Here is a 121896-nt window from a genome sequence, read left to right as displayed (position 1 = left end):
TTATCTCTTTACTTATTTTTTTCTTCTCATATTTACCCTTTTTCCCCCTAATATTATTGGTTATATATTAGTATCATTTTCTTTTATCTTCACTCCCATCCACGTGACAGCGAAGTACTTTGAGCCTTTGAGAGTAGAATGGTACAGTACATGTACAATGCATGTAAGGAACTCTCAAAATCAAATACCGTTCAGAATGGTACCATGCCGCTGTTGTGTCTGTAGTTTGGTTTAAATCCTTTTTGTAAGTAAGAAAATTTCAATTAAATCATTAAACAAGGTTTAATTTTTTTCAATCAATACATATTTTTTTTATCAATCAATAACAATACAGTTTTGATTCAAAACATGATATTTTCTAGTGAATAAATTTAGCCTAATTCAATTCATTATTTATATATAATTAGGATTAGATTTTTTAGTTACAATGACAACATAGAAGTTAGAACTTCAAACCTTTTGAATTTTATTTTTTAAAAGTTTTTTAAGATATATTATTTATTTTATTTCCTTTTTCTTTTTTCTTTATCTTTTTTGTATTTTTTCATTTTTCAAAAAAATAATTTTTATTTATTTATTTTTTTAGTTAATAAACAATAAACAATAAATGCTATAAGTTAATAAGATAAATTTGTTTTCTCTTTAGAAAAGATTAAAAAAAGATGTCTTATACACATAATTTAGCAAAAAATAATTAAATAGAAAGAGTAAAAATTAAATCTCGATAGTCTTAAAAATATTTTTGAAGAAAATAATACTATAAATTCTTTAAAAAATTAACATTATTAACTAATCAACATGTATTAAATAAGGAAGTTTTGTATATAAATGTGTGTTTGATTTGTTAACAAGACACGATAGATAGAATAACACTTGACAAGTAGTTGAATCACAAATAACTTTTTGTATTATACATTGTTTGGTGATCGTTGTACATTACAAGTAATTTTGTGTTGTATCTTGTTTGATGTGGTTATGTACTAGACAAAATAATGTAAATTTTGCTATAATACCATTGGTATTGTACAATGTTTGGTTTGCACTAGGAAAAGATACAAAACAAGATTTTGAAACTTTTTAAATTATTTTATCATTTAACATAAAATTTATTATCACGCAGTATTTCGGCTAACGCTACTTTTAAGTAAACAAGTTTCTTCACTTTTTTGAAGTCCACTACCTCCTCCATCCAGCGTCGTCGATCACTGCCACAAGTGGAAGTAAGCACCGCCATTAGCTCTGCGACAATCTTCTCTTCCACGACGGGGTGGTTCATGATGAGCCAAAAGAACCAGCTTAGCGTCATCGACGATGTGTCCTTGTCAGCGAGGAGGAAGTTCAGCACGGTGAAGTTCAACGGCTTTCTATTGTCGCCACACTTCTTTGTGAAGGAGAGGATGGTGGCGTTGGAGGGAGAGTACGGTGCATGGGAGCAGATCGAGATGACGTCAGATTAGGAGTCGCGGGTGAGGATCATGGAGCTGAAGTTGTTCATGGCGTGGGTGGTGGTTTGAAGGAGCGTGGTGATGAGCTTGTCGAAGGGGGTAGGGCAGGGAGGTTGGACCAAGAGAGGAACCAGAGAAAGACGTGGTAGCGAAGGATGTCAATGAGGGTGGCCAGGGAGAGGTGATCATTGTCGACGAGTTAGGTAGGCGTTGGGGACGACAAGAATGGAGAGGGAGGGGCGATCCCTGGCAAGGGGCGTGATGGAAGTGAGGAGGGAGGTAAATTAGGAGAGCTCTTGCACGATGGAGAGGAAGGTGGTGAGATTGTTAATGTTTGAAGAAGAATATTTAGATGAAGAGGGCATATATGAAAAAATAAAAAAACTTGGGATAATGAGAAGTCAGACAATAAGAATAATATTATATTTTTACTTTTGTTAGACACTCAACAAAAAGTTAAATTAGGTGTAATGATTTATAAGTTTTTGAATATTTATCTAATCTATTGTTTTTTATTTTATACCGCCTCTTAATCATTTTTTAAATTAAATGTTAAAAAACTATTTTTATACCGTCTAATCCTTGTTCACCTTTTAAAAAGAAAAGTCATTTAGAACGTGACACCGTACGTCGCGGTCGTTGAAAGCAACCGAGCGTAGCGGAAACGTAACTCCTCGTCACTGGATTTTGTTTTCCAAATCTCCCCATTATCCCTTCCCACACTCAGAGAAGTTTCCAAGGCACACTTTTTTCACATTAGTATATAATTAATTAAAGGAAAATGCTAATTAGTATCGGGTATCGATTAAGAAAATAAACATTTTATTAGTTACATAATCTAGCAAGATCCTTAATTAAATATAATCATTATCCAAAAAATTGTTGTCGTTGATTGATGATAATGATATAATAATATTGCTTCAAAATAATAATAATAATAATAATAATAAACAATAATAAAAAAGAAAATGCTAGTAAGTAATTTTAGATATTGATTAAGAAAAAAATGATACTCTCATCATCTACCCAAGAAATTTATAAGAAATATAAATAAAAAATAATTATTTTAGATAATTTTTTGTTTTTTTAAGGGACAAAAGCAGTAATAATAAATAATAAAACTGTGTCTCCTGCAATAACACTCCATAAAATCGCATTAATAAGCAACGGCCGCTCCTCGCAACGCGTGGCACATACGAGTCAGCGGAAGACGAGAACACAGACAAAGTAACTATTTCATTGATGTACAGGGTTTTAGCGCGTGAACCACGCGCCCTGCTACAAATAACGAACGAAACCCCAAAAATTCCCAAAACCCATTTCTTCTCCTCCATTTCTCAGAAACCCTCTCGAATGACTGAGTCAATGCCCGCCGTGGAACCGTCGCCGGAGCCTCCGGCGTCCGATATCGTGTTCGATGACTTCTCCACCGACTTCAGCGCCTTCCCCATCCCCTCCATGGACTCGCTCTTCAACACTACTGATGGGCTCCCCTTCCCCTCCGATCTCGAATTCGGCATGGATTTCAACAACAACAACGGAGAATTCGAAATCACCTTCGACGACCTCGATGACATCTACATCCCCTCCGACGCCGAGGATTTCCTCCTCCCCGACGCCTGTAACCCTAATTACGCCTCCGTTTCGCCGCCCATCGACGATTCCTCCGCGAAGAATTCCGATTCCGACGCATCCGCGGTTTCCGGCGACGGCGTTTCCAGGTTTTTCAATTCGCAAGTGTCGGAATCTGATTCCGCCGATAATGTTAGGGTTCCGAGCGTTCCTTCGCCGGAGGCTGAATTCTGCGAACGGGAGGAGTCTTCCAACGGACCGGTTTCGTCGCAGGGTTCCGGCAACGGCGGATCGGGTGTATACGAGGCCATGCACTCGCCCTCACCTGATTCTGGCCCTTACGAGAGAGACATAACATCGTTTCATGCACATGCAGCTACAAACAATGGTGTGAAAATGGAGGAAGTTCCAGCTTTTGATCTGAAGAGGAAGAAAGGGAGTTGCGAGGGAAGTGCTACCAAGCACAGAAGGTTCTCTTCCTCTGTGGAGAATAATAATAATAATAAGACTGAGAAACAGTTTCAATCTGATTTGAATGGAATTGAAGACGAGGATGAGAAGAGGAAGGCGAGGTTGATGAGGAACAGGGAAAGTGCACAGCTTTCTAGGCAGAGGAAGAAGCATTACGTGGAGGAGCTTGAAGAGAAAGTTAGATCATTGAATTCCATCATTGCTGATATGAGTAGTAAGATGTCGTATATGGTGGCTGAGATTGCTACTCTTAGACAGCAAGTGGGTGCTGCTGCTGGTGTGATGTGTCCTCCTCCTCCTCCTCCTGCTCCTGGGATGTACCCTCATCATCCTCCAATGGCACCCATGCCTTATCCATGGATGCCATGTGCTCCTTATGTTGTTAAGCCTCAAGGGTCTCAGGTTCCTTTGGTTCCCATTCCTAGGTTGAAGCCTCAGCAACCTGCTTCAGCCCCCAAGAGTAAAAAGAGTGAGAGTAAGAAGAGTGAGGGGAAAACTAAGAAGGTTGCTAGTATTAGTTTGTTGGGTTTGTTTTTCTTTATCATGCTTTTTGGTGGGCTTGTTCCTGTTGTTGATTTTAGGTTTGGGGGTTTAGTGGACAATGTTCCCGGTACTGGTAGTTCTAATTATGTTAGTGATAGGGTGTATGGTCATGGTGGAGGGAAGGTTTGGTCTTTGAATGGTCCTAGGAATGGGTCTGGAAGAGATGGGGATGTAGGATTTTCTAATGGGAGGTTTAGTGTTTCTGACAGAGTGAAGAATTATGAGAAGAGAGGCCGGAATTTAAGAGAAGAAAGGCATGATCGGAAAGGCCCAGATGATTCCAGTCGTCAGGGCAATGCTAGTGAGCCCCTTGTTGCTTCTCTGTATGTTCCTAGGAATGATAAGATGGTGAAGATTGATGGGAACTTGATTATCCATTCCATTATGGCCAGTGAGAAAGCCATGGCATCTCAAACTGCTGAGGCAAAGAAGGACAAGAGGGAAACTGGGTTGGCCATTCCTAAGGATTTGGATTCTGCATTGGCTATTCCTGGAGTTGGAAGAAGCAGAGATCAACATCCACATGTGTATAGGGTTTCTCCTGAACAGAGGAAGGCTCTTGGCTCTGGTTCAACCAAAGCTTTGAAGGACCATATGAAGTCCTCTGCAACTGATGGTAAAATGCAACAGTGGTTCCGTGAAGGTCTTGCAGGTGATTATCCGTATATTCTGGCTTTCCTTCTGAATTTTACTCTGTGTAGGTTGCATGATAGGGATGAAAATGTTACATTAACTCTTTCTCTATTGGCTTATGTTATGTCTTCCTGGTTTCTGTCTAATCTTAATTGTGAATATTCTAGGCTTAAGGTTTTTAATTTTGGCGATGATCAAGTCTTGAATATGCTAACATGTTTTGTGTTTCCTCAGGCTGTTCCTTAGTTTCCCTCGACTACAAATCATGTTGTTTGGTCATTGAAAATTTGTATGATATAAATATTTATGCAATAAGTTTCCTTAGTTCTTTCATATTTCTTCCAAATTGGTTGGTTAGATGGACTAGTTTGATGAGCAAGGTTTTAAATGTTCTTGATTTAAAAATATCTTTCCAGTAATTTTTGCATTGTTGGTTCATTTCTTCATTGTTGTAGCTGTGGAATAGTTTTTCTTAGGCCATGATATACACTCATTATTGATGGTTTCTTCTGAATATAAGAGCTGAAAACAATGTCTTTGCGGTGTCCACCTCTCAATCATGCCTGAGCAAAGTATTTTTCTTTTATGCCAAAATAAAGGACCTGTTGGCCTATTTTGGTACCCTGTATAACGTTGAAAATATACTGAGTTTTCTTGTTCTCTAATACAGGGCCAATGTTAAGTTCTGGCATGTGCACTGAAGTTTTCCAGTTTGATGCTTCTCCAAGTCCTGGAGCAATAGTTCCTGCAACATCAGTAGCCAATGTTTCCACCGAAAACCATCAGAATGCTACCAGTGTTAAGAAGACCAGGAATAGAAGAACCCTTCATGAGCTCCCAGAGCCGCTTAATGGGTCTAGTCTGAACATAACTGAAGAACAAGTGAAAAATTTGCAGAAAGACCACTTCCATGGTAACAAGTCTTCTATGGTGGTTTCAGTCCTTGTTGATCCCAGAGAGGCTGGTGATGGTGATGTTGATGTTGATGGCATGATGAGGCCAAAGTCACTCTCTCGGATTTTTGTGGTTGTGCTAATTGATAGTGTCAAGTATGTCACTTACTCGTGTGGTCTGCCTCGTGCTTCTCCTCATTTAGTGACTGGTTATGTATGACAATCCATCCTTCGGTAAAAAGTTTTGATGCAGCCGAAGCATCTAACCTGAGTTGTTCTAGTTTCTGTAACAAAGGATGTGGGGGACTGGGAAGGAAAGAAACTCATCTCCAGTTTTGTACATATTAACATATTTAAAGTAGCAGTCTTAAAAATGTACCTGAGAGAATTTAGAAGCTGGGCTTGACCAACTGCGTGTACTGAGTTGAGACCTTTCTTAGAAACTTAATAATATATGCCCACCTTAAGTTTAAAAGTGGATCCCTTGTCATGCGTTGTTGAATTTATAGTTGAAATGTGTTTGGCTTGATTTTGGATAATTATGATTTTACACAGTTGATTTTTTTTTATCAAAGCACGAGCTTGATTTTATGATGGTTATTTTTCTGTAAAATTGATTTAGATTAAAAACCTGCTGAAGTGTCTTTAGTCGCTTTCATTACATATTGGTTAATAGCTTATTATTTGAGTAAATTATTCTTTTAATTTCTAAAAGTGGATAATACTGTCATATTGTCTTAGAATTTTAAAAAAATTCAAAAAAAATCGAAAGTGTAATTTGTCGATTATATTAGTTCAAAATTTATAAAACTGTGATTTTGGAGATAATATTATATATTTAAGAACTAAAAACATAATTAGTAGTTAAATTTAAAAATTTAGATGAAAACGAATAAAAATTTTAAGGACTTATTTAAAACTTTAGTACTCAAATGACAAAAGGTAAAATTTGGGGGTAATATATACTAAAAATTAAATTAGAGTAAAAAATATAATTAAACCTAAAAGTAAAATCAATGTTGTTTTATAATAGTTAATACATAAGTCGTTAGTTCGAGTGATATTTGAAAAGAATAATCATCACTAAAATTGATAAATATTTCGTATCAATAATATTATTAAAAAAATAGTTGGTACTATATAGGTAACATTTTCGAAGACTACAATATATTTATGTACATTTCAATGTTCAGCATGTCTAATATTATGGGAACGAATCTCCTCAATTTATAAAAAACTGCATAATTTTAATTTAAATAAATAATAACTGTTGATTAAAATGAATGGTTAGAATGAATTTTAACAAAACTCGTTGTTTCATTAAAGTTAGAAACAACTCTCCAGCCCTAATTTTATTCCCCCTTTCCCAAATCAATTTGTCCTAACAGGATAATTTCAAGAAGGTTGGCAACGAGCAGTCGAAAGAAGACGCGATAACCTCAACGTTGTGGTGGCTCCCGTGATCGAAAGCGAGGCTTTATAAAGGTTAGTGACAAGGGATGAACAAGTTTTTGAAGAAGACGCGATAACTTCGGCTTCATGGTGACTCTAGCAACTAGAGAGAGTGATTGGTGGCGACGATCAAAGAGCGACACCAACAAAGCTCCACCACGAGACACCAGCGGCAGCGACCAAAGGATGTGCCAAACCCAATTTTTGGCATGATTCATGACTAATTCAATAAAATAATGAATTTTTTTCTATTTCTGAATAAGATGGCCATTGATCATTTTATTATTATTGACAAAGTTGATTTTTGTTGTTTTTTAATTTTAAGAAAATTGAAGAAAGTAAAAAAAGACAATTGGCAAATGCTAGCCATCAATGAAATATGCATTTATCAATTGTCCTAATGTATTCTTCTTTATCTAGGCTTGTCAATTATTGTTCTAAAATGAATTACTTTAAGAACTAATTACTTGTTAAGATTTTGTGGATAATAACTTTAATTAAGTTGAAGATTCTGATAGTGTTTGATGAGTATTTTTTTATGTGTTTTCTATTTTTTAGGATGAAAAAGTGGCCACCATTAAAATTGTTTTTGTTGGCATAGGACTAAAATTGGTGTCTATAGAAGTTTTTCTTTTCACATCTACAACCTCATGTTGTGTCACAAGAGGGGAAACTTTTGTATTAAAATGAGATATTTGGAAGGGATTAAAATCACATCAATATTGTAACTTAACAAAGATAGGAAGCAAGCAAGAACCAATATGAGCAAGACGGTAACAGGAGAAACTTTTTGGTGGATTTTGCTCAAGAACTTATATGTGCTTATATGAAAGTTTAAGATGAAAAATTCTTTAGGAAAATTTCTGTATTGAAATGAGTTGTAAAAGGAAGTTGCCAAAGGAAGCAATGTTTCAGTTCTAGAAGTCATGCATTTAATGTGAGTTAAAAATATGTTAAGGAAAACGGTGTCAAAATTCATCTTAATCATTAATTTTAATCCAACGGTTATTATTTATTTAAATTGAGATTTTGCAACTTTTTATAAATTGTGGAGATCTGCTCCCCTAATACTATTCCATGGATTTAACATCAACCATGAAATAATAAATTTATGTCGGTCTACATAAATGGAGCAAAAATTCGAACTCGCTATGTTAATTTACTATATTTATCATTCAGCAATTTTTTTTTACTATATTTACCCATACTACCATGTTTTACAAAATGTCACTTGAAAGACTGAAAGAGCAATAATGACACAGACAGAAATAAATTGACAGAATTGAGCCAGAATTTGTCAAGATTCATGGGTCCTTGTTGGATAAGTCAAAAGAGTTGGTACTGTTCAAATAACAAAGAGTTAAAAATGTAAAATCATTCTAACAAAATTTCTATCAACAGAATTCTGGTTATCTATTATTTTCCTATTACAAATTTCTCTTTTTTAAGGGAGGATGATTGTGTATGTTTAGAAAAGAGAAATGCAAAACATAAGGTTGATAAAGGGAAGAATGAAGCAATATGCTCAATTTAAAAGCTGGCCACAGCGCTAAAAATATAGCAGTGTGCTTTCTCTGCCAAGATGCATTGGCTTTATAAAAGGAGTGTTTCAAGTGCTTTGGTTTTAGAAGTCCTTAATACAAATAAGAAAATCTTCCTAAAACTTAAGGAGGATTAGTAGAAAGGTTTAGAATCATTCAACAAATAATGTATTTAAGATCCAACAGTCTAACAGTCAGTATATTTTGATAAAAAAAATGCATTAAAATTATACATTAGATGATTAAGGTAAAGGGAACACTTATGTTGAGGCCATTGAAATTTCAATTTTGTACAATTACGTGCGAAGATATTTGTCCTCACCTAAGGTGAAAATAAAAGAGGGCTGGAAGATATTAGAGCTCTTACCATTGAAAATAACTAAGGTTTTGAAATGAGAAAGTTGTAGAGCTCATTAACACTGAAAAGTGTTGAAAACATCAAGAATAATTGTGAGGATAATATGAAAAAAGATTCAGGCAAATGATATTGGTTTCAGAAAAATGAAATTTTTTAAGCCAAAGTGATTGTTTCTACATTGGAAGGAGATAATAAAAATAAATATAGGACAAGAGGAGTGCTATGCAAATGAAGTTAATGAATCAGCTACTGTACTGAACATCTTTATTTTCTTCTTCTTGTTCTTATTTAACTTTTTTTTTTTTGTTAATTTTACTCTTTTGGTTACAAGATAAAATAAAGATAATCAATACATATGTCATTTACTCAATCAGGTATATATATACAAAGAAGAAAAAGGCCAGACTGTTGAAGTTAAAGGTTAACTACGGAACACAAAATTGAAATGGGTGCCAATGCAGCTCTTGCTGAGTAATTTTGTATAAACAAAAACTAGAAGGAAATAAACTGAAGGTAAACTTCTCTTATTTACCTTTGAGAGAAAACTAAACTTCAAAGGAATTAAGCACGGCCTTTAGAGTCTCCTCAGAAGTTTGCCACTGCTTGTCATTGGCACTAACCACAAACAAAACAACAGTGTTTCCCTTTGCTGTTGCTTTTGCAAGATTGTGTGTTCCTGTGAGAGCATATGGTGTTTCGAGCACGTATTTGTAGTACTGCAGACACCATTTCAGAAATGTTAGTCACTAATAATAGGCAACAGCAGTTTTCTATACTAAACAATATTTAGCCAGCAACATGAAGAGAAGATATTTATAAAGAGTATGCAATACAATCTATAATGGTGTGAGTTTCAGTAGATACAAAACTTGGTTTTGTGTTCTGTTTATCGTTTTCAATAGCGGCTGCACAAGGCACAGGGTGTTTCTTAAGAATAGACATGTGGACAGATAAAACTGTTATAAGCACCATATTGCAACACAAAATAATAAATGAAATGCTACTGGTAAAAAGACACTACAGAAAGTTCACAATGCTCCTTCCAGAGATTTCAAATACTTAGTTCTCTGAAATTTCTTATTGCAACTTGTGTAATACATGTGTGCATAAACCTCTTCTACATTGCTCATTTTAGAGAAATGCTTCAACTGGAACATTCTTGTTCTCTCTACGTAGCTAATGCTTGGAGGATAGGAACTGAAGTTAATATCATTGATTTTGTCACAATGTTGAAAAAAATAAAAGACTATTAATTGTTAAACTCATTACTTGAGAACTTTATTCAGTTTCTTCATTTTCTAATAAGTAAAAACAAAAGAAAAGCATAAGTGTTCAGACAAGTAGGCTATGGAAAGAAAATGTACTGTCTGATCGCCAATCTTTTCAACAGAAGTCTCAAGGAGCTCATCTGGATCCAAAGTGTTTCCAGTGACAAATGGCCCAAGAGAAGCAATCAGTTTTTCTGGGCTCCCGATGTCCTCAATTGATGCATTCGGTTTGTTGGTAAGGCGTATCAAAGGCGAAGCAACAACCTGAACTTTTCCTTGTTTTTCATCTTCAAACTTAACCTCCACCCAGGGCTCTGCACATTTAGGCTGGCAGTAATTTCCAGATAATATATTTGCTACACGAGCCTGTTTCCAAGTCGGGGGGAGGATAAACTTGTATGGCTGCACATTTCCTGCAAAGAACTAAATCTAGAGTATCAATTGCACAGAACAAGAGCAGACAAGATCAATTGCCTGAGATATGGTTTGATCTCTTAAATATAAACAAGTTTGGATATATACAAAGAACATATAAAAAGGTCAACAGTAAAATTCATCAGAAGCCGATAACTTTATGGACCATTTTCCAAAAAGGGTGCAATTTAGAATTGTAGATGCATGGGGATAACCTCATAACTACTATTGACTATAATCTATGAATCAGTGAAGGTGGGTGGCAACTTGTACTGCTTTGGTCCTGAAAGGTATTGTCCATACAAATTAGTACTTTGAGGGATGAAGGGTAAACTTGTTATCAAGTTGATACTTCTGAGGATCAATTTGTATAGACCTGAACTTTTTTTTGGTGCTAATGATGTGGTAGAATAGGGAGACATCCCAAATACTACCAAGTAGAGCACTAATGGAATACTGGGACTGCCAACATAAGCCTATCTAGATGGTAACAGCATCACCTAAACTGCAAGCAATTTTATCTAATCGTAGCTACTCACTAGCCGTTGGGTGCCAACCGACCTTCCTGAGGAGGTTGCTCGCCAAGCGGGATTTTATTAGCATCAGGAGGAATCAAACCCACATCCATGGGGAGGATGAGAGTTTATTATAGACCTTCCCTTTTAGGTACCAGATTGTACAATACCCCAGAGTTAATTTTACAAAATTGAATTCTACCTAGATGATAATAACAATAATAAGACCTTCGGAGAGTCATAACCCTCCAAAATTCACAGCTATAATATCAAAATATGCAATTGAAAGGCATCCATTAGATCAAATGAGATATCCAGGGGGCAAAATCATCCCTAGGAAGACCCCAGCTATCAATGAAAGCACCAAATAGTTTGCAGGAAAAGCATCAAAATCATAGTTTCCCTAGGCCAACTATCAAATTATTCAGGTTCTTGGAATATCATAATCATAATCATAATCACCACTTGTCCTTCCACATGAAACCAAAACAATGTGATGCACAAACACATAACCATGCAATCACTAAGTAACCACTCTCTAGTTTCAAATCAATGTACCTGCTCGAAGGGCTGGAGTGTCCTTGGGAGTGGCCTTGAAGAGAACGAAAGAAGGGTCAGAGGGAGAGGGTGGAAGGAAGGAGCCAACCTCAACTTCTCTAGCATGTGAAGGGGGTGGTTCTCTCATCACAACAAGTGGCAGAGGCATCAAAGCAACACCCTTCAAGAATTCCCTTCTAAGGGTGTGTCGGGAGGCAACATACTCAGAATCTAATGAGGCTCTGATAGCATGAAAAGCTGAGAATTTGGAAGATGAAGATGGTGATGAGACTGTAAGTGGGAGCAAGGAAGTGAATGCAAAGGTTGTCATTTCAGATTGAGGGGATTGATGTTAGTGAAATGTGTGTATGATGAAAGGACAAGGTTTAAAGTTGATGTTAGAATCTGAGTCACTGTTTCTTATCCATTGTGGATACACCAGGATCACACTTCTTAGTTCTTACACTTCATTACTCCCCCTCTTCGGAGAAATTTTAACTATGAACATTATTTCTTTACGATTAAGTGGATTTAGTATTTTAATTTTTTGAATTTTCAAAAGTTGTTAATATATTTTTCAAAGTCTCTTACTATATACGACAATTGGTATTTGATTCTATGAATTCTATGAGATAAATATTTATATGTAAATAATTATAATTCATAAAAATAAAATATTTATAAATTTATTAATCATTATATAATTAAAGATTATGTTCGAGAAAACATTTTAACTTTCTAATTTTTTTATTAGTTGAAAAATTCATTTGATTATTTGATAAACAAATTGTTTTAGTAACTTTTCATTAACTTCTAATATTTTTTGGAATGTTACTTCAAATAACTTTTTTTAAAACCTTCTAACTTTTTAAATATTTATATTTTTTTCTTTTTATCTTTAATATATTTATCAAATTTTCTGTTTATCATTTTTAAATAAATTAATATTTTATTATTTTCCATTCATTTTATACTTTTCAACTATTTTAATAGCTAATTTTATCGAATATTTATCATTTAATAAGCTGGTTTTTTTACTAATTTTGTCAAATATAACCAAAATTCATATTAAATAAATATTTTAAAACATTTAAATTATATGTTAGATTTATAGTAAATTTAAATTGTGATATAAAATTATTTTAGAATAATATGAATATATGATTAAAAAATCAAATAAGATAAAAAAAAGGATAATTTAATATAATTGAGAGAAATACTTTTTTTTGCCTAAAAGGGAAATAATGTATCAAATGTACCTTTTAAGGAGAGAATAGAAAGAGGTTGAGAGTTTCACTCTCCAAAGTAGGGATTCTGTTTTATAGTATACAAATACATGTATAATTAAATAACAGTATAAAGCAGATTTAATACCACTAATGTATTGTTGGGAGAAAAATTTTCTTCACACACAATCATGATTAAAGGTATGAGACATACATCATAATATAAATAGCGAAAGACATATCTTTTACATGGTTCGACACCTGTTATTTAAATCCATGAAAACATCCCAACAAATATTCATTACTATCTCATAAAGCATTATAAGTTTTCTAGACAAACTCATCTCATTACAAAACTTTCTTTTTTAGGGTGGTGACCCCTTCTCTAGGTTGGTGGTGACTTTTGTCTTCACATGACCCCTTTATATAGCAAAGGTTCATGGCTTCCTTCATCACTTAGTGGACATTAAGTATTTCACCTATCAACTTACCCTCTTATTATGCAAGTGGAATTCTCCAAGAGTCAAGATGCATTTACCAGCTCTTGGGATGTACCTCTTGACTTTCCACATACTTGTATTAATGATTGGAAATTTGGATTCAATTTTCTCACATGTCTTTTATTTGTTAAAATTTTTATGTGAACTATCTTTTAAAAGTATTATGATTGGACATTAAATGTGGGAGACTAAGCTCTTTCATTAAACCCAATATTTGTTGATACTATCATTGTATTCTTTTTTGGGGTGATACAGAGTATTTCCTAACTTTGTCAATGATTAATTTTCATTAAAAATCTGACTGATCATCTTAGCCAGATCTTCCATCCTAACTAGGAATGACAAAAAAATATGCACCCGTAGAAAAAATCTACAACAAATAAAAAATGAGTATGTTTAATGGGTACCTACAAGTAGTATGGGGTACAAATACTTTTATTAATTGCTTGTTAATGTGGTTGTGACGATCATGGTAGCCATTCCCGTGGGTATCCGTTACCCATTAATATTAAAAATACCTTAATACTCATATATATATATATATATATATATATTAATGAATTAATATTTATAATTTTTATTATTAACATAAATTCAAATTAATATTGTATAAAGTCTATTATAACAAAAACTGAAAGCAAAATAGTAAGTAATTTGTATAGTTTTGATTTTTTTTTGTAGAAATACATATTTTTTAAGATGTTGACTAAAAGTTAGGGGCCGACCCAACTTAAATGACAAGGGGACCAATAATAAAAAAATAAAATTCATCTATATATCATGAAAATATTCATAAATTGATGTTCCAAAACTTTAATTACAATAACATTATATCAAAACACAGAATGTCTTTCTTGCATGACATGACAATCATCTATAGTTGAATCCATACTAAATTTTTCACCAATTTACTTTTCAATGTATACTAACAAACAATTAGTTAAGAATTCATCTTTCATTGTCTTACGGTCTTTGATACTTTGATAGACAAGAACTCTTTCGATTGCAAGAAAAATATTTTTTAACCGATATAAATCAACAAAGCTCCATAAAAATAATAACTAGAATTAGTCAAAAACAATATTCAAATAAGATTTCTTTACAAAAAATTACTATTAATGTTATAATTTAAAATCCCAAGAGATAAAAATTGGGTGTATAATAACTAAAATTTGATAAAATATAATATCTAAATAATTTTTCTCACATATCTTTTATTTTTTAAAATTTTCATGTGAACCATCTTTTAAAAGTACTATTGTTGTTCAAGGTATGATAGAACATTAAATGTGGGAGACTGGACTCTTTCATCAAACCTAACATTTGTTGGTACTATATCATTATATTCTTTGTTGGGGTTACCATTACATAGGTGTAGAGCATTCATTATCTTTGTCGATGATTAATTTTCATTAAAAAAATCTAAATGATCATCTTAGTGAGATTTTCCCTCCCACCTAGGGATGACAAAAAAAAATTTATACGTGTGAGAAAAATCTACAACAAATAGAAATGAGTATGTTTAATGGGTAACTGAGGTACAAATACTTTCATTAACGACTCGTTAATGTGATCGAGACGATCATGATAGTCATTTTTACGTGTATCTATTACCCATTAATATTAAAAATACCTCAATAGTCATATATATATATATATATATATATATTAATGAATTAATATTTATAATTTTTATTATTAACAAAAATCAAATGTAAGTGATTTGTATAGTTTTAATTTTTTTTTTTAGAAATACATATTTTTTAAAATGTTGACTAAAAGTTAGGGGCAGACTCAACTTAAATGACAAGGGGACCAACAATAAAAAATAAAATACATCTATATATCATAAAAATATTCATAAATTGATGTCCAAAACTTTAATTACAATAACTTTTATCAAAACACATGCTAAACTTTTCACCAATTTACTTTTCAACGTATAATAACAAACAATTATTTAAGAATTCATCTTTCATTTTCTGATAGTCTACCGATACTTTGATAAACAATAACTCTTTCGATTGCAAGAAAAATAATTTTTAACAATTATAAATTAACAAAGCTCCATAAAAATAATAACTAGAATTAGTCAAATACAATATTCAAATAAGATTTCTTTACAAAAAATTACTATTAATGTTATAATTTAAAATGCCAAGAGATAAAAATTGATTATATAATAACTAAAATTTGATCAAATATATTATCTAAATAGTATTTTTAACAAAAGATAAAATTGCTATTGATTTAATGATTTTTTAGTTTAGAAAAAAATAGGAGATAAAAATAATTATATAATAAAAATTATTAAAATGCAATCTTAAGATAAGATTTCATTAAAAAAATAAAATCACTATCAATTTTATAATAAAAAAGTTAAGGATAAAATTGTATAGTAAGTAGTAACTAAAATTTTAAGAAAATATAATATTGTAAAAAAGTTCCAAAAAATATATGATTTTTATTTATGTGATAGTATTTGCCCAGTTTTTGCAAACTGCATCCCACTTTTTTATTTTTATTTTTACAGCCACACACTCACTCATTAATTTTAATTTTCAGAAAAAAGTCAGGGGGCTAGGCCATGGCCCCCTCAGTCATACTGCTAAAAGTGTAAGTAATTTGTTGGTTTTTAAAAAGGCGGTTTTGGAGGTAATGCACCACAACATGCCATGTGTAAAAAGTTTCCACAACAATAACTTTCAAATGTATAGTATGGATATAGTAATAAATAGATAAATAGATGTATATAGTAAAAATATAGTATAAGTCAATGAAGTTTAATTTAATTGCTTCAACGGAGTATTTGAATTATCATAAGTGTTATCACATTATTTTTTTATTTTTATTGATAAAAAAGATACAATATAAAGATAAATATAGATGATAAATTAATCTTCATGCACACTGACATCCAAAAACTTACAAACCTCTAGGCATATCAAAATTCAAGAAAATGAAATTTATTTCCAAAATTGAAAACTAAAATGATGATATCTTGGAATTAATAACTCAAATCTTAAATATTTATGGTCAACCAATCATTGGTTATAGTGGAATTGAGTTTAGTTTTCTTAATTAAAATTTCGATTTTAAGTCTTATGAATAAAAAAAATATGTTTAAAATTAATAACTCAAATCTCAAATATTTATCCTGTTGATCAATAAATTTTATGGAGAAAAATAATTATATTTGAAAGGAAATTTTCATTAAAGATGATTAGTTAGGTTTTCTGATAAAAATTAATTATCAATAAAATGAATAAATATTTTACACTAATGATATAATTAAAAGAAAGCTTTTAACTCATCAAAATCTATAGATGAAAAATCATGAGTAAAATATAATAGAAGAATGTTATGGATACTTTTTCTAACACTCTTTTTTATATTTGTTCTGTGATAGTTAAATTTATTAAAAATCATCAATTTTAATAAGTTTTGTTTCTCAATTAATATTTTTATCTTCTAAATTTATTAAAAATTGATAACCAACCAAAAAAATATTAAAAAATGAATGTCAGAAAGAATTTGGTAACACTCCTTAAGTATATTATTAATATATGCAAGAAAGTGTGTCAGTGACAGCACTATGCAGAAGACACTATGAAACTAATTTCTCCTGTGAGTATTTAATATATAACTAGTGCATAATCGTATCAAACACAGAAAGAAAATACTGCATAAACTGTCCCCATACGATGAGATTTGATTATATTCCAACTTCCTTGAACTGTGGTCTGTGGCAACACAGCTTAGTCTCAATTCAGACTAACTTTCAGTTTGGCGTAAGCAATGACGTCATCATAATTGACATTATATACTCACTAAAAAGGTATTTGTCTATTATTGTTTGTAATTTTGATTTTTTTTAAATTAAGAAGAGATGTCTATAATTAATTATTAATAACTACGGTTCTATTTCACGGAAGATCTAACATGAGTGAAAATTATATATATATATATATATATATATATATATATATATATATTAAATAATATTTTATCATTTAGACCAGTTTTTCTTATAGACGTACATAGATATAATATATAAAGGGTGTTGTATAATAGTAAGAAGGTTAGTATATGTATAAAAAAGGAAAAAACATTAAGAGAATTTTTTTTTGGGAAAAAATGTAAATTATATTAAACCTAAAATGATACAATAATAAACGGGGCATACCCCGCAGTTAAAGAAAATCAAAAGTCTCCCTAATACAAGAAGACATATATCAAGATGCTAAAATAAATGCAACAGATGCGCTTGTCTATGCATAAGAAACTTAATCTTGCTAATAACCTTTATGACAGAAAATTGATAATCTTCAAAAATCAGCTTGTTCCTAGACAGCCAAATGCAGTAGACTGTAATTGCTATAGCCAGACAACGTAATTTTCCTTGAACACCTAATGTGGATCTGCCCCTAATTAAAGAGTCAGTAATGCGCTGTAAAGAAGTGAAACGTCTGCGAAAAGGAGCCAAATCACGAATGTGAGCCCAAACTTGGAGAGATTTCCTGCAAGAAAAGAACAAATGAGCATTTGACTCAGACTCATTTGAACATAAAGGGCAGAGGGAACCCTTGTTCAAAAAAGCAACTTTGTCAAGAGTAAGCAGCCGATTCCTTTTAGCAAGCCACAAAATGAAAGACATCTTAGGGGGGATTGCTGGGTTCCATATAATAGAACACCAACTAACAGTAGGCTTGACACCTCTAATGTATTCATAGACTTTGTCAACAAGCAATTGTTCATTGATGCTCCAAGATTGAATCCTCTTTTTGGCCTCTTCCGTACTTAGCTCTTTAGAGATAATAAAGTCCCTTATTTGAATGATTTTCTTTATCAAAACTGAATCTGATGAAGAAGAATTGTAATTCCACACATTGCTCCCTCTGAAATAGTAATGGTGAACCCACCGAACCCATAGAGAATATTTCTTACAATGAAAGTCTCACAGGATACGGGAAAGAAGCGCAAGGTTCCAGTCCTTGAGATTAAAAAGGCCTAAACCCCCTTCTTTTTTCGGAGAACAAACTACTGACCAAGCAACCAAGGGCTTGTGATTGCCAATATCCGCTTTGCCCCACAGAAAATTACGGCACGAAGCGTTGATCCGGTCTAGAACAGATTGTGGCAAAGGAAAAATCCCCATCCAGAAATTCTCAATTCCTTGAATAACCGCTCTGATCAACTCTAACTTACCTGCATAAGATAAAGACTTTTTGCTCCATCCCTGAATCAGGCCAGTAATCTTGGAAAGTAAGGGAGCATAATGACATACATTTAATCTAGATGATAAAAGGGGAACACCTAAGTATCTGAAAGGGAAGTCACCCAAGTTAAATCCAGTAAGCTGCTGAATATGAGAAAGCTCATGAGGCCTAATACCGGCTGAGTATATGGCAGATTTATCAGAGCTGATGGAAAGCCCTGAAACCCTATAGAAGTGCTGAAGCTTGGCAAACATAGTTGACACAGAAGGGATATCTCCTCTAGATAGAAGCATAATATCATCTGCAAAAGCCAAATGAGATAGCTGAATACTTGCACAGTTGGGATGAAATTTAAAATTGGCATCTTCCTTGAGGCTGCTCATATCTCTGGAAAAGTACTCCAAACAGAGCACAAACAGATAAGGGGAGAGAGGATCCCCTTGTCTAAGACTCCGCTGCCCTTTGAAGTGACCATAAATGGATCCATTGACTGTCACACTAAAGGAAGTGGATGAAACACATTCCATGATCCAAGTACAGAACTGGGCTGGAAAGCCAATGGACTTAAGCATCCAATCCAAGAATTCCCAGGAAATGAAATCATAAGCTTTATGCAAGTCAATTTTCAGGAGGCATCTCGGAGAGGATCTTTTCCGGGCATATTTGCGCAAAATCTCTTGAACTAGGAAGATGTTGTCCATCATCTTTCTGTTCTTAATGAAAGCAGTTTGAGTTTCCCCAATAATAGTCTCAAGCACTAGGGCTATGCGGTTAGCCAGAATTTTAGATACAATCTTGTATAACAAATTACAGCAAGATATGGGTCTAAAATGGTTAACCTGGGAGCCCTGATCATGCTTAGGAATAAGCGCAATAATAGCATGGTTGAGCTACTTTAGAATTTTTCCAGTTGTAAAGAATTCATTAACCACTGTAAAGATATCATCACCAATGATATTCCAAGCCTTCTTGAAGAATAAAACATTGAAATTATCTGGCCTAGGAGCTTTATTATTATTCATCACAGAAATAACGTTCCAAACCTCTTGCTTAGAAGTAGGACAAAGTAATGATACCTCAATAGTGTTAAAAAGGAGTATATAAAAATTTTACCAAATTAAGAAAGGAGTATATATACACTAAATTATTATAGATTAGGGGGGTATATATACAAGTGAAACCTCAACGTGGGATATATCGATAACCATCCCTATTTTTTTTTTCTTTTGTAAATTTCACTTATACTTCCTAAATAATTTTTTTTTTCATAGACTTTTTTTCTTGATAATAATTTTAGTTTTTGTACTAAGTAATTATATTAACTAATGACATGAAAGTTAAGTGACTTATCCTATTATTAAAGAGTGTAACAAGACTAATAATGTATAATATATTTTTGATAAATTATATTTTTAATTAATTTCTTATAAACTAATTTGACATTATCAATTGGTTTGAACACATACAAGATTAAAAATATAGTATATAAAAAAAAATTGATGTGACTATCTTATGAGAGAGACTCCTAGGTGACAAGATTAGTCACATGACAACTAATACAACAATTTATCTCAATTAAACATGGTTATTTTTCATAAAATTAAATTTTAGTTCTTAAAAGAATTTTAACAGTTTTTATTCCTATTTTTATTATTTTTTTTATCATTACCGTCAAATATCACCATTATATAATAATAATGTGATCATTATTTAGACATTTACATGACTATACACATCTTCATCTAATCAAATGTGACACTCACATATAATTTTTTAGTCATTTTAAGATGTTATATATAATTTTTTAGTGATTTTAAGATGTTATAAATTTGTAACAGTGTAAAAATATAAAAAAAAAGAATTTGAAATTTGAAAAAGGAACATTAAGTTAAATTTTTTTTACAATTTATTATCTAAAAGTGATTTTTTATACAACTTAAATAAAATAAATTGTTTTAAAATTACTGTTTGACGAACATCAAAATATTCTATTACAACTAGTTATGGCAAGATCAAATTCATATAAATAATTATTAAAATAATTTATTTTCCATAAACTATCTAAAATATTCTTTGTTTTGCATATATAGAAGAAAAGAGTGTTCGTAACTCGGTTTGTCTTGACTAAAACTAATTTTGATGGATTTGAGTTTTAGAAATTGAAGCCGCTTTATTTTGAGGACGAATTATAATCATACTTTGAGTTTCCCCATGTCTATACAATATTCTATTTTCTTTTAACATTTATATTTTTTAAATTTATTCATGCATGATATTAAAATTGATATATAAATTATGTTGACAAATCAAGTTAGCTTAGTCTCATCTCATGTACTATATTGGATCTCAATCTAATCAAACTCAGATCCAAACAAATCATATTATTAAGTATTTTAATAAAATATAATCCAAGATAAACTCATCCTGATTTCTTCGTATAAACATGCTCAATTAAAATGTCTTCGTTTCCGACAGTCCCCAAAGAAAGCTTAATTAAGGTTCCACAAATAGAGAGAGAAATGATTAGAGAAATATGGAATGAATTATTGGACTTAAACTTTCCTATAACATATGTCATCAGTTGAGTGTTGTTTCAACTTTCAACTTTTGAACAACTCGCAAATTTTTATGCTAATAAAAACAAAAGGAAAAACGGTGTTGTTGTGCATGCACAGTTTTGGATTGCTATATATTGGAGTGTCAAATATAAATGTAATGTTAAAATATTCTGCTATACAAAGACAACTTTAAAATAATTTAATCTTGTATATAATAACTAGTTATTTTACCCGTGTACACATCCTTACTTATCTTTTTTTAAAGAGCACATCCTTACTTATATTCTAGTGTGAATTATAGTAGTAATATTTAAGATTATACGTTTTATCTTTAAAAAAATTATACATTTTATGTGAAATGTTAAATGCAAATTTCTGAAAATTTCTAAATGATTGATACATTGGTATTAAACAAATTTAATGATTTATACATTGGTATTATACATTTTTTTATCAAAAAAAAAAATTTTAAAAATAGAATGTATTAATTATAATAACAAAGATTTTTCAAATAATAAAATGTGCATCTAAATGTATGGATTAATGGGCACCTGATTGTTTGAACTTAACTAGTAGTCTCAGTTCAAATTTTAAACATGTAAGTGTATTAAGTACTTAAGAAAGAACGGCTATAAAAAATCAATAAAATGTGGATAAAAAAATCTCTCATTTAAAAATGCATTAAATAATGATTGGAAATAAAATTCATTAATTACAGCAATGAATACTTTTCAATAACTCATCAAACAAAAAAAAAACTCGAATATGGAAAAGTCTTAAAAAATTTATTTCATTTTGTTTTATTTTATTTTAAACAATAAAAATATTTTTTTAATATTTTATTTTTTGCATATGATATTATTAGTGAAAATGAGTCGTCGACTAGATTCGAAAATATTTTATACCTATAACATGATAAAAAAATGTTCTAGTAATTAATGAAATTTATTAAATAAATTAGAAATAAAAAAATTAAGATTTAAATGTTTAAAGTACCCTTAGTTTCGGGAGGTTATTATTTTTACGTTTAATGGTAAAAATATTATTTTCTTTTAATTTTTAATTTAATTTTAATTATTTAAAAAATTAGAAAACAAATATTTTTATATTATTTTTTGAATATGATATTTATTTTAAAAAATAAAATAAAATTTAAAATTTAAATAAATAAACGAATTAAAATACTTTTAATTATAAAAATATTATTTTATTTTGATTTTAATTAATTTCAAAATAAAAACAGTGAAATCTATTTTTTTTTGTGTCTGATATTTTTCTCATGAAAATGAAATTCATATATCTAATTAATAAACTTATAATAACCATTAAAAGAATACATAAATTCAAACACTCAATAATCAAATCATTCTCCCAATACCTAATAATTTAAAAAATACAATATTCTATAAAATTTATATTAAAAACTCACAGTATATTAAATATCCTAATAATAATGATCATTTATTAAATAAGTAAATAAATATAATTGTTAAAAATTAATTATCTAAAGTGTCTCTAATTCGAAAAAAAAAATCTATAATTTTTTTTTTAAAAGTTAGTACAAATAGCCAACCCAATTTAACCCACTGCGGATTGATAGGTTGAAAGAGTTGGCTCACCTCAAATGAAAATAAAAATAAAAATAAATTTAAATATTATTTTAATTTTTTTGTGACAAAATATTATAACACTTAAACTATATTAAACATTTTGTAATGATAGAGGAAAAATATCAAATATTCAAGGAGGATTATTAATAATAAAGTCTTATTATTATTATTTTAGTTTACGAGTCAATTGTATTTTAAGTGAGTTAGTTTACTTTTACATAATTAAAATGAGTTAATATTTTTCATTCTAACTCAACCCGACTCAAATTTAGAGTGAATTTATTATTAAGTTAGTGAATGAATTAGGGTCAGTTTAAAATTTGAGTCTTGCAACTGCATTAAATATACATGTGATGTAAACTAAAAACCCAGCCTCAACAAAGTTAGCTCGCGGGTGATTACAACTCAAACAAAAACTTCCTTATTATATTATAGAAATATAAATTATAAAAGATACAAAGAGCAGATTAGAATGGCTATATAAAGAGTGCAAGGTGTAAATATCTGCATAGACAACATCGGTGGTCTGGGGCATATGCTAAAACAGATGTCAGACATGGATACTGTAGAGAACAGCATTAGAGGCAATGGCGAGATAGCCGAGAAAGAAGAGCACCAACACCATACCAGTAAGACGGAGCATCGACGAGGAGGCATCAGAACCTTACCCTTCATCCTTGGTCAGCCACACTCATTCTCTCTCAAACTTGATTCTACTTTTTAACTTCTCATTCTCCATTTCCTTCTTGCATGCCCTTAATTTTGTTTTTCATTCAATTTGTTGGTTCGGCATCAGAGAAATTAAGAATTTTTCATTTTAAGTTATACTATATGAAGATTCAAGACAAAGAGGGAGAGAAAGAATTATAAGAAATGTTACTCATAATTCATTTTTTTGTTATTAACTAAAATTTATTAAGAAAAAAAAATATAAAATTGCATAGTTTTTACTCTCTTTTTTTTTAATATTTTTAATGATTTTCAACCGTATTAACTAAAATTTATTAAGAAAAAAAATATAAAATTGCATAGTTTTTACTCTCTTTTTTTAAATATTTTTAATGATTTTCAACCGATAATGATAAATATATTAAAGATCCAATAATGCATTCAGGCAGTCCTCGGGAAAGCTAAAGCCCAGTGTCTGTTAGTGTTAGCTGTGGTTGTGACAAAATAGCCATCCTCTTATTTTTATATAGAGAAGAAAAGATTTGCGTGCAGGTTAAAATGCATTATTTAATTCATGAAAATTCAATAACACACCCTATGACATACTAGTAAGAAATTATTAGGGAATTCTTTACTATCATAATTTTTATAAGTTTTTACCTGACATATAATCTAATATTTTTTAAATTATAAAATTAAATATCTATTAGTTCAGACCATAAATAAGTACGTAGTGATTCAAAATTACTTAAAATTTCTTCTCAAACACATTTCTTTTAACAATTTTTTAATTTGCAAAGAAGTCTGTTAAACTGTATATTACCCACACTCTTCTTTTATTTTTTTTTTAATCTAGAAATGACGTAGCATATATAAAAATAGAAATAGTTATTTACGTGCACATTTCGTTTTCATGCAAAACATAATTGGCTCCTTTATAAATTAACTAGTTTTTGTATAGTAGACTGCAAGGAATTTTTATGTTAGATGTAAATTATAATTTATATTTTTCATATTTTTAAATCAACTTTTATTATTAAATATCATTGATGGAAGTTAAAAAATAATTATTTAAATATTTTGTATTGGCTATTTTTAATTGGTGAAATATATATTTTATTTTTCAGTTAAAAAATACAATTTCTTAATTGAATTGATTTTATAATATATTTATATATGTTTATATATATATATATATATATATATATATATGATTCTTTTTTTCTTTTATAAATATTAAGGCAAAATTGATTTCAATTGATTATATAAAAATATTATTTTAAATCATATAATAAATGAATATATAATATTAATTAATGAACATATGAAGTCAAATATTCATCAATAAATTAACCATTAAAATCTATTATTCTTTTTTAATAAATGTACATTTAAAACTCACTCACTTTGTATTAAATTTGTCTCATTAAGTATAATTTATTATAAAATTACATATTTTACACCGTTAGTATATCATTTTTTTTCAAAGTATAATATTATAAAAGGTATTTTTTTTTAACTGGATTATAAAAAGTATCTTAAAAATTAAACTAGTACTCTGTCTATTTTTTCCATGAAAACTTCCATGTGGATTTGGAAACGGAAAGTCCACGATTACAGACTTAAAGTAATTGCACCAAATTCAAATCCTCTTATCATAAGTATGTATATAAGAGCATATCAAGGGTGCATGAGAACTTGAACGAATAGAGCAGTGTATTAAAGGGGAGTAAATTTTTGTATATAATTATTTAAATATTTAATTTCTAAAATAATCATTTAATAAATAATAAGTTTAAAAAATATTTTATTATTAATTTGATGAATAAAATTAGAAATATGATCTAATATTAGAAAATTTTAAATAAATATTAACTCAAAAATCTATTTTTCTTATATATTTTGTTTTATTAATATTTTTAAAATTTTAATTTTTTTATTTTTCCTCATATATATACAAAGGATCTTGAGGGAAGCTGGGAACCAAAGTCCCCCGTTTGTCTCCCTTTGATCCGTCCTTGCATGAGAATATATGATATTTATAATTTTTGAAATAAAAGAATAAGAGAAATGCATGTTTAGCAGTGTCCATTGTGCAGGTTTTTTTTATTGATAAATATTAATTATTAATTTATTAATTTTTATTACTGGATGCATCAACAATTATATCAGTTAATCTGCAGTTGTTGGAGGTTAATTGTGCATTATATTACATAATATGCAGCAAATGAATTGTGTGATAGATTTGCGAGCTCTGGTTTTCATGCAAACATGATAAGCTACCTCACTCAGCAGCTGAACATGCCATTGGTATCTGCCTCAGTCACGCTCACCAACTTTAATGGAACTTCTAGCTTCACTCCTCTCTTTGGAGCTCTCATTGCTGACTCCTTTGCTGGCCGATTTTGGACCATTGTTGTCGCTTCTTTCATCTATGAACTGGTTTCTCATCCTCTCCTTTTCACTCTCTACAATCTGAGTCATATTCACCTATCTCACTCATGAAACTTTGGATATATAACCCTCAACTATTTTAAATGTTTTCATTAATTAAAATTAGGATCTTAGTAATGAATTCTAAAAAATTTTAATTGTAAGTTTATACTTTTTGTCAAAAAAATCTTTTTTTTTTACAATGTTATACTTCCTTGCACTCATTAGCTATAAGTAAAATTAAGGCTAAATTACAATTTTGGTTCTGTAATTTTTTAAATTCATAATCTTTTGTTTCCTTGAATTTTAATTATAATATTTGATCTTCTAGTTTTATAAATTGGTGATTTTGATTCTCTTATATATTATTAACAAATAATTTTGATTAATTGAATTATTAAGTTAATTATAAATTAATCAAATTATTAATTATTAAAAAATTAAATAAAAATATTAATCCTAATGTTCAACAATATTGTGTTCCTCCTCCTCTTTTGCAAATACCTCTTCTACATATATTGTGTTCAACAACACATTAAGATTAATAGTCTTTTATTAAAGTTTTTTTTAATGATTAATAACTTTTATATAATTTATAATTAATTTAATATTTCTAATAATCACAATTATTAGTTAATAATTTATCAGGGGAATCAAACTCACAAATTTATAAAACTAAAGAGATCAAATGTTACAATTAAAAATCAAGGGACCAAAATTATGGATTTAAAAAATTAGGGAAACCAAAATTGTTATTCAACTTAAAATTAATCAACTTTGTGTTAATTAATAAATTCAGTAAATATTATTTAATTTTATTAATTACATTTAATTTTTTTTTAAAATGTCCTTAATTGAAACTTGATAACAATAATAAGAAAGAGTAATTACAATTTTTGTCAAAAAAAATTGGAAATAGTTTCTCTATTAATTGAAGAGCATTTTTGAGATAACATCAATAAATAAGATAAAAGTGATTAAAATTTACTTATATTTGAGTGTATCAATTTTTTTTTAATTATTGTTTATGATTGAGTTCGGAGAGAATATTAATTTTGTTAAAAAAAACTAAATGGACCACCTGACAACCTCTAAGGATGGTTCTCTTCAACAATTTTATTTTTCATTCATGAAGTTCGAAAACTTGAGACATTACTTATCTTTAATAAGACATGCAATATATGTTACAAGCTTAGTCCACCAGGAGTTATAAAAGAAATGAGATTAATTAGAAATGTAACAAAAAATGCAGGATTCAAAACATCGTTTTAAAACTTTTAGCAGTTTCAATTTCATTATGTCACTCAATTTTATTTTTAAAAAAAGTTTTGCTGGGTTAAACTCAAATTTCAAACATCTCTATTCTCAATCATATCAACCTGAACCAGTTTCAATCCAAGTAAGATGAGTTAGGAGTGAAGCTTTTCCATTTTAATTAAGTTCTATACCCTGCCAATAATTTTGCCATACCATTCTTCTTGATACAGGGATTGATTGTTATAACTGTATCAGCTATACTGCCCCATATGCACCCTCCACCATGTCCAACTCAAGTGAACTGTACAGAAGCCTCATCCTCTCAAATGTTAATACTCTACCTCTCTCTCTTACTCATATCACTAGGCACAGGGGGCATTAGACCTTGTGTTGTGCCCTTTTCGGCAGACCAATTTGACATGACAAAAAAAGGGGTGGCATCAAGAAAGTGGAACCTCTTCAATTGGTACTTTTTCTGCATGGGGTTGGCTTCTCTTAGTGCTTTGACCATTGTTGTTTACATTCAAGACAACATGGGATGGGGTTGGGGCCTTGGAATTCCAACCATTGCCATGCTCATATCCATCATTGCCTTTGTGTTGGGCTCACCGCTCTATAAGACAGTGAAACCACACGGTAGTCCATTGGTTCGTTTGACACAAGTGGTTGCAGCTGCGATAAAGAAGAGGAGGGAGGCTTTGCCTGAGGATGACAAGCTTTTGTACCAAAATTGGGAGCTTGATGCTGCTATTTCTTTGGAAGGAAGGCTTCTACACTCTGATCAATTCAAGTAAGTTTAGTAAAAAAAATTGGATTTGGATCTTTTCCACTTCAACGACATGATACATTTTTCTTTTTTTTACAATGTTAACAATGAGATTTAAATCTAAAATTCGATGCAAACCTATTCTAATTTTTATTATTAGGCCGGTTCCAGTGGATATAATTAAGACCGCTAATCATGTTACTTCTTTCACGATGAAAAAAATTTGTATCTTTCCTTTCAATTTTGCTCTCCAAAAACCAGGAAAAGATGTAAAATAAAATAACCAAAATAAGTCAAATTTTGATATGATACCGACATTATTATTATTTGATGACCCTCCATTATTAGTTGTTACGTCCATTAGTTGTTTTAAAAATAATACTAGCATGTTTGTTTCCCTAAACAGATATTTATATTTTGGAGACAATGAAATTTATAGAATATTTGGTTGTCAATATCCTCTTTTGTTATTTTGTCATCAATTTCCTCGTACAGTTTTAGATAAGGGTGGCGCTTTGATAACCCTTTCTAGCTCCAAATTTTGAAGTATGAATGTGTGTGGTACTGGTTGGCTTTTCTTGGTTTTTCCCTTTTTGGACTGTATATAAAAAGGAACCTCAAATGCAGAAGCATACAACAACCAAAGTCCATTTTCTCCACCTCCATTCTGATATATTGACATGCTTAACAAAGTCTATTTTATCATAACAAACGATTTCACATGGATTGCATGTACTACTAAATTATCAAGAAATATATAATATAAGGTTTGCTGATACCAATAAAAATTGGTCCAGTTGGTAACGATCAGATTCATATTTCACCAAAACGTGAGACTTTGTCTATAAGTGTTCTATGAAAACACCTCTGTAAATTTACAGTTGCAAATTTAGCGTCACTTGACTATCTCTATAATCATATGAGCACAAAATATAGGCTTTGCTACCAGAGTGACCATATATTGCAAGTATCTTGATAATTTAATGCCTGAATTTACAGTTGCAAATTTAACATGACTTGACTGTTCTCGAGTTAATTTACATCTTCAGATGTTTGGACAAGGCTGCAATTGTGACAAATGAAGAGGGTAGTGATCCAAATGCACCACCAAACTTATGGAAACTAGCCACAGTCCACAGAGTTGAGGAGCTAAAATCCATGGTTAGAATGCTTCCAATTTGGGCCTCAGGAATATTGCTCATAACCGCTTCATCAAACCAGCAGAGTTTTGTGATTCAACAGGCTCGCACAATGAACAGACACCTCTCTCACTCCCTCCAAATCCCTCCAGCAAGCATGTCCATCTTCAACGTCCTAACCATGATGGTAGGCGTCGTTCTCTACGAACGCCTTTTCGTTCCCTTTGCTTTTAGACTCACAAAGAACCCTTCTGGAATCACATGCCTGCAGAGAATGGGAGTAGGTTTTGTGGTTAGCATCTTTGCCACACTAGTTTCTGCATTGGTGGAAATCAAAAGAAAATCAGTTGCTGCAAAGTACAACTTATTGGACAGTCCAAATGCCACTATTCCTATTAGTGTGTTCTGGTTGGTGCCTCAGTATTGTCTTCATGGTGTGGCTGAAGTTTTCATGGTTGTGGGACATTTGGAATTTCTCTATGATCAATCACCTGAAAGCATGAGAAGCACCGCTACAGCGCTATACTGCATAACTACTGCCATTGGGAACTACGTTGGCACACTATTGGTGACATTGGTTCATAAGTATTCTGGCAATGAGAGGAATTGGTTGCCTGATAGGAACCTCAATAGGGGTAGATTGGAGTGCTATTATTTTCTTATTAGTGGGATTCAGGTTGTGAATCTTATTTATTATCTAATATGCGCTTGGTTTTATACCTACAAGCCCTTGGAGGAAATTGGTGATATAAACAAGCAAGAAGACATGGAAAAGGACATTGAAAAAATCAAACATGAAAATTTGTTAGAGGGGTAGGGAGGGAGAAGATAGAGAGAGTTTGCAAAGAATGAATGAATTGATGTTCTTGTTGATGTTGGAATCTGATAATTGTTCAATTCCTCATTGAATGTAACCACATGCCAGGGCGTTTCTTGTTATTTTCTAATGTGCTTTAGTCTTTTGACATTAATGAATGATGAGTGATTTCATTTCCTTAAAATTAATAATACTATTGAAGAATTGTTACTAAATTACGAACTTAAATATCTCTCTAAATATAAAATCATCATAATAATAATAATAATTACTTGTTTGGTTAATGAAAAAATTTCTAATGTATTATTGTAAATATGAAGTAATACATTTAATAAATATAAATATGTATTACATTTAATAAAAACCTAAAGCCATGAAAAGCAATATATGCAACTACACTTAACAATTCCATGAATCAGCCCGATCGAAAACTCATATGTAAATCATACTGGAGTGGTATTGGAACTGTGCTGATGTCTGTGTATCTTTTTCCTATTTATTATTAGTATTAGAAACGAGCAAGAGAAGCAAGTTGACGTGAAAATTTAGCCATCTCAACACAGATAGAGTTATTATTATTTTCTAACAACTTGCATGCACTCGCATGATGATATCGATTAGTCAAAGAAGATGATATCGATTAGTCAAAGAAGAGAGTCAATCATGAACTATTTTAATTACTAAACTTTGAGTTGTCACCTTGAATTAAGATGGGTAAAAGATTCCTAAGATTTTAAAATCTGGTACAATTTGCAAATAAAAACAAGTATATTTGTATTAGAAAAATATAATTAAAGTTGAAAGTATTTATTTTTCCCAATTATTAAGTTTAATTTCTAACTATATTTTTCATATAATTAACTAATTTCTATTAGAAAAATGAAGTAGTTATTAACAGCAGTTACTCATTGAAAATAAGTTAAATTTTAAAAAATTATAATTTTGGAGTTTTCATTTTAAGAAGAGCTTTTCTCATCGAAATTTAGTTGGATGACTATGTTTATAAATTAAAAAGCTTAAATATATTTTTGTCTTTTAAATTTGGGATATTTTTTGTTTTAGTCTCTCAATTAAAAAATTTATTCTTTTTAATCTTTCAAATTCATGAAATGTAATTAGTCCCTCAACTTCACTGTGACTAAAAAGAGCATATTTTATAATTTGTAAATACTTCAAATTAATATATATATATATATATATATATATATATATATATATATAAGAGAATTTGACGAGTTTATGTAAGAATAAAAATTAACTACAACAAAGAAAAATTTGCTTGAATTGGAAAAGATTTAGAACAGTTTAAAAGATTCAATTTGTGATAATGTTTTGAGTAAACAAATAAAAACTTGAAAGTTTTATGTATGAAAAAAAAATTAGTTACAGGTCTATTAAAGTTGCTTATTTTATTAAATAGAAACTAATTAACTATCTTCAAAAAATCGAGAGATTCAAAATCACGCATTTTCTAAGATTGAAAGGCAATAAATTGTAATTAAACCATTTTTTTATATAAACTATATTGTTTATTGTTTCCTTATTCCCGTGCACAACCGTCAACCACATACAAATAAATGAAATGGGGACAAACTTTATAAATTGGGACAGAATAGCACATGCAAAAGTCGTCACTCTATATTGGTTTTATTATTATTATTATTATTGCTAATATATATTTTTAAATGATTATTAATTGAAAATTTTCAATGAGACTTACAAAATATAAGATGCTAAAAAAATCATTATAAGTTTATACCAATACATAAGAAAATAAACAATAAAGCAGAAAAAAAAGAAGAAGAAAGAAATAAACAATAAAAAAATAGGCATACACGCTTAATTTGAATAGCTAAACATATTAGTAGTCCTAAAACTGCAAACAAATACTTCAGTTCCAAAGAAACCTTGATAGAAACTTTAGGATTCATTTTTTATTTTTAATTGCAAAAATGTTACCTTGTTTTTTTAATATATTTTTTATTTTTAAATATTGTACAGGAAACACCGAAAACAACCTTTTTTTTCTGTTTTCTCCATTTCTTATACAAATTCTTATTAACATAAAATAGATTAAAAAAAACGAAGATATAAAATAGGTGAGATAATTAAGGAAAAAGGAAACACTTATGTTAACAAAAATTAATATTTATTGATAAAAAAATAAAATATATTTAAAACAATGTGGTATTTTTGTAATTAAAAAGTAAAAACAAAAAATAAAAACAAGAAACAAAAGTGCAAGTAAACTCCCCCTTATATCTATTTCATATTTTTATTATTTTTTTCACTTTTAAATCACAAAACTGTCACCTTATTTTTAATGTTTCTTATTTTAAAATATTTATACAAGAAAAATATATATAAAAAAGTTGTTTTCCGTGTTTCTTACACAACCTTTTGAAATAAAAAAGCAGATTAAAACTAAAATGTCAAATTTATAATTAAGAAGTGAATAAAACTTCTCTACACCTTTTCTTCTCTGTCCAATAATAACTCAAATCGAGAGGAACCAAAACTAGGAATAAACAATTATTATTGTCATTATGTTATTTTTGTTACCCAGCTACAGGCTACAAGGACAGTGTGGCCACATATATATCTATATATATGCAATAATGTCTATATATAGATGAGTGCAAAGACTGCAAAGGACGAGTTGCAGAAATCAATAGCAGATATGGAGATAGAGAAGAGCGAGGTGGCGGTGAAAGAAGAGACACGGAAACGCCAGCATCGTCGTGGAGGAATCCGAACATTGCCTTTCATCCTTGGTCAGTTTCTGTTTATTGATTAGAAATAGACACTAGTATTGTGATGAACAATGAATTATATGATTATTAATTTTCTATTCAACAGTTGTAATTATATTTTATTCTCTATTTTTTATTTTTTTATTTTTTAAGTTATAAAAATAGTAGCTATTAGAAATTAATTTCCCAAAAAGTTTTTTTGTCATCCAGTTCTAGCTTAAGTTGTTTGTTTAATTGTCACTATTTTAGTCCATGACGACTAATCTAGTAGTGTAACAAAAAATAAAAAGAAAAAAAGATCGTAATCTTTGGAGGGCTACGTTAAAGACTTTTTTTAATGAACTTTATTGAAATTTGTCTTATTATATGTATTCTCAATCTAGTGGTCGATGTTAGCTTCCTTTCTTAATTAATCATTACTTAAAATATATGAAAGACTTCATGTGCCAGCAATTTAACCATTTTCTTATTAAGTCAAGTTGTTAATTAATTAACTCACAAATTGAATCAATCTTTTGACTAAAATCATCTTACCTTCGTCTTGTAAGGCCTATATTTTATATTTCAAATTTATTATTTTTTTGACGATTTCTTTTATTGAAATGCATGATTATTTAGGATTCATTTATTTTAAAGTTTAATAAAATTAACATTATTATACTTAATTTTAAATATAAAAAATAATTAAAATATTTAACTTAATTAATCACAGTTCTTATGTTAACATTTTTTCCTTAAAAAAATTTAATATTTTTTATCATTATAATATTTATGAGAAATATTTATTAGTTTTATCAATCACTAATTATATATATATATATATATATATATGATGTATAAACATGCATGATTGATAACCTCTATGTTAATATCACATGAGGTGTGAGAGTATTTGATTTTATATATTTATAAGGACAACTATTTAAAGTAACTTTAATATTTGTTGTGATCACTTTATTAATCACTTTACTTTCCGGTATTATATCTTAAAATTATAAATAATGCTTATTTGATATTTATTATTTATGAGTTTTGTTGGAAATACATTCTTTTTATTGAATTTTACTATCTGTCATCATTATGACTTGATTAATTTTTCTCTATTAACATTTTCAACATATATGATAATGTCTTCTTTTTCAAATTTATACTATTTATTTAAATTAAAATTTGATTTTTATTTAATATATTATTTTTTACTCATCAAAAATTGTTTTAATATATGTTATCTGCATAGTTAGTTTTTTTTTAACCCCAATACACTTTTTTTCTTTTTTGTAATTTCACTATTCAATTATTTTATTTTTTAAAAAAAAACAGAGTGTTTACTAATATTACTGAATGCCTCTCGGGACAATTTTCATTGTGTAATTTCTCTTTCTAACAGTTAGCGGTCATAATCAAAGTGAATTCCGACCTAAGCACATCTTATCAGTAGTATTGATTTTGGTTAGAATTTTGAGAATTGCTTTAGCTAAAAATATGTTTTACTGAGATGAAACTGCAGTGCTTATAAAAAAACATGAAACTGCAGTTTCAGCAGGTAAAAAACTGATACTGTAATACCTTATGCTTCACTCACTGCCCGTGATTTTAAATTAGTTTTAACTTGATATCATACTACATATAAATCCCTCACTGTGCACATGATACTAATTAACTTCACATCACACCTATTAGGCTAGCTATTACATATGCTTCACTCGGCGCACATGCAACTGCAGTCTTTTGCGGGTTACTCTTTCAGAATAGACTCAAGAGAGAACATCATGACATTAATTATGTTAAAAAGAGGCCTAGCCACTTGAATTACAGTTTCCTAGATAAATATAATGAGGGACAGATCGAGTGTGTATCAAAGGGACAATTAATAACAATCAGAACAATTATTTAAAAAAATATTACTCCTTTCAGAGTATATTCTTACGTGAAAACTTTAGAATAATTAATAATAATTATTATGATTAAATATAATAAATTATTAAAGATAAAAATATTTAAAAACTAAAATTAAAATATAATATAACCATTAAATCTCTAAAAGATTCATCAAACAAATTATATCATAAAATATTTTAATTATCCTTAACTCATTATTATCACCATGACTGTGACCATTTCTATTGGTATAACCATTATTTTTACCATTACCATTATAATCGTCCTCATTGCCATCATCATCGGTGTTGAAGGAGGTGATGGTAGCAATGACAACGACAATGATGATGATGATGATGATGATTGTAACAGTAGTCATGATAGTGACGGTAACGATGAAAAAAGTCATGACAATAAAGGTCGTGACGGTTGATAATAGTGGTGATGGTGACAACGATTATGATGGTGGTTGTAACAGTAATCATAGAAGTGACAATGATAATCATAATGATGATGGGTTAATTAAAATATTTTAGAGAATAATAATTGAAATCTTTATAAATTTGTTTGGTTAATGTTTTTGAGATTTGATGATATATTTAATTTAATTTTAAATATTTTAATCTTAATTATTTATTATTTTTAATATTGATTCGATGATTGTTATTAATTATTCTCACATAAGATAATATTTTTACAAGAGTCGTACTCATTATTAAATATCTAACTTTTAACAAATATTAATTATATGATAAATAATAAATTTAACAAAAATATATATTATTAATTTTATATATGTGTAGACTAAAAACATCATCTGCTACTAGAAGAAAATTAAACAAATATCAATTTAAAACCTATTTTTCTTATACATTTCTCTTTATTAATAATTGTTTTTTAACTTAATTTTTCTTTTTTACTCATATATACACAAAGGGTCTTGGTGGCCCCTCCTTCTCCCCACTGTCCGTCCCTGAATATGATATTCTTACTACTATGATATATTGATAGGGTCTTGTTAACCGGTACTATTAAGACATTAGGTAAAAAATTAAAATGAAAATATTTATCCTGGATAGCATAGGAGAGTGTATAATTTTATGTATTCCAATAAAAATATTTTTCTTTTTCCTTAATACTTTAAGAACACTTATTAAGATTTCAATATACTCTTTCGGGGATAATAACTATTAATTGAAATTTATATAATGTAAATCACATTTTTTATTTAAAAAATTCTCATAATTTTATAAATTTTAATAAATTTCATTGAATGTATTACAAAGAATATGTAGTATATTTTTCTATTTTTATTCATAATGTTTTAACTTACATCGGATGCCACTCATAAGATGGATATCATAATATTGTGAAGTAAACATTAATTAAATGGAGAAAAAAAAGGGAGTCATGCATCCTGTAGTGTCCACTGTCGGATTTCACATTCTTTATGGATTTTGTGGTTGATTTTGACTAGTTTAATTTAATGTGCATATATGCAGCAAATGAATTCTGTGATAGATTTGCAGTAGCTGGTTTTAATGGCAACTTGATAAGTTACCTTACCCAAGTGCTGAACATGCCATTGGTATCTGCCTCCAACATTCTCACAATCTTTGTTGGAACGGGTAGCTTCACCCCTCTTCTTGGTGCTCTCATTGCTGAGTCCTTTGCTGGCCGCTTTTGGACCATTACTATTGCTTCTCTTATCTATCAACTGGTTACTTCCTTTCTCCTTTTCTCCATACAATCTCATTCACTCATAATTGCCTATATCACACTCATGAACCTTCCAAGTACACTTAATATTTCAATTACATTAGTAAATAATTAAAAATATGCTCAACTTTGAGACTAAAAGAAATAAAACTCGAGTTTTAAATCTATTAACATTTATTATTAATTTTTTTAAAGTAAAAAAATATCACACATGTTAATTAAAAAGTCTCATATATCAATCTTTTCTTTAAAATATATTTTTTTTTCTCAATTTTTGTTTTAGGCCTCACTTTTTCGATTAGGTCACCCTAATTAAGAGTATACAAGTACTCCCAACATTTATAAACATTAGTTTTTCCTATATTTCAATTACTAACGTGTATATAATAGTCTTTTCAATTTCATTCTTGTTTGAAGAATGTACAGTTCCCACATTTGACAAAATAGAGAAAACTGTAAATAAGTTGACACTGCTTGAACCTAATTAACTATACATTCCAAACTTAAACACATACTAGTCCATCCACACTCTCCAATTGGCCTGCATTCCACAATTCAACAATTCTCAACATGTGCCTTGAAGCTTTAAAATGTACTAAAAACTTTTGATTTCTCCTGCAAAAACTAAGTCCATGTGTTTTTTTTAGCATAATCATCAATAGAAGTAATTGAATACCTTTTGCCTCCATTAGAGACTGGGTTTATCTGTCCACAAATGCCCAATAGAACTAATTCCAAAGCATTTTGGCACTCCATGATTTTCCTTGTGGAAATTGAGAATGGTACTGCTTGCTGACAACACATTCTTCACAAACTTGGGGAAATGCTAATTTGTGAAGTCCACTCTTCATGTTTTTCTATTGAAGAGTCTTCAATCCACCAAAGTGCAAATGCCCATAAGTCCATAACGAAAGTGCCAAAACCATGTTTTTCTATTGAAGACTCTTCAACCACCAAGCAAGATTGAGCACTCTCAATCATTAATGGAAATAACCTATTTGAACTCATTTGAATGATACCAATAACACCCCTTCAGGCATCATAAATCCCAGTAACACCTTTCTGTATAGTTATTTTCTTAATAAAATTCCTACAATTGACAACCACTTAACGAATTACTCCTCGACTTAGTAACATATATGATAGTCTTAACCCTTTCTCATTACATCAACAGTAGAGCTATCTCTAAAACTCTAGGAACAAAAATCTTCATTTTAATAAGAAAAGGAAGACTTACTTGAGTTACTTCCACATATGCGGTTGTTACCACATGTATCCATATCAGACATCTAAATGAAATTCTTTATTGTCTTTCACAGCCATCAACAAGGTTTCTACTTCTTGCTTTTCTGCAATATTTGATGTCTCTCCCCTTTCTTTGTCAGGGAATTTAGTATAACATTCAAAATTATAATGATCAAATCTATGTATGACATCTAAACCCCTGCACTTTTGAATTGTGTTGAAGATATACTTTTTGTAACTGCATAATATTTTATTTTTCAGTTTTTAAAATAGGATTTAGTAAATAAGTTGATTTCCTATATTTTAGGAGTAAGTCAGTTTTAATTGATTAGCCTAGTCAATAAGTGATTTTTATCTTTAAGGAGCAAGTTAGTTTTAATATTCTATTTTACTAATATCTTGTTATCTAATTAGTTTATCTTTTGCTATTTATTGTATCGTTACTGAGAACAATTTATTGTCTCTCTTCTCTCCTCTCTTTTTTATAATTTCCTCCAAAAAAACCAACAAATTATCAAAAATTTTCTCTCCTCCATTACTATTTAATACCTGTGTCTCAAAATTGATTATCAAATTTGAAATTAATGCCTAATGTCATCATTATTTCCATGACTTTCTCTTTCTCATCCACCATCTTGACCTCGATCTCTACCTCTTCCTCTGATACCACTGTTAGCCGTAAACATAGAATGAAACAGAGAATCGCATTCGCAGGATGCTACTATTTTTTTCATATAACTTAGAGTTATAGCCATTGTATAAGCCACACCTCCAAATAACAAAACAAAAAAGCCCTGAAAGCTAGAAAATCAGAAAGCTAACAAATAAAATTAAACTTATCCTAATAGATAACTTGTCCAAGATATATGATGTTTGCAAAGTAGATAAAGACACTCAAGATGGATTTTAATACATCAAATATTTTCCTTAAATCTGTGTACAAATTATTAACATTTTTTACTTTTTACTTTATCTCTAAATTTTTTAGATTCAATATCCATTCACTTGCTCCTTAAGTGTGCTATGCTCTTTTTCCCACATGTTTTTTTTCTACATTTCCCTTTAAACCAATATTTGAATTCTTGTTAGAAAAAATGTTAACACGTAATATCTGATCATGTCTCGAACATAATTGCTGAAATAGGATACATGTGAAAAACCACAAAAAGCATATCATAAACTCACCTTCATTACTAAAAAGAAAATTAAATTCAATTATTTTCGTCAATTTAGATTTTAAAACTCTCAAACTTGAAGCATCTTTGAATTCTTGGAAGCTTCCATTTTAGTATAGGGTAAATTCTAATTATTTTTTCATTCTCTTGCTTGATACAGGGATTGATAAGTTTAACAGTATCAGCTATACTACCCCATTTTCGCCCCCCACCATGTCCAACACAAGAGAATTGCCAAGAAGCCACATCCTCACAGCTGAGCATGCTCTACATCTCTCTCCTCCTCACATCTCTTGGATCCGGTGGCATTAGGCCTTGTGTTGTGCCCTTTCTGGGGGACCAATTTGACATGACAAAAAATGGTGTGGCATCTAGGAAATGGAACCTCTTCAATTGGTACTTTTTCAGCCTTGGATTGGCTTCTCTTAGTGCCTTGACCATTGTGGTTTACATTCAAGACAACACTGGCTGGGGTTGGGGCTTTGGCATACCAACTATTGTCATGCTTGTATCCATCATAGCCTTTGTGTTGGGCTCACCACTTTATAAGACTGAGAAACCAGAAGGGAGCCCTTTGGTTCGTTTGGCCCAAGTGATTGTGGCAGCTATAAAGAAGAGGAATGAGACTTTACCAAGTGATCCCAAGTTTTTGTACCAAGATAGGGACCTCGATGCTGCTATTTGTTTGGAAGGAAGGCTCTTACACACGGATCAATTTAAGTAAGTCAAAATATTTGGTTCTTTTGATCCAATCCAATAATTTGGACTATTAACAGTGGGGTTGGGTTGAGTTTATTAGGCTATTGCTTCTTACACTTTCCAGTTCCTTGCTGCACTCTCCTTTTGCTTTTCAGAATGGTCAATCCCGAATGTAAAATTACATTTCGAAATGCACTTCCTTTTTTGGCTTCCGGAATTATCATTCCAGAGAAGGTAAAAAAAAAACATTCCAGAAAGAGTGCAGGAAGCAACAACCAGTTTATTATTGTCATGTTTTCCCATTTACTTAAAGTTCATTTTATCTTTTAAGGCTCTTGATTTTATACAGAGCAACTTATATTGATGTCTCTCGAGTTTTTTTTTTTTTTATATGACTTCATATTTTTGAAATGTTTACAACCATCTCCTTATAAAAGTACACATTATAATTGTTTTTTGAGTAACAGGAGTGTTAGTGTAATGTTTAGGTGATGTCAATAATGTATTTCAAATAATTAAGAAAGGTTAGTATAAGGATAAAAAAGGAAGACATACCAAGAGAACTTTGATGAAACTGCAATTAGTGTTAATTAGTTTACTTTTATATGTGCATGAAAATAAACGATTTCACATTGATTTCATGAATTGCAAAAATAACAGGAACTAAGAGGACTTCACTGACCCAACATTGCAAATAACTTCACAATACAGTAGTGAATGGATTTGCACACTAAACATTACTTCACTAATGCTCAATATGTATCCACAGATGGTTAGACAAGGCAGCAATTGTCACAGGGGAGGATGCCAGAGACCCAAATGCACCACCAAACTTGTGGAAATTGGCCACAGTGCACAGAGTTGAGGAGCTAAAATCCATCATCAGAATCCTTCCAATTTCCTCATCAGGAATTTTACTCATAGCTGCATCATCACACCTTCCCAGCTTTGTGATTCAACAAGCTCGAACGATGGACCGACACCTCTCTCACTCATTCCAAATTTCCCCAGCCAGCATGTCCATTTTCAGTGTACTAACCATGATGACAGGAGTCATTGTATACGAACGCCTTTTCGTTCCGTTCATTCGCAGATTCACCAAGAACCCTTCAGCAATCACCTGCATACAAAGAATGGCAATAGGCTTTGTGATCAACACTATAGCCACATTGGTTTCAGCACCAGTTGAAATCAAGAGAAAAGCTGTTGCTGAAAAGTACCACTTATTGGATAGTCCAAGTGCAACTATTCCAATAAGTGTGTTCTGGTTGGTACCTCAGTATTGTCTTCATGGTTTGGCTGATGTTTTTATGTCTGTTGGACTCTTTGAGTTTCTCTATGATCAATCACCTGAAAGCATGAGAAGCAGTGCTACTGCTTTGTATTGTATAGTGATAGCACTTGGGAGCTATGCTGGTACATTTGTTGTGACACTTGTGCATAAGTATAGTGGCAGTAAGGAGAGGAATTGGTTGCCTGATAGGAACCTCAATAGGGGTAGATTGGAGTACTATTACTTGCTTGTAAGTGGGATTCAAGTGTTGAATCTGGTTTATTTTGGAATTTGTATTTGGTGTTACACTTACAAGCCCTTGGAAGAGATTGCTGAAGTGAGCATGGAAAAGGATTTGGAGTTGGAACAGGCCAATTCAAAGGTCTCATGTGTCAATTCGAAAGATGGTGGAGATGCTGAATAATTAAAGTTTAGAAAAAGATTAATGTATTTATGTTCACGTACACGGTGGCTAATTTGCTTTGTTTGTTGGACTCTCTGAATGTTCAACCCCCGAATCTCAACTCTCAACTAGTAACATATGTAATTGTGAGCACAGAGTATTTCTTTTTTTGTTTCAAAAAGTGCTTATTCGTTTGACATTACTGAGGGATATTTGACGTTCTAAGTAATAGAATTGTCTTGAAGTTATTATATTTTTTTAGATATTATTAGTATGGAATATTCTCAACTTTCTTGATGATTGATAATATTTGTGTAGAATAATCTGTTCGGTCACCTTCGATTGAGTCTTAAAGTTACTGTATAATCTCAACTGACTTCATCTAGAATATAATAAACAAAAAAAAAAAATATATATATATATATATATATATCATATTTTAAATATAAATAAATTTCAACTAATTTTAATTTATTCAATGATATCATCGTCAAAATAAGTTTTAATTGAGATTGTATTTCTAATTTTTTTTATAACAAATTCTAATAAAAGATAATTTAAGAAAATATTTTATTTTTTAAATGAGATTAGTCAGGGATGGATCCAAGACATCAAAGGGAGGCTGGATTTGTTTTTACTTTAATTATTTAAATATCTAAATTGTAATAAATAATAAGTTTTATAAAATTATTTATTAGTTTTACAAGTAAAATTAAAATTAATTTTTATTACAAGAAAGAAATACATTTCTTTATAACTTGTATAATATTTTTCAAGTTTTAAAGTCCTTTTGGTCTCACAAGTACACTAAAAAAACTCACGACATAACCAATATATATATATATATATATATATATATATATATATATATATATATATATTACTAGTATCTGGATATCATCCTAAATATAACGCACACCACTGTTCTTCTTCTTAATGTTTTTTCTAGTTTTCTCTTTAAATTATTTTTCTTTACTCTATTTTTATGGCAGTTCAGGTTTTCAAAACTAATACTAAAATAGAATTTAAATAACATCCTATTTATCAAAATATATAAATTACATATCTGCATGCATTTAATTTTTTCTTTTAAAGGAATTACATATAACACTAATTAATAATGCTATAGATTTATTTTTATTTTACTATAAGACAGCTAAACTTGAAAATTCTCAAATAACTTCAATTAGGTGGAGAAAAGGCTCCTTGCCAATCATGATACTTTCCATAATGTTAATATTACATGGTGTTTCTTTTTTATAATGTTAGTAATATTTTTTTAATATGGTTTTTACTATTATATGAAGTGTGTTTCGGGTTATTTAAGATTATTTTTATAAGATATTAGTCTCTAACCCGTGCATACGTATGGGTTGCTTCCCTTTATTTTGTTATATTTTTTTTTGTTAGTATTGAAATTATACATAGATTAAAAAGTAGATAATGTAAAAAAAAAAGTATAAAAATTGTTAATAAAATATAAAAAAACATTTATGTTTTTTTTTCTAAAATACATTTTGGTAAATAAAAGGAGTTTGATCATCTTCATTAATAAAAAAAAAGACATTTTTAATTCTAATATGATTCACATAACACATGATGATTACGCTACATTGTCATATCCAGTCCTATCCGATATAAATCAGTTAATGTTTTATCCTTTTATCTTGTTTTTAAAATTCTCATTTTGGGCATGTTTAATCGACGTGTCGACAATCTAGGGTAAAGAAGCCATATAATTGGATGAACAAATTAATAATTTAAAAGATGAATGAAAATGACTCAACTTTGTTTATTTCACCCTGTACAACTATCATTAAATAAATGAATAACATGTGCATATATTATATTATTATTTAATAACAAAATTATCATATATGATAGATTTATTATAATTATTTTATAAGTTACACTAGAAAAATTTATGATTGACTAATGATTCAAAATCTTTTACAGAAATAAAATTTTTGAATTAACTTTAATATAATATTATTTATACTTGTAAAACTCATGTGGGTTTGGATAGGCGTACACTACTAGAAAATAGGCTTTTTACATCGGTTATCGACGCCTTTTTACATTGGTTATCACGCGTCGTTGTAACACGATGTCGTTGAAACACAACGACGGTTGAGCAACCGATGTTGAATTCTGACATTCTACATCGGTTATTAGGACAACCGATGTAGAATGTCATCATTCTACATCGGGTGTATATTGAACCGTCGTAAATTCCTATCCCACGATGAAGCATTCAACATCGGTCGTTCAAATAACCGATGTAGAATGCTAGACATTCTACACATTCGAGGCAATCAGGGTATGGTTTCCTAAGTCTTTATCAAACTTGAAAGTCATTTCAAATTTAATATAGTAGTGGTGCGGTAATAACAAAGCAGGGTTAGGCAGCAATATGAAAAACAAAATGACATATTATATGCCCAACTAATTTCTGTAAGCTCTTAAACTAATTGATAACAACAAATTAATCAGTTTCAAAGAATATAGTCACGCAAGCAGTGGTTAACAAATGAGTATGTGACATTAACAAACAAATCCGGTTAAATGCAGTTTCTTCATGGCCACTTTGTATTAGCTTAGCCAAGTCCTTTCTCAGTTGCCTTGCTATTGCCTGCCTCTTGTTCTTGAGTAGCCTGAGCCGGCACCGGGCTTGTTTGATCGCCTTCTTACTGCAAATCAGCAAAGCCAAAACAAAAACAAAAGGGTTACATAAACTTGAACTCGTACATGCATGATTGTCAAACAACATAATCTTAAGCTTTGATAAGTTTAGTTACCATTTGGAAGAGCTTTGGACCAACCGAACAATAAGTTTAGTGATCACATACATCTTCAGTTCTACTGTTTATTTGAGGACTTATATATTGCCATTGGCTATATATATATATCAAGGATGCAAGTAGCATATTGATTAATTTGCCTGCAAGAGTTGCATGATTAGGAGATGTGCTTAATTATAACCATGTTCTCTTCTTTTTGCCAAAATTGATGTTGCAAGCAGCTAGGCTGCAGCTCATATAATTGTTTGTTGATGATAATATATATAGTTCCACAATTGATGATGCATGATCACTCCATTATATAATAATGTTTCATCTGTATGTAAGTACCTGTATTTTTGTAAATACGTCACTGCAGTATGCACCAGCACCACTATCCTCTATATATTTTAATCTGTGGAAAATTATATTGGGTAGGAAGTAAGTATTTATAAATCGTTAATTAAACTATCTTTCTGTTGCTGATCACCATTGACTATCTTTCTGTCACTGTTGCTGATCGCCATTGACTATCTTTCTGCTCAATATTATTTTCTTCAACTATTGCAGCATTGTCAAGAAACCTATTCATTAATTGAATTAATTAAAGTTAACTTTCTTCAACTATTTTAAACACAAAATATTATAAAGTTGCATGTAAAAGAAATTGAAATTTGTTATGTGGCCTGAGATATGTCAAAGATATGCAGTATATATGAAGTGTAAAAGCACTCATTATGAAGTTGCATGTAAAACCACATATGTAACATTGACAAAAAGTAAGATGAATAGGGAAGAAAAGAGGACAATATGAAATCGACCTGTGTAGGCATCACCAACAAATCCCCCAATTAGAGGCAACAAGGTTGTCGCTCCTTTCCAGCAGTTTACATTATTGGTTGTTGTTTTTAGGTCTTCATGCATCACTCTAGTCGGATACATTATAAGATTACTGGATATCCCAAAGTGGGTTATCCTCTCACTAAATTCAATTGTTGTTCCAAATTGAAATAGAATCACCAAGTTATGCTCAAATTAAACACACACATATATATATAACGGAGATATTAGATTGATATGATGGTTACAGAAGGAGAAAGAAAGAAGAGAGAAGAGAGTTTACGAATTTGAATCTCTCCCGATTGATATTTCTACAAAAATTAATAAATTAATCTTTTTTGATAAAAAAAATACATAAATAAGTATTTTACCAATGACAAAAGGCGAAGCCATGTACCGGTGGAAGCACGGATGGGAACTCTGCCCTTATAATCCACAGATGCATCATGCACCCATTTCTGTTTTTCATTTCCTTCACTTTTCCCTTGCTTTCTCTTCTCCATTTCCTGCTTCATGCTTACAAATTGAAGTTGTAGCTTAAAATGGTCTTTTCACCTTTTTATTGTGTGCACGTATACAGACAAATGAAATCGGTGGATGAATTTTGTTATATTCGGTTGAAGAATTTGATGATTTAAATTTTGAATCCAAAAAATTCTCTTGGTATATTAGACCAAGATTAACTAAGCATACTAAGATATCTGATGCAATATTAAGGTACATTTAATAAATACCTCAAGTGCACTTTGCGCAGCACTTCCACTTCAAACTCCACAAAGCCATAGGAAAATCCCTGTTCAAACCATTAATGTGCCAAAACATATTAGCTAGTAGTTCAAATTTTTTAATATAAAAAAGGCAATTAAGAACAAAATACCTTTTGGCTGCTAAACAATATGGTCATGTGAGGTAAATATAATCTCTTGTGAAGAACTGTTGATAACACTTACTTCAAACATTGCAATTTGGGACAATATAATTAGATGTACTATGACTGAATGAGTGGAGAATGCAACATCATTAGCAGCTACAGGAATCATCTGCAGTAACAAGAGATTATAAAGCAAAGTTAGATAATGTGAATATCTAATGAAAACAGGGCAGCACGTGGCCATGAAGGTGGTGGGAAAAGAAAAGGTGATAAAGGTCGGAATGATGGAGCAGGTGAAGAGGGAGATCTCGGTGATGAAGATGGTGAAGCACCAAAACATCGTCGAACTCCACAAAGTTATGGCCAGCAAGTCCAAGATCTATATTGCCATGGAACTCGTCCGCGACGGAGAGCTCTTCAACAAGGTCTCTAAAGGCCGCTTAAAGGAGGACGTGGCAAGACTCTACTCCAGCAGTATCTCCGCGTCGACTCTGCACAGCCGCGGCGTCTACCACCGCGACTCAAGCCGGAAAACCTCCTCCTGGACGAACACGACAACCTCAAAGTCTCCGACTTCGGACTCACCGCTTTCTCTGAACACCTCAAGGAGGACGGGCTGTTACACACCACGTGTGGCATGCCTGCGTACGTGTCGCCTGAAGTGATAGCGAAAAAAGGCTATGACGGTGCCAAGGCTGATATATGGTCATGTGGTGTAATCCTCTACGTTCTCCTCGCAGGCTTTTTACCCTTTCAGGATGATAATTTGGTTGCCATGATAATTTGGTGGGGTTAATGAGAAATGAAGAGATAAGGTTTGGGAATAGAGAGAGAGAGCGGTGCTGAAGAGACAGACGGACTGCTCACATTCATAGTGCGCGTGCTGAAGGGAGAGAGAGCGGTGCATTGAGAACAGCAGAACACGCGAAATGAGACTTTGAAATTTTTTAAAAAATTCAAATTTTTCTTCAAACAAAGACGGTTTCGTAAAAACCGCTTTTGTTTTACATTATTCAAAAACGGTTTTAAAAAACCGACTTTAAAATGATAACCATATTTACAATAATGTCATTACACGTTTAACAACGACGTTTTTGAATTAACTGCTGTTGAACGCACGTCATGGATAACATATTTTACAGTAGTGGTGTTATCCCGTGGTATTAGAATGTCTGATGGTATTAGAAGGTTCCAACAAACTATACTCCTTAAAATATTTATATATTATTTTAAAGTGATTGAAAAAGTCTTATAAAATTTGATAAATGAATAATATGTAGAAAAAATATAATTTAACTTAAATACAAAATTATCATGTATGATAAATTTATTAATTTGTTAATCTGAAAAAAAAATTTAATGATTAATGATACAAAAACTTTGACATAAATTAAACTTTAGAATTAACTTTAATATAAAATATCCTATACTTTTAAAACTACTATAGTTATTATTACATTTGGAATGTCTATTTGGATAAGGAAGTCATAATGTGATTATAGTAGATCTCGTGGTATTAGAATGTTTCAAAAAACCATATTATTTTATATAATTATATACTCTTTTAAAATGATTAAAAATGACTTATAAACTTTAATAATTTTATCCTTCTAACTATAATTTAATAAATGAATAATATGTGCTTAAATTAATTATTTTTATAATAATTGTTTAATAATTTAAACGGTTAAAAATTTATAATTGATCAATGATACAATTTTTTTTACATAAATCAAACTTTTGAATTGTCTTTGAGTTTAGATAAGGATGTCACCCGTGTTATTAGAATGTTCCCGAATTTTATAAAGTTTTAGGAATCTATATACTTTTAAAATTGTTGTAGCTATTATTATACTTGGTCTCTCGAGTTGGATAACGAGGTCATCACGTGATTATAGTAGATCTCGTGGTATTAGAATATTTTAAAAAATTATATTATTTTATATATTTACATACTCTTTTAAAATGATTGAAAATGATTTATAAGCTTTAATAATTTTATCCTCCCCAACTATAATTTAATAAATGAATAATATGTGCACAAATTAATTTAAATTAATTATTTTTTATAATAATTGTTTAATAAGTTAAACGGTTAAAAATTTGTGATCAATGATACCAAGTCTTTTACATAAACCAAATTTTTGAATTGTCTTTGAGTTTGGATAAGAATATCATCCAGTGTTACTAGAATGTCAATGATTTTAGAAGGTTTTAGAAAATTATATACTTTTAAAATTATTGTAGCTATTATTATATTTAGTATTTGAGTTTAGATAAGGAGATCATCATGTGATTAAAGTAGATCCTATTATATTAGAATGTTTCAAAAAACTATAATATTTTATATATTTATATACTCTTTTAAAATTATTTTTTATAATAATTATTTGATAAGTTAAACAGTTAAAAATTTATGATTGATTAATGATACAAAAACTTCTATATAGATCAAACTTTTAAATTGTCGTTGAGTTTGAATCGGGATGTCATCTCGTGTTATTAGAATGTCCGGTGAAACTATATTATTTAACACCTAATATAATATTTTAAATATATATTAATCATTTTTATTTTATCTTATTATACCAATCTTTTATACTGGTACCCTTATTACGTCTATATTTTGTAGTTATTTTATGATATTATACCAATCTTTTATCTATACTCCCAGTACTACTTGGCGTATAACATGGAAGGAATCAAGTGATATGCACTTTCAAGTACTACATGTAATTTGCACTTCCACTTTTTTTTTTAGAAAAAGATAAGAAGATAAAAAAAACTAAAAAAATCAAAAAAGTTTACACATGTCATGTTAACAAATAAAATGAGTTCAAAAATATAATTTTCCTAGATTATTCTTTTATATTAGATTTTTTTTTTCCAAAAATAGCGGTGTTGCTGCTGGTTTTGTCACATTGTCAATAGTGTTAATATGGATACCTAAAATATATTTTTAATACTTTTATATTTAAATCTATATATTATAGCATACTAACAACCGGGAACAATAACATGCCCGAGTTAATTATGAGTGTCCTATTTACAAGGTATGGACGAAGACGAGTCACAAACATAGATGATTATTTTTGGAATTTTAAGTCTCAACATAGAAAGCACGTTCCCAAAGTTGGGTCAAATCAAAATGGACCTAAAACCACTTTATTAGGCCATGAGATAGTGCATAAAAGTTCAAAACTTCAAATTCATTTTAATGAATTTTAATCGATAATAAAAAGATTAATTATATATTTTTTGGAGTTTAAAAAAAAAGACTGGAACTTTAATTTATTCTATCTAAATTTTGATATGAGTAAATATTAATGACTAATTTAATCTCTAAAATTTTGATTCGATCCCACTTTAATATTTGGATTTAACAAATTTTTAAAAAATGACTGGAACTTTAATTTATTTTATCTAAATTCCTAAATTTAACTACTTACAATATGATTAGTGCTTTTTTGAACTCTGGTTATATATTAATGTTATTATTTAAGTCACCATGTTACATGTAATTTTGGACTAAAGTGAGTACGAAACTATAATTTCATTTCAAAGACATTTTTTTTTTTATAATTTTGTTATTTTGGGACTAAAATGACAGTGAATGATCATAATTCAAGAATTAAATTGACGTGATATTGGTGTGCTGATATACAATTAGGAACAAAATGTGCTAATATTTTAAAACAGGGAACAAATGTGGGGAAGAAAAATGAAAGCAAGATGCAAAATGTTAAATTTTTTATATCAAAATGGTAAAAATGATAAAGGATAGAGAGATTAGAACCTTTGCCTACTTCGTTTTCACTAGCACCAAAGCTACTAAGCCAGCTAACTTATTTAATTCATAAACAGAACTTATTTTATATATACATATATATATATATATATATTATTGCTATATTTGTTAATTGCACATTTACTTTGCCAAAGCATGACCGTTGTGTGAATTTAATTTTTATTTAATATTAAATTTCTATTATTTTTATTTGAAAAGAAAAATCCTTAAAAATAATTTTTAAAGCACAAATAAACGGCCTATACAAACAAATTTTTTAAAATTTTAACATGATAAAAGTATGTTTGTGAAACCAATTCATGTAAAATATTAAATAAATATTGGAAATGAATTATATTTAAAATGATAGAACATATATACTGAATAATAAGTTTGAGAGAACATTTTTACTCCTACAAATACAAGGAGTAAATATTTTTTTATACACAATCATTTAATTATAAAAATTAAAATCTCCCCATATTATATTATTTCAAAGATTGTTTTTGACAGAAATGTTATTTCAAAGAATAAAAAACATTTAATTTGATTTAAATTTTAAGATAAGAGTATAATTATAAAAATAATATTTTAAAGACCATAGGATTAGTTTTTTTTCTGAAGGTAAGAAGAAAACTAATTTTAAAATACAATCAATTGATAAAATATTCATCATATATAACATTAATTAATACAATATTCAATTTAAATAAATAAATATTATAATTTTGAAAAAATATTAACACACTAATAATAATAATATTTATTGTTATTATTATTAATTTAAAAAATTGTATTTGAGGGAAAATAAAAAATATATAAAAGTGGGTTAATTGAGAGTAGAAAAAAAAATGATAACCTCGATGAAGTGAATATTTGAATTTATAATAGTATTATTTACATTTAAAACCTAAGGGTCCGTTTGGAAGGAATAAAAGTGAAAAAAAAAAGAAAAAAGAAAATTGAGAGAAAAAAATGCGCTTAATGATATTTTTCCTTTATTTGATTAAATAAAAAATAAAAAGAAACAAAGAAAAATTAAATTCAAGAAAAAAAATTAATTTTTCCTTTCACTTTTCCTCCAATTTAAATTTCAATTTTTTCTTTCCTCCCTCAGTTTCTTTTCTCTGTATCAAACATAGGGTAAAAGAAAAGAAACTTAGAAAATTTGTTACATCACAAAGTATTCACGAGCACATTAACACAACCAATCATCAATAAACACTTGTTAACGTCTGTATGCGATCGTGTTAATCACATACTTTAATTATTTATTTCAAGCGTGGCAGAGTTATATATATATATATATATATATAATGCTTGGAAAAATCAAGAGTGGTTTGAATACGTCGACGATCCAGTACCACAGCACAGTCATCACGTTCATTTTATGTCCCTCGGTATTTTTGTCCCTCTCTAGATGTCTGAAGATGTCAAAAAGAATATTTTATGGTTAGCAGTGGCGGACCTACAAGGTGGTGAGGATGTACACTTGCACATTTTCATCTTTTAAAATTTATTAAATTTGTAAATAAAATTTTATATTTTATTTTATTTATATTTATATAATTAAATTTATTAATTTTATTTTTTATAATTTAAACTCACGTCTTGGATCCGATACTGATGATTAGTAACAAAGATTCAATGTACGTTTTCATACTAGTTAGAAGCTGCTATAAAGATAGTCAAGAATCAAGATGATGAAGTGTCCTAGTCCTCCCGGATGCAGGCTATAGTATGATGTGATATTATGATGGTAACGGTGTAATGTAAAAATATGAGGTTGAGAAAAAACAGTCCCATATATTATTCTTGTTTCATTTTGTCTCGCATTTGCCATGGAAAACTTGTATATTTATATTAAAACAATCATTTTTTAAAAATGAAGTTACTGTTTTAAAGTTTTAAACACATGTATAATTTTAAAAGATTTGCACTTTGTGTAGAGGTTTGTCAAACCAATAGGTATGGTAGGAGGATTGTTTCCAACCTTTTTACAGTTAAATCAACTTTTACTTGTTTCTAATCTCAAATATTACAGAAAGTTCACATCTTCTTATTGTTATTTTAAAATAAATTGAAGAGTATGTTCAATGCATTCTCATGAGACCTTTCGTTAGTGATGAAAATCAAGATGGAAAAACTTCCAAGAAGAAAAGGAAGACCAAAAAGAAAGAACCCCTCAATTAGACCAATTGATTATTCATTGCAGTTGTATTTTAGGGTTTTCTTTATAACAAAAAAAAATATAAACTCTATTTCCACACGAACACACCCCAATGGAAATGTATATTGGTTTAAAAGTAAATTACGAGGATCAATCCCAGACCTTTACTATAAATTCAAATAATCAATGATAAATGATGAATAAAAGAAGATTAAATATGTATTTAATCTCTAAAGATATGATATTTGAAATTGCTTTAAGAAATTTTATAATTTTAAAATTAAAAAAAACTAAAAATAATATATTTTAAAAATTAAAAAAAAACTAAACATATTATATTTTAAAAATTAAAAAGTATACTTAAGCTGAAAAAATATTCTAGCATATTGATTGAAAAAGGTCTAGTTATTGTTAAATATGTATGAAGATAAGACATAGACAATATAAATAGAGAATGATAGATGAAGACAAGACATAGACAATATAAATATATTCAAACCCAAAAAAGTGTCAAGCGTCTAGGTAAACATGAGTTATTATAAATCTTGACATTATTTTTTATCTTTACAAATAAAAAAATATAAAAAAAAAAAATCCTTGCACGTTGATTGAAGAAAGGTATATATGAACTTACATATGCAGAAAAATTCAAAATAACATATTTAGAGAATGGTAGATCAAGACAAGACATAGTCAATATAGATAAGAACAGCAGGAACGCATTCCGATCCATTCATCTTTTATTTGTTATAAGATAGACAATCCACTATCATAACGTTTTATTACTTTTTTATTGGATATTTTAGAGTATCTATCCAATATATAATTGTTTATATGGATTGTTAATAATAATTTTGTAAATCTTATAATTTCATATAAATTTAAGTATTTTAAATTAAAAATTATTTCAATATTAAGATTGTTTGAGCATTTAAATTAATTTTATGGGTTTTAGGATGTTTAAAAATATGTTATTTATGATATAATGTTATTAAACAACAATATTTATATAAACAATTTCACATCATATGTTTTAATGGGAAACAAGCTTAAATAATATTATTTAAAGTTAAACAACTTATATAAACATCTCCATCGAAGATGCTATTACAAGTATTAGTAGTATGATTATGAGATTAACCCTCCATTGAGTTATAATTAGGTAAGTCTTTTTTAAATAATTATTATATAATTCAAACTTTTAACATTATTTGTTCATCTATAAAAAATGTTGAAAATTATAATTTTCTGTTTAATTTTATTGTAAAAATTATAATTAACATCTATTACTATCAATCTCCTCCAAAGAAAGTCTCGGATTTGATATTTTGAATAAAAAAATGTAATTAAGAAAAGATAATCCATTAAATTTGGTCAATTAGGTAATTAAATTTTTTAACGTAAACTAATTATCAACAAAATTATTAAATACTTTGTTCCGTTGCTATGGTAAAAAAAAGAAAGAAAGAAAAAACCCACCGTACATGGTTAGCTTTTGCTATCTTGGAATAAGAATATGAGTTAATAAAATTGTATCAATTACTGTCTTTTCAGTTATATTATGAATAAAAAAAAATCAATAATATTATCTTCTTTTGCAAAAAAATTTTTGGTATAAAAAAAATTTAAGTAAATTGAATCTCAATAACTCATTAGGGTTATGATAGACTTTAAAACTTAAAAAATGTTTTCAAAAATACTTATAAATTATCTATGAATAAAATCTTAACATCAACGACCAAATCGAATTTATGTCCTTGTTGGATATGAGTTTCTTCATGACCAACTGGACAAACATTTCTTGGTTTCTTTTGCAAAAGCTGTTTTCAAACATTTTCAATCATATTCTGCATTGATTTAATCTTACTTTGCCCTCATTTCTCCTCTAATACTTCATTTTATTGTTGACTTTTTTATTTAAGAAAACAAAATTCCATTTAATTCCATTATGTAGGAAGATATTTATATTTTTTTAAAACGAACACTATCTATTAAGCAAAAATAACTATAAGCCTTTTGTTTTTCCTTGTCCAATGTTGAACTCAAGTAAATAATAAGGTGCAGCTGAGTTGAATGGCTTTGTGGGTTACTTGCCATTGATTATATATATGGAGGACATCTCAGCTTTTGCTGTCTTTTTTTGTCTTTGCCCTTGATAAACTTGAACAAGTTGAACCGAAATTTGTTCATACTAACAAGAATAAATGAATAAACAACAAGAAAGCAATCAGGTGTAGAATAGTAATGTGAACAAATGTTGTTGATGCATGATCTTGCTCTAGGAAAGAATCTGAGATCCATGTGTGGGTGGAGAAGTGGGGACAAGTTTGCTAGCTAGCTATGCTAATTCGTGTTCACGGACATCATTAATTCACTATGCGTAAGGCACTACAAAATTGACCTCTTTTGATGTATCCACTGCAAAATCTGTCCTTATTTGGAAAGATAAGGTCACAATTCAAACTTATTTAAACACAATGCCAAGACACTATACTAGATATTGACATTTGAATTGATTCCAATTCACTTCACGTAAGAGGGGACGTCATCATAATTTACATTATTTTTCTTTAGTAATATAAAATTTATGTTAAATTAATGTGCAGATACCTAAATTATTTGAGAATTTTTAATCAGGTCTTAATGAATTATTATTTTTTATCGGGTCCTTTGCATTTGTTTTTTAATTAGGTTTATGTTGGAATATGATTTAATCAATGAATATAAATTTAGGGATCAATTGAAAAAAATACTACAAAGATGTATTTGAAAATTGTCATAGTTTAAGGATTTAATGAATAATTGTCGAGTCTCTGCATGCTAATATTTTCATATATGTACAGTTCATTATTCTCACGTCTGCCTAGGGTTGGAAATGGTGTATTGGGTCGGACTTTATTTAAATTTGGTCCAACCTATTTTATATTTTACAGTTTAAACTATGATTTATTATCCGTTATGAGTCTAATCTTTATAAAAGTTCTTCGGTCAATTTAAAGACTTATTTCATATTAAAAAATATAAAAAAAATATTTTTTTAAACAAAACAAAAAATTCATTAAAAAAATAATAAAATAATTTTAAACTATAAAATATGAAGAAAATTTACTTACAAATGTAACATATTACAAAATCTTTTAAGTTTCACCAAAAGTAAAGAATGTATATTTTTATTACTCATTTATACTTCATTAATTAAAAGGATTTACATCGTCAAATTATTAAAATAATTCTATAATTTAAATGAAATAATTATAATATTATATCATATTAATAATAATATTTTATTATAACATTATTGTTAAATGAGCTAGCCTTTTAGGTTTAATAGGTTTTTCTTATTACATGTATCTAACATATTTAATTAAATAATTTTTTTAAGAAACTTAAGCTTAAGCTATTTACTAAATAAGTTGGGCGAGGCCTTAAACGAGCCGAACCTACTTCCGCTCTTAACTTCTAAAATTGATATTCTTGATTTGCTGATGTGAGAATTCTAACTTAATTACAAAGACTTGTTAATTTTTAATTAGACTCCTACATTATTTGTCATTATTAAATAAATCCTTGAACTATTTTTTTTATTGGGTCCTGGACTTTGTATTTGTTTTTTTTAATTATGTTCTAAGTTTAGAAAAAAATAAATACAAAATTGAGGGACTAAATTGAAAAAATAGTTTAAAGATGTAATTAAAAATTATAAATAACACAAGGGCCTCCAAATTAATTTATCTAAATTTTAAAGAGAAGGACTTTTATTTTACTGAAAAGGATTTTTGTTTACTGAAAAGCATTGTTTTAGGAGACAAAATAAAAAATACTATTAATAATATAGATGGTTTTGCCACGAGATGTACTGTGGATAACCCGAAAAACATATAGAGCAAGATTATGCAGAAAACATAATAGCATGTACCAACATGCAGGATACATCAACTTGAACAAAATTATGCAAAAAACATAGAGCCTACGTGTATCAGTATATTCGGTGCAAAATGCAAGGTAAATTAGATAGCATATTCCGTGCAAGATACAAGGTAAATTAGATATAAGTCTAAGGTCAAAAAAAAAAATTTTTTAGGCTCATAATTTTTTTTATTATTAACTATTAACAAATTTTAACTGATCAAAATAAAATAATTTAGAATCTCTCTCTTCCTTAAAAATTAGTCAATCAATATCATCTTTTTAAAAATTAACCAATATCACAATTAATATTATTTAAAGTATTTTATTTATCCCAAAAAAGTAAATTCCTATTAACTTTCTTTAACCCATACTAATTCCCTAATTAATGTATCTCATTCTCCAAACTCCATTCTTCGTGTTTTTTTCATCTCCTCATCTATTCATAACTTTTTTTTTATTATTCTCCTTTCCTTGAATGAAACCTATTGTCTATTGATCAAACTTTGTCTTCACGGTTCAACCTCTCTGGATTTGACATCGTTTGAATTCTGAACGCCTATAAATTGCATACATTTCGGCGTCCTGCATACGGAGCCTTTCATTTCCATTCCGGTAGATTGGTGGAACGATTCATTTCATGTGGCATAACTCTGGGTACGCAACAATACAACACCTATCACGTAGCACCCTTCCGCCTGACACAACATCTAAACAACAAAATATCTGTCTGTTTTCAATTCGAGGTTCTATCGTTCATCGATCATCATCTTCTATATTTATTTTAGAGTTTAGTTTATTTAGATTTCTTTAATATTTAGTTAATTTTTTTATTTTGATTATTTACAAAAGAAAATGTCAAATAGAAAATATGAATCTGGTTATAAAAAATTGAAAAGAAAATAAAAAGTTAATATTTTATATAATATATTAAGTCTCTTTAAAAAATTTATAAAAAAAATCCTTTTAATATTTTTGCCTTAGGTCCACAAATATTGTACATGATCCTGCGTATACTATGCTTGAAAAACCTCATATGCTCAAAAGAACCCGACATGTATCATCCACCACCAGAATTCTTAACGTTTGCTACAAATTTTAGCTACTAATAAATTAAGTAGTTATTTTAAAACTAATTAACTATGTATTAGCTACTAAATATTATTTTCCTAGTTAAAATCAAATATTATACTTCAGTAAGTAACTTAATTAACATGCGCACGTCACGTGACTCTCTCTCCCTCTCTTTGTCTCTTTCTCTCCTTTTTCTACATCATCGAGAGGCTTCGCTCGAGTTTATCTATGATACATATTAGTGCTCGGCATCTAATGTTAGTGCTAAAAAAAAGTATAGATATTAAAAAGATGAAATCGCGGGGAAAAATAGAAATTGAAATTCTCATTTCTTCTTATCCAATGTAAATTCGAGAATGAAACATATAAGTAAAAAAATATATTAAAAATCATAGGTAATTACAATTGCAAAACTTTAAAATTAAATCTTTGTAGTTAATTTTGTCGTAAAACTTCTAAATCAATAAATTTTGTCTTGAAGAAGACAGCATCCTATAAAATATAACATTTGTAACTCAAATGAAATTAACAGTATAACAGTAAAATATAAAAAGGATTAAAAAAAAGTGTAGTATAGCAGCATCCTATAACAGTAAAATATAAGAGAAAATTAATTGAGTGAAGAAAATATATTCTTCAGTTAATTTTCAAAAATTGATTGCATATATGATGGATGGTTCTATATATATTTCACACTCTCTCATTTTACAATTCACTGCACACACACAAACATTATTAATCCTCACACAATCTCACGTTGTTCACACAAATCACATTCATACCTTACATAATAAAAAAAAAATTAAGATGTGAAAGTAGAGATGAAACATAATAAAAAAATTATGTTAATATAAATCAATAAAAAATAAACATGAAAAAAACCCTTACATACCTTATAATAGAGATGCAGAAGGAAAAAAAGAATAAAGAAGATAAAGAATACAACAAACATGTTATTTAAATAGGGAGAAAGTTGTGAATCCTTCAAATTCATTATATCCAATTTTAATGTTACATGTTCATATTCTGAACCTTTTGTCTTCTGGGTTGCTAATTCAAGGAAATTGAGTTATTTTCTGATCTTAATTTAGTTTTAATGTTGCATCCCTTCATATTTTGAACTTTTAATTCTTCATGAGTGCATTACTTTGAAAGTAATTTTTCCTTTTTAAAATTTATGTTAAATTAATTTGATTATTTAGAAGCGAAATCCATAAATGAATAATATTTTGATTTACACCAAATCAAATCAAATTCTATGTAAAAGGTAATTTATATTTCTATTTCTGTTAAAAAGAGATTGTTGATCATCATTCCCATGTTGTTATCGTAACAACAATCCAAAATATCTTACTCCAAGATTAGATGGTTTCCTTTTCTCATACCGTGCAGGAGGGAAACATTTGTGTTGATGCTTTAGCTAAGATGGGAGCTAAGTCTCATAGTTTATTTACTTTGATTCTTAAAGTGTCTCTTTTGCATCTTGTGAGTGCACATTATTTCTTTTTTTAATATGATTTATTTTATATAAATCTATTAGATTAAAATTTTGAATCACTTGATTAAGGAACATAAATTGTGTCAATGATTATTGATTGTATCATATTTAATTTGATTACTATTTTAAAAAGATAATTAAGTAATTAAAGTACATCCTTTTTTGCTATTTTCAACCCTAACTTTGCTTTGATTCTATAAAACTAAAAGAAAGTATTTTTTTACAACAAAAATATATATATAAAGTAAGTATTGGCATACTTCATCTATATGTGAGTATGGGACCCCACACCATTGTCTTTATCACAAATTGATATATATATATAGAGAGAGAGACTCACAACACCCACACAAGGTACACTACTCACTAATCATCATCACTAACACCAGTGAGGAGAAAAATGGAGATAGAGAAGAGCACTAAGGGCAGTGCGGAAATAGGAGAGAAAGAAGAGAAGAAGAAGAAGCAGCATCGACGAGGAGGCATCAGAACATTACCTTTCATTCTTGGTAAGCCACTCACATTTCTTCATCATTATTATACTTCTCTTCAACTTTTATTGCTAAGTTAACTTCTGAATATTCCTTTCCCACAGAATCTACGTATATTCACATCCTTCCCCTTCTCATTTTTTTTTTCTTCCGCCTAGAGTACTTAAATCAAATTGTGGTCCGTGATTAGACAAAGAGAGAGATGATTATGGCTTTCGAAAATAAGTTCTATCAATAAGGATTTTATTGAATGAAGAATTGAGTAACGAGTGAAGTTTTCACTTAATTAACTCAAATACGAGGAATCTTTTTTTCTAATACTATTATGTTATTCACCGAACATGAAATGAAAAAGTTTCCACGTGCAAGTGTTCCGCAACTCCGTTGTGTAGTACATAATGTTTTAATAACAACAATCCAATTAATTAACGGGAACTTTTTTAACTTACTCATTTGTTACTATCTTTGACGTTATACTACATATTTTATATAAGAGTTAAGTAATTTAATTAATTTAGTTTATGATATTAAATTTATTAATGTTTTGTATAACTTTTTCATCATTATTCTTATAATTATTGGGAATTCATTTTTGTAATCTCTTTTTACCTGATTAATTGATGCACTATAATTATTCGAGCTAGGATAATTATGTTAAAAGTAGTTAATGCTGTACACAATTTGGAAAAGGTAAGACAATTTTTCAAAAACTTTTTTATAAGGATCAAAGGTAGGTATTAAGTATGATTTAAATTTAATAAACAAGTGTTTTAAGAACATTATTTATGGAATCATTTCCTTTATTTCATTAGTTTGCCACAAAATGTGTATTACTGTAGGAAAAAAATTAATTATTTTTATAATATCCTTATTTATTTATATCTCACTTAGCGTTTTAGGCAAAGAAAACTATTTTATCATAATAGTTAATATTTATGTAATAAAGAGAACATAGATAAATAATATAAGAATTAAGGTATCTAATTCAGTTCATCGAGCATAATATATAAATATTATATTGTATTCAATTTTTATAGATAAAAAAATAAACAATATAAGATGAAAAGTATGATAAATTAAAGTTTTTATTGAATAATCACTTTAAAAAAGAATTATAGACCGATAATATAAAATTTTAAATAGTTATCTAATCATAATTTATTTTGTATTTGAAATATTTTCTTAATTTTTCTGTGAAGAGACTTATTAAATAATCCATAAATTTTACCTAACACTAAAAAATATATTAAAAAAACATGTGTTAAATTAATGTATTCTGAGCGTGTTGCGTACCGTAATAATAGTTCCTTTGTCGGATATACCACTAGACAATATCCACAAATGAGTGGCTCGGACAATATCACAATTTCTGTAGCTAGCACTAATTTCAGGGCAAAAAAAGAACTATTGTGCAGTATCCAAATGTCCATTGCATCATTTTCCGCATGAAGTTAATTTTGGCTGGCTTTTTTTTTATCAATAAATAATAATTATTAATTTTTATTAACGAAAAAATTCAAATTTACAACCTGTTTCTTCATTTACAATTAGATGAATCTTATATCCTTATTTTGGCTTGTTGTGTATTTGTGCATATATACAATGCAGCAAATGAAGTGTGTGACAGATTTGCAAGTGCTGGTTTTCATGGTAACTTGATAAGTTACTTGACCCAAGAGCTGAACATGCCATTGGTAGCTGCCTCAAACACACTGACAAACTTTGGAGGAACATCTAGCTTCACCCCTCTCATTGGGGCTATTATAGCAGATTCCTTTGCTGGACGTTTTTGGACCATTACCGTTGCTTCTCTCATTTATGAACTGGTCTCTTACCCTCTCCTTTCCAATTTAATCTAAGTCTCTCATTTGATTAAGCTCGTGAACTTTCCTATAAAAGTATTTTAAATTTTTAAATAGAAATTATTTCAATCATATTAGTTAATAGCACTTAATGGTTCATACATATTTTAATATGAAAATCAGAAACGAGTATATATATATATATTCATTTAGTAGCTAGCTAACATATTAATTACTTATACTTTAAGTGTTTTTTTATAATTCACAAACTACTATGATCTAATTATATGTTGTAACCTAAATAAAGGTTTGATATCAAACACTTTTTATTTATTAAAAAATGATTGATCGACTAGGTGAGCAGTACACTTCATCAAAACTATTATTTTTATGTTAATTTGTCCTTATGTATTGCTAGTAGACTTAACAAAAACTTGTTTGTATACCAAGCACTTTTCTTATAATTAAAATTAATGGCCTTTCACTTCGAGGTATCAAGCAAACACAAATGAGATCACAAAGAAAATTAAGAAAATACATGGAATATAGATTTTCAAAGTTAACTCTTTTCTTCTTCCAAACATTTCTCTCATACTTTATTTGAACCTCCAAGTCAAAGGCCTTTTGATTAATCATCTAATTCTATTACTCTACCTTGAAAAAAATACATTTTTCCCTTAAATTAATCTCATATTTTCTTTAATCTATTCAGATTTTAAAACTCAAACTTGAATCATCACCACTATTTCAGTCAGATATCCAAACAAGTTATTTCAATTACAAACAATTTCCATTTTAGTACAACATACCATATATTGCACACCCTACAAATTAATTTTTTGACAAACTATATTGTTCTTGATACAGGGATTGATTAGCATCACTGTATCAGCTATACTGCCACAATTTCGTCCCCCACCATGCCCAACACAAGCTAATTGCCAAGAAGCCACATCCTCACAACTGTGGATACTCTACATCTCCCTCCTCCTCACATCTGTTGGATCAGGTGGCATTAGACCATGTGTTGTGCCCTTTTCAGCAGACCAAATTGACATGACCAAAAGTGGTGTGGCATCAAGAAAGTGGAACATCTTCAATTGGTACTTTTTCAGCATGGGCTTCGCTTCTCTTAGTGCTTTGACCATTGTGGTTTACATCCAAGACAACATGGGCTGGGGTTGGGGCCTTGGAATTCCATGCATTGCCATGTTGATATCCATCGTTGCCTTTGTGTTGGGCTCACCACTTTATAAGACCGTAAAACCAGAAGGGAGCCCTTTGGTTCGTTTGGCCCAAGTAACCGTGGCAGCTATAAAGAAAAGGAAGGAGGCTTTGCCAGAAGATCCCAAGCTTTTGTACCATAATTGGGAACTTGATGCTTCAATTTCTTTAGAAGGGAGGCTTCTACACTCTGATCAATATAAGTAAGTTAGATATTTTGCTCTTTTGATTCAAACCAAATACTTGAAGCATTCAACAAAAAAGAAAGAAAAGAAAAAGACTTGAATCATGAATTATGTTGTGGGCTTTTGGGGTTGGCAATTCTTGATTGTGCCTTTTATGGGATCTAAGATTTATTTAAACACCAGCTTCAAATATTAAAGCTTACGACAATCAACTTATGGTCCACTGTCCATCCTTCACTCTATGCTACACAAGCTAATGAACAACTTCACACTAATTGCATGAGCTGCTAAATTTACATGAAACTTCACTAATCCAATATGTGCAAGCACCCACCATAATTCAGTGAGAATTTGCACATGCCCACTTAACATTATTTAATGAGAAAATAGTCTATACAATGTCAATGTAAAAAGTATTTACGGTGTCATCTTATCATTGACTTGTATGATAAATTTATTAACTTTTATATTAATTGACTTAAAAATCATATTTATCATGATTTCTAGATAATTGATAATGTAAATTTTTTCACATTAATAGTGTATAAAAATTAAACTCTTAGTTAAGTGCTTAGTGTATCTGCAGATGGTTGGACAAAGCTGCAATTGTCACAGAGGAGGAGGCCAAAGATCCAACTACAACACCAAAATTATGGAAATTAGCCACTGTCCACAGAGTTGAGGAGCTAAAATCCATCATCAGAATGCTTCCAATTTGGGCATCAGGAATCCTGCTCATAACTTCTTCATCACATCTGCACAGTTTTGTGATTCAACAAGCTCGCACGATGGACCGTCACCTCTCTCCCTCGTTCCAAATTTCCCCAGCCAGCATGTCCATTTTCAGCGTGCTAACCATGATGTCAGGAGTTGTTCTATATGAACGCCTCTTTGTTCCCTTTGCGCGCAGATTCACAGGGAACCCTTCTGGAATCACATGTTTGCAAAGAATGGGAATAGGCTTCATAATCAATATCATAGCCACTGTGATTGCTGGCCTAATGGAAATGAAAAGGAAATCTGTTGCTGCTAAGTACCACTTATTGGATGATCCAAAAGCCACTATTCCTATAAGTGTGTTCTGGTTGGTACCTCAGTATTGCCTTCATGGGGTGGCTGAAATTTTCATGTCTGTTGGGCATTTGGAATTTCTCTTTGAGCAATCACCTGAAAGCATGAGAAGCAGTGCTACAGCACTGTACTGCATAACCACAGCCATTGGGAACTACATGGGTACATTGCTGGTGTCATTGGTGCATAAGTACACTGGCAAGGAGAATAATTGGCTTCCGGATAGGAACCTCAATAGGGGTGGATTGGACTACTATTATTTTCTTGTTAGTGGGATTCAAGTTGTGAATCTCGTTTATTATTTTATATGTGCTTGGTTTTACACTTACAAGTCCGTGGAAGAAATTAGTGAAAAGAACAAGGAAGAGGATTTGGAACAAGCCAACGAACATGTCTCATCTGATGACAAGTTAAATGATGGTAAGGAGGAAGAAAAGAGAGGATTAACGAAAGATGAATGAATTGATGGGGTTGATATTAGTTTTTAGCATTGTTGATTGTTGAACTTTAAGGAATGTTCTTTTCCTCATCAAATGGCATATGTAAGCACATGGTAGATCGTGTCTACTGTTTTATACAGTTTATGTTTAGTTGTGCTTCTAATCTTCTACATAATCATCTAACTTAAAGGCATTATTTTCTTCAAATATTTAAAATGTTAACACAATTTGATCTTATAATTTCTATTATGAGATGGGTCAACAAGGGCACAATAAACAACACCTTAAAACCTAACCCCCAAAAGAGGGACTGACCTCAAAACTGAGATGTAGCAAAAGAGGTGTTGCCTCCGAATTCAACTAGGGTATATCCTAAGCATTGGAGGGCTGCAAGTAAGGATATGCATGATTTATTTTTCTTTATTCACTCCATGCATGGATCAAACCGAGTGGTTTTTTTTTTTAAACTGGTTTGATTTGAACCATGCAAGAAAAAATTTAAATTGAACCATATAAAATTGAATTGTTGGATAAAATATAACCAAACTACTTAACAAAAGTAATTTAGTTTGAACTGAACTTGTTTTTATAGAAATGGTTCATTTTGGTTCGATACTTTTTACACACTCCTACTCGGCTACTTGCAAGACATGTCCCTAAAAAAAGTCCTATTACTACTAAAATGTAACCTCCTATGAGAAGGTAACCTTTCACTTATCACATTTTTTTAGCCATGATGTTATAATGTTGACTTGGTGATTGGGAAGAGGGAGTTCAAGGGTTGAAGGAAGAAGGAGAGGAGATGTCATAAGTTCGAATATCCCTAATAACATTGTAACAATAACTAACAACTAATATTGACTGATAAACATAACATTTTCTTATTGGTCGTATGACAAAAGAACCTTAAGACTTTCATCAGTCATATATCATTAGTTGACTCCCTTGTCATATAACTAACAACTAGGCCTAAGCATAAATACCGAACTTGACAATTACTCAAGGAAATTGAAGCAAATAAAATGATCGGGTGTTAGATACAAAACTTTAAAAATGTCAAGTATTAATATAATGAAAATTAATGGAGTTGTCTCTAAAATTAATAGGGTTTTATGTAATTAACTTAGGTTGGCCTATCGACCATGAGTTGACTTGCATAACTTTGGATATCAATAGTGAAATTTCAAGGAAAAGGATTTGTAAATTATCCCTATGTAACATTAATGGAGTTGTCTCTATAATTAATAGGGTTTTACTCAATTGTTATAGTCCATAGCCTCTTAAACATCGAGTTTATAAGATGAAGGTGATTTGTTGTATGTCAATTTGATTAAAAGGGTTCAAATTTATAAGTCGGCTAATTAATGTTAAATAGGAATAATTTACAAATCCCTAAGCACTGTATTTGCATGACAAAGACAATTTGTTGTGTCTTTGTCTTTTGCTTCTAAGAGACTATAATTTGAATGCTACTTAGTTAGATTACAATTTGTTGTATGTAAGGGGTCTATGATTTGTCTAACTCATGTAGAAGTTATTATTGAGTGTCTAAGGTTGGGTATAAGAATTACAAGAGACACAAAGATTAAATGAGTAAATAAACTTATATTAGGTATATTACTTGTAGATAATGTTTTGGTTCATAATGAGTGCTTAACATTGTAACCCAAGTGAGGGCGCACTTAGCCCTAGGTGCTTCTAGTCTTGCAAAATATAATATTAAGTATTTACAAAATCATAAAATTTAGAATTAATTCTAAAAATGTAAAATAATAAAAAATATTGAATTTTATATAAAATAAGCTGAATATAAAATATTTAAATTCAAACTTTAAGACTAAAAATGTATAATAAACTATTATTAATTGAAGATTTATCCATGTTGGTTGAATTTCTTTCTAACCTATAACAAATACAAAACAAAACCCATGAAAAACAAGATTTTATTGACAAGATCTGAATTCAATTTCACCTATAAAAATGAACCACCCACGTGTTGGTAAAGTTCAGTCACGGATAAGTACCCTAGTAAATTATCTCGACAATCTTAATGAAAATAAATTTGCAATTGTGTAGAACTTCACAGAACCGAGGTACCTACACGGCTAACCGCCGTTAAACGCAGATACAAGAGAGAGACTTGCAGTTGTTGGTGTTGTGGTTGTTGTTTTTGTCGATTATCTGCGAAACTCTATTGTCTCAAACCGGTTGTGTTGAGTTTGAGATTGAGAGAGGAAAGATGACAGAGGTGTTGATGTGTATCGCCAGTGTCTCTGAGCTGAGTCCAGACGAGGAGAGGATCTTGATCAGAGACATTGCTCTCGCTTCCCAAGCTAACAGCAAAGAAGGCGACACCTTCTTCTTAATCACTCAGAGGTTTTTCCTTCTTCTTTTTGTTTTCCTCTCTCTGTTTGCAACAGGGTACACCAAATCTCACCCAAAGTTCACACCTTTTCTGTTTTTTAATTAGATTAGGCCAAAGTTTCATTGTTTTGAGAAAATGGGTCATGCCCAGAATTTGCTCAGATCTTTTGCTTTCTTTGCCCTCCATTTTACTGACCTAACTCGAATTTTGCTCTATTTTGTATTTATTTGAGATGGAATTGTTGGGAGATAGTGGGTGAAATTTTGGCTAATCTTAGAGTTTAATCTGATAGATAATTTTACTTAGGTCTAACAGTTGCAACCAACAAAGGTTGGTTCAGTTGGTAAGGAAAGAACTCTTATCCCACAAGGACTAGGGTTCGATTCCCATTGCCAATGTGAAGACCTTGTTGGTAGGTAATCTGGAAGTATCTTTATAAGCATTCTTTTAACCTTGAGGCCTTCCCTGATCCCTGGTGATCCCCGGGACCCAACTCTCCTAAACTTTCAGTAATAAAAAAAACTATTGCAGCCATTCTCTGACAAAGAACTAGCTTGGTGTTTAATTGTTTTTGTTAGAAAGCTGCATTTTGCATGATGGGCAAATGTTACTCTTACTGTGTTGTATGAACCCTTTTTCCATGACAAGCTTATATCTTATGAGCTAATACTGTAAATCACTTTGTTTGGGGGAGGGTTATTGAGCTTAAATGTTACAGTTGTGAAATTAGGAGGTATAGGGTTAAGAAGGATTTGTTTACAGCTGATTTTGCAGTGCAGACTTCTTCAAATCCCTAGGTTGCATTGTTGCCTTGCCTTGCCTTGCCTTGCATTTTTGTCGTTATAATTCAAACTTCAAAGATTATGTTTTTATTCAGTTCGGTTAGTTGTTTAACTTACTTTTGTTTGCCAAAGGTGCGCTAGGGGGAGAGGGGATTGTAATGTTGGTGTATGACTTTTACTGCAGAAAGGATAAAAACTTTACACTTCCGCAAAGTATAGGTCTTCATATGCTCACTGCCTATAATCAAAATCATAAGAAACAGCTTCCTTGTATGTGCCTTTCCTCCCAATGTGCCCCTAAAACTGGAAACAAGTTATCGCAAAGGAAAGGAGCTACTTGACTTTTTAAAAGCAATCAAAGTCGTGCTGTTCCAAAGTAGATTTGCTCATAAAAAACATCTTAGAACTAAAAGCTGTGTGCATAAAAAATAAAAAATTTCAGTCCCTTTCTTAATGTTTGTCAGTGGAAGTCCATAGAGATTTCTTTTTTTATTGAAAAAAATCAGTGACAATAACCTAACTTAAATTTGAAATACTATGCAGAAATTCTTTGTAGTTTGTACTTTAATCTTCATTTTGTGGCTATACCGCTATAGATTGGCTGGCCTAGTTTGAATACCTTCACACACACATGTAATTACACAGGATTAGAAGGAAGTTGTTTCTGATAGATTTTATGCAGATGGTGGCAACATTGGATTGAATATGTGAACCAAGACCAGACAAATACTTCATATGATGCATCTTCCTTATCAGAACAATTTGATTTGGCCAATTCAAGTGCATTAAAGAGGCCAGCTGGTATTGATAATTCTGATTTGATAGACGATGCTGTGTTAGAGGACTCTGGTACGGGTATTGAGATTCATGATACACTTTTAGAAGGCCGTGACTATGTATTACTTCCCCAAGAAGTTTGGAACCAATTATTTAGATGGTGAGATTGTTTACTTGTCACACTGGACATCTATGGTTCGTCTAAAATGTGATAAGTGCTATATTATATTTATGATTTTCTTTTGGATTTCTAGGTTTTTATGGTTTTTGAAGAAATCTACAAATTTACACAAACTTAGATGACTAACCCTTTAACTGGGCTTTAATGAGCTGCATGACTTTGTCCCCCCTTGACTAGGTATGGTGGTGGACCTACATTGGCAAGGAAAGTTATTAGTTCAGGTCTTTCCCAGACTGAATTGGCAGTAGAGGTTTATCCTTTACGGCTTCAATTACTTATGTTGCCAAAAAATGACCGTTTCCCTATAAGAATAAGCAAGAAGGTATGATTTGAGAGAATGTACCGAGTCTTGATAATTGATAAATATATCTTTAGCATATCTTACCATTCCTTTGCAAGTATAATTCAGGTTATACATGCTATATCTACCTTAAAGTTGAGATATTTTGGGCAGGAAACCATTGGGCAGCTTCACAGAAAAGCTTGTGAAATATTTGATCTTCAGCCAGACCAAGTAAAAATTTCATGGTTCCTTCTTGAAATTCTAATTTTTTGAAAGCTTTTCCTTTTCTTTTTTATTCAGCATGTAGTGAAAAATAGCTATCTCTATTGCAGGTGTGTATTTGGGATTACTATGCCCGTCGAAGGCATGCTTTGATGAATGACATGGACAAAACTCTCGACGATGCTAATTTACAAATGGACCAAGATGTGAGTATTCACTATGTTTTATGTAGGAAAGTTCCTCTTGCTTGTGCTTACACATTTCAATTTATCACTCTTGTTTTTCTTTTGATTAATGATAATATTCATACAGATTCTTGTTGAGGTCATCAATAATACAAACAACACAAGTTTTGCTCAAGAAAATGGGTCTGCACAGAGGGAAGCAAATTCCGCTCTTGTGGAGCCTTCAAAATCAAGCTTATCAATTGCTGGTGGCTTATCTGCTAGCAGAGGTGCATCTAAAGGCTACAACACAGACCTTTCTTCATCTCAGAACTTAAATTCTCCGGTTAGAGATGTGGAAAACCCTTATGGAACTAGTGGTGTCACCACAAGAAGTTCATTCCTTGGTCTCACTGGATTGCTGAATCTTGGCAATACTTGTTACATGAATAGTGCAATACAGTGCCTTGTTCATACACCGGAATTTGCTAGGTACTTCAGGGAAGACTATCACCGAGAGATAAATTGGCAAAATCCATTGGGCATGGTTGTAAGTATCATCTAAAAAGCTGTAAGCATGAACTTGTTTCCTTTTCTTTCCATACTTTTATTAGGGATACACTATAGAACAAGAATTTGGTTTAGAGATAAAAGGTTATTTCCAGACTTTAACATACTTCTCCGCATTAGAGCCCTTTGGTTTTCAAGTGCTGATAATGTATAGGCTCACTTACCTTATACTTAATTTCAACTTATCTATGTAGAAGAATGGGGTCAGTATGGATCGAACTCTAGGACCACTTGGTCTTAGAGTTTCTAACACTATGTCATGAACCAATTATTTCAAAACTTAGTTCACTTTTGATCCTTCCAATTGGTTTCAATTTGAATAGCATCCTCCTCTTATTTGTTCAAATTGAAATCTAGAGGGAAAAATATGTTTCCCCCTAAAAGTAGGAGGTCCATTAATTCAATAAGCCTAGCCTTAAGTCTTAATTTGTGGGCATATTTTTTAATATGTTATTTTTATTTTTATTTTTTATTGTTCTGTTATTCATTGAAGCTATTATCTTGGGATATATTTCATGTCATTTTGAAATAAAGAATATTTGATTTGGAGTCTATGGTAGCATTTATAAAAAAATGGTCTCCATTGATACCGTTTGGAAAAGTTATTATCATGGGTTATAAACTCTTTTTGTCTTCTTTGTATTGCTTGAATGCCTGCTTCAATAGGATTGAACATTTTATGCATTACTGGGCCATCCTTCAATGACTTGGTTTGGTTAGGAAAGGATATTTTTAGTCAACCATATGATAATTGTTATGGTGTAATTATGAAGTATTATTCTAAATAAAACTTTTCACTATGTAGGGTGAACTAGCCCTAGCATTTGGTGAGTTGCTTCGAAAACTATGGGCACCTGGGCGAACACCAATTGCTCCTCGGCCTTTTAAAGCAAAGCTTGTTCGCTTTGCACCTCAGTTCAGTGGGCACAATCAACATGATTCTCAGGTTCACCTGTTGACTGAAAGTTTTACCCTCTTCAATTTCTATGGTGTAGTCTGTGGTAACATTTGTTTTGTTATCTTTTTCAGGAGCTTTTAGCATTTCTTCTTGATGGTCTTCATGAAGACTTGAATCGTGTAAAGCACAAACCATATATAAAATCTCGAGATGCTGATGGCCGACCTGATGAAGAAGTGGCTGACGAATATTGGGCAAATCATATTGCTCGTAATGATTCCATAATTGTTGATGTATGCCAGGTGAGTCAAATCAGTAATTTGTAAATTTTTGTAATGTGTCATAGACTCAGTTAATGGCTTAATATCAACTATTCAGAAACAGCTCTAACTAGCATAGTTAACTGTAAATGCTGCATAGAATGTCATGTAATAAATATTATAAGATGAATGATTCAGCCTGTTTAAATATGATTTTTAACTGAAAATTTCTGTTTCTTGTAATCAAGATTGTAGAATTCAGAGAGAGAGATTAGAAGGTAATCTGAACTATTTCATTCTATCTGATTTGATTACAGAGAAGGCATTTATAGAATACAAAGATAGACTTCTAGCTCTAATTGTCTGACAGCTGTTGCAACTAACTGAACAGCTGTCATAACTGAGATGAAGCTCTAAGCTACTTGCAGGTGTATATTTACCTACAATATAACCTATACAGTTGGTGTCTAGATATCTACATTTTGGAAACCTTTCATGATTCTCTGTGAACTGTCAGCTAACTTTCAATGAAATATAATCCTGCCCTCACAAGCTCAATATTTTCCTTTGCATTTTATCTTTCCGTTTGTTTCTGATTCATGCAGCTTCTAATCTTTATTAGTTGCTACAATGAGTAATAAACAGCCTTGTTCCTAATGTAGCATTATTAGAATCTGTTTGGGACTACTATCTACTATTTTGAAAGCTGTTGTGTTTAGATAGTCTGAAAGAATGTTAGGGGGTGTTTTGTTTGTCCATTTTCAGTGAAAATAGAAAACAAGGTTAAAATAATGTTTGTTGCAATTTTCGAAAACGTTTTCTGTGAAAATATTTCCTAAAAGAAGCACAAAATTGAAAATGAAAAAGTCATTTTCGACATTTTCAAACAAAATGAAAATGGGGACTGTTTCAAAACCTACTGGGAACTCAAAATTTTGCCTTTGAACAACCCTTAAAGCATTTAGAAAAAGGCACTCATAGTTTCTTGTATTTTACCAAATGCAAAGTTGTCTGCCTGTTGAACTTACTGTCAGAAATCACTCACAGCAAAAGCCAAGGCTTTTCCAAATTGTGAAGTCTCATTATCCCCTGTTGTGTTGAACCTCTTGCAAGTATAATATAGAACTTAGAATCAAATAATTGAGGCAAAGATTGAGAAAAAAATAGATAAAGGATGAAAAGGTTTCTGTTATTACTGAATTCAGATTCAAGAGTTAACCTCCTCCAAAGGACTTCTCCTTTTACGCCAAAGCAGTTGCTCGGTAGTTCTAATCCTCCCCAGAAGATGACCTTCCCCATGTACATTTTCTGTTATATATCCTTTTCCCGAGTAACCCCCTTTAACAATCTAATTAACCCCCTCTAATCATCTAACTTCTAATTATTCCTTATGTTCCGTCTCCATATTTTCTCCTCTCTGCTCTCCCAGATAATTTCCTTCCTTAACAAAATCATTACTTCATGATCTATACTGACTTTTCCTCAAATACTTCCTCCTGCTTTCTTATTTTTAAAGTTTTGTTATGAGGTGTGGAGGAATGAGTAAACCTGCACATGTGGTGGGATGATCTTTCGGTTAAAGGGTTTAAGCTTTATGGATTACATTGTTTGAAATGATAAAAATGAATATAGGAGTGAAATTTATTGGGAAAAAGATGTGGGATTATGATGAATGCATTGGGAATAACAATGCAGGTTACAGTATTATTATGACAATGATCATTCTTCTTTAGAGTGTAGTAAATTTTTAAAAAAAACTGTAGTTTATCCGAAGGGAGGGTCAGCAATTATATGATAAGAGACCAATGGTGTTTTCTTACCAGTGTAATTTTTTTTATTTATGTCTTAGCCGGTACTCTTATACACAGAAATTTCAATTAAGAAAATGTTCAATGATGCTAATTTCTTTCCATAATTTAAACTTTGGTCTCTTGATTATCCATTTATAATTGCTTATGTATGATATCAATTCACATTTTATATGTTCCTGATCAAGTTCGCCAACTTGGATATGTTTCTGATAATTCTTCATTTCATAGGGACAATACAAGTCAACTTTGGTTTGTCCAGTTTGCAATAAAGTCTCTGTCACATTTGATCCTTTTATGTACCTTTCCCTGCCACTCCAGCCCACCACCAATAGAACCATGACAGTGACAGTTTTTGCTTGCGATGGAGCCTCCCTTCCATTTTCTTGTACAGTAACTGTCCCTAAGCAGGGACGATGCAGAGATCTCATACAGGCACTTAGCAATGCTTGCTCATTGAAGCACAATGAGAGGCTAGTACTTGTGGAGGTGTGTACCAAACTAGTACAGAAGTTAAATATATGTATTGGAATTATTGCTTATATTTATTCTAATTGAGTGTATTATATTGATGTGCTATTCACAGATACGAAACCATTTGATCCATAGATATTTTGAAGATCCTCTTCAATTGTTGTCTAATATCAAAGATGATGACCGTCTTGCTGCTTACAAGGTTCCAAAGATAGACAAGAACACAAAGTATCTCCAGTTGATACATCGCCAAAGAGAGCAGTATGTGATTTTAAATTTACATGATATGCACAGTTGTTATATTTACCAAAGAATTGAGTCTACTTTGTCATATTATTAGTACATATAATGATGCTTACTCTTCTCTCTTGTTATAACATTCTCTTCTATTACTATTATGGGGATTCAGGAAAACAGTCTGTCATGGTTTAACTATAATGCAGTATTTTCTAATTTTGATTTGATTTGAATTGTGTGTTAGGTCCAGATACATTAAAATTTAAATGGCAGTCACTTGGCCGTGGTATCATATGTCATCTGGGCATTAAGTTAAAATTTCAAGTTGGGCATAATTTTGTATGTTGTTTGCTAAACTGCTTTCTGATATATATTTGCAATGTTCTCTTAGGAGTAGTGACTCACACATCATATCTGGATGGAAACCATATGGAACACCTATTGTTTCATTGATTTCATGTGATGATACTGTCACAAGAGGTGATATACAAGTAATAGTTAATTGTATGCTCTCTCCGCTGCTAAGGAAAGGTATCAATGTAGAACAAGCTACCACTTCTGAAACAAGCATCCCAAAAGCAACATCTGATCATTGCAGTTTTAATTCTGATGATGATGCATGTGCCCCCAACATGATGTCAAATTCAGTAAATAAGGATACTACCAATTCAAAGGCACCCCCAATGCCATTGCCAACATTACCTCTTCTCTTGGTAGATGATAACAATGCTTGCATTGATCTTTCAATGGGAGAGGAGAAAGTAGTTAAACTGTCTCCATTGTCACCAAAGATTTTAGTGTATATTGATTGGTCTCAGAAGCTTCTGGAGAAGTATGATACTCATACACTTGAGACTTTGCCTGAAGTTTTAAAATATGGACCTGTAACCAAGAAAGCTCGTACTGAACCTCTCTCCTTGTACACCTGCTTGGAAGCTTTTCTGCGTGAAGAACCTCTGGTGCCCGAAGATATGTGGTTAGTTCATCCTGCAGCTCACTCTATTCTCTCTTCATATCTTTCTTTCTCATGCTTAGTAACCATTCAAATGGAATGTACATTAATAATTGTGAGCTAGATCTGTTAATGACCTGTTTAAATAATATTCCCCAAAAAGTTCACTACTCTGCAATTTAAGAATCTAACTCGAGAATGAAACTAGTGGTTGTGACTAGTAACATGCTTCTTGTTTGAAGAGTTATTTATAGTGAATTAAGAGTAATTGCAAATGTTGATGATCCACAGCATTGAATTTTCTAGCATGAGGTGACATTGTCCATTACATGGTCACCTCTGGAGTAGTTAACATAATTTATGTTAGATGAATTTAGATGTAGGTGCTTTTCATGAGCATTGGGTGGGTTAGCGTTTTTATGGTTAGGTCTGAACTTTTGTGTTGTGTTTATACATTTTATTCTGGTATTGAATTTTAAACTTCATGAAGTGCTTTTTGCTAATTCTATGCTACAATATTTTGTTGTAATGGAATTTTGTGTTCAAATTCAACTCATTGTACTTGAACATATCCATGACAATGATTTATTTATTTTCGTTGCTATCTGAATATATACTGCCCAAATTTTTGAATATAACAAAAAATTGCTTTGGGTGTTGGTTTTAAATATAAGCAAATCTCAACTCATTTTACTTCATTTAATAGGGGTTTTAATTCCAATGACTCATTCATATTCTTGATATTGATATCAAATTCCAAAGAAGGGCAGTTTGGGAAAATAACTTAATTATTAATTGAGATTGATGAAATTAAATGCTGTTAACCAACTTTCTTAGTTAGTGGAACAGTTTTTTTTGCTTATATTTAAAACCAGAGGGAGTACTTGTTAAGATTCAAGTACACATGGTAAGTGAGACACTAAGAGTAGATTATTGCTGCTATAGGGATCGATCCAGAGTGTGTCAATTACCGACCAATTACGACTCTAACCTTTATCCAAGCAATTAATTAAAATTGAAAACTTTAGAAGACAAATGAAAGCATTTAAAAAGTAAATGCAAAGATATAACCAGTAACCATCACTATTGTCGAGAGGGAAAACAATGAGATGAAGTACCATCACTATGTGAATTGGCCCATAGAGACCACGTCTACAATGGCTATGCAAGGCCAATAGGGCATATTTTTATCCTGTTGGCTAATAATAATAAACTCATCCACAGTTTGAAAGTTGAACTTGCATTATTCACATCCATGGTCCAACATACAGTTCCCCCTGTCTAAGATCAAACGAGTTACCCAATTAAAATGTGAAATGCCAGCAAAACAGTTTTTGTTATTGATAAAATGCATGTAGGTTACTTACCAAAAAAATTCCATGCTGGATCCACTAAACAGGGAGTGGAACCCAAATCATTTAGTGGGATCCACATAGATTTCACTCAATAATTAGTGTGTTAAAAGAATGCATTAGAGAATGTTTGTTATTAGTATTCCTCTTCAAAGTTCAACACAGTTGTTAGCCAAGCAATTAAAAGCATTTATAGTAGATGTGGGTAAACAACCCCATTTCATAATAAAATGCTCAAAGATTAAAAGAGTCAAACTACCTAGTAAATTCAAAAGGAGACTCTAAAAGATTTAGAACTCCATATTGTCCATAGTAGTTAAGAACAAAGAATATAGTTCAGAAAAAATCATAACCAAAACGAAGGATAAAATGTCTGTGTGATATTTATTTCTATTCTTAGTGTTATATCTTTCAAGCTGTGTTATATAAACATTATAAAATATTTTTTTTATACCAATTTCTACCATAGGAAAGAAACTTAACCTACTTTTCATTTTGTAATTCAGTCATTCACTTTTTTTTCCTTGTTTGATCTTGTATCGCTACAGAAATCTCATGATGAGCAAAGCTGTGTAACTGGTGCAGAAATAGTTATTAAAACATTTCTGCATTTGCATATATAAAATTAGTACTGGAATGTCAATGGCTAATGTTATATCTATCTAAATCCGATATAGGTACTGTCCTAAATGCAAAGAGAGACGACAAGCAAGCAAGAAGCTTGATTTGTGGAGACTCCCAGAGGTTTTGGTCATTCATTTGAAGAGGTTCTCATACAGCAGGTCAATGAAGCATAAACTGGAGACTTTTGTTAACTTTCCCATTCATGATTTTGATTTAACTAATTACATAGCCAACAAAAACAACTCTCGGCGTCAACTGTACGAACTGTATGCCCTTACAAATCATTATGGCAGTATGGGTAGCGGACATTACACTGCACATATTAAGGTAAAGTGAGAAATTTCAATCCTTTGAAGTTGCTTAGATTTTTTTCTAGGGTTCAGTAGTCAGCACCAGAATGTTCTTCCTTTTAGCAATGCTGCAGTCTGATTCATATTTTCCAAATGTGCAGCTTTTAGATGAGAACAGGTGGTACAATTTTGATGACAGCCACATATCACTCATAAGTGAAGATGAGGTTAACACTGCTGCTGCCTATGTACTATTTTACCGCAGGGTGAAGACTGACGATGCCGCTGTTAGCAATGGGGCTTAGGCTTTCATTTTGGCAGTTTTATGTATAAAGTAAATGTCAAGAACGTACCTGGTTATTCCATAAAATTTTAGAAAAAGGTAGGTGAACAATTTCAAATGCATGCCTTAATTTAGGGTTTTTTTTTTTTTTTTTTTTTTTACTGTATGGAAAGGCACAAGCCTGTTGATGCCAGAGTGTAGTCAATGAAAAGGTAGGTGGAAAGTTGAATTTGACACCCTTTTGGTTTCAGTAACAAGTAGTGACTGATTTGTTTAAGCTGTTTACCTGTTCAAAATACTTGTAGCTGTTAGTAAACCTAAAATTGCTCATAATGCTGGGCTGTTTAAGCATTCTAGCAAGTAGCAACTTTGCATCACCATGTAGTCTTTATCTTGAGATTTTTTCTTCTTTTTTTTTTTTTTTAAGTATTTGATCTTACTGGAACACTCATCACTCTGCATCCCTATATTGCAATATTAATGCGTTGATATAACTAAAGGCTTGTAGGTGAAACTATTACGACAAAACAAATTTGTTGCAACATAAATATAAACAAGTGATTGTGGTGTGGCCTGAAAAGGAATATTATACATTCGTCCATCTTTCAGGAAGATATAGGGTATGTTTAGAAACTGTTTCAACGGCATTGAACAAATTCTTTTTCTACATTCCTATGTAAAAACATAAAAGGAAGAAGGTGTTGGATGTCATGGATATGTAAACAAATTGTTTAAGCAGGATGTAATTGTCATGGATTTTCAATTTATTTGAAAGTTGAACTTTCGTGTAAATTGCAAAGAGCTAGGTAAATCTTTACGAGTTTTGAAATAATTGCCGGTTCAAGAAGACAATGATGTTACGCATCTTTTGATTTTGTTTTTATGTCCTATTTTTTTAGAACTAGAATTTTTAATATTAAAACACACACAACATGACGTGTTTTTGTACGAACCAAGATATACAAGTATTTATTGATATCAAACTAGTTCAATAGACTCACTACCAAGATGTGCACGTGATTTAACAAATACTGCCAAATAAGTTGTTTTGGTACTTCTTCGGGTTATTTTTTTATAACAAAAAATACTTAATAGAAGACATTTTTGTTAATGTATTGATTTTGTTTTTATATCCTACTTTTTGAGAACTTGAATTATTAATATGAAAACAGATATAACACGACGTGTTGTATGAACATATATATATATATATATGTTATGCTTAGACAAAAAAATCTATATACTTCATAACGTAAAAAAATTATTTACTTACACTTTAACATCATTATTATGCTAGGCAGATATTAGATGATGCATTTATTATTATTTAAAAAGACCTTTTACCTTACTTCTTTGATCCCTATCCATGCTACAACACGATTGTGTTTTTATACTCCCTCCGTGTTATTATAATTGTCTTTTTTAAATTGATTTACACAAACGGAAATAAATAAATAAAGAATAATAGTTTTATAAAATTAATCTTATTATTATTAATTTTTTTTGTAGCTTATAGTATTAATATTATAAGAAATATAAATAAAAAATAATTAATATTTATAAGGATAAATATTACAAAAAAATTATTGAATTGTGATTTTTTTAAAAATTCTTAACATATCTCACAAACAGGTATCATCAAACGATGTGGACAGATTTTATAACAATATTCTTTCAAAATAAAATTAAATTTAAACTCTTGATCATTTAAAACAAGAGATATAAACACATAAGATGGCATCCGATCAAAATTAATTAGGGTGTTAATTTTTCTTATGACTCAACAATGTTATTTTAAAAAGGTAAAATGATAATTATGTTTAGACAAATTTTTTTTCTTACACAATGATTATTAAGGGATAAAGAGAGTAACTTTTTTCTACATAAAACTCTAATAAAAATTTTAAGGCCACATATAAAAACTATTGCTAAAATCTATAATGGTAAAATATTTAATTTATTTTTTAAAATAAGCATGTTAGGAAAATAAAATTCGTAATTATAGAAATTTTATTCGTTAAATGAATTTTTAAGTTCAAATAAAGAAACAAGTAATTTCTCAACTAAAGAATAAAAGAATATTTGAAAATTTAATTAAACAGAAATTTCCGCTGTCAAAAAATTTTAGTTAAAAAATATATAATAATCAATATTAAAAAATATTTGAAAGTTATTCATTATATTAAAACTGTAAGATTATTTAATAATTAAAACCAAATTAATGTGGGTCCAAGTCCAAGGAGAGCAGTCACGTGGCCATTTACCTTCGTCTCAGTCACACAGATCTTGTGGCCTACATCTAACGGACCTTATCATTTGTGTATGGTGCAAGACCTATACAACCTGTGCACCCTAAAATTAGTCTTGGCATAGTAGGATATATGTGCCCTTATCTCTAAATTTTGGTCTTTTTAATTTATAATTATAATATTTAGTCTTTTTAATTTTATAAATTGATGATTTTGATCATCTTAATAAATTTTTAATTAATAATTATGATTATTAGAGATATTAAATTAATTATGCTATTAATCATTAAAAAAATTTAATAAAAATTATTAATCATAATGTGTGGTGTTGCTGTTATGGAGTTGCAGGAGGTGTAAGAGGTGTTTATGGAAAAGAGGAAAAATACAATATTACGGAGAATTATAATTAATAATAAAATTTTAATAATTAATGATTTTAATTAATTAATAATTAACTTAATAATTCAATTAATTAAAATTATTTGTTAATAATTTATTAGAATACCAAAATTATTAATTTATAAAATTTTAAAAAATAAAATATTATAGTTAAAATTCACGAAATCAAAATTATGAATTTAAAAAAATTAGAGAAACATAATTATAATTTACCCTACTAATACCGTGAGGGCAGTTAAGTTGCAGACTCTTTGGCTAAGTTTGGACCAGCTAACTTCTTCTAATAACCTGGTCTTCACTTCCGTTTTGTCTTTTATTCTTGGTCCCCTTGGCCTTATGGATGATCTTAGTTGCACTGGTTGGATACCTACCTAAGTTTTAATTATTTTTGAGACTTAATTATTAATTTGAATTTTAAATTTTTAAAAAGATTTAATTTGATCTTCAAATTTTAAAAAATGAATTAATCTAATTTTCTAAATTTTAAAAGATTCAATTTAATCCCCAATTCTTTAAAAATAAATCAATTTGATCTCCAGATTATTTAAATGATTCAATTTGATTCACATATTCTTAATAATTTGATAACCAAATTAATTTATTTTTAAGAACTTGAAGATCAAATTAAATCTTTAAAAAATTTGGGAATCAAATTAAATTATTTAAAATAATTTGATGACTAAGCCTATTTTATTTTTTTATTGTGGGGGCACTTTGTTGCATTCAGAAAACAAGAGTCAATACCTTCAAATTGAAGATACAGGCAAGTAGCTAGGCAACTAATTAACTTGTGTGGTCACCATATTAATCTTAAATATCATACTCTTTTTTTTATTGGATTGGGGAGATAAAATTTTAATGAGTTGTTATATATGTGTATACTCCATTTTAGAGTAAGAAAAACTAGAAATAGAAAAAGAAAAATAAACATAGAAGAAATGTACTAAATGGAATAAATGATGCAATAAGGAAAAAAAAGAAATGGTATTTTGGATAAGCACTTAATTAATTTTAAATATTTTCTAAACTAATTGAATAAAGATATTTACATTTTGAAATATCCAATCAAAATTTACAACAATCTCCTACATATTTCACTCTCAAAAAAATCTCCTACATATTTCGAAAGGTTTAAAAATATTTTAATTACTACTAAAAATCAATAAACTTATCATTCATTATAATTTAAAATCAAAGGACATTGGTGCATATAGATAATATAGTTATTGAATTCTAGTTTTAATTTTAAATTTCCTCAGGTGAATGCTTCAAAATCAATGCCTTCAAATTGAAGATTTTTAGGTAACTAACTTGTGGTGAGCATGTGTTAATTATAACAATAATTATGAATACAGAAATTCTAAGAATTTTAAGAGATTTTATATTGTTCTTTTAATCAATTTCTTTTTTTGGGTGTGTAAATTCATTGAATTATTGACTAAAAAGTAATTATATAAATCTCTTTAAAATTTCTAAATACCAACAACTTCTCAAAGAAATATATATCTAATTTTTTTTTTCATTTTACTTATTCAACTCATGCATTGACACATCACACCTTATCACGATATCGATCACCTTCATCACAAATGGAGCTTCTTTCCTTCCTCTTCCTCTCCCTTCTCTTCTTCCTCTATCTCTACATCCAGTTCCTCGCTAGAAAAAAACCCCGCAACAACAAAGCCTTCAAAGACTACCCTCTCATCGGAACCCTACCGGAGTTCCTCAAAAACCGCCACCGTTTCCTCGAGTGGACCACCCAAGTCCTCCGCGACTCCCCCACCAACACCGGCGTCTTCTCTCGCCCCTACAAACTCCACGGCATCTTAACGGCCAACCCTGACAACGTGGAACACGTGCTCAAAACCAAATTCGACAACTACCCCAAGGGAGAACGCTTCATCCACCTCCTCCAAGATTTTTTGGGTAACGGAATCTTCAACTCCGACGGCGACCTCTGGAAGGTGCAGCGTAAAACAGCCAGCTACGAGTTCAGCACCAAATCGCTCCGAAACTTCGTCGTCGACGCCGTCACCTTCGAACTCCAAACGAGGCTTCTTCCAATTCTCTCCAAAGCCTCTGAAACAAACAAGGTTCTCGATTTGCAGGTAGGGGAGTAGATTATAAGTGCTTGTGGTTATAGTAACTATAACCATAATCATGGTTATAGTAAGTCAAAAAATCTTTTTACATCACGGATAGTTAGGAAAAGTACTGTTGCAAAATGTCAAAATACTTGATGTTACGGTCTCAATAATGATTGCAACTATAATTTAAAACCATGATCATAAACTAGTTTTGTATAAGTACTTATAATTTGGTATAACTAAATATAATCGTTTATGATTATTTTTTTTCTTTCAAAAGTAGTTTTTTTGAGCACTCCTATTTGCAGGACTTGTTGGAGCGCTTCGCCTTCGATAACGTGTGCAAGCTAGCGTTCAATGTGGACCCCGCTTGTCTCGGCGGCGACGGCACAGCTGGCGGCGAGTTCATGCGCGCCTTCGAGGACGCCGCGGTTCTGAGCTCAGGGAGGTTCATGAGCATTTTACCGGTTGTGTGGAAAATAAAGAAGCTGTTCAACTTTGGATCAGAACGGAGGCTCAGAGAATCAATCACCACCGTTCACCAATTTGCTGATTCAATCATACGGTCCAGATTGGAATCCAAGGACCAAATCGGAGATGAAGATTTACTATCACGTTTCATCAGAACAGAGAATACCTCACCGGAGTTTCTGCGCGACGTTGTGATAAGTTTTATTCTGGCGGGGCGTGATACGACGTCGTCTGCTCTGAGCTGGTTTTTCTGGATTCTGTCCTCCAGACCCGACGTGCAAAGAAAAATTCGGGACGAAATCGAAACGGTTAGATCGGAAAAATCAAAGGGTAAAATAAAATAACCAATGATGACGGTAAAAAATGAAAATCCACCAGTAAAAAAATATTTAAATATATAATTTTCTTATTTGAAAAGAATATATTTTTTAAAATTTAGTTTAGATGTATCTTACGATAATGTGCAGGCGCGTTTGGATACGAGGAGGTGAAGGAGATGCGCTACCTGCAAGCGGCGATTTCGGAGACGATGAGGTTGTACCCGCCAGTGCCGGTTGACACGATGGAGTGCCTAAACGACGACGTATTGCCGGACGGAACTAGGGTTGGGAAGGGGTGGTTCGTGACGTACCACACGTACGCGATGGGGAGGATGGAGAGCGTGTGGGGGAAGGACTGTACCGAATTTAAGCCCGAAAGGTGGTTGGAGAATCGAGCCGAGAGTCCGTTTCGGTATCCGGTGTTTCACGCGGGTCCACGAATGTGTCTGGGGAAGGAAATGGCTTATATTCAGATGAAGTCAATTGCAGCTTCGTTATTGGAGAGGTTTGAGATTGAGGCTTTGGATAAGGACACGTGTCCGGAGCATGTTTTGTCTTTGACGATGAGGATCAAAGGAGGGTTGCCTGTGAGTGTAAGAGTAAGGAATGAATGAATGCTAGGGTCAGGAATATTCTCTCCACATGTACCTGTCTTCCACCACTCTGCAAAATAATTGTAATTTCTGCTGTTTTAATGAAATCATTAGTTAGAATATATAACATGATCAACGGGTTCTAATTAATTAAGATAACTATCTCTTGATGCACTTTGTCTATAATGAGGGAGTAAAGTACCATTTAAAATAATGAGGGAATATTTGGAAGGCTAAAAGCATATTTTCTGTTCAAATTAAAACCTTGATGTCTAACCGGATTTTGTGGTGATAGATGATGCTGTCTTTTCTGATCCCGTTTACCAGCTTCTTTGCATGGTGGGGGCTGATACATGTTAAAACGCTTTAGTTTGTCCATGAATAATTTTCCATTATAATAAGTGTTTCGAAGTCAGAAGATAAGTTGATTTATCTGTACAATACCCTTTTATATGTATCGTTGATCATAACTGCTTGGGAGGTAAGCTCATTTATCAGGAATATCTATTATGAAATATCGAATTTTTATATTCTGAAATAATTATTTGGAAATAGGAATATAATTTCAAAATCATCATTCTGAAATAAACAGAGGGTAATAAGGGAATTTTAAAGCATTGAGAGGTGTAGGAAGCAAAATAAAAAAATAGGGATGTATCATGTAGGAAAAAATTACCAAGAAAGCATATCTAATAGCATTCTTCACTTCATATAAATACTCAATAATAACTTGCACGGGCTTGATCCTTAATTTATCACCATTTTGTGTTTAGCTTCATGGATAAATTCACACTTGGGACTTACTGTGGCACAATCTTAAACGGGTTTTGGTTACTATTCACACCCTTACTTCTTCAAATCCTATGCAAAGGATGAAACTACCCCTGTTGTCAGTTTTCCTACACTCCCACCCCTCCTCCTTCTCTTCCCACCCACTGCCATCTTCACTTTTCTCCTCCATTTGGTTCACACCCCATCTCCAACTTCACTTTACCCTTTTTGTTGTTCCCACTTCTTATTTCTTTGTCTCAGCCTATGTGAGAGGTGCATTTTTTTGTCGTGTGTTTGTTCAATGAAAATGTAATTTTGTTATGTATGCCAATGAGATACACAACAAAGCCACATATTTGTTGAGTGTCTGATAAAATTGCACAACGTAACCACATTTTCATTATGTATCTCACTCAGATACACCACAAAAACACTTTTCCATTATGCACTTTTATTAGACAATGAACTGAAACACATTTTTTGTTATATAAATAAGGGGATGCAAAAAGTACAAAACAAAAACACTTTTTTGTTGTATTAATGAGGGAGTGCAAAAATTGAGAAATGAAAATATGATTCTTTTGTACAATTTGTACAAAGGAATCATATTTATGTCAATAAGGGTGGGTGAGAATAACAACTCCCTGATATATTTAGTTCAAAAGCCTGTAAATTATCACTCTTCCAATGTTGGTTATTGTTTCTTGCACTCTTGCTATTACTTCCTGCACTTCCCATGACTTTCAATTGCATTTTGGAATGGGTTTTTTTGGAAAGCAATGGAAAGTGAATGAATCAATAATGGGAGTGTAGGAAGTATGCCCCTCCAATGTTTATCTTCATGGCTAAACTCCCTATTGGAACATACTATGGACCAATGGGCTTTGTTATTCCCACACCTGCTTTGTTATTTTTCCTTTTAAAAAATACACCTAATGAAAATACACTTTTCTTGAAAAATATTCACAATGAAAATGTAACACCCTAAAATTTTGATAACTTAAAATTTATGTTTAATGTAATTCTTGTGTTATTCGATTGATATGGATGAGTTGAGGTGTTGTGTGAATTAGCTACATGTGATTGCTTGATGTGAATGTTAGGTTATGTGGAGTTTGATTGACTTATGTTGAAATTGTGAGATTTCAAGTTTTACCTAAACTTGTTCTAGTAAAATTATGATTTCGGACTCGCTAACCGTTGGATCACTTTCAAATTTGGACTATAGGTTCACAATCCACATATTCACGCTTTGACTGTTGAAATTTGCAAAAAAACACTTTTAGACATCTCGATTAGCGAAATTCCAACCCGAGAGGAATTGTGCTCAATGCGAAATGTCGCACTCAATGGCATGCAAGCTTGATTGGTTAATCAAAAATGGAATTTAGAGTTTGATTTAAACAATGGCGTGCAAGCTTACTATGTTGTCAAGTATAAACTTCACTTTTACTGACTGATAGATGTTGTGGAATTTAGGAAAACATAGTTTTCTATTATTGGTTTCTCTCTGTCCTTATTCTTGCTTTTCTTATAACTAAAATCAGATGGATTCTTGATTATCAGAGACAACAGGACATTCAATTGATAATACTTCCGATGCCTCTACTACTAAAGCTCCATTACTACGTCATTTAAAAGCATCATCAAAGCGTAAAACTCAATTCCAATGAAGACTATAAGGCGACATGCAATTATTGTGGTACCCTAATTAAGTTAAAATAACAACTCCCTACTATATTTAGTTCAATAGTTTGTAATTTATCTCTCTTTCAATGTTGGCTATTATTTCTTGCACTTTCACTATTGCTTCTTGTGTAACAGCCATGCATTTTGGCTTTTCATTTAAATAAAAATAATAAAAGTAATAAAAAAATTAGGTCACTAGAACCCTAACAGAATAATCGGAGGAGGAGCTCTAGAGAGCACTAGAAATGCCACCATCGCTAACGAAGAACACTTGAGTGACTACATCGAGATAAGGGATGGGTTACCTACGCTTGGGGATTATAATGAACATGTGTAGAGATCCCTAGATGATTAATTTTTGGATTATTTTGGGTTGTTTTATGAAATGTAATTTTGTTCTTATGTTTTAAATCGCGGATGGATTGTGTTTGACAGACCAATTGCTGTCTTGATGCGAAATTGTTGTGAAAGTGATGTGTTCTTATATTGAGTGTGAACCCTAGAAATTGAGTTTTTTTCTAATATTTATTTGTTTTCCTCTTTTGTGTTAATTAAAAAAAATCATTTAAAGAGATTTTCATAATTTCTAATTGATTCAATTTGTTTGCATAATATATCATGCCGAGACTTGATTTTTAGACCTTTTTGAATATCATGAAATCCAGACTGTGTGAATAAAGAGAGAGTTAATTTTTAAGCTTAATTACATTACGATTTCATCTTATTTTTGACATGTTTAACGTATGAAAAGAATGCTTTACTATCTGGTCTATGTGGATTTTTTTAGTTCTCATTTGACTCGTTCCCTTGAAGCTTAATTTGGATGAGTTGAGGTGTTGTGTGAATTAGCTACATGTGATTGCTTGATGTGAATGTTAGGTTATGTGGAGTTTGATTGACTTATGTTGAAATTGTGAGATTTCAAGTTTTACCTAAACTTGTTCTAGTAAAATTACGAATTCGGACTCGCTAACCGTTGGATCACCTTCAAATTTGGACTATAGGTTCATAATCCACATCTTAACGCTTTGACTATTGGAACTTGCAAAATAACACTTTTAGATATATCACTTAGCGCAATTCCAACCCAAGAGGAATTGTGCTCAGTGTGAAATGTCGCGCTCAATGGCGTGCAAGCTTGATTGGTTAATAAAAAATGGAATTTAGAGTTTGATTTAAATAATGACATGCAAGCTTACTATGCTTTCAAGTATAAACTTCACTTTTACTGACCGATAGATGTTGTGGAATTTAGGAAAGCATAGTTTTCTATTATTAGTTTCTCTTTGTCCTTATTCTTGCTTTTCTGATAACTAAAATCAAATGGATTCTTGATTATCGGAGACAACAGGACATTCAATTGCTAATACTTCAGATGCCTCTACTACTAAAGCTCCATTACTGCGTCATTCAAAAGCATCATCAAAGCGTAAAACTCGATTCCAATGAAGACTATAAGGCGACATGCAATTATTGTGGTAACCTAATTAAGTTTAAGGTGGACCAACTATTATGAAGAATCATTTATTGAGATGCCCTGATAATCCAAATAAAGGACAAAAAGTGCAAAGACCAAATGCTTCTCTTCCAATGTTGGCTATTATTTCTTGCACTTCCACTATTGCTTCTTGTGTAATAGCCGTGCATTTTGATTTTTCATTTAAATAAAAATAATAAAAAAAAATAGGTCATCAATTTTCTCTCTATATAAATGAACTTTTAACTCTGAGCAACTTTGCAAAACATTTTTGTTTCTTTTTCTTTGACACTCTAGAATCCTAACAGAATAATCGAAGGAGAAACTCTAGAGAGCACCAGAAATGCCACCATTGCTAATGAAGAACGCTTGAGCGACTACATCGAGATAAGAGATGGGTTACCCACGCTTGGGGATTATAATGAACATGTGTAGGGATCCCTAGATGATCAATTTTTGGATTATTTTGGGTTATTTTATGAAATGTAATTTTGTTATGTTTTAAATCGCGGATGAATTGTGTTTGATAGACCAATTGGTGTTTTGATGAGAAAGTGATGCGTTTTTATATTGAGTGTAAACCCTAAAATTGATTTTTTTTCTAATAATTATTTGTTTTCCTCTTTTGTGTTAATTAAAAAAAATTGTTTAAAGAGATTTTCATAATTTCTAATTGATTGAATTTGTTTGCATAATATATCATGTTGAGACTTGATTTTTGGACCTTTATGAATATCATGAAATCCAGATTGTGTGAATAAAGAGATAGTTAATTTTTAAGCTTAATTACATTATGATTTCATCTTATTTTTGACATGTTTAACGTATGAAAAGAATGCTTTGCTATTTGGTCTATATGGATTTTTTTCAGTTCCCATTTGCCTCGTTCCCTTGTAGCTTAATTTGGTGTGTTGCTTTTGTTTTGTAACACTCTTGCAACCTTATTTCTTTGATGCTTTAGTAGATAATGGCACAACTATTTTTTTTCAAAGATTATCCATTTTCTTGATTTTCCGAGGCTTTTGGTTTTCATTTGACATGTTTTGTGTTTCTGCGTATATCGTATTGTTTGGTTTAAGTTCTAAAAATAATAAATTAAATAAAGTCATAAAAATTATCATGTCAAATAATAAAAGTGATAAAATTAATAAATTGAATAAAGTCATAGAAATTATCATGTCAAATATTAAAAGTAATAAAAATAATAAATAAAATAAAGTTGTAGAAATTATTTCTTAATAATAATTACTTTTGCTACACTTTAATTTAATTGTTGTACAAGTTCTTTTTAATTGAAAAATATTATATTGTGATGATCACATACATATGTAAGCAATCTGATTTATTTATTTTTTCGTGTAAATTGATATGTTTAATATTATAAATTATTTTTACGGTTGTTTCAAGTCTTATAGTATAAATTAATACGTTTCAAGGCTCGATCCTAAATTAATATTCTTGAATATTAACGTGATAGTTACCATAATATATTATTATATGTTTACTTATTATTATTATTATATATATATTTTTTTATCATACATGTATATTACATTATTTATATTATAAATTGATATTTAGGACATCGTGGTGTTATCATAGCATGATTTTGAAAATGGTTATTGTTATGGAATTGAAAACATTATGGTTGATCGTGATATATGCGTAAGTGTATGTTATGTTTTATGAACATTGTTATAAATGTTATGAAGATGTATAAATGATCATGGGGTTGGATTAAGTGATAAATTGAGATGTGGTATGGAATAAGTTGTGAATTATGAATTATGCAATCATACAACTGTAAGACCCTTTAAGAGCGACGAGTTAATGCATGACAACTTATGATGAGTTCCACTGTAAGGACCCGACGAGTTTAATCATTTAAGGCGCCACGAGTTAAAATAGTTTTTGAAAATGCTTAAGTAGTTGTGTGTATTGCATAGTTTATAGGCAAAGTATATGTGTTAAAATATTGTCTGGGTTGGACCTAAATCAAGAGGGAGAGACCCTGACGGACTTCTCAGAGTTTAGGCCTTGGAAGTAAATACACTCGGTTTGAGTGCTCCTTTAAGCTTGTGTCAATCTCCCATGGTTGGAGCATTCTCATAAGACAGAGTGACTTTAACTGGTCTCCTAATGATTTTACTTTGTGAGAATGACCTGACGTACCCATTGTGAGGCATGTCTTGCCATATACTCCTAAGTGTCGATGAGGTTTTTCACTGAAAATGCTACCACATTGCATGTAAGCTTGGGTCTAGTGTATCTATTGCATAATGCTTGTGTTTGACTTTCATTGAGTTTAACGACTGATGTTTTGGTGTTACTTTCTGGAGCGTGAGAACTTGAATAAGTGTGAATAATGTGTGTGATTTTGTGTAGTGAGGTTGTTTATGTAAATTCAGCTCTAAGTATTTTATGTTTCACATGCTTTAGTGTTTTATTATGTACGAATGTGATAACTCATTCCCAATGTGTATTTGTGTTTGGACTAAATGCCATTTTATTTCAGGTGAGCTAGCATATGATGAGTTCTATGTTGGAGATGGAAAGGCTTAGCCTGTGCCAGGGAAATGATAAATGTGACATCGGGACATTTAGTTTTATTTCATATGTTATAATTCCATGATTAATATAGTTGTTTTATGTTTTTCGCTTTAGTGTGACTTCTTTTCATTCAGAATAGGTGGCTTTGTTTTGAGCTGAGATAATTTTATCATTTATTTGAACATGTCCTATTATGATTTCATTAAGTGAATGTGAACCTTTTACCCTTTTGAAATCTTTTTATTTAAGTGTGTTTTAAATTTTTTAATTAATACCACATTCCTATTCCTTTTAATTATTATTAGTACATATATGTGTGGGGTAAAGGGTGTCACATCTTGCACTTCCCATGACTTTCAATTGCATTTTGGAATGATTTTTTCGAAAAGCAATGGAAAGTGAATGAAACAATAATGAGAGTGTAGAAAGTATGCCCCTCCAATGTTTATCTTCACGGCTAAACTCCCTATTGGAACATACTATGGACCAATGGGCTTTGTTATTCCCACATGTGCTTTGTTATTTTTCATTTTAAAAAATACACCTAATGAAAATACTTTTTTGTTGAACAATACTCACAATGGAAACATAGGGTGCGATCTCTACACATAGCAGAAACACATTTTCGCTACATATATGGTTCATCAATAAAAAAAACATGTTTTGATTGTGTGTAGAGGTTGCAACTCTAACACAATAGAAACCCATTTCTGTTAAATAATACACACAACAAAATTATATTCTTGTTGTGTATTTCTAAAATACAAAATAAAACATGTTATTGTTATGTATGTTTAGGAAATGCACAATAGAAACACATTTTTATGTGTATTTCATTGTTTTTTATTTTTATGTTTTTAAGTTGAACTTTTTTGTTATGCACAACAACGCTTTATGGTTCATTGATGCATGAACATAACATACATTTGAACCATATTTTATAGGGATGTTAATAATAATTGTTATAAATTGAATTTGTAGTTAATTGAATTAAACTAAACTTATAATAATTAAACATTTTAAAAAAACTGAACTAAACTTATTTTTTATTCTATTTAAAAAAATTGAACTGTTGTTAAAAATAGTTTAATGCATTTTAATTTAAAAAAATGAATAGTTAATTGTTAACTTAACACTTTAACTCAAGCATTCACATGGCTGCATGATGCAGTGAGGCACGATGCAGTGACACACTCTCACTCAATGATGCAGTGAGGCACGTTCGTCGTTCACTCTAACCCAACCTTCGCCGCTCAAGGTTCTTACTCACTCGCTTCTTGTACTCTGGCTCAAGTTTTAGTTATCACAGAGGTAAGACCCTAAGTCCCAAATCCATTTATGGGTTATTTGATTTTGATTGAACCATTGTGCTTATACAAACATCCACTCAGTTTATGGGTTAATAATTTGATTCATTTTTATAGGTGTTGTAAGAAGATTGTGGATGTGAGGAAGGTTTTTGATGAAATGCCTAGAAGAACTGTTGCTTCTTGGAACTCAGTTATGACTACTATTGTTTCGTTGGGTGATGGGATTGTGTATTTTTTTAGGATGTGGGGTTATGCGTTTGAGCCTGATGAGACTTGCAACCATCCATTTATATATTTTTTTTTTATTTACCAATACAAGGAGAGCTATCATATATCAGTTTGTCATTTATACCAATATATTGCTAGTTAGATGATATATTTTATATTTGTCTATATTATATATATTTGATTTAAGACTAGTGGCTAAAACATGGTTTTTCCTAATGTTTTAGATATTGTTGTGATTTTTTTTCCCTATGCGTATACCATTGGTCTAATTATTACTTTTAACTTGTTCTTCCTTCTTTTTCCAAGTGTAGTGGTTTTTCATTATCCCCTTATAGTCTGTGTGTAGAAGACTCTTTTGTTGTTCAATATTACTAGGATTAGTCTTTGAGTTTGATTTAAACAATGGCGTGCAAGCTTATTATGTTGTCAAGTATAACTTCATTTTTACTAAGTGATAGATGTTGTGGAATTTAGAAAAGCATAGTTTTGTATTATTGGTTTCTCTTTGTCCTTATTCTTGCTTTTCTTATAACTAAAATTAGATGGATTCTTGATTACCGGAGACAACAGGACATGCAATTGCTCATACTTCAGATGCCTCTATTGCTAAAGCTCCATTACTGCATCATTCAAAAGCATCATTAAAGCATAAAAATTGATTCTAGTGAAGACTATAAGGCGACATGCAATTATTGTGGTAACCTAATTAAGTTTAAGGGTGGACCAACTATTATGAAGAATCATTTATGGAGATACCCTGATAATCCGAATAAAGGACAAAAAGTGCAAAGATCAAATGCTTCTTCATCACAAATTGTAGAGGGGCAAGTGGAAGGTGGTGTTCGCTCTTTACCAAGTTTGATGTAGCTCTATGTGGAGCTTGTAGGCCTTAGATCTTCTTCATCAATGGAGTTATTTGCTTCTTGAAGATCAATGGCACGAAATGAAGAAGGAAGAAAGATGATTGGAGACGCCATTTCAAGGAGAAGACTAGTTAAGAACAAGCTTACCACCATAGGAAGCCATGAATAAGATTTTGAAGGTAGGAAAAGATGAGTGGATGGAGAAGGAGAAAATGAGCACGAAATTTTATGTCTCAAATGAAGTCTGAACTTTGAAGTGTAATTCTCAAATGGTCAAAGTTTAAAAAATGCACACACAAGGCCTCTATTTATAGCTTAAGTATCATACAAAATTGGAGAGAAATTTGAATTTCACTAGAATTTGAATTTAAATTTGTGGAACCAAATTTGGAGCCAAAATTTCACTAATTATGATTAGTGAATTTTTGCTATGATTTAGCCCACTAATCCAAGATCAAGTCCAAGATTCTCCACTAAGTGTGCTTAGATATCATGGGGCATGTAAAGCATGAAGGATATGCACAAAGTGGACTATATGATGTGGTAATAGGGTGTAGCAAGCAAATGCTCACCTCTCTCTCTAAAATATAATTAGATTGAGCTTCTCCCAATTCAATTAAATTTATCTCCCAACACACACACATCAAATATTCACTTAATGCATGTGAAATTACAAAACTACCCCTAATACAAAAACTAGTCTAGGTGCCCTAAAATACAAGGGCTGAAAAATCCTACATTACTAGAGTACCTTACCTACATTATGGATCCCTAAATACAAGGCCCAAAAATAATAAAATCCTAATCTAATATGTACAAAGATAAGTGAGCTCATACTTAGCCCATGGACCCAAAATCTATTCTAAGGCTCATGAGAACCCTAGGGCCTTCTCTTGCCTCTCTAGCCTAATCTCCTTGGAGTCTTCTATCCAATTCCCTAGGGGGGGTAGGATTACATTAAAGTTGTTTTAAATTTGACCAAGAGTTGTGCTGAAAAGAACTTGTGAAGATGTTTGTGATTGTCGAGCTACCATTTCGGTTTGTGGAGAATGAAGCATTCATCAAGTTTCTATTTGTCTTGCAACCATGATTTAGTGCCCCATTACGTGTTACATTAACGCGTGACATTTTTATACTCTTTGATGAGGAGAAAGAAACGTTGAAGAAATTTATTTCCAAGCACCGCATGAGGGTTTGTCTTACCACATATTCATGGACATCAATCCAGAACTTCACTTACATGAGTTTGACTGTTCACTTCATTAATAATAATTGGAAGTTACAAAACAAAATTTTGAGCTTTCGTGAAGTCACATGACATTCTGGAGAGAATATGGCAAAAATGTTGAAATATGCTTGAATGAATGAGACTTGAATAAGGTATTTAGTGTAACTGTGGACAATGCTTCATCTAATGACCTTGGGATTCAACACTTAAAAAAGGTTCATGTTTCGGTACAATGTACTTTTGAAGGGGAATTATAGCCATATGCGATGTTGTGCACATATTTTGTGCTTGATTGTGAAGCATGGCCTGAAACATATAAAAGAATCTGTTTTAAGAATCCATGTTGCAACCAAGTATATTAGATCCTCACCATCTTGATTGGCTAAATTCAAGGGTTTATGTTGAACAGGAGGAAATTCTCTACAAGGGCCTCACTTGCCTAGATGTGGAAACTAGGTAGAATTCAACTTACTTAATGTTGGAGGCAGCTATCAAGTATCAAAAAACATTTGACAGACTTGAAATGAAAGACAAAAAGTATGTTGATGATCTACAAAGGGGGTATGATGTACCTTGAAAATTTGATTGTAAATGAAGCTTGTTCATTCCTACGTTTTTTGAAGATGCTTTATGATGCAACGATGCAGATTTCTGGTTCTTACTATGTCAATATATATATATATATATATATATAGGAAGTATTTTCAATTGGTAGAAAGATTCGCAAGTGTGAAATCATAATGATGTTTGCATAAGTTTAGTGGCTACTCAAATGATAGTTAAATATGACAAATATTGGGAAACACCTAACATTATCAACATTTTGCTATTAATTGTTGTTGTCTCTGATCCTAGGTGTAAGGTGAAATATGTTAACCACTTTGTTAACTACTTATTTAATGAAGATCAAACAGATGTATTGAAGTTGAAGTTGTCTTCTAGTTTAAAATCACTTTATGAGCAATACCAAGGTGTTGAGGAAGACTCTCAAATTAACCAAGAAGTAGTACAGTTGGATGAAGAAGATGATGATGATATCTATGGTATGAGTTTCTATCTACGAACAAGCCAACATAAAATTGATGCAAAAACTAAGTCATTTAATTTTTATATTTTAAACTGGTGGAAGGTAAACTTAACCAAATTTTCTATCTTGGGAAGTATGGCCCGAGAGGTGTTAGCAATTCTTATTTCTACTGTAGCATCAGAATCTTCATTCAATGTTGGAGGAAGGATTCTTGATCCTTATCAAAGTTCCCTTACTTCTTGAATGGTGGAAGTATTGGTTTGCACACAAGATTGGTTGAAAGGAACATCTTTTTCAATGTTTAATGATGAGAACTTTAAAGAGCTCGAGAAATTTGAGCAAGGAAAGTTAATATCAATTTCAGGGTAACAAGATTGGTTATGCATTTATAATAAATTTTAGAAAGTAACAAAATATCTTTCTATTGTAGATATGTTGTCTCCACATGAAGGAACTTCATTGACCGCCACTATTAATCTTGTTGATTGAAGGACATTAGGTGAAGGAACATTAATTGAGTGTAATTACTATTTATATTTATCTTGTTTGTCAGATTGGTTAACATTGTTGTCTTGTATGGTGATGCTAACTGCAACCATGTATATTTCAGGGTAATGATATTTTCAAGTAGAAAAAGTTTAAGGAAGCTAGAGATTGCAATTCTAGGAGCATTTCCTTATCATCAACAATTTTAGGACCTAATTTGTTAATCAACAGGACCGACTTTGTTTTAGACTTTCTGTGTCTTGTTAATTTTTTTAGTTCATCTTCTGTCCAAGTATATTGATTAGTGAGACTATGAAATTTTACTTGTATTTTCGTTGAAACTATGACATTTTATAACTTGCATTTCTGTTGTTTACATCAAACTGTTTATAGTTCAATTCAGTTTTTTAATTTAATATTATAATTGTATTGTTTTTAAAAGATGGACCAAATTGTTTTTCTCCAATGGACAGTTCAGTTATTAAGAACTGTTTGTACAGTTCAATTTAGTTTGAGACAAAAACTTAACTGAACTTTGGCCACTGCTAATATTTTATGGTGGTCAAAGGAAAGCTTACTTCGGTGTTATGGTGGACTCAAAGGCTATGTTTGGTAAAACTAGCTGAAAAGTTAACTGAGAGCTGAAAAACTAGCTTATTAAATTAAAAGTGTTTTGAAAAATTAGTTGTTGAAGTAGTTGAAAAGTGTAAAATGACAAAAATAATAATACCATAATTTATTTAAAAAAAGGTAACAAGAAAATAAATAAATATATCAAGGATAAAAGTAAAAAAAATATAAAAAATTAGAAGTTATCATTTTAAAAAATATTACTTCAAATAGTATTTCAAAAAATACGAAAAACTACTAAGAAATTATTTAAAAAAACTTACTTATCAAACAACTAAATGAGTTTTTCAGCTAGAAAAAAGAACTAGCTAAAATACCTTGTCGAACATAGCATAAATATACCTATAAAAAATTGAGATGTTCTCCACTTAGATATGGTGGTGAGAGTCATTTTTCCCTTTAGTTGATCATATGATCTTATTTTCTTTTCTTTATGTAGGCATCAGAGTAGAAGATAGTCATTGTGAGATTGAGTCTTGGTAATTTCTTCGTTCTAATCGTGCATTAAATGCAGGGAGCTTTGACACATTACTTCTTTTCACGAGTCTACTTCTACAGAGAAGAGAGAAAAAGTAGGTGTTCATTCTTTTCTAAAAATTACTACACCCTTTAGAAATTTTGTAATCTTCTTCTGCTTTTTTCCACTTTTGGTCTTCTCTTAGCACTTAACCTCAAAGTGTAGCTTTACTTTTGATCAGAGTTTGTACTTATACTTTAGGACTCTTTGTTTTTCATTAAATGCTTGAAATTCAAACGTTAGAACATATGAAAAAATAGATGGAGTATTAGATGCATACAAGAATAAACGAATATAAGAGCAGTATAACCTTAACATCCGGAAAGAGGTTCTCACGTGACAACTTTGGATGAAAAACTTGTGAATATAAAAATCAAAGTGTAAGTTTTTCATTAAACGTTGAACGAAAGGAACAACACATTGGATGCTGAATTTTTTAAGAACACTCATCGGATGCAGATCCATTCACTTAACACTAGACGGAAGTTCACTTATGCACGTTGGGCCATGTTCAATTAATACGTAATTTTACGTCTAGAAGACAGAACTTTATACCTTTATACTCATCGGATGCATTACATATCCTGCATAGATCATCATCTCAAAACTCACCATTCCAATATCAAACTTTATCTTGATTATAATAGAAACCATGTGATATTCGAGGGGTAAAACATGTTTCATATCTTTGTTCAAACATTATGGTCTTTATATCTAATCATGTACATTCTGTGATTTTTGGACTAGCAATCAAGTGAGTTATCTTTTAGCTATTAAGTTGAATAAACTGGGTTTAATGTGATCAACTGAGGTGTATACATACTCAACCTTGGCATGGGAGCTAGCCAAGTATATTTTCGGTTAACACAACACATCGCTAAATACATATCTAAGTGTTGGTCGTACTTAATAGTTATATAAACTCGAATTATCGACTCATACTCTCCACAACACACAAAGAGCATCTCTAACCATAATTTTTAAGCAGGTTTTCTGAATGATTTCTTCAAAATGACAAACAAGAACCTCCTATACGCAATACGAGTAGAAAGAGACTGAGTTGCTTACTTGACTTGACTTATGGCTAATCTCTTCTCTTGGTATAGCATCCAAATTATTGAAATAAATTCGTAAAGCTTTCAAAACTCAATTGGATCCACTACATGTAAAACAGCTAGCACGATTACTTTACATGACAATGAATATATGGTCATAGGGATCGAATATGCCAAAGTTAATAATAGGATCGTAAATGTAAAACGACATCTCATATATTCTGATAACATTTTTTTCACCGACGAATAGAATGATCTCGACAGTGGGACGTGGGAAAACGTTGCTGCTGAATGTTAATGATGTGGTCATTATTGGATAGTGGGTTAGGTGGTGCTACTTTTTCCACTAAAATAGTTGAAGACAATCAAATTCCAGAAAATAAGTGTCCTTTTTTGGTCCACCTAAAGAAAGGGCACTTAATTGTAACCACGGTACGTGTCTTAGAAAAAAAGGGACGGTTTAGGTAATTAAAAAAAGGGCTATCAACTTGTTTGAAATATATATATATATATATATATATATATATATAGTTTCAACCAATGTCAATATCGTTATGCAGAAACATGCCGTGGACATTTGTACCAATTTAAATCCATATTGTTCGGTAACAATAGAAACCAATTCATCTTACTTGCTGCAAGTGTGAGCTTTTATTCACAAATGACTATTACAATCACTTGAGTATTAAATGGAATTGTGGATTCCACTATACGTACAGTACCGCTATGCATATAATTGGGTGATTGCTTTTCTTTTCCACAAATTTCAATTCCCCCCTTATTTCTAGAATATTAACTCCAATGTAGTGCAATTGATTTGTTAACTCCAATGCCATTTGGTATTATGGAGATCGATGATTGTAAGCCTGCCCATTATAACATGGATAAGTTATATATAGGATCTATATATTAAATGCATGAGAGTATTTTTTTTTATCTATTTTTACGTGAGAATAAGAAAAATAAATATTAATCACTGAATTTTATTATGAATATAAATATATAATTTTTTAAACTGTAATTTAAAATAACTTTAATCTTGTATATGTATAATTACATAACCATCTTACTATTTTTACTTGTGTGTTAAGATTTTTTTTAAATGATTCGATCTCAAAAAACTGTAATATTAACAATTTATGCATGATTATACTTGCACAATATATTGATTTGTTCTTTTTTCTTAGGATCAAAGATCATGTTATTCATTAATCTCAATTTGTAGTATGTATGATTGTTTCTGTCTGCTATTTCAAGGAAATATTTTACACAAAAAAATTAAAAATTTGCTTATTAAATAGACAATTTTTTCACATATAAATATAATAAGTTTTTATACCAATGCACCAATCCTTCTTACTCTTATTTATATGTGAGCATATAAAAATCATGTATTTATTTTTAATATGTATACGTATGATCATACACCCAATTTACTTCTCTTATTATTGTGTGTGTGGTTGTGTGCACACTATTGCGTTATTGCAACTCTCATAATTTTAGTGTTAAAATTCATTTTAAAATAGGCTAATAGTGACGAAATATTTTGGTCAAAATTACAGAATCACATTTTCTGTTAAATCTCATTTTATATATTTTTAATTTTAAATTAATATTTACTTGAAAATGCAGCATTTCACAATGCATTTTATTTAAAAACTTGTACATAAATTCGTACTAAATAGCACCTCTAAAATTAATAGGAGGTTGGATCCAGTAAAAAAAATCTTTTTTTTAGTGAAGTGAAAAAAAGCTTATCTCTCATTACATGAAAAATTAAGATTTGAGTTTCTGCTTAAAGAGGCATTTATATATAGTGTCTAGAAATTTCCTTAAAAAAAGATATCTATGGAAAAAATAACACCATCTACAAAATCCACTACTTTGAATATTAGCCACAAGCATCATCATCCACCATATATAAGAAAAGAGTCCGGTTTTTAATTAACTCTATCTTGATTTGTACAAAAGAGAAAAAGGGATTGAGACCAATTGGTACCGACAAAAATTCATATTTCACATCAAAATCTGATGGTTGATTTTGTTTTAATAATTATTTTATCAATAAAATTTATATTTTTATTTTAAGATTTTCTTTAAATATTTAATAATAATAATAATAATAATAATAATAATTATTATTATTATTATTATTATTAACGTATATGACTTTTTATTAAATAAAAAAGAGTAAATACATATTGGTAATCAAATAACACAGATTACATTTTTAAATACCAACGTGATAATTTTTTCCCTTCATAAATATAACCTATATCTTGTTCATACTGGAACTCAATTATTTTATTTTATATTTCTTATTTTATTTCTGTCTTTATTTTATATTAGATTCAACGTAGCATTCATGATTCATTATTACACTCGAGTCTTTTTTTTTTTTAAATCTTGCTTTTATTTTGAATTTATTGTATAGAAATTCAATAGAATTACAACTTAATTTATTTAAATGAATCTCTCCATAAACCCTTTTAAAACAAGAAAGAAAGGAAATTAAAATGAATTTCTCTCATAAGTTAGAATTAACTTATGTATAAATCAAAATCGGGTTTTTGAAATAAAAAAAAGAACTAAATAGGAACTTCTATAAATTAGTTTATACAAATTAACTTTAAATTATATAAGAAAATTTTCTTTTTTATCTTTTAATTATATATTTTCTTCTCCTATAAATAGAATCCTACTGAAAAAACTTATCCAAAGAAAACCTATATCTAAAAACAAGAGCAGTGCATTTATTACATGATGGTGTACATGTACACGCGTACACGCTTTTAATAGGTATTCATTAACCTTACTATCATGCTATATGTAAAAAGTTAGATAATGATTTAAGATTAAGACTATACATATAAACGTGTATTCACAAGGATGGTTGTAAAAAATTCAAATGAGACGTATTGAAATGACACTACCATAAAATCGCAAATATTTTATTATTAACGTGCATGTTATATATTATTCTACCACTGGTGTCCATTAATATATAGGATTCGAGTAAAATAAATAAATAAATGAAATTAATGTTGAGCCTAGTTATACAGATGATTGATGAATGGAAAAATCTGGATTTTTTTTTACAATATGCGTATACTCCTTTATATAACTTCATATATATATATTTGCTCGAAGTTCAATTTATCCCCCAAGATGTCATCACTCAATATCAAGCACAAACACACTACTGTTTGCGTTTTCAATCTCAATTGGTTCGCTGGGTATCCCTTTCAACACGAAACTGCTTAATTTATAAGGCACACGTGTTTAAGTGAACATAACTTTTTTTTAATTTTAATTATTGCATGCTTGCATGCAAATATCTTTATCGATGTTATTATGTGCGTAATAAATGCTCATACTTTGCATGAAAACGATCTGTTTCCTATCATATATCACGTACATTTAGATGCACTTGCACTTAATAGCCTCGTCAATTTTCCCCTTCTCATCTCACTTTTTTTCTACATTAATTACGCGTTACCTTCTTATTTCAAAACAGCACTATCTTCCATCCCCAAATGACAATGGCCCCAGTTAGGTTCAACAAAATAAGCTAGTTGTTTAATCACATACACATCTCTTCGCTAAAGATTATTTAACATGTTGCGTCATTATCTATTTCATTCGTGTAATAATATAACAAGTGTTGAGTATACGCATGCTTTCATGTTCTTATCCTATTAATAAGTAAAGAAACTATCTTTTATAAATGGAAATAGAAGTAGAAATGTGTAGCACTAAAAGTAATTGCGTAACGGCACTTTTATCATATCAAAAACTAAATCCTACTTCTAAAGTCTTCTAGTTCCCATATGTGGCATAAACGTAGTCAAACCTCGTCTATTATTCTACAACTTTTAGTGGTTATTACCAATACGAATTAGTATCATTATTTTATAGACATCTAGCTACTTTTTTTTTTTGAACAGCTCGACATCTAGCCACTAACGATCTTTTTTTTTTTTTTTTTATATTTGACTTGATTCCTCTTAATAAATATATGATGATTTTTTACAACAATATTAATGATACAAAATATTTATTGATGATTAATTTTTGTTGTGAAACATGATTGATCGTTTAAAGTGAAGTTCTTCCTTTCCAATCACATTTTTCATCCATAAGATTTGAACTTAATACCTTATTTAAGGGGATCAAGTACAACACTATTGGAATTAACTACTTGTTGTTAAATATGATGTGATTAATTTTATTTAATAAGACTTTAATTTAAATTAAAAAGGTATTATAAATGTTTATATGATTAGAGTTTTACAATTTCTTTTGTTATCTTTTATTTATTTGTATAAATATTGTTTATTATGTGAACCAAATAAAATTAAACATAATTATTTTCTGTCTTTCATCTCTATATCTTTTCTCTTTAGATTTTTTGTCTTTTATTTGTATTTTTTTCATGACACATTATTAGTATAACATAAAAACACATGATGATCAACTTATGAGCAATCTTGAGGTCATGGATGTCATCTTGGTCACAATTAGGGGTGAAAATAGGCTAGGCTGTATTGAGTCCTACTTATGTTTGACCTAATCGATTTTATATTTTTACAGTTTAAGTTTAGGTCTGTTGTCTGTCACAAGTCTATCTTTAAACTTGAGTCCGATCTTTATAAAAGTTTGTCAGGCTCATCAGTCTATTTAAAGACCTATTTCTTATTAAAATGTAAAAAGTATTATTTTTAAAATAAAAATAAGGATTTTCATTAAAAAATAATAAGATAATTTTAAACTACAAGATATGGATAAAATTTGTCTACAAACATTATATGTGACATGTTCTGTCAAAGTTTTTTAAGTCTCACCAAAAGCAAAGAATCTATATTTTTGCTACCTTTTTATACTACATTAACTAAAATGATTTAAATCGTCAAACTATTTAAAATAATTTTATAATTGAAATAAGTAATTATAATAGTATATATCATATTAATAATAATATTTTTATTATAACATATTGTTAAACGGACTAGCCTATCAGACTTAATAGGTTTTTCTTAAGGCCTATGATTTTTTACTAAATAGGATTTTTAAAAGGCTTAAGTTTAATCTATTTGCTAAATGAGTTGAGTCAAATTAATCCTTAAACAAGTCAAGCCATAGGTTCTCGACGGACGATTAGGCTTACTTCCACCCCTAGTCATGAGTTTATCCATGGTCATAAATCTGATAGTTATATGTGGTAGTGATGATAATAACAATAATACTTAATTTAATCTAAAGTAGAGAAATATTGAAAAAATTAAAAAAAAAAGATAAAATACAATATGAGAAAAAAAAACTAGAAACATATACTAATATTGTGGTGGCAAACGTCATTGAATACAAATATATACTAAAGCATCTTGCATTGTTACATTTATGAAGAATCTCTTAAACATAAAGAGAAAAATAAAATACAAATACAAATTTTGTATGAAAGGCATTAAACCTATTTATAAAGAATATGCCATGCTCTAAGCATAATTATTTTTTTCCCCTCATATTAATTCTCAATAATTCTTACTACTTTTTTGAATGAAAAAAATATTCCTTAGTTGACATAAGTAGTAACGGATCTAGGATCGAAAGTCAATGGAGATAATTTACTTTTATAAATATAATCAAATTATCATTAAGGTTTTAAATTACGGTTGTAATTTTGTTGTGATTCTTGGCATTATGGAATATTATTGTGGAAAAATGCGATTGACATGACTACAGCGATTATGAGGTGGTTGCAGTAAGTATATAAAAACCTTTGTGTTATAGCCATAATTGATTTTGATTGTTACATGAGATAGAATAAAATGTGTAGTTGAATAAAGCTTAAAAATACTAAGTGAGCAAAGAAAGAAACAAAACTAGTTAATAAAAAACAAACTTTGACAAGAATTGAAAAATTGGGGGCAATAGTTTCAAATTATAAAAAGAAAGTTGAAGCAAAAATATAATAGCACTATATATATATATATACTTGTATTTTTCTTAAAATCAGGAAATGCATTTGCATCCGACTGAGAAATTGAGAGCAACAAGTTTAAATTATAAAAATAGAAGTGTAAAATAAAAGATAACAATACTAAACATATACTCGTGTCTTGTTTTTCAAATTGGCACCCCCTCAAAACAACATAAGGTCGGCCTATGGACAAGAGCATCAATTATAAAGTTATGTCTCACAAATAGTGCAACAATTCATACAACTCTTAAAGATAAGAAAATTTTCTTAATTAGTGATCCAATAAAACAATGTCAGTACTCTATCTAACAGTACAAAAATTAAGAGCTAATTACTGCTTTTAGGAGAAACAAAATTATAAATTGATAATGAATTATAGTTCCAAGTCTTATAGAAACTTATCGTGTTCAAGGATATTTGTGAAAAATAGATATTAAGGTTAATTAAGTTTTTAGTCCATTAAATTTTTTATAATTTTTAGTTTTTCATGAATTTTTTATCCTTACATTAAAATAAATCCATTAAGTGTTGACATAATAAATAATTGACCACATCAACATGACACATGTCATGAATCACAAGGAGGCACCACAAGAAAGCTCCATGTGTCTAGCTACCTTGTGGGTGAGGCACCTGACACTTTCAAGTGGTTTTATGTGGTGTAATATTTTTGGTTCCAATATTTAGTCCTGACAAAATTTTGTAATTTAGTTTTTAGTCTTATAAGATTTTTATTTTTTTATTTTAGTCTTTGTAAAATTTTCATTCTTCAATTTTTGTCCCTTGAAAATTTAAATTCTAGTTATTAGTCTTTAATTAATTTGTTGTCTTGATTTAGAATATTTAGTTGATATGCTTTTGAATTAAAATTCTAGTCCATTGAGCCTAAAATAAATGTATTTAGTTTGTCACACTTTAAAATCTTTATACCCAAATCTAAGGATAAACAATTGATGAGTATTTTATTCAAGTGAATGACAAGTTAGGCATTTTCAAGGTATTTCGAGTGAGTTCAAGTGGGTTGGGTTGATGTTTGGCCATGTAGTTCCACTTCCACCTGTCATTATTTGTTAATAATGATTTGAACGATATAGTGTGATGATATTAGTGATATAAACACAAATAAGAAAAAAAAATATTCTAAAAATGACTAATTAAGACAAAACAAATTAATTAAGAACTTAATACTAAAAATTAAACTTTTAGGTACTAAAATCGAAGAATTAAAATTTTAAAGGGATTGAAATTGATTACCTGGGAACTATCAACAAGTGCCCGACAACGACGTCAGAAATTTGATGCATAAAAATAGTGGTTGCACAAAGACAAACATACCTTACATAGTAGTTCAACGGACTTAAGTCCGAATATCGTACCCAGATGACCAATTATGTTCATCAATTTAGCAATATTTAAGCAAATTGAATTTTATCAATTTAAGAAATAGTTGTGTTCAATTATCATTTTGAGAAAAAAGACGAATTAAAGTAGAAAAGTTTGTGAGAAAACAGTTATGATAAACAATCTAGGATTGTGATTTCATGCATATCCCCTTTCCATCCAATTCTAATTATAACGAAACACAAATTAAATTAATCTTCAATTACTAGTATCCCTTAATTCAATTATTAGTCTTGATCATGATCTAACAATGCTATTTATGTTATAATTCAATAATCAATTGATCATAGAACTATCAAATTAGTGCAAAGAATTAAGTTCTCAAACAAAGAGTGGTAAATAATTAATCTTTTGGGGAATCATACAATCAGTTTGTTCATGCAAGTCATATGAAAATAATTACTTCTCAAATTAATCAATTACATGTAGATAATCATTAATAGATAATCAATTAAGGTCCAGAATGATCAGTTCTAAAATAACAATAAGAATAGAGAAAAAAATTTAACTAACTAAATAACATTGAGAATTCCATCAAAATTAGAAAGGGATACAACATATAATTATATCCTAATCTTAGACTAAAGGAACTAACCGGTCATGATTATGACAAAACTAGAAAGTCCAATAAAAATATAGACATAATAAAAGAAAAAGAGAATTTACACAAATTTATTCCAATTGTGATCTCCACGCTCCTTTTTAGCTAAACAGTCTATCATGACCCTTTTCTTTCTTCAGAAACTCCAAAAACACACAAAAGAACAAAAGATAATAACTTAGGGCATAAACTGGAAATCCATTGTGCCCTCCAAAGTATTAGTCTTTTCTTGGAGACTTCTTCAGAACCGGCTGCCAACACAAACACAACTTCATAGAAGGGGTATAATTACCACCTTGTTGGACCAAGCGTGTGTTCTTTGTGGAAAAGAGATCGAGGAATACAACCACCTTTTTTTGTATGCCCTTTTGCTTATGGGATTTGGGTTGTGTAGTCTTGGGGTGGCTTGGGCTTAGTTTTGTTATGCCAACAAACATTTAAAAACTATATACTCAGCTAGGAGAGTGCTTTTAGGGGAAGAAATTGAAGCCTATAAGATATCTTTTTTGGCATGTGATTTGCTGGTGTATTTGGTTCATGAGGAGCAACATTATTTTTAGGAAAGGAAGACCAAAACTCATGGGGGTGGTGGCCCAAATCAAGGCTATGTCAGGGCAATGGATCCTATAAAAAAAGGGGGTAGTACCGGGAATGTTCTACTCCTCCTGGTGCACTAATCCGACGGGATGTTCATAACAATTCTTAAATCTTTTTGTATTTGGATGGGTATATCTTTTGAGGGAATATGATTTCTTTTGTTTCAATCCCTCAACTTTGAAAGGCTTTCTTTTTGGAACATTTTTCTGGTATAGTGATATATTGTACAACTGTACAAGTTTGATGTTAAGTCCTTTTCATTTCCTTAATGAAACTTATATTTGTCTTTAAAAAAAACCTAGAGACTAAAACTCTCTATTTATATAAGTTGGAGAAGTGACAGACAACACTGACATCCACAACTGTGGTTCACTACCCATGGTCTTGGATACTGTTTGCTTGCAATTCTAAATGACCATAAGCACGACCGTGATCGAAAAATTGACATTGATCATCAAAACTTCATTTTTCTCCTGATGGTCGTGGTCATTTCTGACGGCCATGCCATGGTTGATTATCCATGGTCGTGGTTCTTCAAAGAGTGTCAAATTTCTCTTCAAAACTGCACAATCCAATCATTTTCAAGTAAATTCTCTTTGGTGCTTATGTTACACAAGTTAATATCAACCTGAGAGTTTTTGCAAGGAAAATATATCAAAATGTATGAATATAACTTGAAAATTTAACGAAAAATAATGTCTGAATTCCGGATTATTAGAAGGTTTGGAGCCACCCACTAAAGGATGCTCTTCAGGCTCATTGAACAACCCACAAGACATCTATAGGGATTAAGATTTCCAAAATTATAAGGACAAGAATAAACAGTTTCATGATAAGACGATCTCAAGAAAATAGTTTTCCACTGGCCAAAACGTGTTATGATCTAACTCGTCTTAAAGTTATATATGCTCGATCGATAAGCTTTGATCTAGGGAGATTAGTCCTTTTGTTGTCGCTAACATTTTCTTCATGGTGTAGTGAAGATCAAGAGCGAGACCACCAATAACAACATTTCCATTGTCAAAGCCTCATCCTCTCTCTATAAAAAATCCTAATGTATCCACTTTTTTTTATAGTATTTGCATCCTTATACAATTTCTAGTAGTATTTATGATATTTAATAAATTTTAGTTATTCCTGACTTTTATGTAATTTTTTAATATTTTTGTTATTTATTTTCCTAAATTTACTTAGATTCTAATGTATGACAGTATGAGTGTGCATGACCCAAATATATAAAACTTCATAACTGTACCACTGAATAAGGCATGGAAACGGGACAAAATTCGACGAGAAATTTTTTTTCTACGTGGAATCAAAACATAGGTCTTGTCCTAGTTATCAATTCTTTTCCAAAGAAAAAAAAAAGGTAGAATATTTGATCATGAACAGGGAATACTTTTGAATATCCTGTTATAATGAGAAAGCCTTGCACTTGAAATTAATTCATCATGAAACCTTTCTCTAAAGTAAACGCATTCGTGTAGTGAACACAGGTAAAAGGAAAGGAGAAAGAGATATTCTTATCTTCTACGATTAATTTTCATGTATGTACTTTATATTATTTCCAAATATCCAATGAATTGTTTAATTTCATTTGTAACTTTAAACAAGAAGATATATTAACTATATATTAATTTTTATTGTTATTACTATATATCAGTTAATATTTTACAAATAAAAGACACTAATAATTCGTTGTTAATTTATTTTGAGTATTTTAATATAGTGAACTCATTCCATTATAGTTAATTTTTCTTATAATTAAAACCATTTAATATTTTTAACAATTTATTTTGTTTGCTCAGCAAAAAATATATTTTAAAATAGAATAAGTTAGAGATATTCATAAGTGATTCAATATAATACAAATTGCTATAACTGTACCAAATAAACAGAATATTGAACAAATTAAAAATTATAAAAACTAAACTTTTTCTTAGATTGGTCAAATTTCAAATAAATTTTAAAACCTCATTCAATTCAATCTAAACTCAAACTCACATATGCAAATGTATAATTTCATACTTATATAAAAAGTTATAAAATTGTTATCTTATTTTTTTTGAAAAAAAATGATTATCTTAATGACGTCATATTAAAATGTGTATCCGTTTTTTTTTAGTATCATTTTTAAAATAAATTTCATTATTATTATTATTATTATCTTGACTAATATTTTATATTTGTAATTTAGATGTGATAGTTAGAACTTCCAAAATTTAATCTGATGATTATTGTATACCTTTAGATTTATTTAATATCAACTTCACGTTTAGAAAAAAAAATGAATCATCAAATCCAATTTAAATCAATTTTAAACAAATTATTGAATTGAATGATCAATCATATTGTATTCAATTCGATTCAATCTCCCTAAAGTGAGTTTATCTATCATAAGTTATTTGCACAAAGTCTATTCTCAACAATTTAGAGTCAATCGCACGAAGGACCCTAGTTGTATTGCTTTTAGATCCCTCATATAACATCATCATCAGTTCTATTGGCTGATATTCTTCAACACTCACCTTCCATAACGACAATTCCGTCTTCAATGGCCATGAACAAAGCTTCTTCGATCTATTGGGGAGGCTACATGCATGAGATTGCACGTACTTTGATAATAGAAAGCTTAGCTTTCAGAGCAATTAATAAAGCAAAAGCATTATAGAGAGCTTCTATAAATTATGTGAAGGCGGTGCATGATTCGTATTAAATTAGACAAAGAAAGATCATAAAGATGCATCTTCGATTGGCTGAATGATTGATTGTAAGGGCTCGATCTGTGACATATCATTTTGTGTGAGAATGATTTTTGACCAGGAACTTTTGGAGAAGAGGACTTAAGTGGGATTCAATAATAGACCCTCTTTATTGCTGAAATGGATATGTTTTTTGGCAACTTGAAAGATAGATAAATGCTCAAAGTAAAAAAGGAGTAGTCTTAATTACTACAAAAGGATTGACAACTCGGAAGTTTATTGTTTGATTCATCTAAGGACATTTTCCTTCGCCTTTAACACAAATGAAGGCTAGTGTAGAGTACAAAACAATGTGGGATAAAAAGTAGTGAGAGGGCTTTTTGTTTTGGTTGGTTTTGAAAGATACAAACTTGTGTGCATGATTTGTTAGTATAATATACTTTTTAGTGGAAGTCCTTTATGTGTTTTTCATCATAAAGAAGATTTTTCACAAAAGATAATGAAAAAGAACGGTGTCTTCTCCTTGCAATTGCGCATTGAATCAAATCAACGATCAAAATGAGTCAAAATTTCAGCTTGACTGAAAAGTTTATTTATTTATTTATTTTTATTTTTCCTTCTTTTTTACTTCAATTAGAGTTTGAGTGCACAATTAGGATACTGTGCCTCAGACACATGTAGCAACAACTGTGTCCTCACATTTTTTATCCTAAGCTATATATTGCTTGATTTATATACTTTGAACTTTTCAAAACGTATGTAACTATAACTCGATGGCGGGTGCCTGGCAAAGATGCATATGAATATTATTGCAAATTTATAATTGTACATTTACAGAGATAGTCTTAGAGTGTATGACGTCAATCATAGATAAATCTTTAATAAAAATCTTAAAGTTGCCAGCATACAGTTTTTAATTTTCTTCTTGATTGTGTTAAATTTTACATTTAACGACTGTTTCTGGAATAATAGCTAGAATTTACTTATTGCATTGCTGTTCTTTGGAAATAGCATAGCTGATAAATAAATCATAATTAAAATATTAAATTTAAAATTATAATTTATATTGCATACCACATGAATACAAATACTAATGCATATTTGAAGGGTACACACTATTTTTTTTTTAAAAGTAATAAATAACCATTTTGATTTTAATATATTAAATATTTTATCTTTATATTATTCCTTTAATATTTAATTCTTTAATTAATGTTCTTACAACAATCGATATAAAATTTCGTTAATATTTACTGGACATTATCAAATCTATCAACATTAAACTTTTAACATCTTGTTTATAGCATTTTTTCTTGAAGCAGTCAGTCCATTTGAAAAAATGTTCAGTGAAATGATTAAAAAGTAAAGTTAAACAGCGTCTCCATATTGTCGTTTTTCCATGTTTTGCTGCAGTATGATTGTAACAGCAACCACAACTTAAAAAATATACTGATGAAAATCACGGTACATTAATTTTAGATAAAGTTTCTGCTTTGATTTCTTTAACAATTAAGTGAGAAAGCCAAAACCAAAAAGATTAAGAAAATGCAATAGAGAATAATAGATTTAAATCACTATAAAGGTTGTCTAAATCCAAATTATAATAAAAATGGGATAAAGGCCAGAGTAAATAATTGGTATAATTAAGAAAATTATACCAATGAAACGTTTTTAAGTATATAGAGAATTACCTTAATCATTTATTATGAAGTTTTTTGGTTTCATTGTTACTTGAATGAGTTAGAGAACCCCAAGATAAAATGCAATTAGTATTATATTTTAGGATTAGGCTTTGTCTTCACTCCCTTACTGTAACAAATAAAAAGATAAATCAGAAGCGTGTGTCCTCTTGTGTGCTAGTGCTCTCCTTGCTAGCAATTCATCAGGGTCATGCGTGAAAATTTTCCAACCTAATCCAACTCCACCTGAGAAACCGACAAAAACTGAGGAAACAAAATAGCAAAAACAAAAGTATCAACCCTAGTCACGAATGGCTTTTGAGAACCTCGATCCCATCAAAATCCCCATTATCAAAACCATGTTGATGAGAGCTAGCCCTACCCTTTTTTTGCTAGTGGAATCTTGCACACCCTAGCTACTGTTGAAAAGTCTATGACGACTCGAGCCAGAAAATTAAAAGAGAAATCAAAAGGGAAAGTAGTGAAAACAGAAAAACACCAAACCACTTGTGTGTAACGGATCTTCATTGGCTCCTCACTGCTTCACTTGGTTCCAACATTTGCTACTTGAGAGGACCCGTTACAGCTCCATGCTTACACACCCCCACTTGCTCTCTTTCACTTCACAGATAGTAAGGAAGGGCACCTAACCCTAACGCCTCCTGTCTCTTCTTCTACCTTTTCCTTTTCCTTCTTCCTAGTACATGTTTTAAACTTTTGATTCATTTCCTAAACTTAAAGAAAGGTTAAACAGAAAACCAAGTGTTCATTAAATCTCTTAAGTAAAATTTTGGATTAACTATTTTGTGAATGAAAAAAAATCCCACTAAATATAACCGATTAGGTTTTCTGATAAAAAATATTTTTTGACAAGAACGATTAAAAGTTTACTTTCATAATATTGTAAGAAAAGAGATAGAAAAAAGAAAAGAGAAAAAAAGAAAATTTCAGCATTATTCTCATAAAAAATACTCGTTAAACTAAATATAATTAGAAAAAAAGATCTTAGTATTAAATGTGATAACTAAATTTTTTAATAAAAATTAGTCATGGTTAAAAATGTATAGATATGTTGTAACTATGCCAAAAAAAAAATAGGAGAAGAGAAAATTTCAATGATATCCTTGTGAAAGATACTGATCAAACCAATCAAACTAGACAGTTCCAAGTTGGTCACTGAATTATGTCATTGGGCCTAGCTATATATGTTACATGCATGTCACATTTAGGAGACAAAAACTTCGTGATGATTGGTATGTGATTACTGATTAGATCCCCATTTTGCTTCTTTGATGCGCCACTTTTGCTCAAACAGCTATTCCCAGCCACTTGGGGACTCCTCTAGTTGCTATGCTGATGCGAGCTAGGAAGGGCATTTAAGACATTTCACAAGTTTCATATCCGCCCCCAAAGTGTGTTGTGTTATGTTATGTGCACTGTGCATGGTGGCTATGGTGAAGTAGGGTGTGCTATAAATAATTGCTGGCTATGGGGTACATAGAATTAATGAGTCCCTAGTATGAGAACGTTTTGTTGATATATGTGGTCTAAAACATTGTACGTCCTCATTTTATATTACAATGTCTCAAACTTTTGTTGATGTTAATGATGGGCCACGATAAAGCAAGACACGTGACATAAGCAAATAAATATATTGGAGAATACGTGGTATCAATGATTTGTGAGCAAATTACAAAGAAAATCTGGTGAATATATAACAACTATGTGTTGTTTTCGAATTGGAATACATATATGATATTTGTCTATGGTAAACTCACTTCAAGTATGTTAAAATCTATATTTATGAGATGGAAAAGGAAAGGGAAATATATGTTCTGCGTTCAGTGGCTCATTTCGTCACTCCCAAATATTTTGTAGTTCAATTAGTCATATATGATCATTAGTTAAAGGAAAATGGTAAACACAAAACTATTTACAGTTGCACGAATAGTACGTGTCATCCTTTGGAAATATTTTTTTCTTTTCTCTCATATATATTTTGATTTCACAGTGTTTTGTCAAAATAACCAATTGACTCAAAACCTTTCAGAACTTTATCTCGTACTATTAAACATTATTCTTAGTTAAATTACTAAGATAAATTTCAAGTTACAGAAAATTTTGGATATGAATTACTTATTTACTTAAAGAAGTGTAGTATACGCACACAGCTGATACCGTACCAAAACCCATCAACCAAAGTCTGTTGGTAACTAACGATTTTACTCAATGCAAATTAACTTTAAAGCATTCTGATTACTGTGATCATGAGGAACTAGGTCTATATAATTTATTGTATAATCCATTCCCTCTTCTATTCCAACTCTTTTTGTTTTCATTTTGTTTTAATTTTGAATCGAGCTATCACGCGCGCACTCAAGTTAATTAATTTACTATGGTACAAAGATATTGAAAAAGTATAGATTAACTATAGTATAGATTTTACTGTATGTAGTACAGCCATTTGGAAAATATGAAATGTACTACGTAAACCGACAAGTACTTGGTTGCCACGAAGTTTTCAAGTGTCCAAAATCCACACTTGAATCCGCAAATAAAGTATAAAGTATAATATACTTATGGAAAATGTTTGATGATAATGCTAACTTTTTGCCATGAATATATGAGATATATTTAGGCTTCACGTTATTTTAAGAAGAAGAAAAAAACACTACTTCTTCCTTTTTAAAATAATTGTTATTATTTTAGAAGTTTTGACTTGTTTTAATTTACTTGCCATTGGAAAAAAAAACTAAGTATTCATTGCTTTTATCAATTTCAACTTTATATTTCTTAACTTAATTAGTGCAAAAAGGATATTATTACAATGATATTTCTTTAAAATTGAAATGTTAATGATTTTCTTAATAATTTGTATCAAATTAAAGTTTAAATATTTTTTCCAATAAAATATACTTACGAAGAGGAGAGTTTTAAGTGTTATTAAACTCTAAATTAAAGATTAATGTCATAACCAGTTCAAAATATTAAAACTATGAGAACATTTTGGGATTTCTATTAAATGATACCGTGGTTGAAAAAAAAAGTTTAAATATTTTTTTCATAAGAAAGTATATATTATAATTTATGCAAATGGATTTTTGATGAATAAGCCTATCCTAAGATGTTCGCCGTAAAATTGGTGCACTTTCCAGCAAAGGAACGACACCCATGGCTGGCCAGTCCTATCAACACCCTACTTTTGAATGCGTATCACTTAGGAAGTGCGTGATGTGTTCTTCTTTGTTTGAGATTGATACTGCACTCTGCTGAGACAAATAGTAGTGACCACTCAAATCAGTGCACTTTCAAACCATTGTGTGGAAATTCTGCTCAAGATCATAGACTAGTTAACATGCCTTGTGTGGTCCTCCTGTACAACTAATCAATTATTTAATACATTTTTGTAGGTAATTAGTCCTTTCTGTTTGTGTGTGTATATCTATAAACGTTTATTTTCAAGACCCATTTTACACCTTTTGTGAAGTTCTCATGGCTTTTAACACGATTGCACTTCGTTGCCGACTCTTCAATATTTTCCCTAGCCTCCTTTTAGAGATATATACTTTAATAAACATTAATTTAAGTGACAACGATTTTGAGACACGCAGCATATGTATTATCTTTTTTCTTCATCTAAAATGCATGAATCATGCATGGCAATCTATATATGGAAGCCTATGTATTAGAAAAAAAAATTAAATAATGAGACAGACAGTCTGTTGCAGGAGTAATTAGACTAGTTTTTTTTTAGTACAGTGCATATGAAATGTGTGGTTGCAAGTTATAAAATTTGGTGCAGTTGAATTGTACATGTATGAACATTTCCGGCGGAATAAATTAGTGTAACATACGCTTTACTATTATTATTATTTGTTAAGTACAATATATTAGCTAGCATGCCAAAATCATATGAAGCTTTAAGTACTTTTTTTATTTTTACAAGAGAAGCTTTAAGTACTTAAAGCTTCATCATATTTTCTTTTTTACACCTAAATATGAAACTTTAAGTACTTGCAGAGGAATTATGATTAAAAGCCAAGACTTCCTTTAAAAAAAAAAAAAGAAGGGGAAGAAAGTAGACCGAGAAAATAATATTGATTTCCCTCTTCTTTTATGTGGCGAAAAAGGAACAAGATTCCCTTGGAAGTTGGAAGCACTCTGGAGCATGCATGACTTATTATGGGAATTTTTTCTATATTATTTTTTGTTTTGATCTTACAAAATTCAATAATACTGAAACTATTCTGCTTGTAGCTTGTAAGTTAAGCTTATTTTCTCTTACGAGTGTTTTTTCATGGCTTCGATGTGATCTTCTGATGATGATTGATCTTCTCATTGCAGGTCAAACCTCATTATGAGTTGAACCATAATCTCTTCAATTAAGATGCGTCTGGTTAATTTGTAGCTTTTATTAACAATTATAAAATACTACTATTTTAATTAAAACTATTTTTTCTTCCTTAAAAATTTATACATAAAACGGTAAAAATATAATAATATATAATTTTCATCGTTAATTAGTATAACTCTTATAAAAATAATAAAATAAATAATATATTTATAATGATCAGAACAGGAAAAAAAATCCATCAAACAAATACATCTTAGAAATTCTTTGCACAATTGATAAGCAAACGTATATTTTATTAAGGGGGGCTAACTGGCCGATTAATCAAGAAGATACGTGAATGTTGTAAATTTATTGACATGCTCAATTCTTATAAATAAATAAAAAACAGACATATGCTTTAATATATAGATCAATTGGGTCATTTATCTTCCGTTGAAGATGAAAAAATAGGGAAAAAGAAATACATAGGCCTAAGTAAGTAAAACAGAATGTGGTCGGAAGAGACACCACATATTGAGGTTTCTGAATTATGAGATTCACATAGCAATAACATGTTATCAAAAGAAGATAGGACTAAACTTTTGCAATATTTCCACGAAAACGCATATCTCATATCAGAAATTAATTAACCGAATATTCTATGGATTAATAGGTGAAATTCTTCCTGATCAGTATTGCTCAAGTTGCTTTCTTTAACGAATAACCAAAATGGCTGATTTGTACGCTTATTTGGTGTCTTGTCAAGAACTAATGCAGCATATCAGGTAAGGAATTCTAAATCTTTAACAAGATCATGTAAGGTGTCCTAGCTATCTTTTACGACATGCATGCTAAGTTTGGTGTACTTGATGTCATCAGAAAATAACAAAAAAGTAAAAGACAATAGACTACATTGGATATATATAAATATATAGATAGATATATAGTATTTGTTCACACCAAACACAACTTTGTCATGTTAAAAATGCAAGGCACACCGAAATCTTCAAGTACAACCAGTTTAAGCACTCCATATTCTCCTCAACGTGTCTCTTGTATTTTAACTCGATTCAATTACATGATAAAAAAAATCAAAATATAAACATTTTCCACTCTCTTTCCCCGTTCTCCCCTTATTTTTATTTCATCCATCCTCTCTTTCCTTTGAGAATTTATATGAGATTTAACTCTTCTTATTACCTAATTAGACATACAAAAAAAGTATATATATATATATATATATATATATATATATATATATATATATATATATATATATATACCCAATCAAGCAGAGAACAAACATTTTCGTAATGGAAGAAGAGACCCTCAGGACTCAGGCGACAGAAATGTGACGCGTGAAGTGAGCTATGAGACACGAGAGAGATTCTTTTAATTTTTTAAAAATAACTGTTATTTTACTGAAATGTCCCTATTTCAAGTTCATTAAACAGAAGAGACGCAGAGGTAATTTTGGACAAATATTTTTATTAAGGCTGCTAATACTCTCTAACTGAAAATAATGTACATGTGTGGGTATATTGACAAACTAACCTAAATATATTTTAATCGTGGGTTTTGATTATTAAATATTTAATTTTAAAATTATTGATGGGTGATTTGATTAGTGTTACTTTCAAATTATGATTTAATTAGTTTCACTAGTTAAATTTATAATAAAACTTGAATCACCTAAATGCAGTCATTTTAAGATTTTCTATAATTAGTAATAGCTTTCCGGCAAATTAAACTACCAAAATGAATGATTCACCAAGTTAAGTTTATCTTGTACACGAACTTTAAAAGAATGATTGTCATACGTCTAAATTTTACCAGTAAATAGAACAACCCAACTATTGCCACCTGGAATCCATAATGTTTCTTGCATACACGCACAACAACAAATAAGAATATCCTGCGGCTTACGTATTAAACCTAGTGCAAAAAAAGGGGGTCACGTGTGAGAGCTTCAAGTTGACATTCTTACACGCTTCAAATTGAAAGATCATCATCACTTTTATTTTTGTTAAAGATTACAACAATAGTGTGAATAAAGGTTGATCCAGTTTTTACAAGAAATAAACTTTTATATATATATATATATATATATATATATATATATTACAAAGACGTAATTTTGATTTTCGTTGTTAGTATAAAAGCTTTTGATAAATAATATATATATTATTCTTCGAGTCTTAAGGCATATTTTACAACCGTAGTAGTTAGTTTTAAGTACGGTTCTCCACACACACCTCTACGGATCCTAACTCTTATAAGCTATAAATACCAAAGTGGGGGTAACGTTTTTCACTTAGGAGACACAAACAACCACAAGTGTTCTTCCTCTGTAAACACACAAACTCTGTTCCTATTTCAGAGTACTGTCCCTTTACCTCGTACACATCAAACAATGGAAGGAGATGGGTATTGTGGGAGTTTCTTTCAGAGGTGCAAGCCTTACATAGCCATGATTTCTCTGCAATTCGGGTTTGCGGGTATGAACATAATCACCAAGGTTTCCCTCAACCGTGGGATGAGCCACTATGTGCTTGTGGTTTATAGACACGCCTTTGCTACTGCAGCTATTGCTCCTTTTGCTATTGTTCTAGAGAGGTACCTACCAGTCATTCACATAGGAAAAAAAAATGGGAGAAGAAAAGTGAAAACCATTTGGTTTCATTGTTTTCAATCATTTTCTGATCAACCTTCTATTTGTCATTGGCAGGAAAGTGAGGCCCAAGATTACATTTCTCATGTTCATGCAAATATTCGTGTTGGGTCTCCTTGGGTTAGTAGTTTTCTTGCTCTAGAAAACGGTGTTCATTATCCAAAAAACATGTTCTAAAATTTGTTTTTTTTTTCTGTTATGTTGTTATAGGCCTGTGATTGATCAGAACTTATATTATGCGGGGTTGAAATTTACTTCCCCTACCTACTCATGTGCGATAAGCAACATGCTCCCTGCTATGACATTTGTGATGGCTGCTATTTTCAGGTAAATTTAAATGCATAATCAGTTAATCTTAATCTTAATTCTATTCATTTGTTACTATTAGTACTATTTTTTTTTTTGTATTGCTTTGAGATAACATGGTTTTACTCTCTGTTTGGGATGGATTAGGATGGAGAAGTTAAACGTGAGAAAAGTAAGATGCCAAGCAAAGGTGATTGGAACTGTAGTAACAGTTGCTGGGGCCATGTTGATGACATTGTACAAAGGGCAAGTAATCAGTTTCTTGGGGTCTAAGTACATGCATCACCCAAGAAACTATGTACCTGAAAACAACACTGATTCTGGTGAAAAGGATTGGTTCAAGGGTTCTGTTCTTCTCGTACTTGCCACCCTTTCATGGGCTTCTTTCTTCATCCTTCAGGCAAGTAATTAAGTGTTTAATTCAAACAGTGGGGAAAGAGTACCTTACCTACTACTACTACTACTTTGATTCTTATTCATGAGAGTGACTTGTGTACATTATTTATGATTAATGCAGGCAGTGACATTAAGGAAATACCCTGCTCAGCTCTCCCTCACAGCACTTGTGTGTGCCTTAGGTACACTGCAATCAATTGCAGTTACCTTTGTCATGGAGCACAAACCATCTGTTTGGACCATTGGCTGGGACATGAACCTTCTTGCTGCAGCCTATGCTGTAAGCCACTCTCTCTCTATTTGTCTATCCATCTATGATCTATCTGATAAATTATTATATGGTCTAAGATCATCTGATTCCAATTAATTTTTAAGTAACACATAATCGAGTTTTATTAATTATTTTTTTTAAAATTAAAAGAAACCTCAATTACCTATGACATAAAAATTGATCAGGAGTCAAGATTATAGACTTGTGCTAGTCTCGGAATATACAATAATTTTTATTCTATTTTTCTGTGTATTTGTTGTTGAACCATATGATATGAGAATCTAAATGGACGTAAACTTTGGTGAACCAGGGAATAATATCATCAGGTATCACCTACTATGTTCAAGGGATTGTCATGCAGAAAAAAGGGCCTGTTTTCGTTACTGCTTTCAGCCCTTTGATGATGATTATCGTAGCCATCATGGGTACCTTCATCCTTGCAGAAAAAATATATCTTGGAGGGTAAGTACTCAATACTCATATTCACTCCCAATGAACATATCTTGTTTTAGGCACAAAGAAAGAAGCTTATACGTTTTAGTTGATTCACTCTTGTATCATAAACTAAAAGTTTGGTGTTTCTTACATAAAAGTTGAAACATCACAATCTTAAAAAGCTCAAACTTTGAAACAGTGGTAAACAACAATTATTGATGTGAATTTATCTGCATGTGATTTCAGGGTCATTGGAGCTATTCTCATAGTAATGGGACTTTACTCGGTTCTGTGGGGCAAGCACAAGGAGAACAAAGAGAAAGAGGCAGAGATAACCATTGAGGTATTGAAGTGTTGTTCAGAAAATGGGATGAGGTTGGAGACTGTGGTAGAAGATGCTGAAACAAACAACGACATTGAGATGCAAAAGGGTGAAGCCTCAAGAGAGTTAAGGGTAGCCATTGGAGTTCCAAAAGTTTAAAGTGGTTAAGATTAGAAAGGAAAGGGATGAATAATAATAGAGGCTGCAATGAAAAAAGGGGTCTTTAATTGAGAGCAGAGAAATTGAAAGGGGTTTTGTTTTGTGTACTCACCATCTTTCTTCGGAAAATTAACTAAGGCTTATTTTTTTCTTTCTTTTTTGTATTTTGATTAGGACCTTATGTGTGGACCTTACTGTCCATAATGTAACTTAAATTTTGCACACTTTGGTGAAAGGAAAATTGACATTTGCAGAAATTCTCTCTCTCTCTTATGACAGGTGTAAATGTTTTTTTTTTCTTGTGTAAGAAACCATTGCTGTCTTAATTAATTAGATTGGAGATTAATCTTGCTCCTAATACATATTAGATTTAAAAGAATCTTACATATAAATAATGAGAATCGAAAACAAGTTAGATACACAGTCTAATCATTCATGAAATTATTTTATAATTTCAGCATTAGATGCTGCTTCTTTACCATCTTAATTAATTGGAGCTAAAACTTATCTAATCCTATAAGACACGAGTTTCCTGATACATGGTTCGCAGAATATTAAAAGAATGACAAAGTAAAGTAAGGACACGGCAACGCAAAACCTGAATATTACATGCGAATGTTTGAAAGAAAGCAATCAAAGCATTATCTATATTCTATATCATGTTACAATTGTATGCAAATTTATGATACATGAACAAAAGGGATTTGTTTCAGTTAAGTTTGAAATCCTAGTTAATTTCCCAAGGTTAACCAAACATACAGAGTAGTGGTAGAGCCTAACAAAACAAAAACAGAGTAGATATTTAGCGAAAACAAAATACTTATTATATTATAAATATAAAAATTGTTCAATATTTTTTTAAGTAATTAACAATATTTAATGAAATATATTAAAATTTCCTTAACTAACATGTAACAACTATTTAATTTAATGATTTTAAAATAAAAACATAAAATTCTATATATTGTTTAAGAATTTAATTTGAATACATTATTAATATAAAAAATTTAATGTTCATTTTGCTAATAATGATAATAAATTCTTATCAATGATACATACGTTATATAATAAAATTTATTATTAAGACTAATTTGTGCATTATATTTAACTATTTAAATTTAGTTATACCAGAATCAAATTTAGCCAACTTTAAAACAGACATGTCCTTATATTATCACCTAACAGATATCATTCGATGAATTTGATATTTTATGAATTATCGAGTTTCATTAAATGACGTGACAGTACATTAATTGTATAAGATTCTATTGCGCTAATCGTGCTTAGGAATAGGAATAAAGAATTTCTATTTCTTTTGCTTATTTTTTTCATGAGACAGTGTTCTTTACCCATAAGGTTACAAGATATCTAGATGAGAGTTCACACTTCACATTATAACAATTATTAGTCAACCATTTATTCTAAATAATAAAAGTAGACAGTTTCTAAATTGGCATACACTTTTACAAGAAATAATCAACTTAATTAGAACTAAGAAGAATGTTCTAATTGCAATGGGGTTTACTGTAGCCAATGGATGATTTATTTAATTTGGACTTAGATAAGGTATGATTAAGGATCATGTGATTGATGAATAATCAGGGCTGAAGGATTTTATTCTGTTAGTTATGTGTAGTGAAGAGATTATCTCCTCAATTTCAGTGTAAAAATATGTCACTCTCCTTTTCAAGGACAGATTCTCATTCTCTTCTATCTATGAATAAGCATCCAATATCAATGTGATGCAACATATCCTTCACTCACTGAATATCTAGGGAGGAATAATTACGTCACTGATTTCAAGAGATGCAACCATGAGATTAAGTAGGAAACCATTAAGAGATGCAGATTTTACATTTCCACAAAATGCTTGCACCAAAATTTTGATTCTTAAAACTCCTTTAAATATGCAAATCCACGGTTCTGTCACCCTCATGTGTCAATTAAGTGGCCAATTTTGAGGACACTATGTTAGATACAAGACCACAAACCAACGCCACGTTTTGCTCTAACTTAGATTGACATGGAAGATTAGCAGTATATTTCTTTTTTTGTACTCTAGATGGTGGAAAACATCGAACTAGTTTAAACATAATTAACAAAGTTCTTCAGAATTATTCAACACAGAAATAAATAGACTCATAAATTTGTTTAGCTTGTTAAGTGATTTTTAATTTGATTTTTGAATATGTAACTGTTAAATATATTTAGAATGAGAATTTTATAGTTCATAATAATTATGTCTATTTCGAATAAGATGACTTTCAGTGAAAGATTTTTGTGATATAAAACAAAAGAAAAGTCTTCTTAATTTCAATGTTAAGAGTTAGACCTCTATTTAATTCAAAGCTTCAAACATGGGGCTCCTTAAAAAGGCATAAGGAAAATGGCAATTTGCAAAATACAAATTTGAGGTGACCAAACAAGTTTTTGCTGAGGTTAGCTCTTAGTTGGATTAATTAACTGTTTTGGAACTTTAACTAAGAAATGGACATTAGTGGATGATTAGGCAGCATTATTTTGTTGGTATTAGATTCACAAAAATTTTGCTCTGATCTACAACAGAAAGAGTCCTCCCTGAAAAGTAATTAATTTTGGCATATGACTTTGTATCATGCGGCTATATGCTAGCACCCACTAGGGATAAAAATAAATAAAGATGTCTAATTATAATCTTAGAATAAGAGAAAAAATGAATCTGAATTTTTAAGCAACGCCAACAAGTAAACGCTCAGAGCAGATAAGAAGAAAAGAAAAACAAAGATTTTTTATTTATAAGTCTAACGTATTTTGAAAGCTTCAAATTAACACTACAACTTGCTTCATAAGATGTATCGATGATAAAACTTTCGAACCTATTTTTTGCTAGTGATTTAAGAAAGACATTGAAAAAAGAAACAAACCACAACTATAAAAGGACCCAATGATCTAATCTTATCTCCCCAAAATGTTTTCAAATTAAATTACATCTATTAATGAGTAGTGAATCCTTAAAAATTTATCAACAATAAGGTGTACGGCTAAGGAATCATACTATTTTGCTATATTGAGTGTATCAACTCAAGAATAAACAGGTTATTTGAATGACCTTTTTCTTTATAAAAAATTGAGTTGATTATAGGATTGGTTACATTATTAGTGGACTTGAGATTGAAGAGTTAAATGGATTAATATGATAAGACAGAGAAGCAACAATGGCTCAACATAAGGTCATGGACACTTATATATATTCGTTGATACATGATTACTAGAATTGCATCAGCGTCTGACAACTTGAGGCTGAATAATACTTTTGACATCAATACCAATATAAAAAAAATATATGAAAATAAATACTTGAATTATTTGAGAGAGATATATGTCGTGGCCAATTAGCATTAGACATCTGATGCAAAGTCCACTACGTATTGCAACATGATTGTATATCCACTTTAGTCCTAATATATACAGAGAGAAGAATAAGGAGGGGGTAACTCTTTTTTTTTTTTTTGAGGGGTTACTATGTTTTCAAGATATTTCTAAATACAATTATTTTTTCCATTGAAAACATAATATAATAATATGTCAGGACATGATCCGTAAATAAAACTTTTAATATAATAATATCAGAATTCATATGTGAAAGAAAGCCTAAATATTGTTATTTTATTTATTCAAATTTGTGTCAGAGTATATTTTATTATTATTTTTTATACGCCTAAATATTTTTTATTTCTGTGATTTATCTATTTTTGTCATTTTTGTTCTTATAATATTTTTTGTTTTAGTTTTTATAAAATATTTTAAATAATGCCCGAGCAATAAAAAGTATTTTAAACAGTAAAAAAAGGTTAATTAAAATTCTTTAAGGATATAAAATAAAATAAATATATTTTATTAGGATTAAAATAAAAAAAATACTAAATTACGTATATGAAAAAAATATTTAAGCTTTTTTAATATTATTGAGTAAAAAAAAAACTAATTTATATCATTTATTATTTTTCTACGCCACATATGAAACACTGATTCTAATCAATCATTTAGAGAAGCTAGCTACACCAGCTTAAGCTGATATCACCAACAATCATCCATCAAATAATTAGTAGCGCACGACCATCTTGTTTGGCATAGTGGGGGGACATGTTAAACCACTGTTTATATTTTGTAGTGCACGACACGCTCGTTCAATGGATAACCTAATTATTCATGAAAAATCATACATCAGAAGCACTATATAAAACTAATTAAAAATATATATATATAATGTTTTGGGTAGACCGTACACTAACGAGATTGGGAAATGTTATTATTTTTTTTACTGCCAAATGTAAAATAGCCAGATATGTTATTCAAGAAATGAAATCTTTGTGCAAACGATAAATGAAATTATCCATCAAAATATTAATATATATACTCCAGGATTTGTTAAAATAATTTCTGGTTATGGCATATTCGTGAGTGATCGATAT

At 30.3% G+C, this 121896-nt stretch overlaps 8 protein-coding genes across 9 annotated transcripts; 7 read left to right on the top strand and 1 right to left on the bottom strand.

Moving 5' to 3' along the window:
• Nucleotides 1-2773: 2773 nt before the first annotated feature.
• Nucleotides 2774-6187, top strand: BZIP38 (bZIP transcription factor 38). The gene is made up of 2 exons (NM_001358715.1): nucleotides 2774-4683; nucleotides 5335-6187. The coding sequence occupies exons 1-2, from the start codon at nucleotides 2799-2801 to the stop codon at nucleotides 5775-5777; spliced, it is 2328 nt and encodes a 775-aa protein (NP_001345644.1). The 5' UTR covers nucleotides 2774-2798; the 3' UTR covers nucleotides 5778-6187.
• A 3058-nt stretch (nucleotides 6188-9245) lies between these two features.
• Nucleotides 9246-11981, bottom strand: LOC100813771 (psbP domain-containing protein 6, chloroplastic-like). The gene is given in 3 exon segments (NM_001255775.2): nucleotides 9246-9624; nucleotides 10273-10589; nucleotides 11664-11981. Coding segments are annotated over 3 exon segments (798 nt in total). The 5' UTR covers nucleotides 11974-11981; the 3' UTR covers nucleotides 9246-9453.
• Nucleotides 11982-23070: 11089 nt separating this feature from the next.
• LOC100787538 (protein NRT1/ PTR FAMILY 3.1) lies at nucleotides 23071-30012 on the top strand. The gene is made up of 4 exons (XM_041014008.1): nucleotides 23071-23435; nucleotides 25649-25866; nucleotides 27345-27904; nucleotides 28930-30012. Exons 1-4 carry the CDS (start codon nucleotides 23291-23293, stop codon nucleotides 29834-29836), a joined length of 1830 nt encoding a protein of 609 aa, XP_040869942.1. The 5' UTR covers nucleotides 23071-23290; the 3' UTR covers nucleotides 29837-30012.
• A 2364-nt stretch (nucleotides 30013-32376) lies between these two features.
• LOC100786998 (protein NRT1/ PTR FAMILY 3.1) lies at nucleotides 32377-41273 on the top strand. Its single transcript, XM_006576705.4, has 4 exons — nucleotides 32377-32610; nucleotides 35970-36187; nucleotides 38767-39326; nucleotides 40075-41273. Exons 1-4 carry the CDS (start codon nucleotides 32469-32471, stop codon nucleotides 41000-41002), a joined length of 1848 nt encoding a protein of 615 aa, XP_006576768.2. The 5' UTR covers nucleotides 32377-32468; the 3' UTR covers nucleotides 41003-41273.
• A 16963-nt stretch (nucleotides 41274-58236) lies between these two features.
• LOC100812695 (protein NRT1/ PTR FAMILY 3.1) lies at nucleotides 58237-63283 on the top strand. Its single transcript, XM_003521058.5, has 4 exons — nucleotides 58237-58416; nucleotides 60007-60224; nucleotides 61068-61627; nucleotides 62196-63283. The coding sequence occupies exons 1-4, from the start codon at nucleotides 58308-58310 to the stop codon at nucleotides 63139-63141; spliced, it is 1833 nt and encodes a 610-aa protein (XP_003521106.1). The 5' UTR covers nucleotides 58237-58307; the 3' UTR covers nucleotides 63142-63283.
• Nucleotides 63284-65128: 1845 nt separating this feature from the next.
• On the top strand, nucleotides 65129-76019 carry LOC100785944 (ubiquitin carboxyl-terminal hydrolase 5). Of its 2 annotated transcripts, XM_041014007.1 has the most exons (14): nucleotides 65129-65496; nucleotides 66950-67204; nucleotides 67403-67547; nucleotides 67680-67739; nucleotides 67841-67936; nucleotides 68043-68444; nucleotides 69270-69410; nucleotides 69494-69664; nucleotides 71662-71919; nucleotides 72017-72165; nucleotides 72533-73117; nucleotides 75123-75396; nucleotides 75521-75537; nucleotides 75625-76019. In XM_041014007.1, exons 1-14 carry the CDS (start codon nucleotides 65360-65362, stop codon nucleotides 75662-75664), a joined length of 2730 nt encoding a protein of 909 aa, XP_040869941.1. In that variant the 5' UTR covers nucleotides 65129-65359; the 3' UTR covers nucleotides 75665-76019. The 2 variants fall into 2 exon arrangements, with proteins under 2 accessions (XP_040869941.1, XP_003520476.1); XM_003520428.5 differs by having other exon boundaries at nucleotides 75521-76019.
• A 3742-nt stretch (nucleotides 76020-79761) lies between these two features.
• CYP94D24 (cytochrome P450 94A1) lies at nucleotides 79762-81883 on the top strand. Its single transcript, XM_003521057.5, has 3 exons — nucleotides 79762-80398; nucleotides 80686-81178; nucleotides 81316-81883. The coding sequence occupies exons 1-3, from the start codon at nucleotides 79880-79882 to the stop codon at nucleotides 81780-81782; spliced, it is 1479 nt and encodes a 492-aa protein (XP_003521105.1). The 5' UTR covers nucleotides 79762-79879; the 3' UTR covers nucleotides 81783-81883.
• A 33318-nt stretch (nucleotides 81884-115201) lies between these two features.
• Nucleotides 115202-117697, top strand: LOC100811617 (auxin-induced protein 5NG4-like). The gene is made up of 7 exons (NM_001255338.3): nucleotides 115202-115501; nucleotides 115614-115676; nucleotides 115767-115883; nucleotides 116010-116262; nucleotides 116380-116538; nucleotides 116840-116991; nucleotides 117211-117697. The coding sequence occupies exons 1-7, from the start codon at nucleotides 115299-115301 to the stop codon at nucleotides 117443-117445; spliced, it is 1182 nt and encodes a 393-aa protein (NP_001242267.2). The 5' UTR covers nucleotides 115202-115298; the 3' UTR covers nucleotides 117446-117697.
• The last annotated feature ends 4199 nt before the right edge of the window (nucleotides 117698-121896 follow it).

Source organism: Glycine max, chromosome 3 (genome assembly GCF_000004515.6).
Source record: "Glycine max cultivar Williams 82 chromosome 3, Glycine_max_v4.0, whole genome shotgun sequence".
Lineage (NCBI taxonomy): Eukaryota > Viridiplantae > Streptophyta > Magnoliopsida > Fabales > Fabaceae > Glycine > Glycine max.
This window is presented reverse-complemented; position numbering and strand designations above follow the sequence as displayed.

Coding starts and splice junctions, on each gene's coding strand:
- BZIP38 (NM_001358715.1), top strand. CDS start 2,799: ATGACTGAGTCAATGCCCGCCGTGGAACCGTCGCCGGAGCCTCCGGCG. Junction 4,684..5,334: donor GTTCCGTGAAGGTCTTGCAG/GTGATTATCCGT, acceptor TCTCTAATACAG/GGCCAATGTTAAGTTCTGGC.
- LOC100787538 (XM_041014008.1), top strand. CDS start 23,291: ATGCTAAAACAGATGTCAGACATGGATACTGTAGAGAACAGCATTAGA. Junction 23,436..25,648: donor AACCTTACCCTTCATCCTTG/GTCAGCCACACT, acceptor CATAATATGCAG/CAAATGAATTGTGTGATAGA. Junction 27,905..28,929: donor CTACACTCTGATCAATTCAA/GTAAGTTTAGTA, acceptor TTACATCTTCAG/ATGTTTGGACAAGGCTGCAA.
- LOC100786998 (XM_006576705.4), top strand. CDS start 32,469: ATGAGTGCAAAGACTGCAAAGGACGAGTTGCAGAAATCAATAGCAGAT. Junction 36,188..38,766: donor CTTCTCTTATCTATCAACTG/GTTACTTCCTTT, acceptor TGCTTGATACAG/GGATTGATAAGTTTAACAGT. Junction 39,327..40,074: donor TTACACACGGATCAATTTAA/GTAAGTCAAAAT, acceptor ATGTATCCACAG/ATGGTTAGACAAGGCAGCAA.
- LOC100812695 (XM_003521058.5), top strand. CDS start 58,308: ATGGAGATAGAGAAGAGCACTAAGGGCAGTGCGGAAATAGGAGAGAAA. Junction 58,417..60,006: donor AACATTACCTTTCATTCTTG/GTAAGCCACTCA, acceptor TATACAATGCAG/CAAATGAAGTGTGTGACAGA. Junction 61,628..62,195: donor CTACACTCTGATCAATATAA/GTAAGTTAGATA, acceptor GTGTATCTGCAG/ATGGTTGGACAAAGCTGCAA.
- LOC100785944 (XM_003520428.5), top strand. CDS start 65,360: ATGACAGAGGTGTTGATGTGTATCGCCAGTGTCTCTGAGCTGAGTCCA. Junction 67,205..67,402: donor TGGAACCAATTATTTAGATG/GTGAGATTGTTT, acceptor CCCCTTGACTAG/GTATGGTGGTGGACCTACAT. Junction 71,920..72,016: donor AGAGGCTAGTACTTGTGGAG/GTGTGTACCAAA, acceptor TGCTATTCACAG/ATACGAAACCATTTGATCCA.
- CYP94D24 (XM_003521057.5), top strand. CDS start 79,880: ATGGAGCTTCTTTCCTTCCTCTTCCTCTCCCTTCTCTTCTTCCTCTAT. Junction 80,399..80,685: donor ACAAGGTTCTCGATTTGCAG/GTAGGGGAGTAG, acceptor TCCTATTTGCAG/GACTTGTTGGAGCGCTTCGC. Junction 81,179..81,315: donor TAGATCGGAAAAATCAAAGG/GTAAAATAAAAT, acceptor GATAATGTGCAG/GCGCGTTTGGATACGAGGAG.
- LOC100811617 (NM_001255338.3), top strand. CDS start 115,299: ATGGAAGGAGATGGGTATTGTGGGAGTTTCTTTCAGAGGTGCAAGCCT. Junction 115,502..115,613: donor TTTGCTATTGTTCTAGAGAG/GTACCTACCAGT, acceptor TGTCATTGGCAG/GAAAGTGAGGCCCAAGATTA. Junction 116,992..117,210: donor GAAAAAATATATCTTGGAGG/GTAAGTACTCAA, acceptor ATGTGATTTCAG/GGTCATTGGAGCTATTCTCA.